We start from the raw sequence: 136,476 nt of genomic DNA, 5'->3' as shown, positions 1-136,476 counted from the left end.
CTTCAGGCTTGCTCACAGTTTCCCACCCCTCTTAGCGGAAGACCAAAACTTGCCACGGCCTGTGTGCAAGTCTCCCCCATACTCCTGGACAGAGCAGAGTTTGTTCTGGCCCATTGACACCGGGGCGTCTGTTATCAGGAGCACTTCCACTCCTCCCCACCGACCAAGTCTCTTGGTTACTTGATTTCTCAGGTGTTCTATGAGTGACAGTAAAAACTCTAGATCTGGACTTTTAGAGAATAGTTGTTCACTCCACAATGAATTTATGCTCTATCCAGACCTTTCCAGGCTTTATGAGCCTAAAGTTTATACAGTTTGAATTTTATGCAAATTTAAGACAAAAATCGTAAAATTGTGAATACAAAATTGAGTTTTTTTAGAACCCTTGATCACAGGTTTCACTTTTTTTTTTTTTAGAGAGAGAGAGAGAGAGAATCTTAAGCAGGCTCTATGTCCAACACACAGCCCCACACGGGGCTTGATCCCATGGCCCTGAGATCATGACTGAAATCAAAAGTTGGATGCTCGACCCACTGAGCCACCCCAGGTATCTCAAGTTTCACATTTCAAAGAGTTGACAAATACCACACATTAAAAATATACAAAAAAAAAATCACAGTATTAATATTAACTTTATTATTAACTGACATGCCCTAAAATTCTTTTTTTTTTAACATAATACTCTTTGATTATTTCTTAATATGACCGAGATTTTGGGGTCACCTGGGTGGCTCAGTCAGTTAAGCGTCTGACTTCAGCTCAGTTCGTGAGTTTGAGCCCCGTGTCGGGCTCTGTGCTAACATCTCAGGGCCTGGGGCCTGCTTCAGATTCTGTGTCTCCCCCTCTCTCTGCTCCTCCCATGCTCATGCCCTGTCTCTCAATAATAAATAAATGCTAAAAAATTTTTCTTTAAATACGACCGAGATTTTATAATATTATATTCTATTGAGACATTAGAAAGACAATTCAGTCTTGCCTCTAGTGTGGCTGTTCACAATTATTTTTAATTGTAAATAAAATACTAGAATAAACTAGAATTTGTTTTTCAGCTTACTGACTCCTGTTGGTGATGCCTACTCTATAACATTTGCCCCAATGTTTCAGTTTTCTGCTCCCAAGATGCTCCTTGCCAGAGGGTAAACCCTGGAGAACTTCAGCCTTGACCTTGCTAGGTCTGTTCACCCCTGCCTCCCTTCCCCTCTCCCTATCACCACAGCTGAAGTCACTGCAGCTGGCCCAATAAAACTAAGATCTATCAATTGCAGTGCTCTCCTCCCCAGCTTCAGTCCTGGAAAACCCAGATAGGGTCTCGGTGCTCAATGGACCAACAGGGATTGCTTGTTGCTAAGACCCAGCATTGGCGGAGGTAATGGTAGCAACGTGCCTTGCACCAATGCCAGGGCAGCCACCAGGAGGGAATGGAGGGTGGTGCCTAGGCTGCCTAGGTTGCCTCTGCTCACTTCCCCCATGGGGAACTCGTGCAGCCTTTGAAGAACCCAAGAAAGTGAGGAGCCCTCCACATTGGCTGCTTTAGCTTTGTGAGAAAACCCACCTCTTCTTATATTTCTTATTCTCAAGACATTAAAATCAAAACAAAATGCAACAGCCCAAAGCGCTTTTCTACCACATCAAGAAATTCTCAGTTCTCACAACACATCTTTGAGGCAGATACAAAAATAATATCCATGTTTTATACATAAGGAGACTAAGGGATAGAAAGGGCAATGATTTGTCGGAGGAAAAATCCACTTGGGGTCTGACTCCCCAAGGCAATGCATCTTCACCAGACTTTTTGATGTATTCTTCAAACTTTCTAAGATTCCTGTAGTATTCAAGATATCTGCATGTAATAATATTGACTTGACGTTGTGGAACATTTCCACAGAATGTAGATATGAATTTTTCATCGTCATCAAGACTTATATTTAAATTACTGAAAAGGGGTCGTCTGGGTGGCTCAGTCGGTTAAAGCGTCTGACTTCAGCTCAGGTCACGATCTCGAGGTCCGTGAGTTCGAGCCCCACGTCGGCTCTGGGCTGATGGCTCAGAGCCTGGAGCCTGCTTCCGATTCTGTGTCTCCCTCTCTCTCTGCCCCTGCCCTGTTCATGCTCTGTCTCTCTCTGTCTCAAAAATAAATAAAAACGTTAAAAAAAATGTAAATTACTGAAAAGTAATACTACTACACAATAGACAACGGAGTGGTAACTATGTGATTTTGGGTAAGTTGCTCAACTTCTGTACTTTATTTCCAACTTCTGTAAAGTGCAATGAAAATCTATCTCATAGGTTTCCAAATGTTAGAAATGTCATATATTTGGCCTAGAACATTATAGGTCTGTTATAGGTTGTTGTTATTATTATTATAGTTTTGCAGCTTAATCAATTAAATTTATTCATCCTTTGTTCTTTAAAATGTATTCTTAGCAGGTTTGTATTGAATCCCCTTAGATAGATGATAAGCTCCCAAAGTGTAAACATTATGTTTTCTATCTTTGTGTTCCCCAAAAGAGAGGCACAATGATGCTTTGCACATATCACGATTCACTAAATATTGTCTGGCATGGGGAAATTTTTTATGTCCTGAACGTAACGTAAACTCTGAACACATTTAGCAAATAGAAGCTCTGCTCTCTCATCTGTAGGCATGTTCTTGCCCTTAGTGGTCGAACAACTGGGGAAGGGGGGTGGTCAGCAGGGGTTGACCAGATGGTAGTGTTTTTAGCATTTGCATTTGGTAAGGAGAAAAACCTGTATGCACATGTAAATAGCTTACGGCCAGCCACCATATGTGAGCATACAGGTTTTGCATGGGGGGGGAAGAAGAGATGAGATTTAGTAATCTTCTCTGTGAACACAAGAGACCAGACATTGGAGAGTTACAAAGCTCTGACTCTACTCACCCTAGGATTTAGACATGTCTGAGCAGATCTGGGCAAGTCAGGAGGACCACAGATTTGTACACCAAGATTCCATTTGCATCAGTGGTTCTCAACATTGACTGTACTTTAGAATCACTCGAGGGGCTTTTAAAACTCCCTGGATCAATTAACTCAGAATCTCTGCGGGTAGGACTCAGGCATCCATATTCTTCAGATTTCTCCAGGGCTTGCAATGTACAGATCAGGCTGAGAATTACTGGCCCGTGAAAGACTGAGGAATAGCCTAAGTATTTGGGGGTGCCATATTCAGATCCCTTTCACCTTGATAGTCACTGTGAGTGCAGCAGTGATATTTCCTTTGGTGGGCACCAGCTGCCATCTTTCCTTGGGGGCAGAGCCACCATTTTATTTTATTTTTAATAAAAAAATTTTTTTTAATGTTTATTTTTAAGAGAGAGAGAGAGAGAGACAGAGCATGAGCAGGAGAGGGGCAGAGAAAGGCACACACACAGAATCTGAAGCAGGCTCTGAGCTGTCAGCCCAGAGCTTGTCGCAGGGCTCAAATTCATGGACCACGAGATCATGTCCTGAGCCAAAGTTGGGCACTTAACTGACTGAGCCACCCAGGAACCCCAAAGCCACCATTTTAGACTTAGCAAGATATGTTATACAGGACATTCGGCTGCATGTAACAGAAACACAGCCTTTACCTATCAACTTTAAACAGGTATCTTATTTCTAGATCAACATGGATCCATATGTTTTTCTTCCTATCATTAGCTTGTGAACATCACATTTATATTACATTATAATTCAATATTTTTGGTATTAAATTTCAACAATTAAAATATACTACCATTTTTATAAACCTCTTTTGAGTTTTTTCTTCTTATTACGCTACAAGCCTCTAAACGTGGAAGTGCTGTTCTATTCTGTGGCTGGCTTCATGAAAGATACACAACAACAGGGCAAGGACCATGACTTCGAGAAACAAACAGTGAAGAAGTAATAGGTAATATTGCCACCTTTATTTTTTTCCGAGCGAGGTTTTGGAAGCGTGGTAGGGATTGGGCTGACCCAGAGGTCGTCGTTCTCAACCAACCTAAGGAGATAAATCATTCTGAAATACTGCCTTTGCAATAGTATTTCTTTTTTTAATGTTTATTTATTTATTTTGAGAGAGTGTGTGTGCATGAGCTGGGTACAGGCAGAGAGAGGTGGGGGGAGAATCCCAAGCAGGCTCCATGTTGTCAGCGCAGAGCCCAACAGGGGGCTCAATCTCACCACACAAGATCAGGACCTGAGCAGATATGGAGAGTCTGACGCTCAACCGGCTGAATCACTCAGGCTCCCCTGTAGTAGTCTTTCTTGAAACAACAAACAACTTAGAAATTAATCTACTAATCCAATAAGAAGGGATAAAGATCATGCTTCAAGTTACCATTGTTCTCTTATCTAAGAATAGATATTTTATAGAACTTTTTTTTTTTTATTTGAGAGAGAGAGTATGTGTGTGCACGTGCAAGCCGGGGAGAGGGGCAGAGGGAGAGAGAGATCACGCACACGTGAAGAGGGGCAGAGGGAGAGTGGGGGAGAGAGAATCCCAAGCAGTTTCCACACCGTCAGCACAGAGCCTGATGCGGGGCTGGAACTCATGAACCGTGAGATCACGACCTGAGCTAAAATCAAGAGTCCAACACTTAGCTGACTGAGCCCCCCAGGCACCCTGGACTTGGTTTTTAAATGTAACCTGGGTGTACATTTAATCCAATGGGGCTGAGGTAGAGTTTGTAATAGGCTTCTAATTGTGATAAGAAGCAATGTTAATAGACTAGTTCTTTACCAGAGTTGAGGAAACCTCAGTTTCCCACAAACCCTCCCCGCAAAGCTCATAAATTTCCACGGGGGCCTCCTGGGTGTCTTGTATAGTTTTATTCTGCCACTTCTGCAGTTGGTCTCCTGCTTCCCTGGTCACTGCCAACGTTTTCACCTTCACCTCCTTCAGTCCATGTGGCTTGAGACTCAGGTCACTCTCAGCTTCTTAGGACTGAACTGTAATGTCAACCCCCTTTCCTGGGTCAGACTCATCCTGCAGTCACCTCGCTCAGGTATGGAGAAACCAGCCCACACATACCCAGGTTCATTCCTCCTCACGGCTTACAATGCATTACAGTCTGATACTCTGGGTGACTCAGATTCTGATTATTTTTACTTTGTTGGATGGTTGGTGTCTTAAATAGCTTTCTCTTTCTAAGCCTCTGTTATAAGTCTGTGTTTGAGAGCAACCCGAGAACTCCTGGGATTCTCCATGTATACACTCACAAATGACTGCTCTCCTTTTGCATGGTTCTGTAGAACACTTGAACTAAGCTTGAATCCCTGAACCAAGTATTTTCACTTGGTTCATGGTATGGATTCTTTCTGTGGTCTCTTCCATTCCTGAAGCAATTAGATCCCAGGATCCTGGGTGAATATTCTCAGGAAATCCTAGGTATGTGTGAATTTGCCACAGTTATGTGATTTAGATTTTTCTCTCTGAGATTCCTGTTTCATAAAAAAGGTCTTTGTAGGGAAGTAAACAGGATTCGGGGAGGATAGTCAAAATAGCCAATTTAATTATTTTTACATTTCTTTTAAAAAGCTATCGGTTAAAATGATTCAAGCAATGCTCAAACGCGCTCTTGCTAAAAACTCCAATGGCATGGAGATACATTAAGTCATGTGGTACAGCCTCCTTCCATCTCCCAGCAAACTTTTTTTCCTCTAGTTGTAAGCATTATGAACATTTAAGTATGTGTCACTTGAGTCATAACACAAAGCCTTTACATACATAGGTAAATGTAGAAACACTTGTGACGTGTCTCTTTTCGTGTAATGGGATTATAGTGATATTCTGTATCGTTTCCCCACCCCCTTAAAACCTCCTTAGAAAGCTCTCCTGATTGGGATATATAAATCTGCCTCATTTCTTTGAACTGCTGTGTACATCCCATAGTATTACATCGCAATATATTTAACAGTTCCTCTAGAAAGAGACCTTTGGGTTGTGTCTAGTTGTTTGCTGCACTAAGCAATCCTGCAGTGGCATCTTTATATAAATACATATTTAGCTTTGTGAATAAGCATGCCCTTAAGAACGATTTCTTGCAGTGGAATTGCCAACTCAAGGGATAGGTACATTTAAATATCGATAGACACTGTTAGAATTGCTGTCTCTATTTCCTCTTCCTCTGACAAGTGAGTGTAGAGTCTATCAACTAATTCTTCTGGTGCAATTGGGGGATCACCAGGATTTTGCATGAACAGCCAAGGAGCGATTTTGGCAAATATTTCAGAGTACGTTGGACTCTCGGGCAGTCTTTCAACTCCTCGGTTGCGGATTCGGATCCAGACATGACACAGGCTTTGTGCACCTCTGGTTTCTGCGGTAAGCATTTCCCTTCATGTCTGTGAGGTTTCTTTCATAATGCCGCGTTTTATTAATAATACTTGTAAGGCACACTTTCTAGCCTCAGCAGTAGTTTGTGTTCCGACCATAGTGTGGTTGGCAGGTCAGTTGTAAATATCTGACCTGGATTGTACTGAGAAAACCCTTTCCTTCCTTGTTAAAGACTCAGGCAGGGGCAACTGGAACAATTTTTTAATCTTAAAAATCATTCCCTTAGGCTTTCCCAGAGCTTACGAGGGAAGAGAGACCGGATCAACTCTCAGTTTACCTCCAGTGAATAGCGTCAATGCTGTTGAGTGTTGGCTTCCCGTGGCTGCTAAGTCCTTCTAAGTCTGCTGTCCTCTGGTCCCTGGAATAACCCCAGTCTCAACTCTGCAGGACTCCCCATGTTTCTTGAGCTGGGGAATTAAAATGCCATAGCCTGTATGACGCTTTGTGCCACTTTACGACAATACATTTTCTGTAGTGGGGGGGAAAGCTGCGGAAAATGAACGTGCACTCTCTATGTTACGTGGACTGGTGATGGGGGGGAGGGGATGGCAGTAAAAATGCATGGAGTTTAGAGATACTTTAGACTCAGAAGTAGAAGGGTGAGGCAGCAAACATAACAGTTTGAATTAACAGAGCACTTGTCGAATGCTTGCTGGTTGCAGTATATGCTTATTTCTATTTCTGGGAACAACCTTATGAAGTAATGCCATTTCTTCATTTTGAGATGTGACACTGAGGCTCAGAGAGGCTATATGACATGTCCAGAGCCTCATGACTAGTAAGTCATTTGCAACAGTCACACTATGTTTGTCTTATTTCAAAATCCTGGCAGATCTCACCACAATGCAGCGTGCACCAGTTTATTGTGATAAACAAGAAATTATTTTTTTTAGTATAAGTATATCCCAAATATTCCATCTGGGTATACGTTACTAAAAAAAATTATTCATCATTAAAAAATTATTCATCATTTATCTGAAATTCAAATTTAACTGGACATTCTCTATTTTATTTCTTTTTTTGTTATGTTTTATTTTTTAGATTTGAGAGAGAGAGAGAGAGAGAGAGAGCACTAACAGGGGAGGGGCAGAGAGACAGAGACAGAATCTGCAGCAGGCTCCAGGTTCCAAGTTGTCAGCATAGAGCTTGACTTGTGACTCAAACTCACAAGCAATGAGATCATGACCTGAGCCGAAGTCGGTCACTTAACTGATGGAGCCACCCAGGCACCCCAGGACATCCTGTATTTTCATGTGCTCCCCTAGATGCCCTAACCTATTAAGAGTCTAGCACAGGGGTGGTGGATGGGAAGGGATGGAAATCTCTCTTCCCTCTCTCCATTTTCTCTTTCTTTTTTTTCTTTCTTTCTGTGCCCTCTTTATATTTCTTCCCCTGCTTTCCTCAAGGTAGCATGACCCATACCTTGTGATATTCTTGCCTACACTCCGGGTTTTGATTATAGTTCCTGGAAAGAATGTGGCTGTTTTCACTGACTTTTACCTTAAATCAACTGGCCTACTGAGGGCGGTATGGAGCCTCTCTCATTTCCACTTCGGACAGCAAGTTTAAAGATTGCCAGTCTCCATTTTAGATAATGCAAGAGAGATAGATGTTCCTTAGGATTAAAGTTGTCAGATTTTAGCTCGATACAAAAGCTGTTCTGAAGAGAGGATATGCAAGAGACATGGGGTAATTATGCCCGACCATGATTAGATCCAGAATTCGTACTGACTGTAAATCAACCAATATCTGCAACCATGTGGCAAGCATTGTTTGTGGCTCTCTGCAGGATTCAGAGATAACGTCCTAACCTTGAAAGGAAAATAAAGGCACTAAAAGAGAAATAGGTAGAGGGGTGCCTGGGTAACTCAGTCAGTTAGGCGTCCCAGTCTTGATCTCAGCTCAGGTCACGATCTCACAGCTCATGGGTTCGAGCCCCGCGTCGGGCTCTGGGCTGACAGCTGGGAGCCCAGGAGTCCGCTTCAGATTCTGTCTCAGTCTCTCTGTGCCCCTCCCCTGCTCATGCTCTGTCTTTCTGTTTCTCAAAACTAAATAAACATGAAAAAAATTTTAAAAATAGAGAGAAATATGTGGAAATAAATGGCACTTTTCCAAAGCTTGAAGACATCTGTAGGCACCAAGCTGTGTGCCACTGGCACACCAGCAAGATCGGGACATTTTAAAATGGTGGCTCTGAAAGTTTAGAAGCGGTGATGTCACAGACTCATGTGGTCAGGCCAGGGATGTATCTGGGTCTCAGACAAACTTGTTAGTGACGCTTTTCTGTTTACCATCAACCTCAGCGTTAAAGAAACCTTTGTGACTGCCCGGCCCGGTTTGCTTCTGGCTGCTCTTAGCCCGGTGGCAGTGGCGGGTGAGGCCCAGGCGGGCCCAGGCACTGTGTCTACCCCCTGTGCCTCAGGGGCGAGTGGGAGTGTTGGCTGCAGTTCTGTCTGGCGCAGGGGAGTGGAGGACTGGTTGTCCAACCTCACTGCCGGTGCGCAGGGCCAAACTTAGGAAGCCTGGGAAACAGGAAGTCGGTCTTCAGCCCGCCTCCGTCCCGTGCCCCACCTCTGTCCTTTGGTCTAGTAGCTTGTAGCTGTTGCGTCTCTACTTCCTCCCTTCCAGGCAGCGAGCTGGGGAGCGCTGGTCAGGGAAGGCACTGGTGGTTCACCATTTATAGGGAACTCTTGGAAGCCTAAGCGTCCTAGCAATGCACAGGGAGGCTTCCTCGTGGTGGAATTTTAAACCCCTCGAAACCACGATTGACAACCTTCACGTCATCCTTCAGACGTGGAACTCAGAATCGCTTCTGCGGATCCTGAACATGACAGTCCAGGCCCTCGGGCCCCGAATGTCCCTGTGCTTCCCACAAACACATCTTTTATCCTCATCTCCATATTCCTGCTGCAGTTGGACATGAACTGTCCACCCACGTCAACAATATTAGCGTCTGCGATAACCTCCCTTTAGATGTGCTTCAAGAATTCCAAAGGACTTGGAAGAAACGTGGCATTCTGGTTTGGAAGGGTGCTATCAAACAGTTCTGAGTTTCCCTTTATTTGTTTTTTTTTTTTGGTGGGGGGGGGGGGGGTCTGTGCCTCCATGCTGCCTGAAAAACTATCTGTAGAAACAATCTTCCCTGAGTTATGATATGTGTGGACCGGTAAATGTACTTTGGCATAAGGGGCTATTATTGAAATAACATGAAAAAGGATTTGCCAGTCTTGAGCAATAATGCAAGATATTTGGAGTGTTCTGTTTTTACTCTCTTCTTTTCTTTTTTTTTTAATGCTTATTTTTTTGAGAGAACAAGAGACAGAGCATGAGTAAGGGGAGGGGCAGAGAGAGAGAGGGAGAAACACAATCCCAAGCAGGCTCCAGGCTCAGAGCCGTCAGCACAGACTCAGATGCGGGGCTTGAACCCGTGAACCGTGAGATCATGATCTGAACCGAAGTCGGACACTTATCCAACTGAGACACACAGTCACCCCTACTATCTTCTTTTCTAGTTATAGAATTAATGCACACTTATTGGAACATTGTAATAATTACAGAAAAGGTACATCAAAAAAAAAAATTCCTGTTCTTTAAAACCTTCTTTCTTCAGAAGGATAAGGACATTGTCCAGGTGTCTTCCATGCCTGTATGCTCAACCTACTTAATGTTACAGAATAAAGAACAAAAGAAAATATACAAGGGCTAGAAAAGTAAAGAGCTTTATTATTTTTTAATGGAACAGATTTTGACCCCCAAAATGCTTTTTTTTTTATCGTTCGAGTAGGGGAAAGTGTATTTGACACTTGACATCTCTGAAAAGATGACATTTAGACTTTTAGATTGGCAATGAGGTAACTTTGACCCCTAATCTCCAAAAAAGGTTGTTTTCTTCAAACTAAAAACCTAGGCACTGATTGATAACAAATAACCTTAACCCACATCAATCTATCTTTGGAGGTGTGAGTTTAGGAAACAAAGTTGGAAATAAAGTCTGAATAACTTCAAATTATTACTCTGGAAACGCTATGCAAGGCTCATCAACAGGCTCCAAAGGGAGTTCTATAAGAATTTGCTTACAGGGAGTGCCTGGGTGGCTCAGTCAGTTGAGCATCCTACTTTGGCTCAGGTCATGATTTTGAGGTCTGTGGGTTCGAGTCCCGCATCAGGCTGTGTGCTGACAGCTCAGAGCCTGGAGCCTGCTTCAGATTCTGTGTCTCTGTCTCTCTCTCCTCCTCCCTGCTCGTTGTCTCTCTCTCTCTCTCTCTCTCTCTCTCTCTCTCTTTCTCAGAAATAGCCATTTGCAGCAACATGGATGGAACTGGAGGGTATTATGCTGAGTGAAATAAGTCAGTCAGAGAAGGACAGATACCATATGTTTTCACTCATATGTAGAACTTGAGAAACTTAACAGAAGACCATGGGGGAAGAGAATGGGGGAAAAATAGTTTCAAACAGAAAGGGAGGGAGGCAAACCATAAGAAACTATTAAATACAGAGAACAAAACTGAGGGTTGATGTGGGGGAGTGGGGGATGGGGGAAAATGGGTGATGAGCTTTGAGGAGAGCCCTTGTTGGGATGAGCACTGGGTGTTGTATGTAAGTGATGAATCATGGGAATCTACCCCCAAAACCAAGAGCACACTGTATACACTGTATGTTAGCCAACTTGACAATATATTTTAAAAATAAATAAATTAACATTAAAAAAAAGAATTTGCCTACATATGTGTGATGATGGCACTCTGAGAATATTATGGCGCTGTTTCAGAGGGGTCTATTTAATTTTTTTAATGTTTATTTATTATTTTTGAGAGACAGAGCATGAGCAGGGTAGGGGCAGAGAGAGAGGGAGAGACAGAATCCGTCGCAGGCTCCAGGCTCTGAGCTGTCAGCACAGAGCCTGACGTGGGGCTGGAACTCACAAACTGAGATCATGACCTGAGCTGAGGTTGGACATTTGGCTGAGCCATCCAGGCACCCCATGTTTATTCATCTTTGAGAGAGAGAGAGAGAGAGAGCGCAAGCATGAGCAGGGAAGGAGAAGAGAGAGAGGGAGACACAGAATCTGAAGCAGGTTCCAGGCTCTGAGTTGTCAGCCCAGAGCCTGAGGAGAGTCACAAACCCACAAATAGTGAGATAATGACCTGAGCGGAAGTCAGACGCTTAACTGACTGAGCCACCCAGTTGCCCCAGATCCCGTTGAAATAATAGTGACAAAATGAATGAATGTTGATTGACTATTTAATAACTGTCTATGCTAGTATTCTTTATTCTTTTACCAAATTTTCTGGACTATTCTTGCATGTTTTTCTTCCCAACAGAGTTTAATTGCTTTTTCAAATTTTCTCCCCTATCTCTTTGGGCTTTTGATTGAAAAATGCATTCCACCTTTAAATTTGTGAATGCTGGACACTTTTATAGTATTGACCTACCATGTGCAAATACACTATATCTTTCCACTTATTACAAAATCTTCTCATGCCCTGTGTCTAAAAAAAGTGAGTTCTCATTTTTAACAGCAAAAGTATAGGCATTAAAATTACTGGGAGTAATTACTTCCAGTAATTTTAATCTATAAGAAATGAATTAGTTTAGGATTGGAAGTCTGGAGTCATAGGTACTAGTTCCAATTGTACCATAGATTGTGTGGCTTCAGGATGTGGTCAAAGGATAACCAGAGTTCAAACTAACCTAGTCCATTATCAGCGGCTGGGCTGGAAGGAAGCTGTGTCTGTAACGGTTGGATAAGCTTTAGGTAATCATTATTTTCTTCAAGAAGAGATGAAATACTACCTCCATGTCTACAATACCTCTTCAGCAATTTTAAAATCTGAGCAGTTCTGAAAGCTGAAAGGTTTTAATAATGTAATCTGAACTGATATGAGGCTATAGATTTTAATCTGTCCCATAATGAGAAGATTCATGTCTGGTTGTAAATGTTTTGTGTTTGAGTACAGGCAACAAGACCCTTTTGCAGGTGGTTTGTAATATGCAGAATATACCCCTTGTGACCTTTCTAACACCTAAAATCTTGGCTCATGTTTCAAATAAAGGATTCAGAATCTTTAGGGGCGTCTGGGTGGCTCAGTTGGTTAAGCGTTTGACTTTGGCTCAGGTCATGATCTCACGGTCCGTGAGTTCGAGCCCCGTGTCGGGCTCTGTGCTGTCAGTTCAGAGCCTGGATTCTGTGTCTCCCTCTCTTTCTGCCCCTCCCCCCCCCCCACTCACGCTCTGTCTCTCTCTATCAAAAAATGAATAAACTTTAAGAAAATAAAAAAAAAGAATCTTTAGTTTAATAGATTGCCACACTTTAAATCTTTATGATGATTGTTTTAAAACCACAATTTCTGGGAATGGCTGTTTCTTGTTTCTAAAGTAAAAAATTCCATTGAATAAATGTTCTTCGACATGGGCTTTGGTAAAGTTAATGAACTAAGTCTTTTTCTGGACACAAGCTCTAAGTGTTGAGTGCTGAAGAGTGCTTAAATCAGCCTTTCTGTATAAAAATAAATACCACCCAGTCTATTCAATGCCTCCACAATTTCTTCTAGACTTGATGCTAATTCTAAAGCCACATACTATTCTGGGCAATGCTCTGAAAGTGGAATTCTATAAAGAAGATCATTCAGAAAGATGACAGAGATGATAAATACTCTACTGTAACCCTCTCCACCACAGGGTTCAGACTGAACGAACTCACTATTATAACCACTATAACATAGCAGTATACAAATTAATCTGAGGAAATATTTAAGAATTTAGTGAGGACTTTTTTTCCCTCTAGCTTTCCTTTTCAGATTCCCATTTCCTAAGTTTCTAGTTACACCTTCTCTCATTTATTATTTGCTTGGTTAAATCCAACTTCTCTGTTACCATTTTTTAAAGTTTATTTATCTGAGACCGAGAGAGTGGGAGAGGGACAGGGAGAGAGGGAGAGAGAGAATCCCAAGCAGGTTCCACGCTGTTTGTGTGGAGCCTGATTCGGGGCTCTATCCCACGAACCATGAGCTGAAACCAAGACTCAGATGCTTAACCTACCAAGCCACCCAGGCACCCCTCTGTTACCACTTTTTGAACAGGGCTTAGTCTCATTTCTGAGTGGGTTCCAACTCAGAGTGAAAGTTTGGTAGGCTCTGTAGGTTGTTTTAAAGGATACTTTTTATTGGTCTTCAGAGTGAGAAATGGATGCAGCGAGTGATGAGCACAAGCCCTGGAATAACAGAGACTGGCATTTTCATCGTAGGTCCACCCGTTACCGCTGTCGGGTGGGGAGGCAGAGCTCAATTCAGCAGGGCCAGGCCTACTGTGATGCATATACAAGTTGTGCCTTGTTCTAGGTCCCACCTCACTGAGAGGGGTGTATTGGGTTGAGCTGTGGTCCCCCAAAAGATGTCAAGTCCTAACTTCTGGTATCCATAAATGTGACCTTGTTTGGAAAAAGGATCTTTGCAGATGGCACTAAATAAAGGACCTCGAGATGAGATCATTCTGATTAACTGGATGGGCCTTAAATTCAGTGACGAGTATCCTTATAAGAAGAAAGACATAGAGAAGAGAAACATGGCAAAGTATTTCTTCACCTAAAGACGTGGGTGAGGACTGGAGTGATGAGTCTACAAGCCATGGAAGGCCAAGGATTGCTGGAAGGCACCAGGAGCTAAGAGGGAGGTAGGGAATGATTCTCCCTCAGACCCTCCAGAGGGAACCAGTCCTGTGGACAATTGGATTTTAGACTTCTGGCTTCCCCAACTGTGAGAATAAATTCTCTTGTTTTAAGGCATGAAGTTTGTGGCGATTTGTTGCAGCAGCCCCAGAAAATGAATACAGGTGCTTTTTCTAAGGCATTTCAGGGGGCAGGGAAGCCTTTTTATAAAATTCTACAGAAGTTTCTGTAGAGCTAGCAGTGCCTGAGTCCCATTATGTGACCCCTGCCCACCTCTATGGTCACTGCCTGGCATTCTCTCTCTTCGCCCCCATTCTCTTGGCTAGGTCCTGTTTGCCAGGGACTTAACCTTCAAAATTCAGCTCAGGAAACTCCTCCTTTGGGAAGCGTTCTCTGAGTGCCATTTTCCTACCTCTAGTTACACTTCCCCCTGAGTACCTCCAGGTCGCGTCTGTTCCGTCATCTACTTGCAATATCACGTTGGGTTCTCTGTTTACCTGGCTTGCTCCTCCTGCCGTCTATGAGCTCCTTATGGACAGTGTGGATGCTCTTGGAGCTCTAGCACCTGGCAAAGCTCTTGCCTCATGGTAGGCACTTCCATGTTGATGGAACCAATGGAAGAAAGATTGGGTGGCAGGGCTACCAGGATTGTGAGTTGAGCATTGGCGAGAGCAACTCCAGCATGTGTTCTTGTCTTTCCACACCACCAAGCGATTCTCCACGTCTCAGCAGACACTGACCAGGTGTCCCACGAATTTAACTCAAGTCCGATACTATCTACCTGGAAATGGTATTGGGTCTCATAGGTTAAAGGCTTAGTCTCACAAGACTGCTGTCACTTCAGATGCCTGTCACCAGTCCAGTTGTTTGTGACCTGTGCTTCTGACCGACTGGCTGTAAATCCACGACCCCCTCCCTGAATTCATTAATTTGCCAGTGTAGCTCACAGAACTCAGGAAAACAGTGTATTTACTACATTACCAGCTTACTAGGATATAGGTCAGGAACCACCAGATGCAAAAGCTGCAGAGGGCAGGGTATGTGGGGAGAGGCACGGAGCTCCCATGACTTCTCTGAGAGCACCCCTCTCCCCAAATCTCCATGTGTTCACCAGTTGAGAAGCTCCCCAAACCAGGTACTTTGGGGATTTTTATGGAGGCTTCATCATGGAGGCATGATGGCTCATTAGCTTGATTCGCAGCCCCTCTGTAGAGAATGGGGGCGTGCAGCTGAAAGTTCCAAGCTTTTGATCATGGCTTGGTCTTTCTGGGTAACCGGCTCTACATACAGGAGCCCGACCGAAGTCGCCTCACTAGAACAAAAGATAGTCCTATCATCCTGGAAATTCCAGGGAATTTAAGAGTTCCTCATTAGGGATCAGGATCAAAGACCAGAATTAGAACAAAAGATGTTCCTGGTATTCTTTTCACTTATGAAATTACAAGGGTTTTAGAAGCTCTGTGCCAGGAGCTGGGGGCAGAGACCAATACATATGTTTTCTATTATTTCACAGCAACAGAGGCTAAGCCATGAGATGCATCTGTCCAGTGGAAGGAGTGTCTTTTTCTAGTTCACTATGGAAGGTGCCTGTGGGCTAGAGATGGGCACATGGTGAATGGAGGATTGATTTATTTGGGGTAGTAGCAATGCTGTGGCTCCAGAATTTTTTTTTCCTGTTAGTAAACTATCCTGGATAATTCACCAAGCAAAGATAGGACCCTTTAGGAAATTTATAGACTAAAAGTGTGGTTCCAACTTCAGTAAGTATGGAGATTTTCCTCAGTAGTAAACATTCGTGGAGTATTTCTAACAAACAGGAAGTTAGGAGGTCAGAAGTTCTGTAGAAGGAGAAAGGAATGATAAGACTTGTTTTACTTCCAGGCTGCTTAACTAAATGTTTCCTACCAGCACTTTTCCCCAGTGAGCAGGTAGGGTTCTGATGTTGCCAATCCTTTCCTATTCATCTCCAAATTCTTTAAATTAAATTAATGTTGTGTATTTAAACAGTACTTATAACCTTATTCTTCAGTTAACTTTGTAATGATTTCATCCCCATCATTGTGGCAAGAAACACAGGTCGTCACCCTAAAAATATGGGCTCTAAGTCAAACTACCTGGGTTTGAATTCTACCTTTGCCACTTACCATCTGTGGTGGCTTATATTTTCCCAGATGGCCACAACAGTTCTTCTGTCCCTTATGCTCATCTTAGAAGGAGATATCAACACGTCTTAGAAGGAGATCTCAACACGACTCTCATCAAGGTTGGGCGGGGTGGGGGAGGGGGCAGGCAGGGGGCGAGGGGGGAGATTTCTCCCCTTGAATCGGGACAGGACTGTAATTATTATAGAAGTGAAATTGTATGGCTTCCAAGATGAGGCCTTAAAAGGCACACATGGACTATTACTCAGCAGTAAAAGGAACCATCAGCCCTAACTATTGATGTGTGCACAGTTGGCTGGATCTAAAGGGCAGTATATGTACTGAAAGAAGTCAGTCTCAAGAGGTTACATACTATCTAATTTCATTGAGGTAACATTCTTAAAGTGATAAAACTATAGAGATCGAGAATGGGTGGTTGCCAGGGGACAACTATGGGGCTGGAGAGAGGTAGGAGAAACTATAAAGGGATACATGGGGGAGTACTTTGGTGGAACAGTTTTTTAGGTTGACTGTGGTGATTATATACATTGTAACATGAAATCAAATTGCACAGAACACAGATATACACACATGTACACATGAGTACACGTAAAAACTGGTAAAACAGAGTAAGATCATAATCTAATTAATAGCATTGGGCAAATGTCAATTTCTGGGTTATGATACTGGTCCACAGTTAAAGAAAATCTCACTACTGGGGGAAACTGAGTGAAGGATTCATAGGACTCTATATTTGCAGCTTCCTGTTAATCTATAATAACTGAAAAAAATTTAAAGGCAGTACAGCTTAAAAATTTTTTTTCTTAACATTTATTCAGTTTTGAGAGGTGGGGGGCACAGAATGCTAGCAGGGGCGGGGCAGAGAGAGGGGAGACACAGAAACCGAAGCAGGCTCCAGGGTCCGAGCTGTCAACACAGAGCCCAATGTGGGGCTCGAACTCCCAAACTATGAGATCATGACCTGAGCTGAAGTCAGCGCTTAACCCCCTGAATCACCCAGGCACCCCAAGGCAGTACGGCTTTTACCTGTCCTCTAGAGACCCTTGCTTTTAAAGCCCAGCTGGGATGCAATAGGGGAAGTCCAGGCAAAGTGGAAAGGTCATGTGTGGGGTTCTTGATGATGACCTCATCTTAGGTCCTAGCCACCAGACACACGAGTGCGGGAACACGACAAGAAACAACTTCAGCCACAGCCACTGTCTGACTGCAACTGCACAGCAGACCCCAAGCAAGAATCCCTAAGTGAGAGCTGCCTAGCTGAGTCCAGTCGAGCTTTAGAACCAGGAGAGGTAACAATGAAGTAACTAATGTGGTCTTTACAAAAATGTTTCTTTATTCTGAGAGAGAGAGAATGCGGCGCGCGCACATGTGAGTAGGGAAGGCGCAGAGAGAAAGGGAGAGAATCCCAAGCTAACAGCACGAAGCCCTACTCGGCCTACAGGGGACTCAAAAACTGCAAGATCATGACCTGAGCTAAAGTCAAGAGTCAGACGCTTAACTGACTGAGCCACCCAGGCGCCTCTAATCAATGTGGTTTTAGACCACTGTGTTTTGAGATAATTCACCATGCAACAAAAAGATGAGCAGAATACCATCAGTGTGATCCAGGCACGTCTGTGCCTCAGTTTCTTTATTTCTGAAATGAAGAAAATAGTAGTACCTGCACCACAGGGCTATTGCAAACATGAAACAAGTAAGACTTGAAGGCAGTGTTTAGTGAGATTGATAAATATTAGCTATGGTTATTATTACTGTGGATCCAAATTATAACAAAAGGGCAAGCAAGATATGAAATAGCCCATTTCACTCTGGGTCAGCTCCAGAATGACACTAAATGACTCGTCCTCTCTTATCCCCAGAGATTGAGAGTGAACAGCAAGAACTTGGCAATAGAGTGGCTTCTATCTTGAGCACATCCTTAGATGACCTCTATCCTCTGGTTTGCCTGGGGGATAAATATAAATATAAATGATGGTTTTATTAAGTTATCCCTTCCCCCTCAGCCTCAGAGGAAGTAACTTTTTTTCTTCTATATGGATAGAAACCTTTAGAGCTAAAAGTGTTTGTGGGTGCTAATCTGCTCCTTGCGGTCAAGGGATGTTCTTTTATGGAAAATATCTGCTGCTTGAACAACACTTGAACTATTTGGTAATACACAGCATTATGAAAGGCCTTACTAGCCGTTTGCCCGATATGTCATTTTGGTTAGAGAAGGAGGGAGCCAAAACATAAGAGACTCCTAAAAACTGAGAACAAACTGAGGGTTTATGGGGGGTGGGGGGTGGGCGTTGAGGAGGGCACCTGTTGGGATGAGCACTGGGTATTGCAGGGAAATCAATTTGACAATAAATTTCATATTAAAAAAAAAAAAAGAAAGGCCTTACTTCTCTTGTTTTCCAAGTTGAGCACAGGGTGTGCTAAATAAGATTATCTTTAAGGCACCCTCTTCACTATACCATTTATTTTAAAAGAATTACAATTCCCACCCTACCCTTATCTCCTGGTTACATAGTTCCTGCCAGTTTCCCTATGGGTCAGGCCAGCAGACAGACAACTTTGGAGAGAAGAATCCGCAAAAAAGGGAGGCAGGATTGATTACAAGGAGCCCGGAGCCCGGGGTCCTGAGACCACCCTACCTAGGGAATCTGAATTTCCTTTCCAGGGCTAATGTCTGGTCAGAAAGTAAGGAGGGGCGGTTTCACCCAAGGGTGCTGCCTTGGTGCAGACCAAGAGTGAGATACTCAACCAACCGAGCCACCCAGGTGCTCCCCAAAGTGGCTTTAAATGCAAATGTGCATTTTATCCAGGAGATTTGGGGGCGGGGGGGGGGGCGGGATATCATAGAGTTGCCTGCAAATGAGGACAAATATCCCAACAGCTAGAGAATCAAGAACTCCTGACTTACAAATGACCCTGCTTTACAAAGGACCACAGCTGGCCCTGCCAGGAATGACAGTGACACCAAATCCACTTTATTATTTGAGAGAGTTTCTGGGTCCAGAAGTGGAAGAAAAGAAAGAAGTTGAAAACAGTTTGGAAAGTGGACCTTAGAGAATCTCCCACAAACAAAAGCTGCCGATGCCAGCAAGGGGGGGGGGGCGGTAAATAATACACCTTAAATCGGATCCATCAGGAATTACTAATCATCATCATCATCCTCTTTTTAGAAAGAATGCTATTAGCCAACCAAAACCTTGTGTAAATTTACTCTAGCTGGTGGCCTTTTCCTAAACCCTTTCCATAGTTCTCAAATTTTCCCATTCATAACAATCACCTAAGATGTTTGTTAACCTGGAGATTCCTGGAGTGCTGCCTTCAGCTGGTTCACTAGGTGGAGCCCAGGAATCTGCATTTGTATATCCCATTGGGAGTCTCCAATTAAATTCTCCAATTGAGTGTTCTGCCCATCCTGGTGAGTCCTCTACGGGCCTTTGGTTCATAATTTGGGAAACATTTTATCTAGATGCACAGAGAAAATGGTAGTTTGGCTTGTATTCTGCTACTTACTAGCTAACCCTGGGCACCTAAATTACGTTTATTCTCTGGGCTTCAGTTTCCTCCTGAGTAAAATGCAGTGAAAGATTGTGGCGGGAATGAATTAAAAATGCATGTAACAGACCACACACACAAATGTGAATTCCCTCAACCTTTACCCCAGCTACAGACTGAAGATTTACTCCACTGCTTCTGCAAGAAATGGTGTTCTAGTGCCAAACAACTGATTTATCCAAACTTTTGAAACGTGGTCTGATTGCAAGCTTGCTTCTTGAACCTGGGACAAGGTTAACCTTATTTATGGAATCCCATGTGTCCAGAAACAACTTACTTTCTCTTTTTTTTTTTTTTAAATGTTTATGTATGTATGTATGTATAAATGTATTTATTTATTTATAGAGAGAGTGAGCAAGTGAGCAAGCAGGGGGTGGGGCAGAGAAAGAGAAGAGAGAGAATTCCAAGCGGGCTCTTTGCCTGTCAGTGCAGAGCCCGACACGGGGTTTGATCTCATCAACTGTGAGATCAGGACCTGAGCCGAAACCAAGAATCACCCAAAACACTGAGCCACCTAGGCACCCTGAAACAACTTATTTTCTAATGCTACAGATTGTCAGCATAAATGCTGAGGACAATTATTTTGCAAAGAACTGTCTCTCTACTGCTTTTCCATAACTCGTTTCCATGGGGTATTTCCAATTATGCCTCCCCACCACTCCCACATGCCTGGAGTTTGTCACCCTCTCCCCCTCTCAGAACTCTGTAGGGATTCACTCTTTTCTTTGTATTTCTTTCCTAGTCCACCCTATCTCCCAAAATATTAACTGATTTATTTTCCATAAGGTTAACACATATACTTAAGACATAATCATGCCAATTGAGACTAAAAGTTCAAAAGTGCCTTGTCACTTTGTAGCCCACTGCCTAGGCCGGTGCCTGGCACACAGTGGGCCCTCAGATAGTTTTGTCTAATGAATGCATAAGTTTAGAGTTTCAGTAGGAGCCGAGGTTCTCTTAAGAGCTTTATTCACTTGCTCAGGTGATGCCCTTTACTTTGTTCCCACGCCGATAATGATTTATTTCACTGCCTTTGTTCAAGGTCATTCCTAATCAGAGATGGCAGAGAACGTCAGTTCTGAAGATGAGAATGTTGTAAGCTTCATACACATGAGTGAAACATTTATTTAAAAACCTTGGGATGAGGGATACAGGAGTACTGATGCATAGGGGCACTTGCACCCCAATGTTTATAGCAGCACTCTCAACAATAGCCAAATTATGGAAAGAGCCTAAATGTCCATCAACTGATGAATGGATAAAGAAATTGTGGTTTATATACACAATGCAATACTACTTGGCAGTGAGAAAGAACGAAATATGGCCCTTTGTAGCAACGTGGATGGAACTGGAGAGTGTGATGCTAAGTGAAATAAGCCATACAGAGAAACACAGATACCATATGGTTTCACTCTTATGTGGATCCTGAGAAACTTAACGGAAACCCATGGGGGAGGGGAAGGAAAAAAAAAAAAGACGTTAGAGTGGGAGAGAGCCAAAGCATAAGAGACTGTTAAAAACTGAGAACAAACTGAGGGTTGATGGGGGGTGGGAGGGAGGGGAGGGTGGGGGATGGGTATTGAGGAGGGCACCTTTTGGGATGAGCACTGGGTGTTGTATGGAAACCAATTTGACACTAAATTTCATATATTGAAAAAATAAAATAAAATAAAATGTTATTCAATTGCAAAAAAATAAAATAAAATAAAATAAAAACCTTGGGATGATCAAGAGTTGCCAGTGATTTTTTTTTTTTAGTTTATGTTCACCTTGATCTCTAACATCTGAGTGCCTACCCCTTTCTGTGTGAATTAGCTGTTCCCTTGACTTTGACACTGACCTACCCTGTCTTTCAGATTGTTCCTTCTTTGTCCTTCACAGATTTTTCTTCTGGCTTCCTAAACGTGGCCAGCCAGTGACCATCTATTGTTGTCCTTTTGCCCCTTTTTTCCTACAGTGGATCTGTTTGCAAGACTTCAACTATTGTCTGCGCCTCTGGCCCTGACTTCAATCCTTCCTCAGATGCTGCTTGAAACTCCCCCGCTGGGTGTCCTGTCTCCAATTCACTGTCCATGACTGAGCTCGTCTTTGGTTTGGAAGCAGCCATCTTCTTGAGACTTCTCTTTTTTGACGGTGGTCCCTTAAGTGACTCACTCATCCAGCCTCAGAAAAACAGATCTTTAAAATGCATTTTCTTCTTTTTATTTTGAAGACTATCAGTGAAATCTCTGACTGCTGATTAGATAATGTAGAATCTAATATACTGCCACTCCAAAGACATGTAAAGCAGCTTCTACCAAGATAGAAGATGTACTGAATGTTGTATATTAACTCTAAAAACACAGTTGAGGGACGCCTGGGGAGTTCAGTCGGTTAAACACCCAACTTCAGCTCAGCTATGATCTCATGGTTTGTGGGTTCGAGCCCCACATCGGGCTCTGTGCTGACAGCTCAGGGCCTGGAGCCTGCTTAGGATTCTGTGTCTTCCCCTCTCTCTCTGCTGCTCCCCTGCTTGCACTCTGTCTCTTTCTCTCTCTCAAAAATAAATAAACATTAAAAGAAAAAAGATTAAAAACAAAGTTGATAAAGAGATTAAACAAAATGGTTCAGAGCTCTAGACTATATAATACTTCTTCCTAATATGTTTACAATAGACATAAACTAAATAAGATAGATGCTGGATGTTTCATTGGGATATATCCATTGGCAGGTTTTTAGGCTGAACAGATTCTGGTAGCAAAGAAGGGAGTTCAACAGTAATCCAACTACCCTCAGAAATCATTCCAATTGGAACTCATTCCTACATATAGATTCAACTATTCTCAAGTGTATCAGGGCTATTTGAATATATCCATCCACTGCCTTCCAGGCTCCATGACTTCCGATGAGAAATCAGCTGTTCATCTTGTTGAGGATCCCTTCCTTATGCATGACAAGTAGCTTCTCTCTTGCTTTCAAGATTTTCTCCTTGTCACTGACTTTTGATAGGTTCTTCTTAACGGGCTGTGGTTATAGCTATTGCAGGACCAGATGACCTCACAGTTATTGCAGTGGCCTTTTATCTTTAATCCGTGGCTTTGAACCATATGAGGTTTACATCAGAAAAAGCACACGGTATTAGCTGCATAAAAGATAACCCACTGCCCGGATCCTCCTATGCTATTTACAAGCAAAATAGTTAGTGGCCTGCTATACCTCAAAGGTGACTGACACTTCATGTAATTAAAATAACCACCTGCAAACTATTTCAAGTGGAAAGGCTTACGTCTTCCGACTCTGAGAAGGTATCCCATGCGGGTCTTTGTTTCTTATGCAAGCACTAAAAGCATTCCAAATGTACTGAGAATCCAAATGGGTTACTGTCTCATGTACAATGCAAGCAGTAAGATTCAAATGCCACATCTGTATATAAAATCACTAGTGAGTCCACTGCTGGAGACTTTGAGAAAGCTGTGGCCTGCAACCATTTCCCAAAATTGGAGAATTGGACTAGGAGTAAATGTGTGGGCAGGGAAATTCCATCCTTTGTCTCAAATCTCCTCCCATGTTCAGCTTCGAGTTTATGAAGCAATTGCATCAGGCCTGACACTTTTCCAGCAACTGACTGAAGAAGTGAAGCATCACCAAACCAGGTGAGTTAGTCACAGCTGTGCTAAAGGGCAAGGATTACAGCACTCATAGTCCAGATAAAGATATTGCTTGTCCTGCCATAGCTTTAGGAAATCTGGAGAATATATTCATGGAAAATGAGACCCAAGTTAACTCCAAATAAATTCTAAAAGTCATCCCCATTTTAGTAGTAGAGAATCTTACTAAGACACTGTAACAAAGTCAGTGACTCAAAACCCAAACTGCTTGGCTCCTAGAACTAGGACAATGTGAGTACCTCGTATAGCCTGACCTGGAGGGAAGTACCCCCATCTAGAGGTTGTGGGTCTTTGGAGACACTGGTACACGAGAGATTGTCAGGATTAGAAGACATACTCCAGTCTGTTTGTTGGGTGAATTGTGTTCAAAGATATAAGAAAAAAAAAGGCATATAAAGAATTTGATCCAGATGCCAGAACCAGATGAACAACTTTGGCTGAGATCTAAGTTGTAAGTATGTACGGAATAGTATAAGTAACTAATTTGCAGCAATGTGTAGGCTGCCTCAAACAATAAAAAGAGCCACATGATTGAAAAAAATAAAGTCACTGAGTAATTCTAGCAAATGGGGTGACTGCAACCAGAAGATACGGCACATTTTAAATGGGTGAAAGCTCTACGGTATTAGAATCAGAGTTCAGAGTGAAGGTTAAATGTTTAGTTTCTATTGTACGATGTAAACATTTCAAGGTTTACTTGGGAAGATCACAGTATTAAAACCCTGTGGGACATGCCTGAGAGGCTCTTGAAGTAGGAAGGAAAGTAGGAGAAAAAAATTTCTAGGGATTTGAAAATAGGAAAGTGGGATTCAGTTAGAAAACGTCTCTAAGCTTAGTCTCTGAACATGTAAATAGTGCACAAGCACCTTGCAAAAACAGAGCAAGGCCCACCGGCAAGAGAATTCTTAAAAAAAAAACAAAAACATTTATTTATTGTTGAGAGACAGAGCATGAGCAGGGGAGGGGCAGAGAGAGAGAGAGAGAGAGAGAGAGAGAGAGAGAGAGAGAGAATCTGAAGCAGGCTCCAGGATCTGAGCTGTCAGCACAGAGCCCAAAGCAGGGCTTGAACCCACCAACCACAAGACCATGACCTGAGCCAAAGTCAGATGCTTAACAGAATGAGCCACCCAGGTGCCTCTAGGGTGAGGTGAATTCTTATGCAGAGATCAAATGAGCGCTTTACACCCAAATACTCCTAATAAGAAAGTGTCATGGATTCATCAAGGTGAAGGAGGGTCCAAAGAAGGAGGGTCCAAAAAGCCAACTAAGGATCCTCACACATATCTGCTCTTCTTAGTGTGTGATCCAGGTGAAATTACAGGGAAAGAGCACCTTCTTAGAGAGACACCTCATAGCTTATGTTTGAAAAGGTTAGAGACAGTGTGACCAGCATATGTCACTCAGAGGCAAACCAGAGGCTTTGACAGGAGGGTAAGTGGACACTGGAGAAAAAGTTCTTGATTTGCCCCAGGAGAATGTGGCCCTGTGCAATTTGTCCAAGAGATTCAGAACAGGTTTCCTAATATATTTGTTAACCTTTTTATTGTGAAATAAAGTTGATAGAGTTAACCACATAAAGCAAATAGGCACAAGGCACTCTTGTAATTATCACCCATGTCAAGAAACAGACACTGGAAGAACCCTTCAAGCTCTCCAAGTGCCTGTCACAATCATACTCTGCCCTTGCCCCCATTAATTATTACCCAAGTGTGCATCCCACACACTATAGCCTTGATAACAGAATTTAAAAACATACCCATCTCCCCAAAGGATCCAGGAATTAGTGACCCTAGCACTCTACTGCCTTCATTTGCTTCTAACCCGCACCTGTCCGTTAATGCTAGCCTTAAATTGTGAAATAGGTCTCTAGCATCCAGAGAGCCATTTTGAAAATGACAGTATTCCAACACATTCTACAGAGCCAGTGGGGGTGGGGGTGCTGTGGGGTCGGGGGTAATGGAAAGGAAGGAAAGGACCAATACATTCTATTGGTAGAAAAGGAAGATCACATCTAAAGGCCCATCTCAGAGACAGTCTCACGAGAAGTCTTCATACTGCATAGCGAGCCATATCAAACAGTGTCTTTCTCTACTCAAGTGAATTGCTTGCAAAATGCTGTTACAATGCCAACAGGACCTGGTTTGATGAGATTGCCAATGGCCAAATCTGAGGCAATTTAAATATCAAAATATATTATGATAGTGTTAGATTATAACCCATTGAATAACATTTTATTTATTTATGGGCTCATTAGCCCATATTGATATGACTGAATGAAAAAATAAGTGGGGATGTCTGTGTGTGCCTGGGTGGCTCAGTTGGTTAAACATCTGACTCTAGATCTTGGCTCAGGTCATAACCTCATAGTTTTGAGATCAAGCCCTGCATCAGGCTCTGTGCTGACAACATGGAGCCTGCTTGGGATTCTCTCTTCCTCTCTGCCCTCCCCCTGCTTGCATGCACGCTCGCTCTCTCAAAATAAATAAACCTAAAAAAATAAGTGGGAAGAAGGGACAATTGCTCTTTATAGTCAAATGTAATATTTATAATATATATGACAATTACAGAACATACGATGGAGTTATAAAATCATCAATGGACGTTAAACTATGGGCACACTGTGAGAATGAACAGTATAGTTACATAGCATCTCCCTACATGTAACTTCTGCTCAAGAAGGGGAAAATAGTAAATTCACAGTGGAGAAGGCCAATGACTACCTTATCCTAATGAGCAAAGCCAGCTTCACCAATATTGGGACAAACCAATATATGTCCTTCTCCCTTTTTCCCACTGTAGTCCACTGTGGATACTATTATCACTTCAATGGTATTTCTGCCAGAAATGCAGAACTTGAATCTAATTACAAGGCAACATCAGATAAACCCAAATTGAGGGACATTCTACAAAATAACTAGGCTGTACTCTTCAAAAATGTCAAGGTCTAGAAAGACATAGGACGGCTTAGGAACTGTCATAGGCAAAAGGAGGCTTAAGAGATGACAACTAAATGATATGATCCTGGATTGGGCCTTCAAAGGAAACCTGTAAAGATTATTGGAGCAGTTGCTGAGATTTGAATAGGGACTGTATCGTGTTATATTAATGTTACATTTCCGGACTTTGATAATCATATTGTGGTCACATTAAGAGAATGTCCTTGTTCTTAGGAAATACACACTGGGTTATCTAAGGGTAAAGGGGCACAATGTCTTCAAATCCCTCTGAAATGAACAGAATAACAAATGGTGCAAAAGTAAAAAATAGGCAAGAGATTATGGGACTTCCTCATACTATGTTTCTGTAAGTGTGAAATAATATCAAAATGAAAAGTTACAAACAATGCTATGCTGTCTGCATACATTGAGTCTGAGATACCATCCAGAGTTATTCAAGTTTCTTGTTCCAGAGGAATTAGCAGTTTGGATGCTGTCTCCCTAATATTAAGAACAGGGACTATGAAATAAAATTTGATAGTAGACAGGTAATAAAAGTACAAAATTTTTATCAGTATTTGTATAAACACTCAAAGTCATTCTTAATATTTTTTATATTAGTTTCCTATCTTACCCCCTGAACGGGAACAGACAAGACATTTAATTTGGAAGAACTTTTCATGATAGAAATATTCAAGTGCAGGATGGGAAACCACTCGTCAGGAGTGACTTAGGAGGACTGTATGTATCCGGGAAAAGTACAGGGGAGCTGTGATTCTAACTGTGAAGATTAATTTTTAAGTATTTTCAGTTAAAATTCTACTTAAGAAACAGTGCTTGCAATTTAGGGAGTTTCAAAGTCTGGAACCCCTCTGCCTTCTGTCCCTGGATCCCGCCGCCTTCAGTGTTCTGCAAAGCCAACAGTCATTTTCCAGGTCAACAGTTCTGATCCTGATGTTGTTACAAAATAAACCATCAGCCTCTGGATGTATTGGTCAGCAGCTGTTCATTTGCTAATTATTTTAGGACATTAACTGGTTCATGGCCAAATACAGATCCTGATAGACATGGGGGCGGGGCTTTGCAGCCATGATCACTCATCTGATCAACTTCAGGATGTTTGTGAGTGCTGGAGGGACTCATCCAATCATCACTCTGTTCCATGTGATGCTTTCTTCCTCCATCTAAACCTGCAAAAGGGCAGATCTAGGAGAAAGAGCCCGAGCTTTGCTACAAGGATTCCTGGCTTCCAGGCCAAAATGGCCATTGATGTATCGTGTAAGCCTGATCAAAGCGCCTCTGGAGGCCTGTTTCCTTCCCCATAGTACATGGGTAATGCTGGGATGCTGACCAGCCTTTCTCCAGGTGGGAAACCACCTTCCCCTCGTCCCCTGGGACCCACCAATCCCCATCCATTCTTTCCTCTTCTTGGAGACCCTGCTCCCTCCATCCCCAGTGCCATTGCCCCAGTTCAGAACCTCATCACTTCCCACCTGAAGTATTACAATACCCTTACAACTGGCCTGCCTTCCTTGATTGTGGCCACCACTCCCTCCTCCACTACTATCCGTTCTTCATAAAAGCTGTGCTATTTTTTTAAATTAAAATATGATCATGTCCCTCTCTGTCTTCCTATTAACTTACATGATCATACCTATACTCCTTACCATGTGCCCAGACTTGATTCCCTAATATTCCAGTTACCCCTTTGTTCTGTCTTTGGTCTTCTTTCCCCTTCACTGTAGGATCTACCTCTTACTGTTCACATACCCATTTTCCCCACAGTAAACTCCTTCAGGGCAGAGACTTTTTAAGATCGAATTCCTGTGCCTAGGACTTAGCACGGTGCCTGGTACCTAAAATATACTCGATATATAAAAACCCAAGACTAGTCGTTAGCACTTGATTTTAATTAACATTAACAGTTCAGATGAAGAACAGACTAGAATAGTGTTTAATAATCAACTTCTGAAAAATCACATTTTATAGAAGGGAAATAAAACAGGCCAACAGAAGTCCAAAAAAGGTACAGCTTGCATTATTGCACTTGGAAGAAATACGCTGCTCAGGGTGGCAGAATACTCAGGCCACACAAGGCTGGGAGGATGAGACAAACACAGGGGACAACCCCCAGGTAGTATTTATTTTGGATTACAAATGCTCCGGTGGCCTCAAAAATATTTAGCTTTTTCCAAACATTCAAGAAGAGCTCATTACAAAAGTGACTGTGGCATCTCCAACACGTTTTAGTCACACCTATGCTCTTCGTCCCAAATTACAGGCAAGTTTAACATAACAGCTCTACCTCCCGTAATGGGACATCTGATACACCAAAACCACCCAGCGCCCGGGCCACGGAGAGTGGGGAAGGGAGTGAATTTTTACTTCACATATGTTTTAGGGAACGATACTGTGACTAGAGGTTACCCTTTCAAGCACTCTTCATTTTGGTCATTTGTATGGGAACATGAGAAAAAGTGACAATGAGTACAAATGAGTATTAAAGTAATTCCTAGGCTACTAGTAGAAAATAAAATAAAATTTAAAAAAGTCCCCTGCCACGTTCACGAGGGTGGCCTAACCATATGTGTAAGAAAAAGGCTGTAAACTTATAGAAAAGATACACTCTGGCTTCTAAACAAATTACAAAATTGATTTTACCTTTACCCTTGAGTGTTATACAGGAAAATGTAAACCAGTGGACCTAGTTACCAAAAAAACACATATCCTCCTTAGGTGAGGGACGGCCTTAAAGTTTGGCCTGAGCTAGTTTTATATTCAAGTTTTCTCCGAGTTTGTCCATGAACTCAAACGTATTCAAGTAGTCAGAACGTTGCACGCTAATAAAGGAGGAAAAAGAAAAGAAGGTTAATTAGTTGGTCTGTGATCTGGGAGCAAGCAGAGGAAAAGTCCTAGAAATGCTACGTAGGTGACATTTTATTTATGTCTAGAAGAAAACTATTTAATGTTAACAAGCTATAAATGTATGGCTGATGACTGTGCCCAAGGCAGATGGGGCTGACCCAGGCTATAGACAGCAGGCCCGCACGCACCTTCATAGGATGTCTCTTGCCCTGAGTCTTTGGGGGTGAAACTATCAGAGAGGTTCAGTTCAGACTAATGCTTGGGAGACCGAAATCATCCCACTTGTTATTCCTCTTCTTAAAAATAACAAAACCACTGGCCGCAGTCACTTACTGGATAAGGCATGAGCCTCCTTAAAAAGAATAAAATCTATTCAGCGTACAGCCATGCTTTTATCTACATTCCCACAAATTGTTACATGTCCTGAAAAAAGGTTTAACGCTCTTATTTTTATCATTGTCTTACTTAAAAACAATGTATATATAAGGGACTGGCTAACAAAACCATGCTGATAGGTGCCTATTTGAATAGGCTACAAAGATGGGGCGCCCGCGTGGCTCAGTCAGTTAAGCATCTGACTTCGGCTCAGGTCATGAACTCGCGGTTCGTGAGTTCGAGGCCTGTCTCGAGCCCTGTGCTGACAGCTCAGAGCCGGAGTCTGCTTTGGATTCTGTGCCTCCCTCTCTCTCTGTTCCTCCCCCGGCTCGCACTTTCTCTATCCCTCTCTCAAAAATAAAGATTAAAAAAAATTTTTTTTCAAGTAGGCTACAAAGGTAACAAACTGATAAGAACATTTGGAACACTGTCTTCCTGCTAGAAATTTAGGAAAGAAGTAGTGACTGAGTGAATCTCCATCACTGAGGTATACTGACCTGAACTGAGATCTCTGAGCATGCATGCTGGGGACATGAAATGGGTGCTAAATTTTAGTAGGGTTTCTTGAAGTGAGTCATAGTGAGCAACTCTGAGGGAGAGGTTTCTCTGATTAGCAGCCAATCCAGCAGGGATATGGGTTACCATGTTCTCAGAAAAATCCTGGGCAATACATAGACCTTGAATATCTGACTGTTGGTTATAGATAATTATGAAAGGGACTATGACCAGTGGGCATCTAATTCTTGTGCTGTTACTTTTCTTGTCTGTAAATTGAAGAAAACAATAGCCTTGGAGGTCCCTTTCTTTCAACCGCCTATACTTTCTTGTTAAATAAAAACGGAACCTTGTCATCCAATAACTGTCAACTAGATCAGAGGTCAGCAAACTGCAGTTTGGCTCATGGACTCAATCCAGGATACAGCCTGGTTTTGTACATAGTTTAATTGGAACACTGCCACATCCATTAGCTTCTGTGTCATTGGTGACTGTTTTCCTTCCACAGTGGCAAAGTTCAATAGCTGTATAGTTTTGAAAAGGCTCTATGTTCCACAAAGTCTGAAATGCTTATGGTAGACACTTTACATATAGTTTCTGTTGACCTCTGAACTAGGTAGTAAATAACAATTTGTATATTTCTGAAAAGCACTGATGTTTTTGAACCCAATAAAGATAAGTGGTAATTTGGCCACGGGGCTCAGGGAATCTCATACTTACTTGGGCAAACCTTTAATACAAGCAGCCAAGTCCTTGGTCATGAAGCCAGCCTCAATGGTCTCAATACAGACTTCTTCCAAAGCCTTTGCAAAGAAGCTGAGCTCTTTATTGTTATCAAGCTTAGCTCTGTGGGCTAATCCTCTGGTCCAGGCAAAAATGGAAGCTAAAAAAGCAAAACAAAACAGCACTCAGACCAGACCAAGAGGGATTCCCAAATGTTTCACAGTTCTCAAAAACAGAACAATTATTTTTTCTTTTTGTTTAGGTGACTGATTCCATTAGATGTTATCCACATAGGCTATAAGTTTTATAAGAATTGGAAATATTTTGGGGTGCCTGGGTGGCTCAGTCGGTTAAGCACCCAACCTCAGCTTAGGTAATGATCTTGTGGTTCATGATTTTGAGGCCTGCGTTGGGCTGAGAGACTTGGAGCCTGCTTCGGATTCTGTGTCTCCCTCTCTCTCTGCCCTTCCCGGCTCGTGCTCAGTCTCCCCATCTCTCTCAAAAATAAGCATTAAAAAAAAAAAGAATTGGAAATATTTTACTGAATAGAAACTTTAAAAAATGCCTGTCTTTTTGTAGAGGAGATGTCTTGGGTTTTGTTAGAGCCTTAAAGCACATTTTCACAGTGTGCTTGTAGCACTTGAAGCTTAAGGGATTTACTAATTTGGAATAGGTCACAATCTCTTCTCTCTCTTGTCTATGTTGGCCTCCCTTCCTCTTTCCAAGCTGTAATCTCTTTTGAAAGTGCTGCCCTTGAAACCCAGTTAGAAGGATCTATCTGTGTGGCTTTTAGATTCTTAGCCATCTGGGACGTTTCGCTGTACCAAAGGAAAAGGAAAATGCTTGCTGACAACATTCTTCTCTGTAATGTACATTCTACCACAAAACAGAAAAGCATATACTACATTGTGTATATTTCAAGAAGCACATTCATGGGAGCCTGGGTGACTCAGTCGGTTAAGTGCCCAGCTCTTGATTTTGGCTCAGGTCAGGTTTGTGAGATTGAGCCCCGTACCGGGCTCTGTCCTGACAGTGTGGATCCTGCTTAGGGTTCTCTTCCCCACCCCACCTCCTTGCCTCTCTCTCAAAATAAATAAATAAATTAAAAAAAAAAATAGTACATTCAAACAGCTCTTATTAGAACAGACCCGATGCTTGGTGAGGACTTTATATACAAAGCATTGGGTAGCCAAAGGAACATGTCTGATTTCCTTTAGAGATCTCCACTCGCTGGCTGGAAATCAACGTAGCAGAAAACACTATCTTACCAATGGGATTGGTGGACGTCTCTTGTCCTTTCTGATACATGCGGTAGTGACGTGTTACAGTCCCATGGGCAGCCTCTGCTTCCACTGTCTTGCCGTCTGGACAAACCAGCACGCTGGTCATCATGCCAAGGGAGCCATAACCTGTATGCGGCAGAGCATGAAGTACTGGGTACAAGTGCGAGAAGAACACTGGGTCTCTCGGACAGGAGAGGTCTCAGCAAACCAAATAAACATAAGCATGTGTAGTCATCACCGATCCTTCTGCCTTTCAGAAAGACGGTCTCTGCTCCACACCCCAGGATCAGGGAGTCTGGAGGGGCTGCATTTCTTCCTCACTTATCTATCTCAGAAGCACCTGCCCCATGATGGAGAGCTCAGGGTCCACCTGCTTATACTGCACCCTAGTGCTGGGACTTCCTCGCTACTGGGGCTTGATTTTCTTATCTGTAAAATGGGAATAAAAGCACCTCCTTCATCGGGTTGTTGTGAGAATTAGATGAATATACATAGATTTGTGAATATATGTGAAAAGACTATATATTAACATTCCTTAGAATAGTACCTGCCACAGAGTAAGAGCTCTCAGTATATTGCTGCTATTCGTATGTGCAGATGCTCTGCCGTTCTGGGAAAATAAAGATTAATGGGATGTGTGTCCTGCCATCTTTCTGCTCAGATTCACTGAGACTGGAAAGAACAGCAGGTTGAAAACAGGATGAGATGATCCAAGCACATCCCTCTTGCCCTTGCTGTCTGTAACAGTCCCACGAACAGTCCTATTCTGTCAGAGAAGGACATTGACACTTTTAAGTCCAGAAAATTGATTTTCCATCTTTTATTCATTTTTTTTTACCTTTGAATTCAAAGAATATTTTTCTCCATTTTTGCTACCTCCCAATAGCCTCTGTAGAGTTAATAATGCAAATGTATCATAGGCTGTTACTTTTGTTTTCTGGCTTGACAGTACATAAATAAACAGTGGTTTTGTTTGCTTGTTTGTTTTCTTTTAAACTCATCTTTGAGTATCGTTAAAACTTCTGCAAGGGATTAGTAGCTCCTTTCATATCATTGTGTTGGTCTGAGGCTTTAGTAGACTCTCAAATGTTTATTGGTTGGAGAAGGTCAGGAACCATATCCATAGTGAGTGTGTCGATCTTTAATACTAGGAGACACTCAGTACCACTGTCAAAACTGGGGACAAGAAATGGTGTGAGTCCAAAGTAGTTCATACTCTAGAAAAGAATGCACGTGAGGACGGCCTTGCTGCCTTTTGACTGTTCAGCTGCACTGAGGTCTCATTTATCTATAGGCTCTGCTCCAGGTATCTCATCAGTGCATTAATGGACAATACACTTCAGAAGTCCTATTCCAAAGTCCTTTGAAATATCTTGACAACATCCCTCCAGAGACACTCTTCGCTGTTACAAGGACATTTAGAAACAGTGGAGAGATTTGGGTCCCTTTCCAAGAAATCCAAAAAAACAAGGAACAGTTTCCTTTATCCACCGTGGAAGCCTCGTAAAGCACCACTCCTTCCTCTATGTACTCAGCACAAAGGATTAGGAGGATGTGGAGAAACAGAAGGAGAGTAAAGAGAGTCGTCTAAGTCATTTATCGGACATCAAACTTCTCTTTAACTGGGTTCATCTACTGATTTTCAAACTGGTAGGAGATACTTAACTTTTCATAAGAGAAAAGAAAAAGTAGCACTTCCTGGGGAAAAGCAAACATAATTAAGGTTAACACACCATTTATCAGGGAAGATTCGAGTTTGCCATGGGTAACTGAAATTGAAGGGCAACTTGGTACTGAAGCAATCGGGGCAGAGAGAGTTTCCGCCAGAGAGAGTTTCTGCCGATCTGGCCCTTCCCTCTGGCATGGAGCCCCCGGTTCTTGGAATTTCTGTGAACAGCCCGGGGGCTTCTCTGCTCAATTCCTTGTGTCAGCTGAGAAGATGGAACAGAATGGCCTGCACTGCTGACACTTTGTGATTTTACAAACAATGGGCTGCGAACTAGAGAGCTATCCCGCATGACCAACGTGATGCAGGCTGAGTTCCACCTCTACTTGGTCCCTCAGCTCCTTACCTTGGGCCACGGAGTCCGACTGCACATCGCCGTCATAGTTCTTACAGGCCCAGATGAAGCCCCCCTCGGATTTCATAGCTTGGGCCACCATGTCATCAATGAGCCTATGCTCATACCAAATATTTTGGGCTTCGAATTGGGATTTGTACTGCCTAAGAAGCAAGAGAGAAAAGGGAATTAAAAAGGAACTGGTTTTGGTAGGGACAGCACCTGCTTCTCCGAAGGGGGTGGGGATGGGGCTAGAAGCAGCATTTTTTAGTGGCAGCAGCACAGACTTGAGAAGCTGATAGACCTAAGCTCAAATCCTGCCCATTTTCTAGCTGTCATCCCCCAAGTCCCCTGCCTGTCAGAGCAATTTCACCTCCTTTGCAGAGATGTGAGAATGTCCCCAGCATTATTTTTAGTTTTCACTACACTGCTGATCAGATTCTAGAGACATAGCTTACTTTAAGAATGTAATAATGTATCTCTTGGGAAACTAGGACAGCTCCTGGAGTTGGTATGGATGGGTAGCAGAAGAGGAATCAAGATGTCTTAAGAAAGATACCTAAAATCCAAGCCCTGGCCTTAACACGTGCACCTGAAAGGGAGTTGTGCCATCTTAAAAGTTAACACATGCTCCCGTGTTGTTGAACCTGAAGCTGTTATAAAAATAGACTTGAGTTCAAATAGCCCCCGCAGAGTTCTAAATCACAACAGGCTTCAGAAAGAGTGAAAATGTGCCCAACTTAGAAACTCATATATTTGAAAAATCAGAATTTTCTTTCTTTCTTTTTTTTAAAGATTTTATTTTTGAGTAATCTCTACACCCAACATGGAGATTGAACTCAATCCCGAGTTCAAGAGTTGCAGGCTCCACCAACTGAGCCAGCCAGGTGCCCCGAAAAATTAGAACTTTCTATCAGTCACAGGGCACCTGCATTCAAATATTAAACAATTCTGGCTCTGAAAAAAATAAATGTGGGACCCTTATTTGAAAACATTTACCTTGTAAAAGCAACTCAGAAGTGCTTTTGTTTCATGTCTGTTAAATCTTAGTTTTGCCCTTAACTTTATGAGACAGAGATGGTTTTCATTCCATTTGTCCCAGAATCAAAGGGATAAGGATGCAAATTCTGTACTACAAATGCCAGCTTATTGTAGAAAAAGGAAAAAAGGAAAGAACTGTAGTTACTTGTCATATATTTCCTGAAAGATGTCTTTAAAACGTCCATCATATTTCTTCAGAATAGTGTTTTTGGTGCTCAGATACAAAGGCCAACTCTTAGACAGAGCCATCTGGAAAGAACTGTGTGCAAAATCTTCAATCGACTTATCTTGATTGTACATCCCCATGGCAACACCACCACCTTCTGTTGGGGGGACACCAATGAGAGGAGAAAGGAGAAGGGTAAATGGGGTAGAGTTGTAACAAGTCCAAATCCACCTACCACCACCCAAGCACCCAATCCCCAGCTCCCGTGTCTGGGCCCAGGCTTCCAAAAGTCCCAGCCAGGCTTCAAACGTGAATATTCCATGAGTTCCTGGGGCAAGTGATTGGAACAAAGTCACCTCTCAGTAAGGACATTCTAACTTGTTTTGAAAGGGCAATAGAAGAGAGAAAAACATGGTCTATAGGATCCTGAAGATATCAAGATACGAAAAACTACTGATATGAACCAGAAATACACTCAAGAGGGGGTGAATATCTAGGCTGTCTTTCACACTTTTATTATTTTTTTAAGTTTATTTATTTTGAGAGAGAGAGAGAGAGAGAGGGAGCACGAGCAGGGGAGGGGCAGAGAGAGAGAGAGAGAGAGAGAGAGAGAGAATCCCAAGCACTGACAGTGCAGAGCCTGATGCAGGGCTGAAACTCACGAACCGTGAGATCATGACCTGGGCCGAAATCAAGGGTCAGATGCTTAACTGACTGAGCCATCCAGGTGCCCCTGCGTTTCACACTTTTAAAATTTCATGTGTTTTAAACTCTAAGTGTGTGCTCCATCCTCAGCCATTGAAAAAAATTTGCATTTCAAATACTGAATGAGAATTCTCCTAATTTCCTGGAGGACACTGAAGATTCATACCCCACTGGCAGAAATAATTATGTTACATGTAACCACTAGTGTTTCACAACTCTTTATTAGTTGAACTCTGTAATTACCGGAAATTTAGAACTTGAATCTGTGCCACTGCCCAGGGCCAATTTAGCCTCAAAATGTGCAAGGCCAAATCCTGCAGGACTAGATTCTATTAAAATGATATTATTTAGAGGAGGCAACAAGAACACAGGCTAAGTAGGCTTTGAGCTTTTGTTTGTGTGAGTGCTTTCAACAACTTCAATAGTGGATAAAGAGGGTTCTCTGTTCTTTCAGCAAACTTTGGGTGGCATTTGCCATAACGAACCTTTGAGACAGCAGGTGGGCAAGAAAAGGCAAAAGACAAATGTTCACTTAAACCGGATAAATACTCGGACCAAGAAGAAAATTCAGCACATCTATAACGCAACCATTTTCAATACAAACCCTACCAGAGCAAACGGGCAGATTACATGATAGGTGACATGGGATTATTAATGTCTGATTCATACAATTTATGCACAACAGATTCCTGCCAACCTTCCCTCCATGTTTTAAGAGAAGTGCAAGTATCTACCTGTCTTTGCCCACATGCGTTTCCAATTAAGTGGCTAGTCTCTCTTGTGTCTTTATTCCACACCGTGGGAAGGCACGGAAGTCAATTACTTCTCCATGCTAGATTTTGGGTCCTATAGAAATGTTGTAGATTCCAGGTTGTATTTTTGGCAGCCACATAACTAAGTTTTAAGGAACAGCAATGACATTGTCTAAATGATCTGTAAAAAATTAAAAGAGGGAGCTCGCTACGGACCTACCTTCAAAGTTATGTACCAGGTATGTCATTTTTTTGGATCCATCACTTGACGTGTAGGTTATCTCTACTTTTCCAGGCCCAGGAACGACAAAATCAGTGGCTCTATACTGTGAAGGGGGTGGAAAAGGTATAAAGAAAATAAAATAGCATTTCAAGAATTGTAAGAAAAACAAAAATCACAGAATACAGAGCTGGAAGATACCTGGGCAAAAAGGGCAGTGTGGCTCAACCTTCATATATTTGAGAGATGGGGAAAAAAAGGTCCAGAGCTTTCCCAAAGCAAGTTAATCCTAGCGTACGTTGAAAACCAGTATTTACTGGCTGCCTACCATGTACAGGGCAGTTTTCTGAGCATTGATAAAAAGAGAATAACATCAAGCAGTTTCTCTTAGGAAGCTTATAACCCAACAAAGACATACGAAAGTGAGAAGCAACATAAGAGCTTTCAAATGGCAGAAAAGGGACTTAGATAAGAAATGCAACATGATGACAGAGAGAGAGAAATGACCATGACCTGGAGGTCAGGGAAGTCTTCCCACAGGGGGGGTGACAGCACACTAGCTACAACATTGATGGTGGTGAGACACAGCTAATGCTTTGTCCTCACTATACGACAGGCGCTTTAAGTGACTGACTACAATCATCTCATTTCATCTGAGTATTACATTGGTCCTACAAGGAAGGAACTGTGATATGGTAGAGAGAACACATCTAACACATCTAGGGTCTAAAGACTTGGGATCCGATTCTTAGACCCACAGGACTCAGTCTACTATAATTCATGGTTGTTATTACTACCAACACCAGTCCAGGATTTATCCAAAAGCAGCAGTGATTGCGGAAGTAGCTGTGACACTTTGGTGGCCCTTAGGAAAGGACCTTACGAGGACAGTCATCTTGCTCACCAGAGTGAGCTACTCTAGGGAAACACGTGCCCAGCCCATACTGGGCATCTGTCAACTTTTGCTGCACTGTACCCTCTTTGATGATTTAAATTAGAATAGTTTCACAGTCAGGTACCAGTCAACCCTACTTACTTATGTTTGTATAGAGTAACACTGACAACAGCTGGTAGAAGAGCTGTAAATATCTTTTCTACCGAGAGTGTGTTTCTGCCACGTAAAGTCCTTCCCTATGGGTGGTCATTTATTCCCATTTCTCAAAAGGAAGACATGGAGGCACCAAAGCACCACGGATACTTTGTAGAGGTTTATGTACAGTTAAATGATTAGGGTTGAATCAACCTGAGGCTTAGAATTTTCAATCTGGACTTTAATAGAGAATGACCATTCTTTCAAGTGACTGATACCAAAACAATTCAGACAGGCGGGAGGAGGGGGATGGGGGAGATGAAAAAGACACCACTGCGCTCAGAAGAACTTAAGAGCAGTATTCCCAGGATTGGTGAGTTTGTAGTGCTGCGGTCTACATTTTCTCTCCGGGGTCTCCAGAGGGACCTGTGAAAGGTGTGGCCAGGACGAAGGGGTAGTTTGAACCACAGGGTGGAGCAGAGTGAACTGACCCTCAAGGACTGACCCAGTGACTCTGTCCCCAGGAACAGAGTGGTCAGCCCTGGCCACACTGCTTTTGAGAATGGCTATGTCGAAGCCTCTGGATCTCAGTGTTAGAGGTTCTTGTTTGAAAGGCTCTTTCAAGACATAAGCTGTGCCTGTTTCGGCAGTACGTATACTAAAATTGGAACGATACGGAGAAGATTAGCCTGGCCCCTGCGCGAGGATGACGCACAAATTCGTGAAGCTTCCATATTTTTACAGAGGGTTTCTGGAGGGGAATGGGCTAAATGGGTAAGGGGCACTAAGGAATCGACTCCTGAAATCATTGTTGCACGATATGCTAACTAATTGGATGTAAATTTAAAACAACAACAACAACAACATAAATAAATAAAGCTAAAAAAAAAAAGACATTAAGCTGCTTTTTATGAAAGACTGAAACCTCTCTTTCAGCACCGTGTTTGTTCAGTTGGCAATTTTTCTGTTTAACTTGGCAATGAGCCGACTTGTGTGAAAGTACAGAAACTATACTTTTTTTTGTCCCCCCTGTAGGAAAAGGAATATTTTAAAGAGAATGCTTTCAACTACTGCATCAGTTTTCTTTTTATGTATAAAGTCATGTTCAGTACAATCTTTGGTGGTTCTCAACCCTGCCTGCCTTCTGGAATCGCCTGGGAGCTTTAAAATGCCTGAAGCGCATGGAATTCTGATTCAGTTGGTGTAGGGTAAAACTCATGCACTGGAATTAAAACAAAAAAGCCACATTTGTTTAAAAAGCAAAACAAAACGAAAACTGAAAAACCCAGAAAGGGATCTTATTGCATAGCAGGGCGAAGGACGACTAAACTGGTTGAACCATGGGAAAGGACACAAAAATGGCAATATAATACAGTTTAAGTGCAAAAACAGATACAGGAAGAAAAAAACCCATCTGAAAAAAAATCACTTGTGTTGACACAGGTACCTATCTGTAAGTTTATCTATATTTAGGTATACCTAAATATGCCTAAATATACAGATATACACATACACATTTCTCAATTTGGCATCTCGCTTAAAGGGAGTAGACACCAAAAGAATAAAACAGAAAACCAGAACTTCTAGGCAGCCACAGGTCAGGAAAAAAAAAAGCATGGAAAACCAAATCATGCCAACATGACTTACTTGATCCCCATAAGCATGACGACCTATGATGATAGGTTTTACCCAACCGCTCACAAGACGGGGGATATTTTTGCAGATGATAGCTTCCCTGAAGACAGTGCCGCCCAGAATATTTCGGATGGTGCCATTTGGTGACTTCCACATTTGCTTCAACTTGAACTCCTCAACCCTCTTCTCATCGGGGGTGATGGTAGCACATTTGACCCCAACGTTGTACTTCTTTATAGCTTCTGCAGCATCCTTGGTGACCTGGTCACCGGTGGCATCGCGATTCTCTATGCCTAAATCATAGCTGGGAGGGAAAAACCGTGAAGTATAACTCTCCAGGCAAACTGATGAGTGATGGAGGTACTATGGTCTACGGTAACTCATTAGTTACCATTCTACCAGCACGCACCATTCTATGCATGGTGATGGCACGCGGAGCCTGCCCCGCAGAACGTGATGGCTCAAAACACACCCAAATCTGCCGACTTTTGGGTCAGTGCACCCTGGACACAGAAGATGGTTGTCAACCAAACAAAGCACAAAGAGAGGCTAAGACTCTGGGCCTCACCTGCCTGTGGTGTGGGAAGACGTCTAGAAGGCACCTGAATAGAAACCATTGTGCTCTGGCCTTTTGTGTGCTCTTTACCATAAAGAGGCAATAATAGCACTGGAGCAGACTTCCTTCCATAAAATTAGCATAAAAACAGAAGCCTAAGCACCTTATTTTTTCCTTGGTAAATATTGTGTGTCAAATAAAGGGGTCAGAGGGTTTAAAGGATTTTTTGTATTCAAGTGCTGGGAGCTATACTGTGACAGCTCACTCAGAGAGTTATAGCTTAATATACACCAACTCCCAGGCCGCAGGTTATTCAGAACTGGAAAGAGTGCTGATTGTTCATCAGGCACAGAGAACAATCAAAGGCTTATCTAAAGTATGAAACAGTTTGTCAAAAACAGGAGAGACAAAACGGTGACATAACAATTCGTGTTGTTTTCTGAGGCTTTAAAAACGTTTTTCAGCTTTCAGAACTTGTGAAACCATTAACACTTTGTTTTCCAGTTCCTTTTAGTTTTTGTTTTCCTTTCCTTAGCTATCCCAACTTACAGTGTAAACGCCAAGGTAGCAATCTTAAGGTATTTCCAAATAAAAATTATTCCAAACTGCTTTGACCTTGGGTAATTCACGGAAGTCTAACAAATCCATGGACTCTCTTATCTTCTGGCATAGGAAATGCTGAATGTTTACAAATGTCTAATCCTAACTCAACTAGGGACTGCAGTCAGCACTTTTCATGTTCGTAGGAACCATTTTTCATCAGCAGCATCTACCAGCAAAGTAGTGGAATTTTTGCTTCTCTTTTAATATTTCTAACAGAAAAGAATGAGTAAGTGGTCTGGACCCCTGTATAGGCTGCAGAAAACAAAACAAACAAATCACTCCACTCCCCTCAAAAAGAACCCATGATGTAATAATAATAGCAATTTTGAAACAACTTAAAACTTGTTTGAGCCTCCCAAAATTCTTTACTCTGCAGCTAGTCACTGTTTTCCTTCTAGGCATAATGACTGTCCTCAAAAAAACTTTTTTATAACGTTTATTCATTTTTGAGAGATGGAGAGAGACAGAGTATGAGTGGGGGAGGAGCAGAGAGAGAGAGAGGGAGACACAGAATTCGAAGCAGGTTCCAGGCTCTGAGCTGTCAGCAGAGAGCCTGATGCAGGGCTCGAACCCACGAATCGCTAGATCTGAGCCGAAGTCGGATGCTTAACCAACTGAGCCACCCAGGCGCCCCCATAATGACTGTCCTTTAAAAGTCCTTATGCCCCTAAGGCTAATGAGGCTTAAAGCTTCTTTGCAGCTATTATACAATTTGCAAGAACTCTGCAAATTCACTTATTGCCATGTCAAGTCCTGAAACAGGAGAGTGCTCATAAAATGCTTCTTTAACCCACTTGGATGATGTTTTTTATGCTTCATTTCCTGTATGCTTGGTGGACCTCTGCAGGTTATTTGCTTCTTCTCATGGTTGCAATATAGACCTTATCAACGCCTGAGGCTTAGAATAATTAAAAAGGGTGTCTAGTGACACCACGTGTATGAAGTATCTACACCTAAGCAAACAACAGGTCCTCAGGATACAGTCTTATGAATAATTCCGGGTCAACGCAAACACACTTAGAGGTGCCAGTAGTCCGGCTGAACTGTGTCGGTCAACATTTTGCCATGCCAGGCTTCAGCCACGGCCCCGTTGGAAAAATTCTGTCTCTACCTTGTTCAAATGCACACAGAGCATGAGCAAGGTTATGAAAATCACAGGGAACAAAGCAGAAAGAATTCCACAGAGACTTTCATGCCTATTTCCAAACATGGTAAAGACAGGGCAAAGGCTCAAATCTTTAGAACACGAAATGTTTAAGGGATTGTCTACTGAAAGGTGGGGGTTGTGTTAGATAATTTCAAGGGTTCTTTCTGTGCTACAGTTGTGTGAAAAGGGCAAGAGCCAAGGAATGAACAGGCGGAGAGGTCCACTGACTAGTTAAGCAGAGTGATAGAAAAAGGCGATAGAAAGGACAAAACTGTGTGAACTACATTTACTTTACTGTTCGGTAGAGAATGTACCTCTATTATTTTCCCTTCCACTGATACCTTGTGCTACTCTTAACCACTGATTTATATAAATAGAAGAGGCTTAGAAAGAGCTGAGAATCTTTGTTCCCGCCACAATTCTCCTCTGTGGAACAATGACAAGTCCAGTTTTTCTAGCAATATGTTAAAATTAAAACAGAAGATTCATGCATAGGCATCCCTCCCTCAAAAGTTTTATTCCTAAGATACAGCGCTAGCTCTGTGAAACAGCTAGTTATATCCTGAAATCACTTAGATTATGCTTTCTGAGCTTGCTGCTTGGAAGACTGATTCATTTACCTGTGTAGGTCCAGTTCCACGTAGGGAAAAATGAGTTTTTCTTTAATCAACTCCCAAATGATTCGTGTCATTTCATCTCCTTGCATCTCTACCACAGAACCGCCACGGATTTTTTGAGACATTTTGACTTCAAGAAACCTCTCAGAAGAACAAAAGAGAGGACACAGGTCTTCTCGTTTATTTCACTATAGTATAAAAACAAATTCAAACATTTTGGTGACTCCTAAACACGAAACTGCATAAGAAACTATAACAATATATTTCCCATTAGAATTCAGCACGTTCTCTGTAAAAAGCACTGTTATGTGCTTCATGTGTGGTTTTTGAGCCAGCCCTCACAACCCTGTAAGCTGGAAATTATTTTCCCAATTTACTTTGACAGAAGGAAAAGAACTTTCTCAAGGCTGTCCCATTAGAGCGTGGGGGAACCAGATTCTAACATGTCCTTAATGATGTAATCACCACTCCTGATGGGTCATCTTATAAAATGAGATTATTTCTGCAATACTATGTCTAGTTGAATCCTTCTATCCAACTTCTCATCTTACTGTACCCTCAAAATGAGCAAAATGATAGGTGCTAGTATTTCCCCTCCTTTAAGAGGCTGTTTTATTTAAAAACAAAACAAAACAAAACAGGGGCACTTGGGTGGCTCAGTTGGTTGAGCGTCTGACTCTTGATTTTGGCTCAGGTCATGATCTCATAGTTTGTGGGATCAAGCCCCATGTCGGGCTCTGTGTTGACAGTGCAGAACCTGCTTGGGATTCTCTCTCTCGCTCTCTCTGCCCCTCCCCTGCTCATGCTCTCTCTTGCTCTCAAACAAATAAATACACATTAAAACAAACCAACCAAAATAAAACAACTATGATTGAAGGGATTCAATGAGTTCTTATAAACCACGTTTAAGACTAAAAGTAAAATATGAAAAATTTCTGGTGGAATTATGTTTTCCTAGAGACAAAATGGATATTGGGGATGTCACACTAAATATAGAAGTGATTTCTCAATTTAGAAAAATCTGTATATAGAAGGGCTGCTGCCCAGGACCTAAGCATGTCCTGTCCTGTTCCTCAGTATCCTAACTCCTGGACTGTTCCTGGGCAAATTAAGCTGCCAGAAGGTGGGACAGAGAAATGGAAATTTTCCAGGAAGAGAGGTCTTCCTGGGATGTGAGGGTAGCAAATGCAAATTAATCTGATTCCCAGAAGGAACAGAGTACACCCTCTGGAAAAAGTCAAACTATGAGGCTTAACGGAAAACCGTGTCCTGGGTGTGTTTCCAGAGAGGAGGAGGGGCCCTGAGTCCACTGCAGGTAGGTATCTGTTCCCTTTCATGATGCTCTAATGGAAACTCTTTCCCCAGGACAATATAACTGAAAATTGCTTTTATCCTCTGAAGTTATCAATAAGACTGAGGCCTGAGAACTGATTTAAGCAACTATTAGGTAAGGGGCTTATAAGCAGTATCACTTGACAAAGTTGAACTGAAGTAATTTGACCTTTTTTTTTTTTTTTTTAAGTTTCTTTATTTTTGAGAGAGAGAAAGCACAAGTGGGGGAGGGGCAGAGAGAGAGAGAGAGAGAGAATATCCCAAGCAGGCTCCACATTGCCAGCATGTAATTTACAAGTGTAATTTACAGTGGAGCTTTATATGATTCAGTCATGCTGAGCCCACTGTCACATCTGTCCTTGTATTTAAAACAAAACAAAACAAAACAAGAGGCAGCAAACTTATCTTAGTCTTGATACAGTTCCATGGCCACATTCCTACATAATATTATGTAAGAGTTATGACTTGGCTATTTTTCCTTAATGGCAAATACAATTGATAGGTCATATAGCATCCTTGAAATTTTGATACTGAGTAATTGCATTTTTAAAACTACTTCCTTCTCAGTCAAAACAAACATTTACTGCAGTAATTTTTCTGTATCTTATAATGCATAACTGAAACATTTCAGGAGTTCCTCACATTATCCATTAAAATTTTACCACGTCCTAACTAAAAAAGTAAAGTCTTTTTGGGGTGCCTGCGTGGCTCAGTAGGTTAAGTGTCCAACTCTTGATTTCAGCCCAGGTCATGATCTCATGGTTTGTGAGTTCCAGTCCCACATCAGGCTCTGCACTGACTGTGTGGAGCCTGCTTGGGGTTTTCTCTTTCTCTCTCTCAAAATAAATACATAAACTTAAAAAAAAAAAAAAAGGTAAAGTTTTTTTTGTAGACCATTGTTTCTTTCAAGGTCGGATTATTTCTTTTAGACTTAAATTCCATGGGGGTAGGCTTCAGGCCCCACTGGATTCATTTCTCTAACCCTTGCTCCCCAGATTCTCCCTCTCCACCCAAACCCTGACTTCAGAAGGAAGGACTTTTCCAACAGGCCAGTTTAGTGACTCTGAAAGCAGGTGAATTCCCATCTCCTGACACACTTGTGTAATTGCACAAGATACACCTGGACTAATACAGAGTAGTTTAAGGAGAAAGTTGCTTGAGCTTAATTTTCTTTTCATCAACCCCAAATTTTTAGCCACATGTTTTTTAAAAAGCAGAGTTCATGAACTACAATAATTTCTCGGCCAAAAATGGTCTCTTGCAGAGAAGAGCTGCGCTGAAAGAAACAAGGAAGCAGTTGCAGTTTGTTGTTGGAAATATCCCTGACTCATTCCCTTGCAGTGCCTCCACCTACTCAAGACCTCCAGGACCAATTAAATGCAGCATTGCCACATCAAGAAGTACAGAAGGGGAGAAAGTACTAATTCTCACCTTTACAACTTCTAATCACCCCAACTTCCTTCAATCTTGCAGACTCAGATGAGTGCAGTTAATTTCCTAAAACAAAACAAAAGAGGAATAGAAAAACTTAACGATCAAAATACGCCTGTCAGGAGGACTTAGCTGTTTTTAATACCGGCCAGACAGCCCAGTTTATCTGGTTTAAAGTACAGAGCTGAGTGTACCCAGTGGACCAAAGGCCAGTTTTAGGTGCGCGGGCACCTACCAAATAAAGGTTAAGAGCGCACAAATATCTCTGCCTGCCCACACACTGGAGGGCACGTCAGTGGGCGCGTCCCGGGTTCGTCGTCCGTTAGCTGGTCTTGGGGTTTGCACGTCCTTAGGTGACGCTGTGACCAGCGGGCTCTAGGCCTGCATGCGTCCTTGTGGCCGTTGTGCAAGAGGGCTGCAACCACGCTTGCTCCGCTCCTCTCTCCAGGTCTGCAAGCCCACCCCTTCCTTCTGCTGCGCAGGAACCTTTAAACCTCTGGCGCCAGTAGCATGCCGGGGGAACTGGAGATCCGCTTGGGGGCGGAGGGGTCTCCTCCACCTCCTCTCCTCCACCTCCACTCCACCCCCTCCACGCCCCCGAGAGGACGCTTCCACTCTACCGCACTGCTAGTTCCAGCCACCTGAGTTCGCTGCACACGCCCAAGTCCATGGCTTCCACCTTTCTTTGCATGCAGCTCCCCACTGCCGCACGTTTTCTTCTCCCTAAACCCAAAACTTAGTCTTCCACTCATACTGGCATTCTCCCACCGCTCGATTTTCCTTTCTGCATGCAAACCCGGCCTTCTTTGTGTCACTGCAAGCAACTCTGTGCCGCTCAATTTCACCTTTCCGAGACCAAGAGCGGGCCTTCTCCACATTCTGGCATCTAGGACCTTCTTCCCCACGTCTCTTTCCCATACACAGGGATCCAGCACCTTCCTCCTCCCCACGTCTCTTTCCCACTCCCAGCCTGGATTTTCCCCGCTTCCTTTCGACCAGGGCTCGCCGCTAAATTTCTCCCTCCAGACCCAAGATCTGAGCTTTCTTCCTTTTTTCCCCACTCCAGCCATTGGCGGGCTCTCAGAGCCTCCCCGCAAAAGCCAGGGGCCCGAGCTGCCCCTCGAAGTCTGCGGTTACCTGCAGGAGAAGGTACGCGGGAGATTAGCCGGGGGCGCCACAGCCACTCACACGTTGAAGCTCACAAGGGTCTACACTGGTAATGCCAGCTGGGCCCCAGCTGTTTCGGCTTCTGACACCGCCTCCGCACCAACCCAGGAGGCGGCCGACAGGGCGGAGCCTTGGCACCAACACGCTTTTGTCCCCTCCCAGGCCCGCCCCCTCAGCCCACCCTCCCGGAGCCCCGCCCCCTCCACACCGCCAATCATCGCGCGCCGATCGCTCTGGGTGGGCAGGGCCGGGTCCCGGAACTTCTGGGCGAGATCTGCTGCTGCCTTCTCTAGGATCGCGGTGTGGGAAGGGGTCGCAGCGCCCCCTAGACTCGGCCCCGGAACCCGGCCGCGGAAGGACGTGAATGACATTTGCAGTCCTGCGACCAGGGAGCGCCAGGGCTGTAGTCTAAGACCCACGCCGCCTAGGGCCTTGCGGAGTGAGTTTCCAGGTTCTCAGTGACTGCAAAGGAAAGACTTCCGGCGCTACTTCGGTGTGCGGTAGACCGGAACGAGCCTTTGGCAGAAGGAGGAGTGTGGGCGGGGGTAGGCAGTATGGGGTCGCTTTGGGGGCTTCTCGGAGCAACTAGAATGCAAAGAATTAAATACACAGGTAGGCATGCCACGGTAAATTTCCGCTACTACGTCTTCAGAACTTCTGTACCTATATTTCTAATTACTGCTAAGTACATACTATCAATAAGCCCAGGTGTCATTTGCATTAGAAGATAAATATAGGAGATTATTGTCTGGATTCCAGTGAAGTTGGAATAAAGATGTGAAGCCTTAGGAAACACTGGAATAAAAAGATTCTGTCAGCTACAGGAATTATTTTTGTGTATTCCTTACTCTTGAAAACATGGGGGAGGGGCATTTTAGACAGTGATTTGTAGTGGTTGTAATGCTTGTATATTACTGCCCAGGATTCAGTGTCCCAAAACTTATTTTAAAAAATTTTCTCGGGGCGCCTGGGTGGCTCAGTCGATTTAAACAGCCCACTTTGGCTCAGGCTCAGATCATGATCTTGGGGTCGTGGTCCTTGGGTTCCAGCCCTGCGCTGGGTTCTGTGCAGACAGCTCTCTGCCCCTGCGTCGTTCTCTCTCTCTCTCAAAAATGAATAAGCATTAAAAAATAAATAAATAATAAAACATTTTTTTCTCTAATATCGGATTACAATTACTCTGAAGATAAACCGGTATGAAGGTCATTGCACAAGGTACATTTTGAACACTAGAGGGCACTGGTATTTTTCCCAAGAGAAAAGTAAAGGGCGGGGGGGGGGGGGGGGGGGGGGGGAAGGGAGGGGGATACATAGCATTGCATGTGCTGATTTTTTAAAAAATATTTTATTTTCAAGTAATCTCCACACCCAAGGTGGGACTCAAACTCACAACCCCTAGATCAGGAGTCACATGCTATGCCACTGAGCCAGCCAGGTGCCCTGCACTTGATTTTTGAAGTGGATTAATGGAAAGTAGCAGTTACCTCCATTTATTCTTGTAGAAATGATTATAGAGGTATATAAGCTTGTATTTTCATCTAGAATCTGAGATCCAAAGTCACCTGAGATTGTAAACTTACTCTCATTTTATATCAGGTTCACCCTTTGCCTACTACTGAAAGTATATTCTTTCTTGTTTCAGAAAGGATTTAGGGAAGCCTTCAAAATAACACAATATAGCACGATAAAACACATTGAATATATGTGAGGAAAATGAGGAAAAGGTAGAATACATATAGTAAATTATACAGAACCAAGATGAATTGAATCACAAAATGTATTCCATCAGATCCTAAACACTTCTAGAGATGGGCTGCAAATTTGGCTCTGAGCCACTGTGGGACACTTATGGATGGGAATCTCAGCATCCTAAAACAGTGTTTCCTAAGCCAATAACACAGCCTTTTTCATTGAAAATATTTTCTTGTAGGTCCCTAGAATTGGTTTTTTTACTGCATATATGTATATGCAAAACTAGGTATATATATATATGCTCCTTATGCTGATAGCTCTTATACAACTAAAAAATAAATTTATAGACAAAATGACTAGAAACAAAACTATAAGATAATACATTACCCATTGACAACATTAACTAAATGTAACACATGATGTTTGCTTACATTCTTGCTGTTTTGAATCTAGCTTGCCTATTCTGGGTGTCATGTGAGAATTCATTTAGCACACCATTTTTCTGTTTTGTTAATATTGCATGCCTTGACATCTTTTGTTTTTCATTTGGCCAATGAAAAAATCTGGATATTTTAATAGGAGCTGGTCCTATTTACTGTTGTACACACAAATAGAAACATGGGCTATGAAATTTCTGTCAGTATTTGGTTATGAGACACTCATCCAGATAACAGGATTGTCAGAAATAGTCTAAGGCATTTGTGTTTTCATTTTGATGATCTAAAAAAAATGCAGTGCAACATTCTACCTTGTGGAAATTCACTTTATTGACATTTATTGGCCATGAAGATTATGGGAGAAAGGAGAGTAAAGGTGATTTCTGGGCATGGGGTTTGAGTGACAGGGTGCCCTTCAACAAATACAGAGTCACAGATTTTCATGAGTTGAGTTTAAGATGTGTTAAATCTGAGATGCCTGTGGGACAGCCAGATAGAGATGTTATGGAGGCATTTAGTTGCATCTGCAGTTCAGGAGGGGTGTCTGGGCTAGAGAGAGAAATCTGAGACTCTTTAGCATTGTTATGGGCTAAAGTGTGTGTCCTTCTTTCCCTCAAATTCGTATGTTGTAGCACTGATCCCTAGTACCTCAGAACGTGACTGTGTTGGGAAAGAGGACCTTTAAAGAGGTAGTTAAGGTTAAGTGAAGTGATATTGGTGGACCCTAATCCAATCTGACTAGTGTTTTTTTTAAAGTTTATTTATTTTGAGGGGGGAGGGGCAGAGAGAGAGAGAGAGAGAGAGAGAGAGAGTGTATTAGAGCACTATCATAGAGCACTATCAGTGCAGAGCCTGGCATGGAGCTTGAACCCACAAACCATGAGATCATGACCTGAGCCAAAATCAAAAGTCAGACGTCAGATGCTTCACCAACTGAGCCACCCAGGTGCCCCTGGACTAGTGTCTTTATAAGAAGAGGAAGTTGGGACACATGTGCATGCACGGAGGGATGATCATGTCAAGAGGCTGCAAGAGGGTGGCCATTTATTGGCAACCAATGACAGAGGCCTCAGGAGAAAGTAACCCTTGCAGGCACCTTGATCTCGGACTTCCAACCTCCAGAACTGTGAGAAGTAAATTTCTGTTAAGTCACCCGATCTGTGGCATTTTGGTATGGCAGCCCTAGCAAACGAACAGGCATGTGTTGATAGTCGAAGCCATAGAATTTAAGAAGTCATAAACTAGAAGTATACAGTAAGAAGGAAAGTCTACCTCAGTGAGAATTCTGTGGAATACTCAATACCTTTAACAGCTAAGTGGAGGAAAAGTGGCCCCCAAAAGACAATGGCAAGGATTATCTAGGAGGTGTAGAAAAATCAGCACAGACTGATGGGAAACAAAGAGAAAGTTTCTAAAAAGGAGGGGGTACTACAGAGAGGGCAAGGAAGACAAAGCCTGAAATTAATTTTAGCAAGTAGGAAGACCTCACGAATGCACCTTAAGAAGCATAAATCTATCAGAATGATTCTGATAGAAGCGTTACTATAGAGGATTGAAGTTTGAAAGGGAGGTGAGGGAAAGGAGACAAAACTTTTTCAAGAAGATTGATCATGAAATGAAGAATGCTCTAGAAAGTCTTGACATAATTTTTAATGATTGCCTAATTGCCCATCATTTGACTATATTACTTTCATGTTATTTGTGTTCATTGGAAATTTGTTTCCTTTTTATTACTGTTTTGAATAATTGTGAAAAACATATTTAGCTATACTTTGTACTCGACTCAGTTCCTTAGGCACTACTGATAGAATTGTAATTGTTGGATCAAGGAGTATGAACATTTTAAAAGCACTTGTTAGATCTGTCAAATCATTTTCTAGGAGGGATATACCTATTTATGTTTTCATGTGCAGTGAATGTGAGTGCCACTTTCATTACTTCCTAGCCAGAACTGAATTTCATGATTTTTTTTAAATGTTTATTTATTTTTGAGAGAGAGAAGGAGAGGGAGCATGAGCAGGGGAGGGGCAGAGAGAGAGGGGGACACAGAATCTGAAGCAGGCTCCAGGTTCTGAACTGTCATCACAGAGCCTGACGCGGGGCTCGAACTCATGAAATGCAAGATCATGACCTGAGCTGAAGTCAGAAGCTCAACCCACTGAGCTACCCAGATGCCCCTGAATCTCATGATTTTTAAAAATATCTTTGTGTTCCTACTAAAGAGAATCAGGGATCCTTACAGAACTAATTTTAGATCAAGGATAGTTCAAGATGAGTCTGGCATATTTTATTGGGTAAAAAAGTAAGGAAGTGCTCAAAAAGTGATGAAGGCATGTCAAATGTACACAGGAGCTGCTTGAAGGGCCTCTCACTGGGCAAATTAGGGACAACTTGACTATCAAAAAGAGTGGTGGCAGTAATGAATCATAACAGTGTAAAAAAAACACAAGTCTGTACTGATACCGTTAAAAGATAAACTGAGGCATATTAAAATTTCTAAGAGTTTATTTGAGCAGGAATTGGACACTGCCAAATGTGAAATGATCAGAAGCACTCCACCGACGGGAGCTAGGGGAAAGACTTGTAGAGGCAGAAGCAAAGCAAGAACATTATTTGACTGACCACATCTTAGGCGGTTGCATATTTAGGAAAGCCTAGGTGGCTGTTGGTGATTGGTTGTCCTTAGGTTTCAAATTCATAACTTTTGAGGCATTCTAGGCTTTGGTTTTGGTTTACTTACAGAGGCTACTCAATCATTAGAACCATCTCATTCTGGGGCCTTCTAGGTTGGTTGGGCATCCCACTCTTGATTTCGACTCAGGTCATGATCCCAGGGTCCTGGAATTGAGCCCCGAGTTCGGTTCTGCACTGGGGGCTGCTTCGGATTCTCTCTCTCACTTCATCAGCCCCTCCCCAACACATGGGCATTCTCTTTCTCTTTCTAAAAAAAAAAAGAAAAAAAGTCTCAGACTAATGGCCTGATGGCCTCCTTGTTTAATCAATTGAACAATACGAATCAATATAAAAAAGAAGAAAAGGAAAAGCTATTTTCAGTACAAATACAACTAATACATAATACAGGAAGGAATATAAGCATAGTACCATCATAATAATAGACTCAGAATCATAAATATGTGGGAGGTTTGTTAGAGGTCACACCCAATAGCCTGTGCCTTTTGACTCAGGTAGGTGAGATTCTCTGCTGAGATCAATAGTCCAGGTAATGGGGCACGAGGAACGGTGTGATGTGGAACAGTAGTGACGGAGGGGAGAGGGGGCAGACTACCCACTCTGAGGATGATTGCCGAGGGACCCAGCTGAGGATGGTGATCGGGATTTCCCTGTAGTGGTATCAGCCTTCAGGTTTTGACGCCATTCTCCATCCGCTGAGGAGGGTAACTCGAGGAAAACTGGGTAGGGATTTGTCAAAACTCTCGAGGAAAGGGCCTGGAGAATTGAATTAAAATAGCACCTCACTTTGGGTTTCATTAACTTTCTGACCTCCCTGCCAAGTCCCACCGTTGGGGTCAGCAGGTTTTGGCGTGTTGTCTTCAGCTAAGGGCACAACGCTCACAGCAGGACAAAAAGATGGATTAATGCTAGCCAGGCTGAGCAAGACCAGGCTCGGTAATTTTCTTGGCACCCAGTCTTGGCAACACACAACTTGAATGAAAACACTAGCTGTAGAGCTCCCATGACTTACTCTGGGTAAGGCGCTGTGCCAAAGGCTTTACGTGCCATGTTTTCCTTAATCTTCAAAAAAACTGTCCGTGAAGTGGGTATTGTTATCAGCCCCATTTTACAGTTAAGAGGGCAGGGGGCCTAAGGAAGTTAGTAATTTGCTTAAGGTCACCTGGCCAGTTATTGACGGAGTCACTTAAGTGTGACAACAGTCGTCGCTCTCCTGAGTGTCAGTCCCTAGGAACGCTGAGCGCGGTAACATATTACGAGAGCCCATGTCATCGAACACATACGGTAACCGCGGTGGCCCAGCCAGCACCCGTCCGGTGACCCGACACGCGTGACGCTCACGCATGCAGTCGCCCTGCCTTCCTCTGGGAAGGAGGAGGTGGCCTAACCAGCCAAGCTGTCGAGGACGACTCTATCTGAACTCGACTCTTTTTGCCTGGGCGTCTGATCCAAACGTGGCGCGGACGGGAAGAAGAGGGCGGAGCCGGCGGCCGGGAGAATTGCGGATTGGAGAGAAGGAGGGACAGGGGGCGGAGCCTTCGGGGGAAGGGAGAAGCCGCATCAACCATGTAAGTGGCTTTGCTTCCTGCAGCAACCGCCGGCGGCCCGAGTACCCCCGTCGCTGCGCTCCGGAGCTGGCTTTCCGCGCCTGAACGGGGTGAAGCGGCGACCGGGGTGGAGGGTGGCCGGCGGGGCCCAGGCGGGAGGCGCAGGTAAGGGAGGGGGCCTGGCGCGCGGCCGGCTGGCGCTGAGAGTAAGGAAGAAGGCCGGTTTGGGGAGCTCCGGGGCCAGAGCCGAGGGGAAGGCTGAAGTGAAGGCGAGAGCTGAAGCTTCACCACCGTGGCTGGAGGCCGGACTGTGGCCGAGGGTGGGCAACGAAGGGCAGAGAACCGGTACCCGCAGCAAGCCGGCTCCCCGATTCCCCGGTTGCCCCTGGTCTGGGAGCCGGGTGCGGCTGTTCTTGAAGAGGTTTCCTTGGAAACATTTGAAGTTCTCTTGCCCCTCTCTTGTCCCACGTCTCTCAGCTTATTTCGGAGGTGCACAGTCCCGTTCCTCCTCCCTCTCTGATGGATCAGCTCCTAGTCTGTGTGTCAGAGGTGCATCCATAGACTGAAAAAGAAAGTTCTTGAGCTGCAGAAAACGACACCAGTAGTGGGTTTTCAAATATGAACAGACCTCTTTAAAAATATTTGTTTCTTCTACTTGAGTCCATCCCATTACTACCTATGTTTCAAAGTCTCTTGAGGAGGAGACTTGATTTCCCATTTAGTATTTTACCTTTGCTTATAATGTTCCCAGCAAAAGCGTGAGGATGAAATGCGATGGATGTTTTTAGAGAATTAAGATATGCCCAGTGTAGAGATTATTTTTAAGATATTCAAGAAATGTGAGAAGTGCTAGAATTCTGTAGAAAGCAAGTTATTTATGTTTATCTGAGATGTGTAGGTATGTGTTAAATTATCATTTATTGATTCAGTGCATACTCTTTTAAAACCAGAGGTAGTGGTTTGGTTTTGCACTCTCTTATTTCAAACTTATTTGAATCTCCTTTTCTGCCACTCCAAAACTTTCATTCTATCAGGATTCAAAAATAGCCTTAGTTGTTTGTTTGTTTGTTTGTTTTGGTTGGGTTTGAGCTTTTGACAAAGATTGGGCAGGTCGTCTGTTCTGTGGAGCAAAACAACTTTCCCTTCTTCTTTTCCTGTGGGCTCCCATTTTCTGCTTTCTGGGAAGAGTAATGTGGATCACGTTGTGGTCTTCCTTTAGTGTTTCTGTTGGCATGTTGGTCAAAAATTGAACAACAAAATCTTTGTTGATGGAAACTGACAATTCTAGTATTCAGCTGGCCTGCATTATTAGATATGTCTTGAGTATTTTTAAAAACTGTATTTAGAAATTATTCAGCTGATACTTGGATTTTTTCATCCACTATATTTTGAAATTGGCTAGTGGATCTGGCCTGTGTTCTACGTGTAATACCTGATTAGCCTTCACATTGGCTTCATCACCGAGATAGTGTGTGGTGGGGTAGCCTTGAAATAAGAGGCAAAGTACTGGCATTTGGAAGGCCAGGTTAATATTTCTAATTGCCTGTCAGCAAGGAGGCCTAGTTTATATCCCAGACAGTAATTAAGCTGCCAGAGAATAAGAGTTGTAAGGCAGTTTTTTCAAGATGCTGGTGTCATTATGAAATTGTTAAGATTAGCTATGTGATTGTGTTTATGTTTCAGAGACTGCACTTGCTGAGCGTTTTCATGGTAATTTTTATGCTCACATCTCCAAAGCTTATTAATAGTTTTGTATATGGGTGACCCTCAGTAGTAACGCTGAGATTCTTCATGCAGATTGCTAACTCTGCTTCAGATGCTACTTATGTCACAGTAGAATGTGGACTGTTTTTCCAAGCCTGAGGGTGGTTGTTGCAATCACACAATCCTTTGTCTTTAGTACTCTTTTTTCTTCCCCTTTTTCTCTACCCCCCCCCCCCCCCCCCATTTTGAGTTGACACAAATTCGTTTAGCAGCTTGCTTCAGAATCTTTTATGCTGGAATATGGATTGTCATGATAATTTAGAATTGTTGACTATTCTCCCCAATAGAAGGTGGTATTAGAGACCCTTTCTGTCTCCCTCCATCTCCCTCACTCCCTCCCACCCTCTCCTCCTTTCTCCCTCCTTCCTCTCTCTTCTCCATCTCTCTCCTTCCTCCTTTTCCTCAACACTCCTTCCTCTTTTTCTTCCTCCTCTACTCCCCCCCATACCAATAAACATTTATTGCCAAATCATGTTCAAGTCCATGGTTTCATTTCTGCTTTAATCAATTAAATTATTAATCAGGAATTTAGATAGGCTGGAATTGAAGTCTGTGAAGAGCTACAATAATAATTTCGATCTAAAGAGGAATTCTGGGATAAAACTTGGGGTGTAATTACAGTTCTACCACTGACTGACTAGTTGTGTGACCCTCAAGAAAGTCACTTTAGGTTCAGTGTGCATTGGTTGCCTCAAAGGCAAAGTGTAGTAAGGCCAGCTCTGTGCGCTTTCCAGGATTTTTGTAAAATTAAAACAAGGTGGTAGATACGATTTTGAAACTGAAAAGCGTTTTGTGGGAGTGTGATGTCCTCTTTGTAAGATATAAAGTAGATGACAAAAATCAAAAGTCATCTGTAGTACTTTAATGACTACAGTTATGCGTAGTTCATGGTTGTCATTAATTTGAAGTGTTAATACGGCAGAAAAGATACATCAGTGTTTTTCTCTACCCTCCATCTGGTGATGTGCTTACCTTTACTACTTTGGTTGAACTATCATTTTTGGTTATTTAAAAAAAAAAGCTCTTGAAGATCTTCATTTTAATGTCTATATGAGGTTATGCTTAAAAGGAGAAAAACCAGATTCACGTGCCTAGGAGGAGAGATGACAGGAACAGCTTGTTGATTTGAATAGTTCTTGAGGAGATGAGGCACAGTTTGAAGAAATCTTTGAGGTTGTACAGAAATGTCATTAAGGGATGACTGTTTCATTTTCTTTTCTTGGAAATATTTATGTTTTATATTTTTAAAAGAAAAATTGAAATAAATTAAAAATTTTTTGAGGAATTAATATGGTTGTGTAAAACCAGTTTTCCTTATAACTTTAAACAGCTGTTGAGTTATCTCTTTTTCCAAAAAAAAAGTTAAAATGGAAAAGATATAAATTATGTGAAAATGCTTTTTATTTCTTTTTTCCTGCTCACATTTGTACCTTACCTCCAAATTACTAATAATTTTTATATTTTCTGTAGATTAAATAGCAATGTTGAAAATTAGATTGGCTGTGTAATCGTAGTTTCAGTTGTCTGACACCCTTCCTTATGATCTAGACTGCAGTGTTTTTAAGCCTTTATTTGCAGTATATACTAAACTAGATTTATTTACTCTTTGGTTTCAGAGATCAGAGTTTTCAGAGTCAGATTTCCAGATATTTAGGTATGCTGTTTGGAATCAAATTTTGGGCTTCCTTAGCAACTCCTATCTTTTGTTTTTTAGACTCATGAAATGGCCACAGATGATAAGACTTCCCCAACATTGGACTCGGCTAATGATTTGCCTCGATCTCCTACTAGTCCTTCTCATCTCACACACTTTAAACCTTTGACTCCTGATCAGGACGAACCTCCTTTTAAATCAGCGTATAGTTCTTTTGTAAATCTCTTTCGATTTAACAAAGGTAAGACTTGTTCTTACAGATCAGAGAACCTGTAATTTTGATTTTCTAAAATTCTCTTGTTCAGCTCAGCTTTCATGCTGTGTCTTTGCAAGAATGTGAAATGTCAACAAGGAGATAGCTTTAATCATCGGTCACTGGGGTTTGCTGCTCAAGAGAAGAAAGCTAGAATTTTCCCTGTAATCTTATTAGTTATTGGTAACTGAAGGTCTGAATTGAAAAATAATGTTAAAAGGAGATCCCTCTTTGAAGGTAGCATTTTTTTTTCGTTTCTTAATATGTTTCAACTTTCTTAAGTTCACAGAATGGACTTTGTTTTTATGGGGGTAAATAGCCAAAAGATTTTAATTAAAGCCATAAAACTAGAAGACTCAGCACCTGGGAGGAAAGATTCCTATTTTTCCAAAATTGAAACTGTCAGCACGCTTCTTGACTTAAACCTGTTAGATTAAGATGTAAGTGTAATAATATCAAGTGAAGAGATACTTTTTACCTATTTATATAAGGAAATTTAACATCATGCAGGACTTTTATTTAATCAACAGTCTGTATTCCAAACAAATGCATTGCCCTCAAAACTTCCATTCCAGGATCAGGTCCAGGATTACATACTGCATATAGTTTTCATCTATCTTTTGTCTCCTATTCTCTGTCTTGTGAGATGGACATTTTTGTAGAGAACATGCCAAATATTTTACAAAATGTTCCTTAATTGGGATCTTGCTTATTTTTATTTCTTTAATTGAAGTATAGCTGACGCCTAATGTTACATTAGTCTCAGGTGTACAGCATAGTGATTTTGACAAGTTATACCCCGCTCCCCCAAGTGTAGCTGTCATCTGTCACCATACAGCGTTACTGCAGTACCATTGACTATATTCCCTATGCTGTATCTTTTATATCCATGACTTGTTCATTCCATAACTAGAAGGGAAAAGGTACTTTTTAAGTGAGCTCTTTTGAAGTAAGGTATTTTTTACCTGGAAGAAAAATTTTAAAAAATAGGGGCGCCTTGGGTGGCTCATTCAGTTAAACATCTGACTCTTGACTTCAGCCTAAGTCATGATCTCACGGTTCCTGAGTTGGAGCCCTGCGTTGGGCTCCGCACTGACAGCATGGAGTCTGCTTGGGATTCTCGCTTTCTCTGCTGGTGTTTTCTTTCTCTCTCTGTCACTCAAAATAAGTAAATAAACATTTAAAAAAAAATTTAAAAAAATATGGCCTATTATCTCTGCTTTATATTTGGCTGTATTATTTGAAATGCATTAGAAAGTAATCCCTCTTGTAAGGAACTTGAGGGTTAATAGTTTAATTAGTTCAGAAGAAATTTTAATAGTATTAACAGACTTTTTTAAAGTTTGTTTATTTATTTATTTATTCATTCATTCAGAGAGCAGGGGAGGGGCAGAGGAGAGAAGGAGAATGAGAATCCCAGCAGGCTCAGCACTGTCAGCACAGAGCCTGACAGGGGGCTTGATCCCATGAACTGTGAGATCATGACCTGAGCCAAAACCAAGAGCTGGAACTGACTGAGCCAACCCAGGTGCTCCAGTATTAACTGACTTTAATTAGTAGTCAATTTAAAGTTCTATGAAATCTCCTGTTAGTCCATTTTTAAGGTAATGACTTTTTAGAAAAATTTTATTGTTTGCTTTTAGATTTACAGAAAAATTGGGAAGATGGTACAGGATTCTCATATACCCCCACACCCAGTTTTCCCTGTTATTAACATCTCACGTTAGTATAGTGCACTTATTACAATTAATGAACCATTATTGACACAGTATTATAAACTAAAGTATGTGTTTTATTCATTCTTCAGTTTCTACCTAAAGTCCTTTTTCTGTTCCAGGATCTCATGTGGGATTACACATTATATTTAGTCATCATAAGACAATAATCTTTTTCTTTATTCAGCAAATTTTTATTGAGTACCTATTATCCACTATTGCACTGTTTTAATAGTGCATGGGATCTATCCCATAAACAAAGCAGATAAAAAAAATTTTCGCCTTTGTGTGAAGCTTACATTCTGTTTCCTTTAATATGCTCAAGGTATTTCTAATGAAAAGTAAAACAAACTGGAGATCACATGCCAAGGAAGAAATATTGGCCCATAATTTTGCCACTTTCTTGAATATCTTTTTTTAAGCTAGTTTTTAGTTATGCATATATTACGTATATACATTATCTTCAGAACAGTTTTATCTGTTCCTTCTCTTTGCTGAACTCTGAGTCTTAGTTTTGCAAATAATGCCAAGCTTTCCTTTGCTACAGAGCGAGTGGAAGGGGGCCAGGGAGAGCAGCCCTCTCTAAGTGGAAGTTGGACCAGCCCTCAGCTCCCTTCAAGAACACAGTCTGTGAGGTCACCTACACCTTATAAAAAACAGCTTAATGAGGAACTCCAGCGGCGATCTTCAGCAGTATTAGGTGAGACAGTGTTCTTATTTCATTCTTCTCTGTGTGTTAGATTTTTCCAGACATTGTGTTTCCCAGGTTATTTAGTGACTTAACTTTTCTGCTGTTTGGAATAGTCAGGTGCTCTTCAGAATTCATGAAACTGTTACCTAGATAGTGAAAGAATTTGTTGATACCTAAAAAAAAAAATTCTTAAGCATTTTGTTAAATTTTAACTTAGGCCAAGCACAGATATCTTGACTGTTTTTTTGATTAATTACTTGCTTGGGTTTCAGAAGAGAACAGTTTGCAACATCCCCAGGAGAATACAGGTTAGTTTCAACTTTGTGAATTAATTCTGCATCTGTTCTTGGGATGGCTAGTGTAATGTGGTGTGCATGCCTCTGGCTGCAGAACTCTCAACTCCGTTAGTGGGCTGCCCCTTGCTCTTGTCCTTCTGTCCTTGTTGGGATGCGGACTGTCATTGTGGCTGGATAAGCTGAGCTCTTGCCTGTTTGTTCTCTGTCCTGGTCTACTGTAGTCATCTCCTTCATTTTCATGCTTTTCTGATGAGTATAGGCTGGGGATCAGTGTCTGAATGAGAGACTAGACAAAGTCAGTTCTATGTTAGATTCTATGTTAGAGTTCTATGTTAGTCAGTTTCTCTGTTAGATTATTAAACTCAGCACAGTGGCTTGCCCAGCTCAAGGGGGCAAAAGAAAGGCAGTGAGAGGTGACATAATAGAGGAAGAGGGGGCAGCATTAGAAGTCAAGTGTCCCTGAACACCAGATCTTGTCTTGTCTGGCCAGTCTTCCCCGTGAGATCCTCGAGTGAAAAGTGGGCAGGCATAGGTAATGGTGGTTGGTGAGAGAGCTCTTCTAGCTAGTTCAGACTCAGTTTACGACCTCCTAAGGACTGGAGTGGGGCGGGCTGCATCACCACTGCAGGTTTCCCAGAGCAGTGAGCCTCTGCCTGGGTTACATCAGCCATTTGGAAGGAAGAGTCAGAAAGTGGGAAGTGGGGGAGAGAGAAAGGAGGCCATCCTTACTTTAACCTCTAAGCTCAGTAAGCTCCTTTGCTTTTGAACCTGACCTCTGGCAACACTACTGTTTTTGTGGAGGGGTCTGACTAAATCCTATGCTGAATTAAGCATAGAATTTCTTTATTTGTCAAATTGAGGAGTTGGACTAGAATCTAATCTCTTAGGGGTTACAAACTGACAGCCTACCACACCTTGTCGTGGTGTTTTGATGAACTTGAATTTAAATATCACAAGGTGGAGCTTGTAATGTCTAGTTTGCTGCAATCTCCACTACTCCTTACTTTCTTTTATCAACTCCGTTTGATTCTTTGATTCTACCTTAGCTGCTAGAAGCATTTAAGCTTCAGAAGCCTGAGACTGACCAATCAAGTTCATTTTTCTTTCTTTCTCTCTTTTTTTTAAATGTTTGCTTATTTTTGAGAGAGAGAGGGAGAAAACGAACATGAGCGGGGAGGGGCAGAGAGAGTGGGGGCCAGACGATCTGAAGCGGGCTCTGCACTGACAGCAGAGAGCCCCATGTGGGGCTTGGACTCACGAATTGTGAGATCATGCCCTGAGCTGAAGTCGGACACTTCACCAACTGAGCCACCCAGGTGCCCTCAAGTTCCTTTTTCTAACAAAAGGCTGCAATTCCACAATTTACTTGCTATGTGACTTTAGGGAAGTCATTTAATTATGCAATATCCATTTTACAGGAGAAACAACTAAGGTTATTTAGGGCAGAGTGCTAGACCAGATTTCCTCTCAGATCTCTGTCACCTCCATCGGATACCTGTGATTCTGTTGGTTCCAGGAACAGTGTCGCTCTTCCTTCTCCAGTGAATGATGCTATTAGTACTCTCTTATACCTCTAAGCAGCTAGAAGGGGCTTCACGATTATTTGTTGTCCCTGCATGGGAGCACAGCTATTGGAATTCTAACAGCTTCGTCTGCCTCTTTTTTCAACTCAAATTACGGAGAGTTGCTTTTTATTATATTGTGATATTCAAAATTTTGGTCATTCTAATACTTGTACCTTTTATTCTAGTAACAACACATCTGAGTTATCTGCTGAAATTAGGGTAATACTATTTATAGAAAGGTAAAGTTTTTAAGTTTTCTAACAGGTACAGTTTCAATAATCACTTCTGTGATTCAGTTGTCTTTAGAGTTCTTTGTCAGTTTAGAGGCCAACCTCTCATTTCTTGGTAATCCTTTCTGTCCCATCCAGCCCAGACAAAGAACAGCTAAGGCAACTAGCAAATAAGTGAGTTTGAGAAGATTTAAGGTGGTGTATTTTCCATCCTGATCTGCCATAGGTTATTAGGTTAATGAGTTTAAGCTAACAGAGATGTCAGCCTTTTTGTCAAGCCACCTTCGCTTGACTTAGGTTTTGTAACTGCCAGAGCCAGGAATAGGTGGTAGCTTCAGTGGTAATCTGGCTGCAAAATGAAATAACATGACAGCTTTGGTGGGCACACCCATTTTGGCTACAAAACTGAATTTGGGTTTGTTTTACTGTTGATAGGACTGGCATAAGTATTGCTATTTAAAGTGTAAGTGATCCCTTCCAGTTGGAGATGCAGGGTTAAGGAGGTGGCAGGAAAGGGTAGGATTGGAGTTCTAGCAATTCTTTGGCATTTTTATCTGTTTAGACTTGATGGAGGGACTTTTGTGGGTAAATTACCACCCTGGATGTTCTGAACTCTGTCAGAGTCTTTGGGGGCTGGGTTATTAAACTTTCTGATCATCTGCTCAATGAGGCTTAGGTGGTTTGTATGTAGACTGAACTGGACTGTTGCTTACTGTTTGACTATATAGGCTAAGCTAGGTTAACTCATAGAGGTTGCCTTTTCTTCTGCTAAATTTCTAGCCGGTATTGATTATGGCTTGGGACCAAAGAGCCCAATAAATCATTAATGAATTTTGGGGCCATTTAAGCAGTACATCTGGCAGAGGCCTCAAAACTCTCAGTGGTCTTATTAGACAGTGCTTGTGTTAGGTAGCCCTTACTTGCCTGTGAAGCAATGTTTTACATGGTAGTAAGAAATACTTCCAACAGCCTCTTACCTTTATAAAGACTAGTTTTTGGGTTTTTGTTTAATGTTTGTTTATTTTTGAGAGAGAGGGAGACCGAGCACGAGCGGGGAAGGGGCAGAGGGAGAGGGAGACACAGAATCAAAACCTGGCTCCAGGCTCTGAGCTGTCAGCACAGAGCCCGACACAGGGCTTGAACTCATGAACCGTGAGATCATGACCTGAGCCGAAGTTGGATGCTTAACCGACTGAGCCACCGAGGCACCCCCTATAAAGACTAGTTTTAACTCTCAATCCATATCACTGACTGGGAGAACATAAATTTATGTAAATAGTAAAAGGCACTATACATCGCATATATATCTTCATACATGCCTTATTTTTGCATAGACAGGACTAATAACAAGGTTGCTTTTTTTTTTTTTTTTTTTTTTTTTTTGGTAAATCTGACTCAGACACAAGAAGGAAAGCAGAGCCTGCCTTTGGAGGTCATGACCCTCGTACAGCTGTTCAGCTTCGAAGCCTCAGCACAGTATTAAAACGCCTCAAGGAAATCATGGAGGGGAAAAGCCAGGTACTTGAGAAGATCATTTATCAAATATTTCTATGGGCCTCATGCCATACCCACTAAAATTGGCATAATGCCACCTGAAAGAATGTCCAGTTAGTACTTCCTTCAGCTATGAATGTGTATTTTTACGTGTAAATTCTTAATTTTATAAATTTTTTTCTCCTTTATGGTTAGTGCTTTTTGTTTTAAGTCAGTGCTTTTCTGTTTAAGAGGTATTTATTTAGCCCACCATCAGCGAATAGTCTTCCATAGTTTCTTCAAGAAACTTCATTATTCATGTGAAGTTTTGGGGTCAAGCTTTATTTTTTTCTCATGGATGTCTAGATGGACCCAGCACCAATTTTGGTTTTGAAAGACCATTCTTCACTGATTGCATTATAAATCTTGTCACGAGTCCACATATCATGTGTGCGGGTGTACCAGGGCTCTCTTTTCTGTTATATAGCTCCCGTTTTTTTCTATCCTTGAACTGATTTTCTGTCTAAAATTACCATAGTTTCAGAATAAATTTTGATGGCTGGTAATGTAAGTCCTTCAACTTTGTTTTTGTTTCAGATTGTCTTGGTCATTTTGGCCAATTCCCACATGAATTCTCGAAATGGTTTGTCAGTTTTTGCAAAAGAAACCTCGTAGGGTATTGATTAGCACCATATTTGTCATTGCATCTTTTCATATTTTCGATTTCGCATATTTTTATTGTTATAGGATAGCGACCTGAAGCAATACTGGATGCCAGACAGCCAATGTAAAGAGTGCTACGACTGTAGTGAGAAATTTACAACCTTTAGGCGCAGACACCATTGCCGCTTGTGTGGGCAGATTTTTTGCAGTCGTTGCTGTAATCAAGAAATCCCTGGAAAATTTATGGGCTATACGGGTAAATGCATTTCATTGAAAGTTTTACAGTTTTTAAAGATCGTAACTATAAGTCGTTGTAATACAGGACCAATGTGAAGCCAGTTTTTATTTTGGAGCTTCATGTGTGAGACATGGGGGACACAAGTGAGGGAGATACAACTTTGTTTTAAAGGACTTTACAGTCAAATAATAAAGCAGGTGGACATGCTCATAAATAACTAGGGTAAAAGATAGTGTGCCATAGGTGCTAGCAAAGACCATAGGAGTGTTAATATTTGTTAGACAAGATGGTTAGGGGACATTACTAATGTATATTACCACGAGAGTTTTCATTTTACAAAGTGCAGATCTTCCTTGAGTTGTATGATACTGTGCTTTAGAAAATTGCATCTTACTCATGTTCTTTCATGAGTTGTAGCAATATGGAGATTTAAAATTATATGTTGAAGCAGAAAAAAATAATGATGTGTGGATTTATACAGTGACTTGGGAGTGCAAGGTGGACAGAAGTTTCCAAAAAGAGAAACCCTCTCGGCATCTCTCAAATTATTTTTGTTACTATGCAGATCTTCCTCTTAGCTTTACTCACTTTTTTTCCCATCACTAAACTGCTACAGATTTCAGAGTTCAGTTGTCTCTCATCAGGATTATGGCTATAGCCTTTAAAAGATTTTTTTTTTTACCTTTCGTTTTTTGCTTTGTCTAATCCCTTTTCCACGTTCTGGTCATTATTCTTTGTTAAATGCTAATTTGATCATGTCAGGATATTCCCGTGCCTGAAACCCTTTCAGAGCGACCATTACCCTTAGGATAAAATCCGGTCTTGTTAATATGGTTGGTGTGTCAGTTTCCCAGGGCTGCCATAACAAAATACCACAAACTGAGTAGCTTACAACAACAGAAATTTACTTTCTTACAGTTCTGGGGGCCAGAACTACCATAATGGCTCTCACTCCACAGGTCAGGGAACTAATGTAGAGATTCTGCCATTTGCTGAGTATGTTTATTCCAATTATACATTTGAGAACTGAGGAATAATGACAGAATAACCACTGAACCCACTAGAAGATGGATCTCAGCTAAAATGCTGTTGATCAGCTGACCTCTGTAAGCCCCTACTCTGACTGGCAGACTACAGTAAAATGTTGGGTCCCTTGGAATTAGTGTCACTTAAGAGCCAAAGTCCAGTAACTTCCCCAAAGTTTGACTGTTAACCTTTTTCTCAATGCACAGTCACCCTGATAAAAGGCTGTAGGTCCCTTTGGGGAGGGCTGTATACATTTTTGGCAGTGTAGTGGAGTTCTTCCTCAAGGGGACCCAGCCTTCCTGCTTCATTCATGGAATTCTAGGTCTATAAATGGCTCAAGTCTGAGAATTGGGGAGCCATGACTGTTTTTGATTTAAGTTAGACTACTGTCCACTTGATCTAGAGTTCTACAAATCAAGTAAGAATTTAGTGGACTGCCCATTGAATTCGCTTCTAGGAACACCATGATCACTGCCACAGGTCCTATAAGTCAGACTATTCTGATTGCTGCTTTGACTCTACTGTCTATTGTGGTATGCATGCCCACCTTGTCATTGGCGATGAAGTGCCATCACTTGGCCCCCGCCACCCTGGGATCTAATGGTCTCCGTTGCATTTAGGTTTTCCAATTCAGTGGCAGCAGTTTTCCCACTGTAATTTCTGACCTACAGAGAACAGTGACCACAAAGCTCTACAGGGATGCTGGGGCTCCCCTCACAAATTTATTTCTCATGGTCATGAAAGGCATAGGCTCCAGATCCTCCTGGGTGAGTGAGCAGGTCTTGCTTGGTAAATCCTCTCTTGACATTATAATCTTCCTATTTCTTTGCATCCCTTCCTTCATTGTATACCAGGGCAGTTCTGGCCTTTCAACTTCTTTTAGTATAGGCTGCTTTTGGTCCATGTTTCAGCCAGCCAACCAACCAACCAACCAACCAACCAGACTCTTAGAGCCCTTTTTTTACCCCTCAAGCTATGATATTCCATCCAGAACCTTTGCTTAGTGGGCTCATATCAAAAATCAGCTTGGTCCTACTTTATGTTCTTTCCACTATTCTATATCTTTGATGTCTGCTTCCACACCTATTCCCTGAGTTTCTGTCCCTGTAAGTTAGAAAAATCATGTAGTTCTTTTGGAGTGTAGTGCACCTTCTCATGGGTTACACTATACCTTACCTTTCAGGGCTTGTGGGGACTTGAGTCATGTTATAACACTAGAAGCAAAGAGGGTGGTGGGAGTGGGTCCTGAGGAGAATAAGCAGTGTTTGGTAAGGTAGCAAACTCAGGCCATTTTGGATTTCTCAGGCAAAGCAGGGTTAATCTCTGACAGGGTGTGAAGGCTAAGAAAGGCAAAGAAGACTCAGCAGAATTTTGGGGTTTAGTGTCCCCCGCTTCATCAGGATCTTTTCATATATCCCCATTCTACTTTTCAGGATTCCATTCCTTCCTAATCAGTGCCCTTATTTTAGTAGCAGTCATACTACAAGATTAATAATTCAGTGTGCGTTGTAATTTAGCCACTTGCAGGATGAAACTCTTAGTTTGATTTTCAGCTCTTTTGCTATAGGAGATAGTGGTTTCTTTCAGGGAAGACATAGGAACTTCTAGGTAATTTGTACAGTTCTTGACCTGGGAATTTGACTTCCTGAGGTCATCCTTTTCTTTCCCCCACTTTGTCTAGTGCAGTTAGGAGCAACCAGTCTATCTCATTATACCTGCTAAATTGACAAAAATCTTTTAAGATAGGAGGCCCACCCACTTTATGGAGGGTAATCTTAATGTCAACAGATTGTGTACGTTAGTCATATCTATAAAAACCCTTCGCAGCAACAACTAGACTACTATTTGACCAAACATAAAGTTGACACATAAAATTAACCAACCCATTGCGAATGGGATAAGACATGCTGGATGCAATTGTATGTTGTAGTTGTGAGTAAACGTAAAAGTACCCGGAATAATGTGTGGCACATGGGAAGGGATGAATGAATATCGAACAGTTATTGGTGGTAGTAGCAGTAATATCTCTGTATCTGTCATGTAACTTCTTCATTAGATGTGTCTTTCACCGCAGCCGACTGAGTTCTTCGGTGGGAGAGCTGTCTCATCGATCTTTGTATCCCATCACATAACATAGGCATGTGTTCAGCAGGCACTTGCTGATAAAGATTCTTCATGAAATGAAAACTTTCAAGTTCAGGCTTGGCTGAACTGTGTTGGTGTGGTCATTTTTATTCTGATCGCTGACTGGTTAAGGGAGCTCTCCTTAGAGTAAGAAACAAACCAAGCCTTTGTTGTGGGAACTTAAAGACCTTTCTGCAGGATGTGATTTCACTTCCTTACTGCAGTTCTACTTTGGTCAGCTGATGGTGGTATGTCCTAACACTGTCATTTATCCCAGACTGGAGGTCACTTTTTGTAGTCCTGTTTGCAGTGGATATATTTTTCTTTAGTTTTAATGCAACAAGTGGTATTTAATTTTGCTTAAAATATATGCATAACTTAACAAAAACTGAGCACTACATAGTTGTAGTCTTAAAATGAAAAAAACCTAAAACACCATTTATTAATGTTTATTTATTTTTGAGGCAGGGAGAGAGCATGAGTGGGGGAGGGACAGAGAGAGAGGGTGGTACAGAATCTGAAGCAGGCTCCAGGCCCTGAGCTGACAGCACAGAGCCCGATGCGTGTCTTGAACTCACAAACCATGAGATCATGACCTGAGCTGAAGTCGGCCGCTTGACTGACTGAACCATCCAGGTGCCTCATAAAACACCATTTACTATACTTGGTAGTAATTATGGTAAAAACAGAGTACAGGTGCTTTTAAGAAATCTTCTGTTCCATGTCACTTCAGTTTTCTAATGCTAATGGTAAAAAAAATTAAGGTAGAATTGTTAAATAACATGTTATTTGTGAAGTTTAGTTATCTGACTTTTTTTTTTTTAGTACACTAAACTGTTACAAAATCAATCACATGAATAGTGGTTACAGAAAATCAGGGTAGAAATGAAAACTTATATTTGGGTGGGGCTGTGTTCTAAAAAAATTTACAACGTATGAGAGTATTAAATTACCTTGTTTGTTCTCTGAAGAATATTTCATTTCCATGCTAATGTTCATTATAAGAATTTCTGCAATAGTTTCACCTATGTGCTTCCTACTGTGTGTAAGCCCATTTTCTGTTTGTTTTTACAATGGTGCCCCCTTGTGGAGGCCACTCTTAGGACTTCACAATGGAGACCTCCATAATGCTTTCCTCTTTTCCTCTTTTCTTGCCGAGGAAAAATATGTTGTTTTCATTTGTATTGGTTATTTACTCTATTTGAATTTTTTTTTTCCTTGAGCCTACTGCCCCTTGTTTCACTTTTAGAATCTTGAAAAATACATTTTTTTTTTTTGAAAAATACTCTTTTTTTTTTTTTTTTTTTTAAGTTTATTTGTTTTTGACAGAGACAGAGTGTGAGCATGAGCTGGGGAGGGGCAGAGAGAGAGGGAGACATAGAATCTGAAGCAGGCTCCAGGCTTCGAGCTGTCAGCACAGAGCCTGACGCGGAGCTCAATCTCACGAACTGCGAGATCATGACCTGGGCCGAAGTCGGATGCTTAACCGACTGAGCCACCCAGGCGCCCCGAAAAATACTCTTTTAAAAACAGAGTTTTCTAGTATCAGAGTGCTATTTTCTTAACTCATTAATAAATATTTGAGGTAATTTGGATGCGTGGGTGAATTTATCATAATGATGGTTTTTAAAATATATAAATGAGCCAACAAAATTATTTTGCATTTTTAAAACCTTTTTTGGTGGTCTTTACTTGAAGACGTTTTCCTGTTACTCGAGTAACTGTTAACCCAAGAATTTAACGTGTTGTGTTAAATTGTTATTGTTATCTTTTGAGTTAATTTTCTTTTTTTGTTTTCCCTCCTAGGGGACCTCCGAGCTTGCACATACTGTAGAAAAATAGCCTTAAGTTATGCTCATTCCACAGACAGTAATTCCATTGGGGAAGACTTGAATGCTCTTTCAGATTCTGCTTCCTCTGTGTCTGTACTTGATCCAAATGAACCTCGAACACCTGTTGGAAGTAGAAAAGCCAGCCGCAACATATTTTTGGAGGATGATTTTGCTTGGCAAAGGTACTATCACTTAACTACAATTTTATTTATATTTGAGAGCTACAGATAGTCTTGTGACCCATGAGAGCCTTCAGTTAATATTTATCTTCTTTTATTATTTCCTACAAATTCCCTACCTTTTTCTTTGGCTTTCTTCAAAAGGATCACAGCATGTTTATCGTGATTATATTGACTAATTAGGATGTAAGCTCTGCAAGAGGAGAGACTTTGTATCATTCTTGCTCACTGTTCTACCCACTGGCACCGAGAACTGTGTAAGGTGTATATATGATCTTGATAATATTTCTTGAATAGGCAACAGAAGTTATTGGGATTAATGATTTCTTTTTGTTTTTAAGTTTATTTATTTTGAAAGAGGGAGAGGGGGAGAGAGCACGAGCCGGGGAGAGGGAGAGAGAGAGAATCCCAAGCAGGCTCTGCGTTGTCATAAATCTTGAGATCATGACCTGAGCTCAGATCAGAAGTCAGGTGCTTAACCAACTGAACCACCCAGACGCGCCCTGAGATTAATTTCTAATGTAGCTTTCTTAGAGAAAGAGAATGCTCTTAAGGTTTGTTTTTATAATATGTGTAAATGGAATTATATTGCCTTCCTAAGGAACATTTCATGTTTTTCCATAGGTCTAAATATGCTACATCGCCTGCTAGTGAAGGATGTTATTAACTCTTAGAAGTTACCTGGAATTGTTTGAATTAGAATCATAAATTCATCAGTTTCTGATTGTTTTTTGTTAGCTAAGTTATATTCTTATGCGTAACACTAAATCTGGCCATGTCAAATAGCTTAGAGTTTTAATTAACTTCTTTCTTACAAGTTATTTTATCAATCACCCCTTAAAGGTATGAGGAATTAATATATAACTAATGAAGTTAAACAGTAGTCAAGAATTACTATGTTATAGCTACATTCTATGTGTATGAATCTTAGGGACATAATGTGGAGCACAAAAGAAAGGCCCATATATAACAGTGATTATTTATGAGGTTCAAGAATATACAAAACCACACTATCTAGGTATACAAACGTGGTAAACTTAAAGAAAAGGAACAAAATGCTACTTACAACCATAGTTTCATTCAGAGCCCAGAGGGGAACAGGATTGGGTAGGGGAATATAAGCATCTCGGAGTCAGTGCTAATGGTGCGTTATTATTTGTGGCATCATGATTCTTTATACATTACATGTATTTTATAAATTTTAAAGATTGATTCTACATTTAATAGAACAATAAAAAAATGTAGGAATTCTCAGTTCTTGCTTACGTTAGCTAGTAATGCCTTTTTGTTGTACCTGGCCCTATTGTGTGAGCCCAGAATTGGCAAGTATCATCTAATAAACCAGATTTTGAAAGCTTCTTGAGAGATGTAGGATTAATGTCAAAGGTAGAATAATTTTAGTTCTGTGCTGATTGATGTTCATTCTTTTTTTGGTTTTCCCATCTCTGAGATAGGCACTGCTTTCTCCTTTTGACAGATGTAGAAACTGAGGTTCAGAGAGATTGAGTGATGGACCCAAGTTCATACAGCTAGTCAGATGGAGAGCCTGCACTTGGACCTAGGTTTGTCCGATTCTGCAGTGCTATTCCAGCGGGTTATGGGGACTGAGAATAAAATACTTGAATTCAGGATTTCCCCCCAAGGTCACTTCAGTTTTGTGTATATGATTGATGAAGGAGTGCTGGGAGTACCCATCCAAGCAATGTATTATTTTAAGGGCATACTATATACTTAAACTACCAGTCTTTTGGCATTTGATGCACTTAATGTAAAAAAACATAGTTTCTACCTTAATTAAAATAAAATAAAACTGATGCATAATTTCATCATTGCAGGGGAAAACAATCAGCTTTTATTAAAAAAAATTTTTTTTTAATGTTTATTTTTGAGAGAAAGGGAGACAGAGCGCAAGTAGCGGAGGGGCAGAGAGAGAGGAAGACAGAATCCAAAGCAGGCTCCAGGCTCTGAGCTGTCAGCACAAAGCCTGATGAGGGGCTCCAACGCACGAACCATGAGATCATGACCTGAGCGGAGCCGAAGTTGGGCGCCCAACCTACTGAGCCACCCAGGCGCCCCACAATCAGCCTTTAAATGTTAAAGCACTTCATTGAAATTGGATTTGCTTGTTACTGTCCCAAAGCATCTCCATATTTTTCTACTTTCTTTATAGTTTGATTCATCCAGACTCCTCAAATACTCCTCTTTCAACAAGGCTTGTATCTGTTCAAGAAGATGCTGGGAAGTCTCCTGCTCGAAATAGGTAAGCTGCCAAATGAAAGCTTTATATTCTGTGTTTGAATTTTTCTTTTTTTCATAGTAATGAGAAGAACAAACAGATGAAAATGGGTGAGATTGATTGTTATACTTTCTTAGCTCTAAAAGCTGAATTAAACTGTTGTTTTCCCTTTTGCTAGTTAGCTCTGGCTTGCATTCTCTTCAGTGTCTCTTTTCTAGTATTTTCCACTGGCTTCAGATCTTTGAACCCACAGCCTCCTCTTTCTTCTAGCTTAGCAGATGGCCTTATTTTCTATTTCATAGGGAAGAGAGGAGGTAACAGATGGGCACTTCCTTAACTCTTACCATCACTTACCAACTTGATTACATTTATCGCTCATTTTTTTTTTTCTTTTCTACCTCTTGACCAAGCTAATTCTCCATTTGTATTCTGGATCCCATCCCTGCTCATTTTTTATTGATTATCCTATTGATGTTTGTACATTAATAGTCATTTTGCTGACTTCTTACTGTTAGCATTTAAACAAACTCAGGTCACCTGTTAAAAACAAACAAAAATTTCTCCTTTATGGTTCATCTCTAGGACCTATATTCTCAATAATTTCCTTTCTTCTTAGCCAGCGTCCTTGAAATAGTTGCCTGTAGTCATTCTATACCTGCAAACTTCCTCCTCAGTTTTCACCTTACTAGATCTTACTAATGTTCACACCTCTTCACTGAAAATGCTTTCCTTTTTATAAGCTTAAGTGTTGACTAAGTAGTTATAAACCTGGAGAACTAGACATCTGAATGACTATGGTTTAACATACTTTCAATTTGTTCTTTCAACAAGTATCATTAAGTACCCATAAACTAGATAGTGGAATACAGCGGAGAGTCAAACACAAAAATTGAAAGCACAAATAAGCAATAAAACATAGGGGTAGAGGTTGAGATGTTAAATAGTGAGGTCAGGGAAGACCTCACTGAGAAGGTGACATTTGAGCAAAAACCCAAGGATGTGAGGGAATGAACCATGTGGAATGTTGACCATGTAGAAGAATGTACCGCAAGAACAGGAAACAACAAATTCCTAGAAGGAGCACACCTGGCAAAGGGTAACAAGAGGTCCCGTGTACCTGGACTACAGTGTTCTTACAGTTAAGTGTAAGGACTTTGTCATTTACTCTGGGTGAAATAGGAAGCTACTGGAGAGTCTGTTTTAAAAAACTTAAAAAAGAATTTTTTTTTTTTAATGTTTATTTTTGAGAGAGAGAGAGAGAGAGAGAGAGCATGAGCGGGGAAAGGGCAATGAGAGAAGGAATTAGAGGATCTGAAGCGGGCTCTATGCTGACAGCAGAGAGCCCAATGCAGGGCTCAAACCCATGAATCCTGAGATCGTGAACTGAGCAGAAGTTGGAGCTTAACCAACTGAGCCACCCAGGCGGTCCACCCCTTAAGTTATTTTACAAGGATCTTTATCTTTGACCTGGGGAGAGCAGTTTTTCAGTTAACACCTGGTTTTGAATGGCAGCCTTGTTATTAGCTGAGTTCTCTTAAATTACTTAATCTCTGATTCTTGATTTCTTTCTATGTAGAATGGATTTACTAGTACCTACTCCATAGTGTGCCTGTGCAGATTAAATGAGTCATATAGTATCTAACGTACTGTAGATGCTCCTGCCTTTTTATCCTTTACATAGAAGCTAAAATTTGGGTTCAGTTTTTCTAAGTAGATGCTAACTAAATTTCTAGCTATAATTTTTTAATAAATAGAAGCTTGCTTGATGCTGTTGATATTCCACTTACAAATCATTTATCTGGTAACTTTGCCAAGAGACAAAATTAAGGATATTATGTCAGAATATAATAAGAGAGGAAACAAATTTTCACTCATTTTTTAATTGATCAAATTCAAAATATAATTGAAGATAACAACGCAGGTCTAATAAGAAGAAAGGAATTATTTTGGAGGGGGGTAACATTTGCTTAGTGGGGTCCAAAGTTAGTATTTTATCAGAACATTATAGACGTTCATCTAAAGACACTCTTAGTTTATCAGTTATAACAAAAACTATTTAGTCTGTAGGCCATAGTTTGCTGTCGCTGATCTGCAAGATTATTTTTGCATTTAGTCTGTGATTCTTTATATTTGTCAGCTAAAAAAACAAAAACAAACAAAAAAACCACACACGAATTTTCAGCATTTTAACAAGAATTTGTATGTTTTCTTTGAAATATTACTGATATATGAACTACATTTGTCATTACTCTCCTGTAATCTTTCCATAGTGCCTTTCCTTTACACTTATTCTGAAGTAGTTTTAAACTAACATAGAAGTTGGAAATACAGTATAGAGAATTTTTAGATAACTTCTGTCAGCTTCTCCCAATGATAATATCATACATAGCTGTCATAACTGTATTTAAAAGTACCTTTAGTGTTGGCAAGTAAGCATTTATTTAAAAATGAATTTTCGCTGTAATTTATCGATGAAGAATTTACAATTGTGTTTTCACTCTTTGTTTTTATTTCCAGATCAGCCAGCATTACTAACCTGTCACTGGATCGATCTGGCTCTCCCATGGTGTCTTCATATGAGACATCTGTCAGTCCCCAGTCTAACCGGACATACGTTAGGACAGAGACCACTGAGGATGAACGCAAAATTCTTCTGGTACTGGTCCAGTATCTTTGACCCATTGCTAGTTTGAGCATGAAGGTTGTTTATTTTATTGATTTTTCTTTTTAAGAAACCTACAAAAAGCCACTTAGCATATAAGTTAATAGAGGAAATAAAGTTTTTATTATAATCACCTAAGAAAGTGGTTAAGCATTGCATGCTCATATATTTGTATTAATATTTGCTTGACCCCTTTCATCTGGTAAGATCAGAATTCAGGTATCTATATAATAAGAGTTCCACTTTTAGTTAGGTCCCAGATTGCTTTTAAACTTTGAAAGATGTTTTGCATACACATGAAATGCTTTGCGTACATTTACTATCGTATGTTTATGTGAGATAATAATCAGTTGTTTATTGAATTTATCTGTGTATCAGATAACCTTGTTTAATCCTGTGAGTGACTTAAAGAAATGAAAATGGCTTCTGTTCTCAAGCTTACAATTCAGAAGGTAGAATTGAGGCTGATGGACAGGTCCTAAATAGTAAAACAAGTAATATTTTAATAATAAGAACTACAAAGATCCTTAGTAGTGAGGGAGTCAGGAAAGGCTTTCAACTGAAGGGCTTGACCCGGACCTTGAAGGATGGAATGGATTTAGGTTAGGCAATGAGGAAAATAAATCTTATTTAAAGGTGTGACAGAGTATAGAGGTGAAAAGGAACATGACATTTTCCATGGACCAAAGTAGGGTTTATAAGTTAGGTGAGGTTGGGGGAGAGATTAAGTTAGAGTCTGTGGGCAGTGAGAGTGGAAGTTACTTGGGGTCACCTGGTAGAACATGGTGAATTCAGCCTTTACAAGTTTAGATTTGAATCTGTAGGTGCTGGGAGTGTTTTTGAGCAGGGAGTAATGCACTGAAGGCCTTTCTTCAGGAAAATTCACCAGACAGCTAGGTATAGATGAGAATGGTGAGAAGCTGGTGGAGTGAAGGGCACAAGAAACAGATTAGTGTGACTGATGATTGTGTCCTCTCCCTTGCCCTGTCTCCAGCAAGGAGTATGCAGTGTTGTACTTAGATAACTAGGAGACTGATCATACACGCCATTGACTGAAAAAATTGATTAGGAATGGTGGTTTTTAAGAGAAAATGTTATGTTTGAAATTAGATGAGCTGAGTTCAAGCTGTTCCCCATGCACATGTCATTTCTATTAAATCAAGGGAGTTAGCTCTGACAAATTCAAGTTGAATTTCCTTTTATGAGTCTAAAAATCACAGGAGAGAATTTGAAAAGGTATGTCATATCCTTCTCAGGAGTAATTATTTGCTTATAATGTGATTTTAGGACAGTGTTCAGTTAAAGGACCTGTGGAAGAAAATCTGCCATCATAGTAGTGGAATGGAGTTTCAGGATCACCGTTACTGGCTGAGAACGCATCCCAACTGCATTGTGGGAAAAGAATTAGTCAACTGGTTGATCCGAAATGGGCACATTGCTACAAGGTAATGTAATCTTAAGAAAGACTTTTTGACATTTATTTATTTATTTATAATGAGGCTATAACATTGAGATATAAGTAAGAGGAGCAAATGTTATGTTTTGTGAATAGGGTGCTATTTGTTTCTGCATTTGGTGCTTAGGGTGCTAATTAGTCACCCCTTCTCCCTCCTGGCTTTTAGATAGTAGCAGATAGATGCAAGGAGCCAAATGGGGTCGCAATTTACCTTATTTATTAAAAGCAGAAGTTTAGTAATTACCACAACACAAAGCTCTCTGATTAAGCAGGATTGGGGAATGTAGCTAGATATTAAAAAGCACAGTGGATTCTCCTGCTACTGTTCCCTAATCTGGACATTACAACCTATCTTGGGAATTGAGTCCATAAGTTATGCCTGGAGTGTCCTAGCTCGCCTCATGATTCATTTGTGAAGAAGAGACAGGTCCTGTTACCTTTCAAGATATCACATCCCTAAGCTGTTCTACTTGATTAGATTAGCTGCTGCTCCTTTCCTGGGAAGAAACAAGTACGTAGGAAGAGAGAATAAAAGGGTTAGCAGTGAAGCCCTGGGTTCCAGTTTTGCCTGTATTTCTCTTAGTTTTGTGCCTTTACTCAGTTTATTTAATCTCTCTGAGACTTAGAGCTCTCAATTCCAATGTGAGGAAAATATATGGTCCTGTGAAGAAGCCCTGAGGATATTATTTCATAATATGGGCTAAAGAGCTTTATAAATTGCGAAATGCCGTATAAATAAAATGTGTTGTGTCTATTTCATGTATTTATGTATATATATTTCATACCTATGTCTGTAATACGTGGTATTGTCATCTCATCAAGACTGTAAGCTCCTTGAGGGCAGGAACCATGTTATCCTTTTTTTTTTTATTCTAGTAAGTACAGAGGTATGCTCGCACTGAGCACTTGAGCACTTCATACGTGTTTGTTGTAAATAAAATTAGTTTTTGGTAGGACTGCCTTATCAGCAGGTTCTCCTTTATTTTGGTATCTGGAAAAATCTTTTAATATAGCTCCAGGTCTTGCTTCTTTTACCCCTCACCTCTCCATGGACCATCTGAAATTTCAACTGATTAGAACGGAAAAATAAAATTCATCTTGTGTCTCATCTTGTACCTGTGAAATTATCCTAACTTTTAAAAGTTTTAATTTTTTGGTCTTAATTCAGGGCACAAGCTATAGCAATCGGACAAGCCATGGTCGATGGACGTTGGCTGGACTGTGTCAGTCATCACGACCAGCTTTTCAGGGATGAGTATGCGCTGTACAGGCCATTGCAGGTAGTTTTCCGTGTCCGCCAGTGAGCACATAGCTCGCTTGGGAAGTCTTTCTTGATCAGTGGGAATAAAAAGTAGTTGAATTACTCACAGACACATTTTCCTAACATGTTTTCTCTGTTGTTTGAAAGTTAAACACAGGTTTACTTGGTAGCAGTGGTATGAAAAACCAATTGGAATGAGACACTTTTCAATTGGTATGGCTTTTCTTAAGCTTGACCCCGTATTATCGTTGCCTGTTGTTTACCTTTAATGGTTTTCAGTTTTACTGTGCCTGTGGTTTTAGGACTAAGAGAGAGTATACGTCATTAAACGATTGAAAAAATTTAGTATCACCCATGCAGTAGATTTTGACGCATTAGCAGTATTGTATAGCAATGGTAAAATGATGGCTGTGTATATGTCTTTTAATTAGGGAAGTGGAAATTATTTAAAATAGAACTTTTTAAGCAGATAAGCTTTCACTTTCGGTTTATGTTAATTTGTTGTGTATAATGTTTAGTCGTACCTTTGTGAGCCAAAAGTGGAAACTCGGAGGTCAGAAAAGACAAAGGTATGGTATTATTTGTTAAAATTTAACAGTTGCTTTCCAGAAAGTGTCCTAGCATTGACATAGGATTAGAATAAATTCTAAGCCATGTTCACTCTCAGGACTAAAAAAGATGAAATGAAACTGTAAAATCTGTATATTATGTTCTCATAATGTGCTGCCTAAATCTACTGATTAATGAGAATTATAATTTTAAGAGTGGAATTGTCAGCATAATGTTGGTTTGCAACTTAGTTTGTATTAATTAGCTTATTTTTATGTAAATCTCTTTAGTGGTGAGCTTTGTAGAAGTATTGGGCTAGCGTTTATTTGTAGTGTGACAGCCTCACAGCATTACCATTGAAAGTGAATGACTTGGCTCTTGTCTTGATCTTTCCAGAGTACAGAATTTTCCGAGACCCCTTCTCCAGACAGTGACTCCGTGAACTCTGTGGAAGGACACTCTGAGCCATCGTGGTTTAAAGACATAAAGTTTGATGACAGTGACACGGAACAGATAGCTGAAGAAGGTGACGATAATTTGACTAGTGAGTTTAAACTTTCTAACATTTTAATTTTTATGACTCATTACTGTGTATGTCTGATAAAATGAATGTTTTGTTTGTTTAGTTGAAAGAATCCTACTTTAAGTTTTGGCTCCAACTAAACGTAAACATCTGATAGCAATCCTTGTTCTAGATACAGTATTTTCTTGAGAAACCAACTTGTTAGGCTACTGGCGTTTTCAGATTTTGCCATAGTCTGTAGTTTGCAGCAGCTTAAAAATAACTCTGAGCTAATAATATCGCAGCAGACAACTTTCTCACCTCTTCACTGTGATATCAGACTTTCTCTCTGCAGAACCTCCAATATATTTCTCCATTTAAAAAATTTATTTTATATTTAATATGTTCAAATTTTATTAAGGCTACACAGAAGTACGTGAAAATACTGTATCCATTTTGGTATTGCACATTGGGCTTGTATATTAAAAAAACATTTTTCTCCTTTCCTCCAATACCCTGATGAAACCCGTTTTTACTCCCCTCCTCTCCCTATATTTCTTTCCCCTCCCCAACACTAAAAGATTCTGCCAGTCCTAGCAAGCGCACATCAGTCAGCAGTTTCCAGTCCACAGTGGACAGTGACTCAGCCGCGTCCATCAGCCTGAACGTGGAGCTGGACAACGTGAACTTCCATATCAAGAAGCCCTCCAAGTACCCACATGTGCCCCCTCACCCTGCTGACCAAAAAGGTAGGAGGTAGTCACCGTCTGGAATCCAAGCACAGGCTGGAGAGCTGGGCCGTAGGATCTCACGCCAGCCTGTCCTTCTGGCTTCGTCGGTCCCACACGGCGGAGGGGACGTGGTGTGGGTTTTGTTCCACCCTTTCTCATTTTCCCCACACCCCCTCCCCACACTTTTTTTGGTCGGTTCCTTTTATTTCTCGTTTTCTCCCTCAGTACCACCACACCCAATTTAAATAAAGCTTGTAGTCTTTCAAAGGAACTACATCGGACTGCTCTTCCCTGTAGCATAATGTGCAACTTCCAAGGTGGCATTTCTTGGCATTTATAACATGGACGTTCTGCTCTATTCATTTCTCTTTCCTTATTTAACGTTTTAAAGCCTATTTGCTTGTGCTATTAACCAGTAATGTAGTATTTCACTAAACCCTTTCAGGTGCTTCAACTATATTCGGGGGCGGGGCGGATATTCACACATTACAAAACATCTTTCTACTAGAATTTAAAATGCTTATTATGGAAAGAACAGACCGAGGATGCAAATTTATTTCCTGATATCATTGTATTTTTTCCATGGTTTCTAACTGTGAAGAAGCTTCTCACAGATATTTGTTTGCAGGGAAGGATTGTGTTGATCATACTTGCACGTGTACTTCCAGGCCATGTACTAGTTATTATTTCCCTTTGTTAATAAATATCATTCTTGTGTCCACCTCAGAAAAAATGCTTGTTATGTTTATGCCATATTTGTGAAAAAGTTTTCTTCTCTGAGTGATACAAAATGAATGCATTATTTTTAGCTGTCTTATTTGAAGCTGTATTCTACTGACTCACAAACAATAATAGCCATATTCAAAAGACATTTGGTATAAAAGGAAAAATAAGGTAAAGCATTGCTAAAATCCATTAGTGGCAGTACCTAAGAAATGAAATGCTTTTTTAAAATGGATGTTGAGGTTTACTCTTTTGGATATAATTAAAAGCCAAATTTGAGGTGCCTAGGTGGCTCAGTCGGTTAAGCATCTGACTTCAGCTCAGGTCATGATCTCATGGTTTTTGGGTTCGAGCCCTGCATCGGGCTCTGTGCTGACAGCTCAGGGCCTGGAGCCTACTTCAGATTCTGTGTCTCCCTCTCTCGCTGCCCTTCCCCCACTCGTGCTCTGCCTCTCTCTCTCTCTCTCAAAAATAAATAAACATTAAAAAAATTTTTTTAAAGCCAAATTAAATTTTAGCCCTAAAGAGGCATTATGTAAAAGTAAATAAATTATGTAAAAGTAAAAAATACATAAGTAAATAAATAATTGTGAGGTTTCATTATGTTGTAGTAACTAAAAAATCATTATTATAAAGATGAAACAATTTGTTCTATGATTTCACCTGAGGTTTGGATTTTACCATTTAGCTCTCTGAAGTTGAATTGTTTCCTCAGATTGGAAATGCTTGTGTAATTCCTTGCTACTTCTTATTTTGAGTGTAAAAATATGGTCAGAAAAGAGAAATTTTTGAACCTAAACATCTATGCTAAAATAATTGGAAACAAACCCCCATTTCTACAACAAATTTCTCATGGTTGTCAATATTTTTTTTTTCAAGTTTATTTATTTAGTTAGAGAGAGAGAGAGAGAGAGCATAAGCAGCTCCGTGCGGTCAGTGCAGAGTCTGACATGGGCTTGAACTCACTAACTGTGAGATCATGACCTAAGCCGATATTAAGAGTTGAGCGCTTAACTGACTGAGCCACCTACGTGCCCCTCATCGTTGTCAATATTAACCATTATCCTCAAGGAGTGGTAAAATAGCGTTTAAGAGTTACAGTAATGGGGGGGGGGAAAGGGTAGCAAACCATAAGAGATTCTTAACGATAGAGAACAAACTGAGGGTTGGTGGGGGGAGATGGGTGGGGGATGGGCTACATGGTGATGGGCATTAAGGAGGACACTTGTTGTGATGAGCGTTCTGTGTTGTATGTGAGTGATGGATCACTAAATTCTGAAACTCATATACGCTATATGTTAACTACCTAGAATTTAAATAAAAACTTGAAACAACAACAAAAAAAAGTTACATTAATAAAAATGTTTGTCTTATTCAAAAATAGAAGTTTAGAGAGGATGCGGTAAAAGAGGAGACCTGACTGGCATTGAACATGAGTAAGATACAGGTCTTTATGGGAATCATCAAAAATTATAAAAACGGTGGAGAGCATTTGGGCGAGTGTGAGAGGACAGTCCACTAGACACGGACGTTCGGGTGACATGAACTATAGTCTGGTCCCCTGGAGCACACTGGGTGATGCTTTTGTATTGGAAATGACAGGCGTGGGTCAGAGGTGGCATCTGTTGTGATGGAGGATATCTCTTCTCTGGACAAGTGTGTTGGCGATGCAGTCTTGTTTTGCTGAAAGTAGAATGTGAAATACATGTTTGACTTGATGTTGATTCCACATCTTGGAAAGTTAAGGAAATTATGAAAACCATGAAGGAAGTGACCAGTCATTATAGATTTTGTTATAGCAAAAGGTGGACTGCTGGGCAGTTAGACAATTTGCTTTAGGACGCCTGACCTCGTAATGTTGGGAGAGGAATGAAATAGGAAACTTCGATAATGAAATTTGTACAGTATTTTTACAACCTCAAATTGTATCCCTAAGGAAATTTAAAGGGGAAGCATCTGCAGTTGAAAAAAATCACCATGAATCTTTTGCAACCTCTCCGCTCTCAACCCTTTAAAAAGATGGTCTGCAAAAGTTGTGAGAGATAACCTTTATATGGGGTTGAATCTGAAAGTGGGGGCTAGCACTTAAAAGAAAAAAGGGATAGTAGAAGTCTAAATTGCGCTGATGGATGGACTAAATGCCAAGGACATCTCAGAAAAGATTTGGTTTTTAATGTTTATTTTTTATTTTTGAGGGGGGGGAGGGGCGGGGGGCAGGGCAGAGGATCCAAAGTGGGCTCCACGCTGACAGCAGAGAGCTGGATGTGGGGCTCAAACTCACAAACCGTGAGATCATGACCGAAGCTGAAGTTGGATGCTCAACTGACTGAGCCACCCAGGTGCCCCTCAGAAAAGATTTTTAAAATTGTGGTGTAAAGAAAGAAAAAAATAATGCCAGTGATAACGAGGAAGTTTATATAATATTAATTTAAGCTTCCCCCCTTGCCTCCATTGAGATAATCTTATCAGGAAAGAACTTACATGGTTAAAAGGAAAGTGAAGTCCAAGATAATGAGAAGATAGGGAATGCCAGGTTTTTAAAAAAATTTTTTAAAGTTTATTTATTTTGAGAGAGCGAGAGAGAGCAAGCACAAGCAAGGGAGAGGCAGAGAGTGAGGTAGTCGTGGAGTCCAACATGGGACTCCGTCCCACAGACTGCAAGATCATGGCCTGAGCTGAAATAAAGAGTTGGATGATTAACGGACTGAACCACCTAGGTGCCCCAAGAATGCCTGGTTATTTTAGTCTTTTGTCAGGTTTGGTCAAAATATATACTAGATTATTTAAAGAATTTAGAGCTGTGATCATGGGGGCCAGAGTTCGTTATCTTAAAATTGTGGAGAAAAGGAGAGGGTGGAGAAAAGGAGAAAAGGGTGACTGTAGTGACAGAGGCAATAAACTTTTGAAAAAGTAGGTTCTTGATTTGACATTAGAAGTTGGCAAAATTGGGGGCGCCTGGGTGGCTCAGTCGGTTGAGCGTCCGACTTCGGCTCAGGTCATGATCTCGCGGTCTGTGAGTTCGAGCCCCGTGTCGGGCTCTGTGCTGACAGCTCAGAGCCTGGAGCCTGTTTCAGATTCTGTGTGTCCCTCTCTCTCTGACCCTCCCCCGCTCATGCTCTGTCTCTCTCTGTCTCAAAAATAAATAAACGTTAAAAAAAATTTTTTAAAGAAGTTGGCAAAATTGTAGAAAAATTTAATGAAAAGAATGTACTGTTGTATTTAGAAAGGGGAGTGGTAGTGAGTGGGCACCAGTGTTGGTTTACTATAATAAGTCTTTTCAAAACAACCCTATTTCCTTCTTTTATGGTAGTAGGAGATTGGTAGCTCAGGAGACTGTGGTGGATCCTGTTGTCTTTGATGTTAATAAGACATTTAATGGTCTCAATAACTTTGTGGACAAAGAGGATAGTTTTGCACTTATATACTAAGGAGGTAGTTATAGACAGTAGTCATGTTTACCTGTTAATAGCACAGACTCGAGTCTCTATGAGTCTCTGTACAAGAAACATACATAAAGAGATTAGTGTGTTTGGCAAATGTAGGAACTTAAGGGTGTCACTCTTAATATGACACATGGATTTGTACTTTAATGGTTGTGCCAGATATTGAAAGAGTAACCTGATATCAACAGAAAAGGGATGCTATGCTCATAGGTTATGCTATAGGGCTGTCTATCTGTATTCAGTTCTTGCTCAACAAGCTTGTTTTTTTTTTGGTCAGCACTTTTAATGTTTTCCAGATTCACAAATTTTTAAAATATGGAAAGAATAACTAGCACATTGGATAGCAGAATTGAAATCTAAATATCTTTATTTTCTTAAGCAATCGACTGAGGCTAATAAGATGAAATTTAACACCTTTAAACATAAAATAATGTAATTAGGCTTAAAACATCTATTAATACTCTGGAGAAAGTTGTCCTTTTTTAAAAAAAAATTTTTTTTAATGTTTATTATTTTTGAGAGACCAGAGAGAGCGTGAGCAGGGGAGGGGCACAGAGAGAGGGAGACACAGAATCTGAAGTAGGCTCCAGGCTCTGAGCTGTCAGCACAGAGCCCAACGCAGGGCTCAAACTCACGAACCGTGAGATCATAACCTGAGCCGAAGTCGGATGCTCAACCGACTGAGCCACCCAGGTGCCCCGAAAGTTGTTCTTAATAGTTCGTGTGATGTTGTCTGAGAGAAATTATATTTATTTTGTATATGGCTGAAGGAGAAGCTAGGTTCAGGAGTTAGGAGTAGTGAGCTCTTGCTGCCGGGCGCTGGGGGTGCCCAGGTGGTGTTGAATGTCCACCTTTCAGAGTTATTGAGGATTGATGCCTACATTGGATGAAACGTTAGGTACCTTGGTGACTTCTAAGTTTCCTTTTAATTCTGAATCTGAAAGGAGAAATCTAGATTTGACATTTTAAAAGAATGGTTAAGGAATGTAAGGAATCCTTCAGCCTATTCAGTAAGAACAGAATAGAAGAGATTCAGCATCAGAAAGAAGGTAATTATTAAGGTCATTTGCAACCTAGAGAGTCTAAAATTTAAGGACTTTCTAGGTGTTTATGGACTTAATAAATGTTTCTCGCTTTCACAGTTCTCTGCTGTTAGTTTTTAGCATACTAACAAGAATTATCCTTTGTCTGCTTTTCTTGTGAAGTTGAAATACAGTATTGTGTTTCTTCTGCATTGTGGTTAAGATTAACACTGGTTACCAGAAAGTAAATATCGTCAGAGTGAACTGGTAGTAAAGTGAAAGAATAAAACACTCCTCTGCCTCCGGTTTTCATTCCTCTAAAAATACAAATGAGAATGGGTGGTTTTTTAGCTTTCCATTGAAGTTAAAGGTAATATTTATTAACTGTTTTCTTAGGAATCATCCTCTATCTTCCGAGGCTAAGGAAATTTGGATTTCTAAAATTGATTGACATATCTGCACTTAAAAAACAATCTGCTGTTTTTTTATCTTATGTAAGCAAACCCCTCATTTTCATAAGCTCATAAAACTGAAACAGTGGGATCTTGTTTAATTATTCACTGGTGGTAAAATTTGGAGAGTAGTACAATTAAAATACATTTTATTTTGTGTTGAAGCAGGATTCTGAACGAGTCTTGACAAGTTTGTGAGTAGAACCTAGAGAAGTGAAAATCATAGCTTCCATAAGCCTCTAGGTCTAACTTCCCATTTACAGGAGAACATAGGAGCAAGTAAAACTGCCCCATGAGGAAGCATTCCGATCAGATCCGGAATATGGGACATTCCACAGGACCTTTGGCCTGGGTTCTTTCAAAATTTAATATCATGACTAAATAAAAAGGTAGGGAGTTTGCTCTGTTCTAAAAGAGAATGAAGGGAATGCAATGTGTGAATCTTAGTGGATCCAGGTTTGAGGCAAAAAATTTATTAAAGCATTTTAGGAACAGATAAATTCAAATGTGCACTAACTTGACAATATTAACACATTGTCAATTTTTTTGAGTGTATAAATGGTATTGTGGCTATGAGAAGAATGCCCTTATGTTAAACATTTTTTTAGTGTTTATTTTTGAAAGAGAGAGGGAGAGCGAGCAGGGGAGGGGCAGAGAGAGAGGGAGACAGAATCTGAAGCAGGCTTTGCACTGTCAGTGCAAAGCCCGATGTGAACCCCTGAATTGTGAGATCATGAGCTGAGCTAAAGTCGGATGCTCAACCAACTGAGGCACCCAGGTGCCCCCAAGAATGCTCTTATTTTTTTTTTTTTTAATTTTTTTTTTTTAACGTTTATTTATTTTTGGGACAGAGGGAGACAGAGCATGAACGGGGGAGGGGCAGAGAGAGAGGGAGACACAGAATCAGAAACAGGCTCCAGGCTCTGAGCCATCAGCCCAGAGCCCGACACGGGGCTCGAACTCAGGGACCACGAGATTGTGACCTGAGCTGAAGTTGGACGCTTAACCGACTGAGCCACCCAGGCGCGCCAAGAATGCTCTTATTTTTAAGAGATGCACGCTGAAGTATTAGTGGTCAAGTGTCATGATGTGTGTAATTTCAAATGGTTGGGGAAAACCTACATATATGTAGAAAGAAATCAGATGTGGTAAGTTAACAGTTGTTGAATCTGGGTGAAGGGTATACAGGATATTCTGTATGTTTGAAAATGATCACTCCTGGGGGGGAGGTTAGGAAATATATATTACATATATACATATATATAAAAGTAAATGTATATGAAAAGTAAAGCTTGCAAAGCCAATATATTAGTTGAACAAACAGGTTGGCATTATTCATTCTGTGTGGGAGGTGTAGAAATGAAGTATAACATCTATTTTTATTTGTCCACATACTTGATTTATTGTATTTGAGTTGGCACACATGAATTTTCTATGTAAAACTTTTTCTCTGCTTTCTTGTTCAAAGGATGATCATATTGGCTTATAAACATAATGACTTCTGAAGCTTGTTTGTTATAAGTGAAATCTATTTAAAATGCTTAAAATATGTTGTGGTTTAGTTTGCATAGTAGAAAGAACCTAGAAAAGTTACAGGGGAAGTGAAGAATAAGTTTCACTTGTAAGAGAAGTATTTAATATTCTGAAAGTTCTAAAAGCACACAGCATGTGTTCAGTTACCTTCTGGCAACTCTTTGGCAGTGTTTGATTAGAATTTTGAAAAACTGAAACTCTAATTCAGAAACTCCTAGAAATCCTGATGAGTTATCTCTATTCCCTGCCAGTGTCACTTGTGTATTAATTTGCTTTATAGCTTGTAGTCTGAAATTAAAAAAAAAACAAAACACCTTATATATTTTTTCAGGTGGCTTCTCTACCCAAGAACTACTTTGTGTATAGACAGAGTCATTATCTGTGAAATCATACAGCTGTTCATGAGAAAAATAGTGTAACTTTTTTGGCTTTTCATGCCTAAATTAGTGAAGATCTCAATTTTCGTAAACTGTTTCAGCTTTGATAAGGGAAAAGCAATCTGTTAAAAGATTATCCGACTTTACTGCTTCAAGGTTCTTTTGAGTTATTATTCAAGTCTTTCAAGTCTGTTAAGTTTAGTATGAAGTGTGTGGAATAAGTCTAAAGATGCTTTTTAGCCTAACGCTCTCTTGCATTGGCTGGGCAGTGTTGGGTTTAGTATGAGTAATACTTCGTGTGTAGGTGTGTTCTCTGTATAATTACGCTGGCAAGTTACAGTCATAAGTCTCTGCTTTTCTTCCCACTCTCTCTGCTCTCTCCCTGGTATGCAGAGTATTTGATATCTGACAATGGAGGACAACAACTCTCAATAAGTGACGCCTTCATCAAAGGTAATTTTCTCAAAAGCTGTACACGGGATATTGTGTCTTGTTTGTGAGGATGTGCTTAGGGCCTAGCACACTGATTGGCACAGAGTAGGTACCGCAAATAAATTTGATTGTTTTAATATAATGGGAACACAGTTTTTGATACATATGGTGACTCTGAGAATGTTGGGAGTGAAGAATATAAACTTGGACTTGGTTTGAGACAGGCTATCTGATCTGAAGGGTAATTGTTTAAAAGCTTTTAAATAGAATTTGCATTTTGTTCTTTTAAAGGCATACATAGCTTATGCTTTCCAAATCATGAATATAATATTAAGTATTGATATACATATCATCAAGGATTCTCAAACCGTCAGAAAGCCTCCAAGGAGATCTCATCCAATTGAGGACACTGCTTGCCCTGTGGAACTGGGAAGAGAAGTGGGCAGAGGAGATAAAGAACTGATTCTGCTGGTCCATATCTTGAGGATGGAAGGCAGTATGGAAGAGTACAGTCTTCTCTTACACCTTCCCTACTTAGCTTACTGTGGAGTACTGACATGCTTAATTAGTTCATAACCCTCCACAGCCTAGACCTTAGACAGTGGGAGGGCTTCAAATAAAAGAGAAAAGGTGGGGCAGGCTGGTGCACGGGGGGCCATTCGCAGCTGATCTCAAAATTTAGCAGGGTTTCTATATTCACCTCTGAACACCTGGTTCAACCAGAAGTTGATAGGCCCGCTGTTTACATAATTAAAATATACAGTTTTTGTTCCTTGCATGTGGACATGTTCTTTACTTTATAGTGCTGGACCATTATGTTGGAAGCTGTTTTGTTTGGTTGGTTGGCTTAAGAGGGGGGAAGGATGAGAGAATTTTTGTAAACGTTTCCCACCTCTTTCCATTTATTCAGTCACATTTTTCAGTAGTTATATAGTGAACATTTTTTTTTTGCAAAACTTTTAATGTTACCTATTTATTGTTTAGATCCACTTTCATTCTTTTTAAAAATTTAAAGATTTTACAAAATTTTACATAGATTGTTACCATGTTTTAATGTTTCTTTGTAGTTCATTTTTGGGTCTGACTTATAAAAATTTGGCTTAAAAAAAGGCCTTTGTTTTTTATATTGAGAAAGAAACACTATTAAGAATTGTCTGGATAAACTTTCTACACTGTCACATGCTGGTTCAGACGTATCAGAGCCGAGCTTTTCTCTTTCAAGTTCAGCACCCACACTATCACATGTTGTTCCGCCAGCATTCAGAGTTGTGCTGAATGTAGTTTTTAGTTTGCGTTATTATAAGGAAAGCTGGCCTCCTTTTTTAATGTCCCCAGCTGAATAAAAGGACTATAAAAAAATCTCATTTGTTTCTCAGAAGCCATATTTAAAATTGTTGGCTTAAGAGTCCTAGTCACTTACGTAAATTTGCTTTCTGGTGTTCTGTCTCTGATTTTGGCTGTTATGAGTTGATGATCTAAGTCAGACTTAATTTTTTTATTTGTGTATTGACACATGTCCTTGCCTTTTTATACCAATAGTTTGAACTGACAGACTTTAAAAAATTTGAAAGGATAACTTGGCACTTTCTAAACCTGTAAGTATATGGTATAAAATGCAACAGCGAAATACAATTTCTTATTTTATACTTAGAATCCTTATTTAATCGTCGAGTTGAGGAAAAATCCAAAGAGCTGCCTTTCACACCTTTGGGTTGGCATCATAACAACCTGGAGCTGCTGAGGGAGGAGAATGGAGAGAAACAAGCCATGGAGAGGTTGCTGTAAGGCAGTGAGCTTTTTGATTTTAATTTTCCATTTTTATAATGTTCGGTGACTTGGTGGGCATATGCAGAGTAGTTTTTCTTCCTCATGAAATCAAAAATACTAAGATTACTTAGGAAATAAAGCCTGTTGTGATGAACTTTCTTGTAAGAGTCCTCAACTGTGATTGTCTGTGCCCACTGTAATTTATGGGGTAAAATTTCATTGAATTAAAGGGGTTATCTTAATTGAATATACTCACAGATTTCTTAATTGAATATACTCACAGATTTCATTCATGCGCAAGATCATTAAGGCGCAGATAAAATAAGATTGACTCAAACAGATCTTCAAGCCCTAATTCACATGCTTATTTCTTTGTAGAGTGCCTGTTGATTTTCAGAATTCTTGTCTCTGGCGGTATTAACTCTGCAAACTTCTTTCTTGTGACATTTTTGTAGCTCAGCTAATCATAACCACATGATGGCACTACTCCAGCAGTTGCTCCATAATGAGTCATTGTCACCATCTTGGAGGGACATCATTGTATCACTGGTCTGCCAGGTTGTTCAGACAGTCCGACCTGATGTCAAGAACCGGGATGATGACATGGACATCCGTCAGTTTGTCCATATTAAAAAAGTGAGTTCCGCTAATGCTTTTCTAATGCTAGGTGCTGATCGGTGGGCCTGGCAGTCATTTGGCTCTTAATGGTCATCTAAAGGGGGTTCTCGGTGAGGAGGGGAAGGTTTTTCTGCCTGATATGTTTGTTAACAATGAACTCAGTGGTCATGGAAGCCACTCATGGGAAGTGAGAGGTGAATAGAAGGGGTGAATTGGGCATGGAGTGAATTGGGAAACCAAGCAAATACGGTTTCTTCCCTTCTTGCTTCCTTTTGCTTGATGTGTCGTCTATGAGAAGACCTCTTCCCACAGATTACTGTCACTGTTCTGAGGAAAAGCAGTGGGTAATTGCTTTATTTAGCTGGTAATGAAGTCCTGTATGTATTTTTTGCCTATGACGTTTGACTTAGTAATGGTTTTAATTGCCAATTTGTTCGGTCAGATTGGTATTTTAGAGCACCAGCTAATACTGTAGAGAGTGGGAAATGGGTAAATAGACAGTCGTGCTAGATGCCATTAATTATTGGTTGAAAGGAAGAGCTATATTCTGGAACTTCTTTTCTGATTTGATTACATAATAGTTAAAACTAAAAATGGAACTAAATAATAACATCCAAACGACTGGATTCTAAGGATATATTATTGAGTTTTGTTTTCTTATTTCATTAGATTCCAGGTGGAAAGAAGTTTGATTCTGTGGTTGTCAATGGATTTGTTTGTACCAAAAATATTGCACATAAAAAGGTAATGTGATCTTTTCCGACAATGAAGGTCAGCAAACTATGATTGTGTACCAAGCCAACAAGTTGGGGTACTAACTTCTAATCATAGAAGAGAAGGAGAATGGATATCAAGGAGTAGTTTAGCAGTGTCTGCTTTAGGGGTGAAATCTTGGAGGTTCAGGAAAGGTCTCCCAGAGCTGATGATGATTAGGATTTGGGTAATAGGAACTCATCAGACAAAAGAAGATAGGGGGAGGGTGGGTCAGGCTTCCAGACCAACAGAATGATAGGATACTGGTATCATTTCTCCCTTGACCCTGCCACATCTTAGGGAGACAAGGTTTCTCTAATAGCCTGGAGTCCTTCCAGAGGCCTAGAATTTTAAAACTTTGCTGTTTTAGGGCTGAGCTGCAGAATTATCACTGATATTCTGTTATCTTTCTTACCTTCTATCTCTGCCTTCAGGCCTGAGGCCTCTTTCTAGCACTAACACAAAGAAATGGGGTGAAATAACCTGGTGTGTTAAAGAATCTCTGAGATCCTAAGGTGCAAGATGAGAAAGGAGATGAGGTTGGAGGAAGCAGGCAAGGGCTTTGTATCCCAGTAGGGGCCTTGAACTTTATTCTGAAGGCCACTGATTCTCAAAGTGCATAGTACATTAGGGTCACCTGTGGACATAGTTAAATATGTAGAGTCCTAAGCCCAACCCCTAGAAATTCTCATTCAGTATAAGGGAGTTGGTGGGGTGGGGAGGTGGGGTTGCTTTTAAAGTAGGCGTTCCAGATGTTTCCAGTGTCATTTGTTGCTCCTCACATTTTGAGAAGCCATCGGTCTAGCAGTGCTCTCAAATTTGCTGTGCTTCTGAATCACTATGGGAGCTTACTGCAAATAGAGATAACCTGACCCCCCACCTCTGGGAATACTGATTTGGTTACTATGAGAGCTTAGGCAGATTTCTAGCCTGAACGACTAGGTGGGTGAACTGCAGTCCTATCTTCACTCTTTTCTAAGCAGAGACTAATTCATTTTTGGTAAAGGCATTAGGCTCCTGAAAATTATTAGTGACCATAGATAAATAAAAGTACGCTTGGATTTGAACTATTGTCAGTATTTCTACATAGAATCTTATTAAACCAGGCACATTACCCATCAAAGTAGTAATTTAAGCCAAATGAAATGATCTGTGTTGAATTAAAAGGTAAGTATGTTGAGATTATCTCCAGAATTGAAAGTTATATGTGGGTGTGGTAGAAACATAGGCATGAATGACTGTCTTGCTCCACTGACCATATTTAGAGGTAGTCTTTAATTTGTAGTTGGTAAAAAATCCCTAAATGTAGTTCCCCAACTGATGAGTCACTGTTTCAAGATCATTTGCCAGTTTGGAGTCTACAGCACGGTCAGTCTGAAACCTCCATTGCGGGACCCAGGCTCTTCTGCCTGTGGTTTTAGTTACATGGATAGGGTGTATTGTTGGAATCTGTGCTTCTGGATATGCTTTAAGGTTTTCCTTTTTAAACTTTTTACCCACTTTGGCTTGCCAGTTTATAGTTTCTTGGAATCTATTCAGGGGGCATTTTCATTCTTTTCTCCCTCCTCTGTCCTTGAATTTTAGAAAGGTTAAGTTCGGCTTTCAAAGTTGCTGATTTCTATGAGTTTATAAAGTATCCTGTCCTTAAGCTCCTCTCCTCCATACCCAGGGCTTGATATCTTTTCTTGCAATATTAAAAAAACAAAAACCTTTTAAGAGAGTATAGAGCCAAGTTTTTAGAAGTCTGCATTGCTCTGAGCTCATTATTTGTTTTGAAAAAATATATAAGAGAATACCACAAAAGAACTAAATGAGAGTATTTCATTACAAATATAAGGAAATAATCTATTTAGGAGGAATTATAAACAGTGTGAGTTTAGTGATTAAAGGAGGTCTGTAACATAATAGACTTTAAAATCTTTTAACAAACTTCATCTTTTGTAGATGAATTCTTGTATTAAAAATCCCAAAATTCTTCTGTTGAAATGTTCCATCGAGTATCTCTACAGAGAAGAAACTAAATTTACCTGCATTGATCCTATTGTGCTTCAGGTAAGAACTTCTTACTGAAACAGTGATCTGGAGGAATGTTTGTGTACTGTAGTGCCTGCAAACACTTAGAACTCTTTCCAGCCGCTTAAATTGGAGGGGCAAAGAAACTCAATTGCATTTGTTTCATTAAAAACATTTTTTTATAGGGGCGCCTGGGTGGCTCAGTTGGTTAACCATCTGACTCTTGATTCCAACTCAGGTCATGATCTCATGGTAATGGGATCAAACCTCTTGTATGGCTCTGCACTGACAGCGTGGAGCCTGCTTGTGATTCTCTCTGTCTGCTCCTCCCCCGCCTATGCTCCCTCCTCTCCCGCCCAATAAATAAATAAACTTAAAAAAAATTTTTTTAATTTATTAAATCATTATAAAAGACATTTTTATGTATTACTTTGGAAGCTTACCAAAACCTCTGTCACTCCTCATTTTTATTTATATTTATTATTTTTTAAATGTTTATTTTGAGAGAGTGCATGCACTTGCAAGCGGGGGATGGGGCAGAGAGAGAGAGAATCTTAAGCAGGCTCTGTGCTGACAGCACAGAGCCCGACACTGGGCATGATCTCACATGCTCACATGTGAGCATGAGATCATGACCTGCGCCGAAATCAAGAGTCAGATGCTTAACCAACTGAGACACTGAGGCACCCCTGTCATTCCTTATTTTTAGAGTTTCAGAGTGTTAAGGGGAACCTAGAACTTTTTGGGAATATACGGAAGAAAAAGTGAAAATCTGAATTCTGGCCTCTGTGTGCATTTGGGTTGTTGATTTACTTCAAGTATTTTTCTAACTTACCAGATTCCCAGTGGCAATACCTGGCTTTTCATATAGTCTGTTCTACTAAACCACTTGTTTCTGGAACACCGGTTACCTTGTACACAGCTGGTAAAGGGGAGCAGCATCAGATGGAAGTTGTGTTGGTTTCTATGTGATTTTTCTTAGCTAAGGGGACCCAGCATGGCTGCAGTAGGATCATAACCCTCATAACCCTCAACTGGAAAGAAGAATCCGCCTCAGCTTGGCTGCTACCAAGGCAGGAACCCTTTTGGCTCTTTTTAAGAAATTCAAAGTGCTCTGCTGTTGGAAGGACTCTCTCCCTGGAGGGAAGCACCCCTAGCCCTGGGTGTTTCTTAATGGCTCCACTGCTCAGAGCTCCTTTTGTGGTTGTACTGTTGCAGTTGCTTTTGTATACTTAAAATTTCCCTTGAGGCATGAGGCAGCCTCCAGCTGTGCTGAGCTACCCATTGGGGCTGTCCACATTCTCTCTCAAGGTACTGATTATTTTTGTTAGTACACTGGATATGAAGTTATATTGGTTTAAAAAGTTTTTTGCCCCGACTTCTTTTCTACCATAAATACTATTAATTTTAATCAGCAGTTGTTCAAAATGGGAGGTTTTCAGGAATGTGTCTGTAATATTATAGTAGAAACACATTCAGTTCCAGAAACATTTAGAGACACTTGAAAAATCATGGGTGATAGGCACATTTTTCTGAGAGTGGTAGGAGCAGTCACTTTTGTACTGAATTCATAGACACCAACAGAAGAAACTTCGTTGTGGTTTATGGAACTCTGCTCTATTGCTTAATGAACTCTGTTACTTGGGGCTCTTTCTTCTTTAGAATTCAGTTATAAATAAGGGCAAATCAGGGGTTCTGCCTATATCATACCCTCCCTACTAGCTCTGATGTACTGTGCCTTCTCAGTGGTGACATGAAATAAGGAATTAGGGGAAACACAATTACTGTCTGTGGAATCTCAGATTCTTTAATGCTGGGAATTTTCTTGATCTCAATGAAGCGGTCCGTGGAAAACTTTTATAGGATCAGATCACAACTGCATTGATTGTAAGGCTTATCCTGGTTGCATTTGTTAAAATGTATAAAATTATAGGTCTTGTAATTGATGAATTGGGTAGCTGAAATCCACAGGTAATTATTTACAGAACATTTATACTTAAATTTATTCACTCCATTTTAACTCCATTCTTGCAAGTAGGTTAAGATACTAAAGTCTTTTTGTGTTAGAGAAGTTTGCTCTGGGCAAACATGTATCTAAGAGACATGATTTAATTCACATAACCTAAAGCATCTTGGTTGTGCTTTGAAACATAGTTTCTTATACCTCTAATACCTGCCCTATAGAAGCTTTTAGTTTGAATTAATATAAAGCATCAGCTTATTTTTTTCTCCTTTTTTGTTTGGTCCAATCAATGTGGAATAAGCAAAGAAGAAGCTGAAATTTTGGTTCATACAGGTGTACCTCAGAGATACTGCAAGTTCGGTTCCAGGCCACTGCAGTAAAGCCAGTATTGCGATAAAGCAACTTAGGTGACTTGTTTGGTCTCTCAGTGCATATAAAAGTTATGCTTACACCGTACTGTAGCCTTTTAAGTGTGCAAATAGCATTATATCTAAAAAAAAAAAAAGTATACATGAATTAAAAACACTTTACTGCTAAAAAATGCTGACCATCATCTGAGCTTTCAGTGAGTTGTTCAAAATCACTGATTACAGAGTACCATAACAGATATAGTAAGAATGAAAAAGTGTAAAATACTGCGAGAATTTCCAAAATGTGACACAGATATGAAATGAGCGAATGCTGTTGGAAAAATGGTGCCAATAGACTTGTTTGACACAGGGTCGCCACAGACCTTCAATTTGTAAAAAGTGCAGTACCTGCGAAGCACAGTGAAGCAAACTATAATAAACAAGGTATGCCTGTAATTAGAAAGAGGGTGAGTGACAGAGGCCAAGCAGGTAATTACCCTGGGGCTTTACAGTGTCTTCACAAAGCTGGCACTACAGGTGAAATTATGATATTTGGAAGTTTTGGGTTTGAGAACAAACGGCTAAGAAAGAATTCTTGAGACATTTTCGGTGTAAAGAGGTGATTTTCTTACAGCGTGGGGAGAAAGAGGGAAACAGAGGCAAAAGAAATGTAACTGAGCAGAAAGAGCTGCCCTGGGATTGTGAGGAGTGACTGATTATATACTTTTTAATTAGTGAGGGTTAGGGATAGCAGAAGTCTCTAAGGAATTTGGAAGCAAGACTTTCTGGACCTTGACGGGCTAGTTGCTGTTAAGATAAGGTTACATTTAGTCTTTAGTAAAACATAAACATTGAGGCACTAAGGCAGCCCTGAGTTCCTTGAAGAAGGTCACACTCTGCATGTTCAGGTATCAGTGTGCTGTAAGCTGTTAGGAAATTTCATTTAAGTTACAGTTCTTTTGCCTTTGTTTCCCTCATCACTACTAGGTCTGTTGGTGTGCTTCTGCTCCATTCCATGCTCATGGCCCACTTCCCGATATTCTGTCCTTGCTGGGCCTGGCCCAGGCCTCCTTTGAACATGGTGCTTCATGTGCAGTCACGATAGCTGATTATAGTTGGGACTGAGAGGAAGTGTATTTGCCATCCCTGTGCCAAAGGCCAGAAATTTAAAAAAAAAAAAAAAAAAAAATCAACTTATTATAGTTACACTTTTGAAGCTGTACAGATAAAATCATTGAAAATGCCATTAAATGACCATTTGGTAAGTAGAGTAGGAAATTAACACGTTTCAAGGGAAAAAATCCATTTCGTTAATAATTGGAGATGTTGAAAACGTACGATTTCTATCAGTAAACAGAAAACGGTAGAAATGTACTTCATAGTGGTGGGTTCATTGCAGGGAGTAGGCTCATCCATTGCTGGCGGCACTGACCATGAATACAGACTTGCTCAAAAGACACTTCGGGCGTGTGGAGCAGAAGTGACAGACATGCACACACATTCAAGTGTCTCCTTTCTGGAGCCCATAAATTTTATGAAACAGTCAGTGATTTGTATTGTTTTAACTCTGGTCATTGTTGGTAGTATTCATTTGCTTTGAAAATAAGCCTTCGTCAAGAAATTGTATTAAGTGGTATGTTTTAGGTCTTTATAGCTGTACTAAGTAGAAGATGATCTTCTGGGAGATTGAAATGAGGAAGAAGCTGAAATAGCATCTGTTAGAGAGTTATTTATTCCAATACCCAAAGAAGAGCTACTCTAGTTAATTTCAGAATGTAGTAGGGGGATTCTATATTTAAAGAATGAGAAATTGCTTTCATTGGGGAGTTAGGTTCACTGAGGTTAGGTTTGTTTGTTTTCTTTTAATCTCTAAGAGCAAACTAGTTGGATTCTTGGCTTTCACATTATTAGTTATTAAGAATTGAAAATCCTTCAAAGTACAATTAGTGAGTCAGAAAATGGAATTTCTCCTAAAACCCTTTTTTATTAGCATAACCAACAGTTCAGATTTATGAATAATATTCTTGGTTGTGTTTGAAGTGACTTGCTTATAGACTTATTTGGAGATGAAGAGACTTAGTCAAACCCTCCTGATGTTTTAATATTTGTAGATCTTGAATTGAAGCAGGTATAATATTTTTGATGTTTTTTTTTTTCCTTAGGAAAGGGAATTCTTGAAGAATTATGTTCAGCGAATAGTTGATGTTCGACCTACATTGGTTCTAGTTGAAAAAACAGTGTCTCGGATTGCCCAAGACATGTTACTAGAACATGGCATTACTTTGGTCATTAATGTAAAATCAGTGAGTGTTCCTATTTTTCTATCATTAAAAAAAAAATCTCTGTTTTTAAATTTATATGCATCATATTGATATGCAGGGATCTTTGATTATCTGTTTGGTCTTCCATATATATTGAAAGTACGACAGTAAGCACGACAGTCGTTTCTTTAAGACTAGAGAATCTCAGACTGGAGGAAAGGGTAATAAATTATATAGCACTCATTATAGTTGTAACACCAAAGATGTAATAGATAATTGGTAATGAGTAGTATTTGTTGAGCCTTTGTTTTGTTTGGGGAATTGTATGAGTAGAAGATGCTCTCTCTCCTATTCTCTTCAGAATAGAGGCCACTTCTAGGAAATTTCCCGTTTCCCCCAGTCCTGTGCACGATGCTCAAATGTCTTTTAATAATGTTATTAATATGAGTCTGGTTTGTTTTCGTGGGAACATATTGATCACTGAGCAACTACTTACAGTGTAATCTAGAATCAAAAATTATTATATAATTAAAATTAAGAAAATTAATTGTGAAGTTTATGTCTAAATTTTTCCTATTTTCCAGATAAAATTTACTAAGAATTTTATTCTCTAATTTTGTAATAAAACGTTTTTCTGTGTTCTAGCAAGTTTTAGAACGAATCAGTCGGATGACCCAAGGTGATTTAGTAATGTCGATGGACCAGCTGCTTACAAAACCCCACCTGGGCACCTGTCACAAATTTTATATGCAGATCTTTCAGTTGCCTAATGGTGAGTGATCATTAGATAGATTGACCTGAGATTGGAGAATTGAAGAAATGAGTAAACTCATCAGTACTACAGTGTTTACTTTTTCCTAATTTCTAATAATCCATTAATAATGTTTAGTTATAATACTAACATCTATTAGCAGTGTTTGTTAAATGAGGATTGGTAACTGTGGTCTTACTTGAAAGTTTTTCTTTTGTAGAGGTCAAGATAATGAAATAATTCTGTCTGGGCTTGTGGAATGCCAACTATGTCTTCTTAAACTTTTTATATGTTTATTTGTAGAGCAAACCAAAACACTGATGTTTTTTGAAGGCTGTCCACAGCACCTGGGCTGTACAATCAAGCTTAGAGGAGGCTCTGATTATGAGCTGGCTCGAGTTAAAGAGATCCTAATATTTATGATCTGTGTAGCTTATCATTCTCAACTAGAAATCTCCTTCCTCATGGATGAATTTGCTATGCCTCCTACGTTAACACAAAACCCTTCCTTCCATTCTCTGATTGAGGGGCGGGAGGATGAAGGGACCGCACAAGAGCCGTTCAGCGGAAGTCCCCTCCCCCGGGAGCCTGACTTTCCTCCAGAATTTCTGCCCTCCGATGATAGCAGTTTGCTAGAATCAAGGATTGTGTTTGAGAAGGGTGACCAGGAGAATAGAAGCATTCCACAGGATGTTGCCTGTTTGAAGCATCAAGAGTATGCCACAACGGCTTGCCCTGCAGGGATCCCCTGTGCTCTCTTTCCATCGGTCCCAGAATCGTTCTTGCCGCTCCACGTGGACGACCAGCAGGATGCTGTGGGCTTGGAGCAGCCGGAGGCTTTGCAGCACCCAGATGAGCTACAGGATCCCAAAAGCCAGATGAGAGCCTTTAGAGACCCTTTGCAGGATGACACTGGATTGTATGTTACTGAGGAGGTTACCTCTTCTGAAGATAAACGAAAGACTTATTCTTTGGCCTTTAAACAGGAATTGAAAGATGTGATCCTCTGTATCTCCCCAGTGATCACATTCCGGGAGCCCTTCCTTTTAACTGAAAAAGGGATGAGATGCTCTACTCGAGATTATTTCGCAGAGCAGGTTTACTGGTCTCCTCTCCTCAATAAAGAGTTCAAAGAAGTGGAAAGCAGGCGGAAGAAGCAGCTGCTTAGGGATCTCTCTGGTCTTCAAGGCATGAACGGAAGTGTTCAGGCCAAGGCTATTCAAGTCTTGCCCTCGCACGAGCTAGTGAGCACTAGAATTGCTGAGCATCTTGGGGATAGCCAGAGCTTGGGTAGAATGCTGGCTGATTATCGGGCCAGAGGAGGAAGAATTCAGCAAAAAAATGCAGACCCTTTTGCTCATTCAAAGGATGTACCTGGTACTTCAAGTGGCAGATCAGGAAGCAAAACTGATGGTGACGAGGAGAAAGGGTTGATTCCGAGTGATGCAGTGTGGTCGACAAAGGTGAGGCAGACCACTTTGGGAGCTTGTGCAAATTTAGAAAGTGTTGAAAAACTTGCTGTGGCAGGGTTAAAAAAAAACCCATGAATATGACAGATTGCCTGCAGATTTATTATGTATTTCTTCTTTTAGTTTCTTTTTTTTTTTTTTTGCCCGGAGTCTGTTGGCTCATGTATTGCTTTCAAATGTATAAGGTAGGACGGGGCACCTGGGTGGCTCAGTTGGTTGAGCATCCGACTCATGATTTTGGCTCAGGTCATGATCCCAGGGTCATCGGATAGAGCCCTGGGTCGGGCTCTGTCCTGGGTGTGGAGCCTGCTTGGGATTCTCTCTCTCCTTCTCTCTCTGTCCCTCCCCTGCTTGTTCTCTCTCCCTTTCTCTCTCTCTCGAAATAAACATAAAAAAAAAATAAGAGTATAAAGTAATGAAACTTGACTTTTGAATGTTTCATGCTGAGCTCACAGTAAAGTAGGAAGAGCTTTGCCATGGGGAGAAGGGTGGAGCCATGTAAAATTTGTGGCAGGGTAACTTGGGTGTGGTGTGATGCATCCTTGATCCTTTTAATGATTATGAGGGAGAGCAAGATGAAGCTTACTATAGAAAATTGATGTGTTTTTAGAAAATCAGATTTATTTCTTTAGCATAAAACACTTTGCATTACTTAACTATGATAGTGCCCTTCTTTTTTTTTTTTAATATTTATTCATTTTTGAGAGACAGAGATAGAGTGTGAATGGGGGAGGGGCAGAGAGGGAGGGAGGCAGAGAATCCAAAGCAGGCTCCAGGCTCTGAGCTGTCAGTACAGAGCCTGACGTGGGACTTGAACTGACGAGGGACTTGAACTCACGTAGCATGAGATCATGACCTGAGCTGAAGTTGGACACTTAACCCACTGGGCCACCCAGGCGCCCTATGCCCTTATTCTTTTTAAACAGCAATTGAGGGGAAATTAAGATTTGCTTATGGAAATACTGATGGTGGTTGTAATAAAACTAATGAAAACATCCATCTCTAAATGAGGATATGAAGTTGTTTAATAGAATAAATAAGATGTTTAATTTCACTGGTAGTTAGGGAAGTGCTAAATAATAATGGTATATACTATTTTCTGTTCGGTACATTATTGTTTGTGAGATTGGCAAAAAAAGAAAGTGGTAAGAGTCATGGTTAACATGGTGTGGAAAAATAGCTATAATAAATTTTATGTAAATTGTGTTTATATACATTTATGTAAATTTATAGAAAATGATAGGGAGATCTGTTTTAGTTTGTGTGTGTGTGTGTGTGTATGTATGTATGTATGTGTATATACATACACACATACACATACCTATGGTCCAGGATTCCAATTTTTTAAAATTTTAATTTATATTTATCAAATTTTTATTTAAATTCTAGTTGGTTAACATGTAGTGTAATATTGGCTTCAGAAGTGATTAAGCACTTACATAGAACACCCAGTGCTCATCACAGGTGCCCTCCTTAATACCCGTCACCCATCTAACCCATCCCCACCCACCACCCCTCCATCAAACCCTAGTTTGTTCTCTGTCGTTAAGAGTGTCTTATGGTTTGTTTCGCTCACTCTTCCCGCCCCCCTTCCCATGTTTTCATCTGTTTTTCTTTTTAAATTCCACACATGAGTGAAATCATATGGTCTTTGTCTTTCTCTGACTTATTTCGCTTAGCATAATTCACTGTAGCTTTTCCATGTTGTTGCAAATGGCAAGATTTCATTCATTTTGATGGCTGAGTAACATTCTCATTATATATATACACACACACACACACACACACACATACATGTATACACACATATACACATACATACACACATATATATGTACATATATATAAATATATGTATGTGTATATATATGTATATATACCACATCTTCTTTATCCGTTTATCATTCGATGGACATTTGGGCTCTCTCCATAGTTTGGCTGTTAATAGCATTGCTATAAACATTGGGGAGCATGTGCCCTTTCAGATTTATATTTTTGTATCCTTTGGGTAAACAGTGTAAGAGTGTAATTGCTGGGTCGTAGGGTAGTTCTATTTTTAACTTTTTGAGGAACCTCCATACTAGTCTCCAGAGTGACTGCACCAAGTTTGCATTCCCACGAACAGTGTGAGTGGGTTCCCCTTTTTCACATCCTTGTCAACACCTGTTGTTTCCTGTGTTGTTAATTGTAGCCATTCTCAGGATTCCCATCTTTTATAACCTATTCTGCAGATATAAGTAAGCATCTTATGTAAGGATGCTTACAGTTTGTAGGAATATATATGCGAGGATGTTTGCTGAAGCCTTGTTTCTAGTTTTTTGCAATAAAAAGGATGAGTTGGATCTCATTGAATAACCCAGGTAGAGCCTGTGATATATATTCAAGGGTTAAAAAGCAAGTAGTGTTATATGCGGAATCCTCTCATTTTTATAAAAACACTGTCCCCTGTGTATTCTTATGTGGGTGTTTTTGTGTGTACATGCGTGCGAGCTAGCAAAAAGAGGTCATGTTTTTAACCATATAATGAAAGCAATCACTTTGGGAGGTAGGGTGGCCTCAACGGAGGAGAGGCTTTATGTACTTCATGAATTTCTTCACTTACCTCTGTACTATTTGATTTTTGACAGAGAGCACCTGTTGCCTTTGTAATGCTCAAGAACAGGTATAAAGTATAAGTAAATAAATACTTGAGAGTTTTTCTCAGATTGATGTTATATCCAGCCATCAGTTCAGACTTTTTTTTTTTAAATGTTGGTCTATTTTGAGAGAGAGAGTGCATGCGCTTGGGTACAAGCGAGAGCAAAGGAGGGGCGGGGGCGGAGGGGGAGAGAATCCCAGGCGGCTCCATGCTTCAGTGCAGAGCCTGACCCGGGCCCAATCTCATGAGTCTGGGATCATGACCTGAGATGAAATCAAGAACCTGATGCTCAACCGACTGAGCCATCCAGGTGCCCCAGTTCAGACTGTATCATATGGACTATTTAGTCAACTATTTACTTCCCAAATAATTTAATGCACTTTTATAAGTAAAAAAGAGTATTGAAGAAAACAAGCTTTACATCTGTTTGTATTTTTAAGTTAGCTTAAGGTTTTTGCACTGGTTTGTCTCAAAAATGAGCTGCTCTTCTTCCTTATATTTAGTTTCTGGTAGTTTTCAGTCCTCTGTGGAACCCTTACAGTGATGACTGGAGGCTTCACAAGTCAAGAGGAATGTGTTGGATATTAGAAGCTTGCGTTGGGGTTGGAGTGTGGTGCCACTTGGGGTGCTCATCCGTTTCTTCCCTTTCAGGTGGACTGTCTGAACCCTGTTAACCACCAGAGACTGTGCGTGCTCTTCAGCAGCTCTTCTGCCCAGTCCAGCAACGCCCCCAGTGCCTGTGTCAGCCCTTGGTAGGGTTTTCCTCTTGCACTGTTGCATTGTATTTAAGAACAGAATTCCAGCAACTTAAAAAAAAAAAAAAATCAGCCATTACGATCTGTTTTTAGGTACATGGCATGCTGCTCGTTGTATATGAATTGATAGAACTTTTAAACTTGTGAATTAAATATGAAATTTGTGTTGGTTCATGAGAAGTAAATGAAAGGTACCTTGAGTAAGAGTGAAAAGGATGTGAGGGATGGAAGGACATTTGTACTTATAAAAGTGAGAAAGTTGATACATAAGAGCTATTTTTTTTTTTTTAAGATTTTTTATTTTTAAGTGATCTCTACACCCAACATGGGGCTCAAACTCACAACCCTGGAGATCAAGAGTCACACACTCTACCGACTGAGCCCACCAGGTGTGCCTGTCAAAGCTAGTTTTAAGCATTTTGATGATAATGTACAATTTAGCCAAGTTTTCCGTAAGGCATCATTTTCAAAGAAGTGGTCAGTCTTTTGCCTTATTAACGGATTTTGTCCTAAAACTTAATTCTAAGTAGATTGATAGAAAAAGGCTAGTTATTGCATAGTTTTATCTTTAGTTTTAAAAGTACTCTGGAATGTAGCTGCTTGTTTGTGGAGCACCGTTTCCTTGACAAAATGTGTTCTGTATTTAATCTTGGTCTCCAGAAACACTTATTGCTTCCAGTGAGATCAGGGATCCTTCTGGTTCCCGTATAGCTCTAGCGGACTGACTTGGGGCTGGGGAACCCACAGGAATTTTCTCTGGGGGTTTACGGACTCCTTAGGTCAAGGCTTGAATAAGGTTTAGGCTACAGCAGGGCTATAACCAAATTCTCTTATTTGTGGGCATTTATAAGTCAGGAATTGGCTCTCCCGGAAGAATATGAGCTGCTGCTGTTCTTGCTCAGTAAAGGTATGAGGACCAGAGAGCAAGAGACAGGAGTTCTGTTTTATGGTGATAGAGCAGAAGGGCTCTGTGAAAGAAGCTTTTATCTCTTCCTGGCTCATATCTATTTTACTCATTAATGTTATTGTTTATGCATCCTGATGTAGTTTGATAAGATGCTAATGGACTGGGAACGGATAAGGAGCTAGTCCAAACCTGTTTTATCAGCTGAGGTCAAACCTGTTCTAGAAGAACAGCAAAATATTACCTACTCTAATACTGCCTTCTAGTCACATCTAACAAGTAATCAGTTTGTAGTCTCATGAAGTATCTTTGCTGTGTGGCAATTCTTACGATACGTTCCTGAGAAATGTTGTCTTCTTTTAGGATTGTAACAATGGAATTTTATGGAAAGAATGATCTTACATTAGGCATATTTTTAGAGAGATACTGTTTCAGGTAAGAACAAATTTTCTCCTTATGTTTCATGTATGCTTTTCAGATGCCCAGGATTTCATCCTAAAACGTGAACATTAGTTGGAGTATTGTGTGGCCTTCACTCTGTATACCATACAGAGAAGGAATTTATTTCACATTCAACTCCAGGATATCTTATCCAGTTTGTTCCTCAGTCTTTGTCTAATTACACTGCCATCCCTAAGACTTTATTTTAGGATGTTTATCTTTAGAGTGATTGAAATGAGAGGCAGGAGAAGCATGAGAACAGCTAGACCTGGGTTTGAGTCTTAGTGCTGTCACCTGCCACTTAACATGATCAAGAGCAAGTGATTTTTACCAGCCCCCTTTACAGGGAATAACAAGCTCCAGATGTGATATGGACTTGACTAGGTAAAAAAATGAGTTGATACTTTAAAAATGCTAAGCAAATAGAAGGTGCTCAATAACTGGAAACTATCACTGAGCTGTAGCTGAAGACAGGATGCTCGGCTGCAGGCTCTGAGCAGTGTGGGTGGCACCCCGTGCGTATCGTCCACCGGTCAGCATGACTCCGGAGAGGATGCTGCTCTTTCTGGAGATGGGGTCCAGTTAGCCAGTATTCATTCTACATTGCTCCTCAGTTTCATGGTTAATGTGAGGACTTTGTTTTTGTCAAAGGCCTTCTTATCAGTGTCCTAGCATGTTCTGTGATACCCCCATGGTGCATCATATTCGGCGCTTTGTCCATGGCCAAGGCTGTGTGCAGATAATTCTGAAGGAGTTAGATTCTCCAGTACCTGGATATCAACATACAATTCTTACCTATTCCTGGTGCAGAATCTGCAAACAGGTAAACGTGCCCTGTTACTGTAAATTTCACACAACATTATTTCTTTTTTTATTTGCATAGTTCTTTTGGGAGGGGGTGGTCTGTATTATTTTGGATTTATTTGTCATTGGGCTCTTATTTATTTTATCTTCCAGTGCTGTGTATTCCATTTAGTGTTTGTTTATTGAAGGTTCCATTTTAGAATTTATCAGTCATTATACAAAATATAAATACCTTGTTTGGTAAAATTATGGAGGTTATATTTTGACAATTCTCAATTATGCTTATTTATTCAGCACTTATTTAAGCACCATCTGTGTGCCAGGGACTGTGTAAGGGCTTGGCATGCCGTCTGTCCTCTGGGGAGGAGAAAGACTTGTAACACAGTGATTACAGTACGCCAGGATGTTTGTGGCTATTTGAGCCTATACCAACATTTCTATCTTAAGAGATAGAGCTGAGACCATGTTTAAATTGATCTCTGCTGGTTTTCATGTGCCATGTGAAAAGGACCATTTTTGAGAAAAAGGATCATGTGTTTTATTTCTTCTTTTCTTGTTTAACTCTGGAGGATATACTTGGTGACAATGTTATGCTTTCAGTATTTACTTTTTATCCAAATTATTTGCAGCAAACTTATGCCAACTTTAACCTCATTGGCTTATTTTGGAGTGTGTTTTCAGAAGACACATATGAGAATTACAGATAAAATAATAGTGTGACCTATGTCAGCATCAGTGGTTGAGGAAGCCAAAATCAAAGTCTTCCTTCTGCAGTAGCACACATATAGCCGTGAAATCATTTCTTGCAATGATCTTACTTTTTATACTTGTTCTTACAGGAACAAGTATGGTTCCTGTTAGACAGCTGGTAATATTTTGTTGCGGAATATGTGAACTTCTATAGATTGAGCAGTGAATTAAATGAATAACTTAAATTTTATTTTTGTATCTTACATGCTTTGGTGTATATACTTCATTTTAAAACAAAAACTTCTGCCTTTGGGGCTATGTTAGAAAGGAAGAGGTAAACAGTTTTTGTTACACAAAGATGAAAGATTTCCATGTGTAAAAAAGTTATAATACGACCAAACAGTAATATACTTAATACTAAACTCCTGTAAGACATGATAAAAAAAGGGCACAAAGCAGTTTCACACAAATGGCCAGTAGACGTATGCAAATAAATGAGTTGTTAGTAGAGAAATATAAATAAAACCAGTGAAGTGCGGTTTTATTTTGTTTTGTTTTTAAGAAACCACATTTCAAAGATTTATAATTCCTGAGGTTGGTAAGCAAGTGGGGAAATTGGTATTCTCAGATACTGTTGGAGATTGTGTAAACCAGTGCACCAATTTTGGAAGACAGTGTGGCAAAAAGTCTCCAAGACCTCATAAATATTCATGCCATTTGACCTACCAATCCCCACTTTTCTTAATTTATTCCAAGGCAATAATTATGGATATTTGTAAGTGTGTGTGTGTGTGTGTGTATATATATATATATATATATGTGTGTGTGTATATATATATGTATATGTATATATATATGTATATGTATGTATATGTATATGCATGTGTATATATGTATGTATATGTATATGTATATATGTATATGTATATATATGTGTGTGTATATATATGTGTGTGTATATATATATATATATATATATACACACACACACACATATATTCATTCATCGGAGCATCATCAGAATAAAGAAAATCTTGTAACGTCTTAAATGTATATCAATAGGGATTGGTTTAATGTGTCCATATAATGGGATATTCAGTGGCCATTGAAATCAAGTTGTATAAGAGTATTTTATGTGGGAAAATATGTATGATACATTGTTAAGTAAAAATAACACAGGGTTATGAAACTAATTATAGGAAAGACTTTTTATTTACAAATATGCTGGCTGGGTACCTTCTATGAATTCATTTATGTGTATTCGTATGTGTGTACGTCATGAAAGTAAAAATACTAGCATATTGATGGTGGTGGGATCACCAATGATACTGCATGTCCAGCTATCCCTAACTCTACCCACTTTAAACCTTTCTTTCTTTTTCCAGTTTTCTGCAGTCAAAATATATTAGATTTGTACTAGAAAAGAAACATTATTTTTTAAAAAAGAGATTCTCAGTATGTGGTTGCGTAACAAGTGATTTATATGAATTTCAGGTAACACCAGTTGTTGCTCTTTCCAACGAGTCCTGGTCCATGTCATTTGCAAAATACCTTGAACTTAGGTTTTATGGGCACCAGTACACTCGCAGAGCCAATGCTGAGCCGTGTGGTCACTCCATCCACCATGATTATCACCAGTATTTCTCCTATAATCAGATGGTGGCATCCTTCAGGTAGGAAAGTGACCTTATACATAGTCACCTAGTCCCTAAAGGCTTTGTAACATTTCTTCTCTAACTAGATTGAATTAATTTGTGGTGTGTGTTGTTCCCCACTCCCACCCTTGCAAATGCAAAGGGTCATACTCTGTGCTAAGAGCTTTCAGTGTTGTCATTTTATTTAATCCTTATTTTAAGAAATAGGTATTATTATTAACCTCACTTTTGAGCTTACAGGTCACCTAGAGAGCTAGCAAGGGATGAAGTCATGATGTGAACTAGTAGATCTGCTGTACATGTTAATCTTAACACTGTTTTACATGGAAGCATTGTCAGAATTTTTGTTGAGACATTAACTAGCATAAGGTTAATTGGATATTCCAGATAGAGCTAAAATCACCAGTTCAAAGAATGGGTCCACTGTGGTGCTAAATGATCTGAGAAAGCCTTCGGGTTCTGCCTTCAAAATATATCCAGAATCTGAACGCTTGTTACCATCTCTGCCACTCCCACTCTGGACTGAGCCTCTGTTGCCTTTTGATAGATGATTGCAGTGGCCTCAACCAGTTTCCCTCTGGCCTTGCCCCCTGCAGTCTGATTTCAGCAGCAGTCAAGTGATTTCCCTCAGTGAAAATCCGCTCAGGCCACTCCTCTGCTGTAGAGCCTTCTTCTGGGTGTCTGTTTCAGTGAGGGTGGAAGCCAGAGCCTATTTATGGGCCTGTGAGCTCCCGCAAGCTCTGACTGCTCAGTACCTCCTCTGGGTTCTCACCTCCTCCTCCTGTCCCCTCACTGCAGCCTCATTCGTGCCAGGGAGGATCCTGCTTGGGAGCCTGGTGCTTGCCCTTCCTTCTCTGAACCGCCTACTCCCCAGATATCTGCCTGCTTTTCCTTACTTCCTGGGTCTTTGCTCATATTTTACCTGAGCTGACTCCTCACCCCTAGCACTCCCTGTCTCCCTTTCCTGCTTTATTTTTCTCTGTAGCACTTACCATCTGCAATAATGTATATTTTAAGTATTTGTTTATTCCTGAATCTCCTTATTTCTGAATCATGAGGGCAGGAATTCTGGCCCTTGTTGAATGCTGTATCCTCAGCATCTAAAATAACATCTGACACAAAATAGGCCTTCAGGAAATACTTAGAATTAGAGCTTATTTCCTTTGGGAGCAAGAGCTTTAACCGTGAACCTACTGTGTGGACAGGTTATAGCATTTATTAGACAACATAAACTCGTGGGTGGAAAGACTCTTAAGGGACTCATGAGAATAAAGACTGCTGAGGAATCCTCAGGAGCTGGGAAAGTGATGTGCTCATGAGCTAATTGTAGAAAGGGATTCCTCTCATTCATAAAGTTTATTTCCCAGCCATTGTTTTTTATTAGCCTCAGGGGATAAATGATGACATCACAGTACAATGAAGAAATAAACAAGACAAAAACCCTTCTAGAATTGGGGAGGGTATTATAATGGATGAAGTTGTCTTCAATATTTTTATAATTGTTGTAAAATGCTATTTTACAGAAACTTTTTCTTATGCCTCATAGGATTTATGATTACCTCTACTCAAGATATTAAAGTATTTTTTACTTTTCTACTATTACTTGTATTTTTTTCTCTCAGTTATTCTCCCATTCGGCTTCTTGAAGTATGTGTTCCTCTCCCTAAGATATTCATTAAACGTCAGGCCCCATTAAAAGTGTCCCTTCTTCAGGATCTAAAGGACTTCTTTCAAAAGTAAGTTTTAGTTTCTTCGATCATCTTTTTTTACAGATTTAAAAAAAATTGTAAATATTTTAAAATGTCAGGTTTATTCGTGTAGCTTTTTTTGAAATCATAAATATTTTTAAAGTTTTTATTTATTTATTACTTTTTAATATAATTTATTGACAAATTGGTTTCTATGCAACACCCAGTGCTCATCCCAACAAGTGCCCTCCTCAGTGCCCATCACCCACTCTCCCCTCTCCCCCACCCCCCCATCCACCCTCAGTTTGTTCTCAGTATCCAAGAGTCTCTTATGATCGGCCTCCCTCACTGTAACTTTGTTTTCCCCCCTTCCCCTCCCCCATGGTCTTCTGTTAAGTTTCTCAAGATCTACCTATGAGTGAAAACATATGGTATCTGTCTTTCTCTGACTTACTTCACTTAGCATAATACCAACATAAATATTTTTCTAAATATATGTTGCATATATGCCTGTTACAAAAAAGAAGTAAGACTGCATAAAAGTATGAAAAAAATCAAACCATCTTAGACATAAAAACTGTTAAGATTTTGATGTACATCCCTTTAGGTCTTTTTTGTTTTGCAGAATTGTGTATGATTCTTAATTAAGTTAAATACAGTTAAAGTTTTGTGTGTGTGATTTTTTTTTTGATAAGAGATTAGAAGATTTAATTCCAACTTTTCTGAAGTGTTTAACATCCGTGTTTTTATCAGAGTTTCACAGGTATATCTTGCTGTTGATGAAAGACTTGCATCTTTGAAAACCGATACGTTTAGCAAAACAAGAGAGGAAAAAATGGAAGATATCTTTGCACAAAAAGAGGTAATTCGTTTCTCTGACAGAAACTCAAAGGTTAACTGTTAACTGTTACTCAGAAGTTTCCTTTGGGGGTGTGTGTCCTCACCTGCCCGAATTGTTTCTGTTCTGTGTAGATGGAGGAAGGCGAGTTCAAGAACTGGGTGGAGAAGATGCAAGCCAGGCTCATGTCCTCCTCCGCGGACGCCCCACAGCAGCTGCAGTCTATCTTCGAGTCCCTCATTGCCAAGAAGCAGAGTCTGTGTGAAGTGCTTCAGGCTTGGAACAACAGGTATGCTTTGCGCGCCTGGGGCTTGTTTAATGTTTGTGCAAAATTTGCTCTGCCGTGATGCTTTTAATGTAAAGGCCTTTTGGATAATGGATGTTACATTTTGCTCTCAAGTTGTGGAAGTTTTTGTTTTTCTGTCACCACCCCCCCTTCACAATTTAAAATATATATGCTAGTCATGGGGCGCCTGGGTGGCTCAGTTGGTTAAGTGTCCGACTTTGGCTTAGGTCATGACCTCGCGGTTCATGAGCTCAGGCCCCGCATCAGGTCAGGCTCTGTGCTGACAACCCAGAGCCTGGAGCCTGCTTCAGATTCTGTGCCTCTCTCTCTGCCCTTCCCCCACCTCACGCTCTCCATCTCTCAAATATGAATAAATGTTAAAAAAAATTTAAGAAGTATATATGCTTATCTTTAGGTAGTTTGTAAAGATAAAGAAACAAAGATGAGAGCAGCTTTCAGTGCTGTTTCAGATACTGAGGAGTGTGTGTGCTTATTGCATGTGATGTCACTGAATTAGTATTCCATGGAGTGATTATTGGTTTTTAGGCCAGGACTTTCAAGTATGTTGTTGTTATTTTTTTTAATGTTTATTTATTTATTTTTGAGAGAGAGAGAGAGAGAGAGAGCACAAAGAGGGGAGGGGCAGAGAGAGAGGGAGAGAGAATCCGAAGCAGGCTCCAGGCTCTAGGCTGTCAGTACAGAGCCCGACGTGGGTCTCAAACCCATGGACTGTGAGATCATGACCTGAGGCGGTCGGACGCTTAACCGACTGAGCCACCCAGGTGCCCCTCAAGTATGTTATTATTTATACCTTTATTTAAATGTTTATTTGGGGAGATATTTCCCTTTAATGCTTATTTAAAAGTCGAGTTGGATTATAATAGCATTTATTTATTGAGCACTTGCATTATGCTAAGCAATAAGTAAGGCACTAGGTGGATGTTTAATCTTTTTTTGGTCTTATGAATCCTACAGTGTGTATATACTGTTTCCATTTTACAGAGGGGGAAACAGTATCTTTAAGAGACCAAGGCATTTACCCAGGTTGTGTAGTTACTAATTATCAGAGCTGGTTTGGAGCTCAGGTCTGTTGGTCACTCAAGCTAGTGTGTTTTGGTTACATTATGTTGTTTCTTATAATAACTTGCTGTTCTTTTATAACTATAGTCCTATGGCTAACAGCTCTTGATTAGTTGATTAGAAAAAAAACAAACTTATACATAATTTTCATATCTATTGCAGTCAAAGTAGGAAATCTAATTGTTTTGGTTTCACAAAATTTGTAAATGTTATTCAGGATATTAGAAACAAACTATTCTCTTCCCCCCGACCCCTTTAATTATAGATTGCAGGACCTTTTCCAGCAGGAAAAGGGTAGAAAGCGACCTTCAGTTCCTCCAAGTCCTGGAAGACTGAGACAGGGGGAAGAAAGCAAGGTAATGAAATGTAGTCTTTAGTCTTCCATTGATATAAATATTATAGTTAATTTCATTTAAGACGCTCACAAGTAGTAATTTAATACGTAGATTTAATAATACTAAATAGTTTTTCATTTTGCAGTTGTGAGGTTTCCAAGAGACATGACCTGGATGAATTTTTTATCTTGCTTGAAATAAAATTGTTATAATTTGTTCATTTCAAACATTTGTCAAAAGCTACTGTCTATGGGCTTCACTGGAGAGAGCATCATGGTTGCAGTAGGTCTCTAAAGGAGAGATTTTGGACGTCCTGAGTGTATAATAGAGTCCTAATTTATTTTAATATGTAGTTTTGTGTGTTCTTTATTTCTGTGCTTAAGTGGGAAGTTTTTCTTGAGGGTTAGTTTTGCACATTGATTTCATTGGCTTTTCCTAACTGTATTAGTTTTCTCTTGTTACATAACAAATGACCACAAACTTTGTGGCCTAAAACACAAATTTATCTTTATGGAGGTCTGGAGTCTGGCACGGTGTGGCTGGCATCTCTGCTCAGTCTCACTATGTGAGCTATGCTCCAGACAAGATTTGGTTCAGGGCCGTTACCTGAGGCTCAGGGTCATCTTTCAGGGTCATCCAGGCTGTTGGTAAAATTTAGTTCCTAGTTGTTTTAGGACTGAGGTCTCACTTTTGCTGCTGGCAGTTGACCAGAGCCCATTCTCAACTCCTAGAGGCTGCTTGCTTTCCTTGCCGCGAGCCCCCTTTCATATTCACACCTTCAACAATGCATGGAATCCTCATGCTTCAGATTCCTTAGTTCCTCTTCTCTGACCTTTAGACACAGATTTGAAAGGACTTGTGTGATCAGATCACTGCCTGGATAATCTCTCCCCATTTGAATTTAACCGATTTGGGACCTTGAATACATCTGCAAAATCCCTTCACAGCAGTATTTAGATTAGTGTGTGAATAACAGTGGATGGGGGATGTGTATGGGGGGGGGGCAGGATTCTCCGGGGCCATCTTAGCATTCTGCCTATCATACTAAGTAACCATATTTTCAGAGAAGTTACTAATGTTAGTATAGTATAAGGACTTAATAATACGATGAGGGACTTTGAAAGAATTTTTTTTTTTTTGTACAAGTGTGTAATAATATCTGTAGAGAAGTATTTTCATGGAATGATAAATTCAAGTGCCTTAGATCTTTGTGTTGTTTAGAAATACATAGATGAATTCTTCCTTTTTGTCTCATAGCTGTGTAGGAATTACTTTCCTTTAAAGTTAGGTGAGAGTAAGAGTGAGGGTTACTGAAGATGGTTTGTGTATTAGTATTTGCGAAGTAATCTGGGGCTATTAATGGCTAACACAGACTGTTAATGGCCTTCCCATTTGCCCACAGAAGAAACTGCAAAGCTAGTTGTGTAAGACCTTTGATTATAATACGTACATGCAGAATTAAAAATACAAAATCATTTAGTAGATGATCATCTTTTTGAAGACTTGAAAGTTGATTTGAAAGTCTGTAGCACTGCCTGTATTTTCACTTGATAACTAGTTTTTGAATACTTTAGGCACTATTCTAGGTTCAAGATGTATAGCTATGAACAAAGGCCGTAGTTACTATCCTTGTGGAACATTTGTCTGATTAGGAGGAGACTGATGATAAACCAGTGGACAATAAGCTTTTTTAAAAAATGGAAAAAAGGCTATGAAGAAAAAAATAAGGGAGATGAATACTTTAGGCACTATTCTAGGTTCAAGACGTATAGCTATGAACAAAGGCCGTAGTTACTATCCTTGTGGAACATTTGTCTGATTAGGAGGAGACTGATGATAAACCAGTGGACAATAAGCTTTTTTAAAAAATGGAAAAAAGGCTATGAAGAAAAAAATAAGGGAGATGGAGAGTATTGCTAAGGGAGTGGGTGGTGGTGGGTTATTTTATATAGGGTGGCCGGGGGTCTCTCTGGAATGGTGAGCAAATCTAAGAATGTTCTAAATAGCCATCTAAGAAATGACTTTGTAAACAAATTGTTCACAGGATTTATAGTGATTCTAAATATATTTCACCTATGTGTAATGGGACTTGAGTAAGTCCAGTGGAAAATAAAAGATTACTAAGTTTAATGGGTAATCCTAAGTAGTTCTTAGATGCTTTAATGCTAGGAAGTGAGCCACTGTTTAGAGCACTGTTCACAGAGTGTAGTTAAAGGACTCCTGAGGGTTTAAGTTCCTTCCAAGGTCTCTGCAAGATTTCCCTTTTTCAATTACATATCTGTGTGAGGCTAGATTTTCTTTATATTGTTCAGTCATGATAATATAGCTCAATAGATGAAGTGCAGAAGCCAGAGATAATATTTAGCTGTCTGCTAGACATTAAAGTATTTGTAAAAGTGTCAAACAATGCCACTTTTACCAATTTTTTGATAGGTATTTTTTAATTAAATGTTTACATTAACATGTAAGGGTTTATTATTTTTAAAATGAACTAATAAATGTATATTCTAAAACTTTCTCCGTTTTAATTTTTTAAAAAAAGTTTTATTTACTTATTTCGAGAGAGAGGGAGAGGGAGCAAGGGAGGGTCAGAGAGAGAGAGAGAGGGAGAGAGAGAATTCCAAGTAGATTCCACACTGTCAGCAAAGAGCCCGATTCAGGGCTCAAACTCACAAACCGTGAGATCATGACCTGAGCTGAAAGCAGGAGTCAGATCCTTAATCGAATGAGCCACCCAGGTGTCCCAGTTTTCATTTCTAATAAGGTAAAAATCAAAAGCTATAACTCACATAAACAAAAGCTGAGTATCTTACTTCTTAAGAGGTTTAAGATAAGGGGCGCTTGGTGGCTCAGTTGGTTAAGCATCTGACCCTTGTAAGTAAGTATCTGATTCTTGGTTTTGACTCAGGTCACAATCTCATGGTTCGTGGGTTTGAGCCCTGCATCAGGCTCTGTGCTGGTGGTATGGAGCATGGTTGGGATTCTCTGCCTCTTTCTCTGCCCCCTCCCCTTGTGCTCTTTCTCTTTCTCTCTCAAAATTAATTAATTAATTAAAAAAAAAAAGAAATTAGACAAAAAAGAGGCTTAAGGTTAGAAAATTTTAAAAATGTGATTTTAATGTTTCCTGAAGAGTAAGGTATTTACTTCTCTGCAGATAAGCTCAATGGATGCGGCTCCACGAAATATTTCTCCAGGACTTCAAAACGGAGAAAAAGGTGGGTCCTGGAGTCTGTAATCACTTGCCACTGGATTTAAAGAGATTCCTTAGTCTAGAAGTTGTTTCCATGGCTAATTTTGAGAAGATTTTCTGATGCAGTTGTTACAGACTTTTTTCTCCCTTCCTGTATTATAGCACTGTCAGTGTATCTTAGAGTATATTGCAAGAAGATCAATGAGGAGGTAGAAATAACACGATCTGTTGGGGGAAGAGCAAAGAAAAGAAGGAAATTGAATTTTTGTTTTGCTTGTTCCCAAGTCAGCAGGTTTCACTGCAAAAATATTAGAAAGTTTAATTTCTGTTTTCATGTCACTAAAATCTTTTTCTAGACCTAAGCTGTCTTTCACAGTATTTCATTGAATAACTTGGTGCCATCCTAGAAAATTTGTAGGGACATTTTCTTGGATCGTCTTTGTGGAATGTGAGCTCAACTCATAATTCTTGATATTTGTCTATTATGATTCAGTAAACTTTCCCCCTGAGAATGAGCACGTGATTTTTTTCTTCCAATGGTGTCTTGATTTTATTTCCTATTAAATTGAATGAACTGGGATTTAGGTAACCAGTTATGGTCTAGTCGTAAAGAATATTAGATAGGAATCAGACTTGGGTGGCCAGCCACAGTGCTGTCACTAAGAACTGACTGAGGTCAAGTCATGTAACCTGTTTGGATATTTGTATCTATGTCTATTAAAAACATTTTTTTTTAAGTTTATTTATTTATTTTGAGAGAGAGAGAGAGAGCATGAGCAGGGGAGGGGCAGAGAAAGGGAGAGAGAATTCCAAGCAGGTTCCGCACTGTCAGCGCAGAGCCTGATGCAGGGCTTGAACCCACAGACCTACGGGATCATGACCTGAGCCAAAACCAAGAGTTTGGAGGCTTAACCGACTGAGCCACCCAGGCGCCCCTGTATCTATTTCTAAAATGTGTGCTAAAATGGCCTAAGTAATTTTTAGGAAGCTAAAATTCTTTGGTTTAGGAGGCAGAAATATGAGCTGGCATTTAAAAAACATTCCTATTAGGTAGACATGGGCTCAGCGTTTTTGAATGACTCACTGAAGTCTGTTTTTCTTTAGAGGACCGCTTCCTGACCACCCTGTCCAGCCAGAGCCCCGCCAGCTCGGCGCATCTGCAGCTGCCTACCCCCCCGGAAGCCCTGCCCGAGCAGCTGGCGGGAGCGCCCCCTGAGCTCGATACAGCCAGCAGTTCCGAAGGTACAGTTGAAGTCATTTTTACTGTACTTCATCCGAAAGAGAACACTGTGAATGCTTTGATACGACGCTTTCTTATCTCTTAGAGTTTGTACGTTTTATCTTTCCTGGAAGTGCTATTTTAGTTCCAGCTTTTTACCGTATCACTTCTTCAGTTGGCGCTCCTTGACATAGGAATATCTAAGGAGTAGAATGTTATTCTGCTTCATCTGTTTTCTGGAATATTACTTTCTTGAGTCCCACAAAGCACATGGTTTTGGCCTTGTAAGAAAATAAGAGAAATTGCAGCCATTTCTCCCACAACAACTGTTTATTTCACTAATGGCAAATTTATGCCTCGTTTCTCTCTTTCCTTGCTTTCTGTTCAAAGCAGTAACTACTTAAGTAGTGTAAACTCTAAAAATAACTTTTAGTTTTTAATTTTTTTAAAAGTTCACTTATTTTCAGAGAGAGAGAGAACGAGTGTGCGACTGGGGGAGGAGCAGAGAGAGAGAGAGAGAAGAGAAGAGAAGCCCAAGCAGGCTCCATGCTGTGAGCACAGAGCCCAATTCAGGCCTTGTGGCCTGTGAACTTGAGATCATGACTTGAGCTGAAATCAAGAGTAGGACGCTTAACTGACCGAACCACCCAGGTGCCCCCAAAATAACTTTTAAACTGCAGTTAAACTCCGATGTCACAGCCACAGTGCATATAACTGAGTTGAAGTGATAATAAGAAGAGCTGTGGCTACGTTCACGAATGCTCAGGCAGTAATTTCATCATGGCTGCTGCCCGGCCCCTGCAATGATAAAGCATCGATTATGGGATGGTTCCAATTTCAGAGAGGGTGAAATGTAAAACAGTGTGATCTTTGGAGTCAGTGCTATGTATGCTTCACTATTGTTTTCTCTTTCATCCCCAAAGAGTCCTTATTCCTAGATCAGAAATTTTGTACCATAATTGGTAATTATGGTGTGAATACATGTCTGTATTCCAAAACTGGCAAGAAATAATGTTGATACTTTATACTGTTTTTTACTTGTTCTGAATATTAACTTATAAGTAGAATATTTTTTATCCTAGATGTGTTTGATGGACATTTGCTGGGATCCACAGACAGCCAGGTGAAGGAAAAATCAACCATGAAAGCCATCTTTGCAAATTTGCTTCCAGGAAATAGCTACAACCCTATTCCATTTCCATTGTAAGTACTGTAAAAGTCAGTGGCTGTTGTTGGGTTGTTTTGTTTTCACTTACTTTTGAACACCTCGTTCCAAATATTTATCCTTTATGTATTTAAATATATTTATTTAACATTATGCATACTTCTCAAATTATATTTCCATCATAGTAAAAGAAGTGTCTTTTGGTATAATGTAATTTATAGAATTATTATATAGCAACCATCATCATATAGTAGATGAATGGGTGAGAAAAACATTAATGTTGCTTAATGCTTAAGATTACTAGTTCTGAAAATAATTGTTTATACCTATATATAAATATTATATCTATCTATCTAATCTATCTATCTATCTATCTATCTATCTATATTAAAGACATACTGCTACATCTATTGATCCCATGGTCATAAAAACATACTGCTGGTTGTGTATGAAGATGACAGTACTGACTTATAACTTTCTGGGACATGGTACTTTTCGGTCAATGAATTACAATGACCTGTACAAATTTTCATGTGATCTTGTTTGTACTGGGCTCACTGAGTAGGAAAGAAAACAGGTTGGCTGTGAGTTTTTTCCCCACTGGTTGATCTGTGTAGCCATCGGATGCTGCTCCTGTATGCTGCTACAAGTGCATCCAAAAGGTGGACATTTGTTCATAAGACCTTTGTTCTTAACTTTGTATTAATTTATTAGTCAATATTTAAGTGTACTGAGTGCCAGTTCTAGTGCTCCAGGATGTAGAACAAGATTAATAAGGAAAATCACTGCTCTTGGGAGCTCACCATCTCAGGGAGGAGACAAGTAGAGATTTACACTACAGTCTGTGAAAGTCCCTGTTTTCTCTGCTTCAGACTTGACTTAGTTTCTTGACTAGGTTGTTGTTCCTCCTATTGTATGACCTTTGCCCATGCCCTCACTTTCTTCTTTTGTCATTACTCTGAATTCTTTTTCAGGGAAACTTTAGACTGTCCCCACTAGCTCCCTGCCTCAGCCAGATTAGGTCTCCTTGTTACATGCTCTCATGATTCCCTCGTGGTGCTTACCACAGATAGTGATTGTATTTATTTGCAGGATTATTTGATGCTTTCACATCTTGTTCATGTTAGGTGCTTAGTAATGGTTTTTCTTTTCTTTTTAAAAAAAATTTTTTTTTTAACATTTATTTATCTTTTTGAGAGACAGAGACAGAACGTGAGTGGGAGAGAGGCAGAGAGAGAGAGGGAGACACAGAATCTGAAACAGGCTCCAGGCTCCGAGCTGTCAGCACAGAGTCTGACACGGGGCTTGAACTCACGAACTGCGAGATCATGACCTGAGCTGAAGTCAGAGGCTTAACCGACTGAGCCACCCAGGCGCCCCAGTAATAGTTTTTCTTAATATTGTGTTTCTGGCACAGCAAATAGCTGTTAACACGAATGAATGAATGCCTCCCTAGGAGCTTTAGGGTGGAGGTCAGGGGATCAAGATTTGGGTTAAAATGGAGTCACACCATTGAGTTTCCATATGATAAATAGGAGAATGGCTGTGTTATATTATTTCTTGTTGGACTAATACTAGACTTGGAGCTGTGTTCATCTCAAAAAGTATTTATAATGGATAGCAGAAGTGTGAAAGATTTTGTTCTACTATAAGCCTGAACAAAAAGTCTTGTAGAAACTGTGTTATATTATTTCCTCTTGGAAACGTGCAAAGTGTTGTATAGAGTAACTATTCCGGAACCCTCCGATTTGAAAACTGAGCTGACATTTCCAATTACCTTTAAAAACTTTCTGTTGATAACATTTTCCTTGGCTGTTTGGTTAAATTCTACATACATTTTGGCTTACTTAGTTATATTCTTGTAATTATGCAGTATTTACCTAACTTAAAATTGTCATGAGATTTACTTATAATGTGTTAGTGGTTTGTGTATATGATTTTCTGCTAATTTTGTTCTTCTTTATTTATTTGAAAATTTTGAACAGTGATCCAGATAAACACTACTTAATGTATGAACACGAACGGGTACCCATTGCTGTTTGTGAGAAGGAGCCCAGCTCCATCATTGCTTTTGCTCTCAGGTATTATTCATGGGACTTTTCACCTGTGATTAGATCTTTATATTTTATGTATATTTACTAACCATCTTATTGTTGAGATCTTTTATAGAGAGTAGGGAAGAATGGTTAAATATAAACAAAAATACATATTCTTAGGGCACAATAGCTTGTTTTCTTTGTGTATGAAAGTGTATTCTGTACCCAGATAATAACAGGATGATTCTTAAGCAAGCTTCTACTTAGTAAATTGACTAGGCAAGTTATTTACTCACCTTTATATCCTCTAAACATTCTCTGTTCTACTGTGTATCCCTTCCTTACGTTTACTTACTGATATACTAGAACGTCTTATGTCGTCTGAGTTCCTTTTTGTGCTCTTCCTTTCCTTCCTGCTTCCCACACGTAGCAGGTAGTTTCCTTACTAGAGTAATGCCGTTCCTATGCCTTAACCCACTTACATGCCCACACTTATCATGTGTTTTAAACAAGCATTCCTCTATAAAAGTATTTATATCTTCTGTCTAAAAAGACAGCACTTTTAATTTAATTTATTTATTTATAATGTTTTTAATGTTTACTTATCTCTGAGAGAGAGAGAGAGGGAGAGATGGAGCACAAGGCACAAGGTGGGGAAGGGCAGAGAGAGAGAGAGAGAGAGAGAGAGAGAGAGAGAGAGAATCCAAAACAGGCTCCAGGCTCTGGGCTGTCAGCACAGAGCTGGGAGATCATGACCTGAGCCGAAGTCAGACACTTAACCCGCTGAGCCACCCAGGCACCCCTAAAAAGACAGCACAGACAATATCTTGGTAGTGACAGAACTTAGTTTAAGTATAATCTAAGATGTTTAATTAAAATTTTTTTTTCTGTTGGAAGACATTGAAATTTAAAATTTTCTTTTTATATATTATTTACAAGAAGGCTGCTTATTCAACAAATACTTAAATGTCTATAAGATGTGGTATACTAGGTATTGGATATGTAAAAGTAAACAAGGTAGATTTATATGCCTTAGCATTTATTAGAGTTCACACGTTTGGGTAATGAGCAATTTCTTTCCTTTAGGAGATTCCATATGACAATTTTTTTTTGTTTGTTTTTGCCTTTTGGCCTTTATGAAGTTAGTATTTGCTTCTTACTTTATTGCTTAGTCTTGCTACATTAATAGAAAGGTAAGAAAGCCAACTAAATAAAAAATTCCTATTGTACTGTTAGGAATGGAGTATACTAGTAGAAGTCACTTTCTTCTAATGTGTTGGAAAAATAATACATGCTTATCTTGTTCCCTGACATCTGTCTAAATCAGGGCTCCCAGACTGCTAGTCTAAGAGTTGAATTTTTTTTCTTAAAGTTTAGTACCTCTAAGTAGAAAACCATTCTCACGTCCCTTTTCACAGTTACACTAAAGTCTGAAGTTTTATACTTTAAATTACCTGTTGTATTCCTGAAGATATTTGGTCTAAATATTAATACGAAGGCTTTCGCAATCACCGTTTAGGATATTGATACTGGTTAGTGTGTTGGTTTGTATTTTGCAGTATTATCTGTGAAGATGACCTTCTTCATGAAGCTTCTACTTGATAACTTTTGTTAGTTGACTCAAACGTGTTTAGTTACGGGTACACAAAACGATTGTATTTCTGTAATGCAGAGCTTATTCTAAAGTATATGATTTATTTTGAAGAGAAGTTTAATGTTTAACATGTTGCAACCTATTTCTACCCTAAGTTGTAAAGAATACCGAAATGCCTTAGAGGAATTATCCAAAGCGACTCAGCGGAACAGTGCTGAAGAAGGGCTTCCAACAAATAGGTAATCTGTGATTGAGTAGAATTTATTTAATTTGGCTATATGTCATCATTTTTTTAGTTCTTTATTTTTATTAAGTTTATTTTGAGAGATAGAATGCGAGTGGGGAAGGGGCAGAGAGAGAGGAAGACACAGAATCAGAGGCAGGCTGCAGGCTCTGAGGTGTCAGCACGGAGCCCGACATGGGGCTTCAACTCACGAAGTGTGAGATCGTGACCTGAGCTGAAATCAGAGGCTTAACCGACCAAAGCGCTCAGGCGCCCCTATGTCATCATTTTTTAAATGCTCATACTTCGATTTTATTGTAATATATTATTATCAGCATGAAAGTTTCTAGGATACCGACAGTGGCATTCAAACTTTAGCCAACAATTAACAGAACAAAATTCAAGGATAGCAAAAGGCCTTCAGCGGTGCTTTTGGATAGTAGTTTTCTGATCATGGCCATAGATGTTCAGTGTATATTGCAGATTTAAACTTTCAGCATTTTAAATTCTCCTTATTGTTTTTATTTAAATAATAGTAACTTGTGAAATTAGTAACCCACTGCTTTACTTTGTAATTTAAACTACTTGTGAATTTTCAATAATAACTAAACGTTCTAATAGTTTAAAAACAACCCCCCCCCCAAACTGGTTCTTTTAGTATGTTCAGTATTTTACACATGTAGACAGAAATTGTCGTAGGCTCATTATTTTCTTATTGAAATAGGTTTTTGACTTTCACTAATGTGACACAATTTGATCTGATTTATTAATGTGGTAACTAGACTGAGAAATACGAAATTGGTATTTTCTGTAATTGTTTGACTTACAGGTGCTAATATAGCTCTAATGGACTTGGGGAAAGTATTATAAAAGGCTCTGCTGTCATATATTTTCCGTATACTTTCATAGTTACAACATTTTGCTTCAGACGAAGATCTTCTGTGTTATAACCTGTGTTTGTATGAGTTATGAATTGAATTTTGGATACTGTGGGTGGGGTTAGGTGGGGAGTCAATTAATGTAGGAACTATTTTCTGTGTGAGTAGTATGAATCTAACTTTTCCTTTTTTTTTTTTTTTTTTTTTTTTTTTCAGTACTTTGGACAGCCGACCAAAGAGCAGCAGCCCTATTAGATTACCTGAGGTCAGCGGAGGACAGACAAACCGTACAGCAGAAGCAGAACCACAGCCAAGTAAGATTATACATAGAGAGTAGTTATTATTAGTTTTATTTATAATTATGGTTTGAAGAAGAAAACATTAAATAAGAAATAGCATCTGGCAAGAATTTATTACTTCTGGTCTTTACAGTATTATACGTGTTAATAAATTTTTGTATGCCCTCTTTTATACATACTTTGATTTCGTTTGATCTTTACCTGATTATTGGATTTGAAACTTCTAGAAACTCATAGGTCCTGCAAAAAGAAGCAGAATCTGCCTTAGAGTTTTCAGTTTGAAGTATACAAGCTAAGAGTGGCTTTAAAAAACTTAAACTTTTGTGTTTTGAAACTTAAAAAAGTTTTTACAGTATTGTTAGCATTGTGAAAAGAACTTTTCATGTGTCATGTCCTTTAACCCCCATAATAACTACTAAGAATTATTGTATATATCCTCAGTTTTTAGAAAGTTAAACTTAAGTACCTTGCTCAAGATTACAGAAGTAGCTGGAAGGTGGGATTTGAACATGGATCTCTTTGGCTTTGTCAGGAATCTATTCACTACAAATAGCAGAAGACTCAAGTGACTACTGGGGCTTAACCAAATAACAGTTTATTTTTCTGAAAAAGCAACATCCGGAGACAGGCAGTTGCTGGCATTGGTTCAGTTAGTCAGCATTGTCATGACAGTAGAGGGGGTAGTTTCTTTATGATTCTCTTAAATTTTCCTCATGATCAGAATGTTCCAGTTCATGTCTCCATTTGAGGCAGAGAGAAGGGAAGTAGGTATAAGCTGCAGCTGTTTCCTGTGATGAGGAATGCAGAGGCTTCCCCTGCGGTCTCATTGGCTAGTGAGGAATCTCGTGACCACCCCTTCCTGGAAGGGACAACAGCGCTGTCCTGATTGCTTATACAAATCGTGATTCGTTTTCTGGGGTTCTCCACATTGCCACCCCAACCAGAATTGCAGTTCTTTCAGCAAGGAACAAGGTGGGCTTGGATATTAAGGAGGCCATAATGGGGTCTGCCACCCTAAACTAATAAGCACTTTATGAATGACATTTTATGTGGATTTTATAGATGGTAAATTGAGCAAGATTAGAATCATATATGCTAAGCTCAGAGATGATACATAGATGATATATATGTATATACCAAATTCAAAACTAGGAATAAAATTACAGAGTGAGCTAGGGCGCCTGGGTGGCTCAGTCGGTTGAACGTCCAACTCTTGATTTTGGCTCAGATCATGATCTCATGGTTGGTGGGATTGAGCCCCTGACCTCCCTCCCCCCCTCCCCCCCCACCTCGCCTCCGGGATCTGTACTGACAGTGCAGAGCCTGCGTGGGATTCTCTATTTCTCCCTCTCTGTCTCTTCCTCTCCCCCCACCCCAAGTAAATACATTAAAAAAAGGTATGTAAGCTTTGGCCATCTTATACTAATTTCTGAAAAATGCTGAAAAAATCTTACATTTTGCTGTGTTAAAATATAGGAACACAAATGGTACAGAGATATTACCTTTAACTCTGAATTCTGTTTTTCTGTAGAATTTCTCATTTTGATATATAGCTACCTGAACATAGCTCTTCTTTTACGTTTCTGATAATAAAAGTGCTTGACTAACCACCTCCCCCCCCAAACCCATAAAACATATGGAATAATGTTATTACCTTCGTGTAATGGGTTCTTGCTAAGAAAGGAATGAGTTGAAAATCTTTTTTCTCTTTTCACCTGTAGTGACCTGTACTGAATATGTTACCTTTTCTTTTTAGCCAAAAAGACTTCTGGAATGCTGTCCTTCTTCCGAGGAACAGCAGGGAAAAGCCCTGATCTCTCTTCCCAGAAAAGAGAGACCTTACGTGGAGCAGACAGTGCTTACTACCAGGTTGGGCAGACGGGCAAGGAGGGGACGGAGAATCAAGGTGCTGAGTCTCAAGGTGTGTTAAAGGAAACCAAATGAGCTTATTTTAGCTGCCTGTGTTCTTTCTAGCCTTAAGTAGATAATTCTTACTGCTGAAACTCAGACATTCGCTGTCTTCTCATGCCTCAGTATGGCAGAGTGGAAAAAGCATGGTGCTGATAGAGGCCAGATGTTATTGCTGTCACTTACTGTGTGGTAGAATCAGAAATCCTTAGTTTCCATACCTGTAAAGTGGCAAAAGCAATGTCTTCTGAGGCTTACTAGGACTGAGTGACATTACACACGTAGAACATGTAAGTCACAGTATATATTCAAATATTTTCACTCCACTACCCCCTTAGACATTTCCTTTCTTTTCCAGTCTCTATAGGGTTGAGGGCATTGATGTCTGCCTTCGTTTTGATATTTTATTTTATTTTATTTTATTTTATTTTATTTTATTTTATTTTATTTTATTTTAATTTTTATTTTTGAAAAAAAATTTTTTTTAAGTTTATTTATTCTTGAGAGATAGAGACAGAGTGCAAGCACGGGAGGGGGAGAGAGAGGGGGAGACACAGAATCAGAAGCAGGCTCCAGGCTCTGAGCTGTCAGCACAGAGTCCAACATGGGGCTCGAACTCATGAACCATGAGATCATGACTTGAGCTGATGTTGGACGTTTAACCAACTGAGCCACCCAGGCGCCCCCGTTTTGATATTTTAAAATATGTCTACTTGATTATGTTTGGATATGAGGTTAGACCAGGCACAGGCAAATCATGCTCACCTGTTTTTGTAAGTAAAGTTGTATTAGAACATAAGCACACCCATTCATTTACTTATTGTCTGGCTGCTTTCGTGTTATATTGAAAAATTGAATAGTTTTGACTGAATAAAATACTTACATCTAGCCCTTACAGAAATAGTTTGGTGACCCTGGGTTAGATCATGAATTAATAGTCTACAAGATAGCATAATATATTTTCATTAGTACTTAAGCTTTCTGTTTAGGATTCTGTAGGCTTCTGTTGGGCTGTAATCCTTGGAAGACATTGGTGCTTAGAAAACTAATTTTGAAATGTGAGACATAGAGGATTATTTCTTCTAACTATTAAAGTATGTTCCAAACTTGTAATAATTAGAGTAGATCTAGACACACAAATCAAATATAAAAAATTGCTCTGAGGTAGACACTAGTATATTTTATGTATTGTATATATATCTTAGCGTATAACAAAGAAAGCATCTGGGAATGCAAGCTGGTGCAGCCACCCTGGAAAACAGGATGGAGGTTCCTCAAAAAACTAAAAATAGAACTACCTATGACCCAGGAATTGCACTACTAGGCATTTTTCCAGGGGATACAGGAGTGCTGTTTCGAAGGGACACATGCACCCCCATGTTTATAGCAGCACTATCAACAATAGCCAAAGTATGGAAAGAGCCCAAATGCCCATCAATGGATGAATGGATGAAGAAGATGTGGGATATATATACAATGGAGTATTACTCGGCAATCAAAAAAAATGAAATCTTGCCATTTGTAGCTACGTGGATGGAACTGGAGGGTATTACGCTAAGTGAAATTAGTCAGTCAGAGAAAGACAAGAATCATATGACTTCCCTCATATGAGGACTTTAAGAGACAAACCAGATGAACATAAGGAAAGGGAAACAAAAATAATATCAAAACAGTGAAGGGGACTAAACAGAAGAGACTCATAAATATGGAGAACAAACAGAGGGTTACTGGAGGGGTTGTGGGAAGGGGGACGGGCTAAATGGGTAAGGGGCATTAAGGAATCTACTCCTGAAATCATTGCTTCACTGTATGCTAACTAATTTGGATGTAAATTTTAAAAAATAAAAAACAAAATAAAATAAATACAAAAACACTAACTCTAAAAGATATATTCTCCCCTATGTTTATTGCAGCATTATTTACAATAGCCAAATTATGGAAGTAGCTCAGTGTTCATCAACAGATGAATGGATAAAGAAGTAGCATCTATACCATCTATATATGTATATATTGCAACAACATGGATGAATGTAGAGGCTATCATCCTAAGTGAAATAAGTCAGAGAAAGTCAAGTACCATATGATTTCACTCACATGTGGAATTTAAGAAAACAAATGAAGAAAGAAAGAAAAAAGACAAACATTCTTAACTATAGAGAACAAACTGATGGTTACCAGAAGGGAGGTGGGTGTGAGGATGGGTGAAATAGGAGAGGGGGATTAAAGAGTGTATTTATCATGATGAGCACTGTGTAATGTAATTGTTGAATCACTGTATTGTACAACTGAAACTAATATAACACTATATATTAACTACACTGGAATTAAAATTAAAAAAAGATTATCCATCAAAAAAAAAAGCATCTCAGGCTGTTGGAGAAGCATGATTCCACACACAGGGAAGACAGTCATAAACTGAGAAAGAAGTAATGGAAACTTGATGTAAGAGCGGAGTTAGTATATTACTCTCAGAGGCATCAAATACAAGAAAAAGTATTCTTCAACCTGAATTTCTCCATTTTTCATATGAAAATTGATGTTTCAAAAGGTACCTATATTTTTTTTTCAATATATGAAATTTGTTGTCAAATTGGTTTCCATACAACAGGTACCTATATTTTTGTGATAGTCTACACAAGCTTAATTGTACATATAATACTTGCTTGAGAGTGATTTGACCAGGATAACAGGGGGTTGACTTGTTAGTTTTTGTTATTATGTCGGGGGTGTGGGGGGGGTGGGGAAACAAAATGAACTGGTAACCCATTTAAAACTTTGGCTTAACTAACGATATTAAACCTTGTAGATGAGGTAGATGGAGGAGATACACAAAAGAAACAACTCATAAATCCTCATGTGGAATTACGTAAGTAAGAGATAAAATACTGATGGTGCAGGGACGGGGACTGTAATTGAGGAAACTGTTATTTCAGGCTTCTAGTTAGTTGTATACTAGATAAATATCCTGTTTCTTACAATAAATATTAACTCTGTGTCCTGACATAAACTTTATTTAATCTAGATTTAGTTTATAAAATAAACATTATTTAGTTTATAAAGAAGCTTAGTTTAAATTATAATTTAATTTATAATGATTTGATTTCTAACGTTTAAGTAATTATTATGTAGTCTAGAGCTATAGCCGTGACCAGGTGTCTAGCATTTTGTGTGTGTGTGTGTGTGTGTGTGTGTGTGTGCCAAAAACGTGTCATCCAGAATATGTAGTAAAATTTAAGATGTAAAAGCACAATGAGGAAAATACAGTAACCTATAAAGTTAGAAATGGGTCTTATTTTATGTTTGATTTTTCTGTAAGGTCATAAGGTGTTTTTTAATTTTCCTTGAGGGTTACTTTAACAGAACTGTGATAAACAGGGATGTAGATGTGGCGTGAGAAATGCTGTCGTGAAGAAAACCAAATGGTCGCATTTGTTGGTGGTGGGAGTGAGCAAGAAGGAAGAGAGATTTTTGGCTCATAAAAGCCCCTCACCCCCCTTTTATCTTTAACACTTCTGTTTATAGAATTTTCTGACGCGAATGCCAAGTTTTACTGTCGGCTCTACTATGCGGGAGAGTTTCATAAGATGCGTGAGGTGATTCTGGGGAGCAGTGAAGAAGATTTCATTCGTTCTCTTTCCCACTCGTCGCCCTGGCAGGCCCGTGGGGGCAAATCAGGAGCTGCCTTCTATGCCACGGAAGGGAAGTCTTTTTATCTTCTACTGACTGAGTAGTAGCTATCTTTTGCCCTCAGATGATTTAGGACTCACTTAAATTGAGGTTGTATGATACTGCCAGTTGTCAAGCAAGGGTTTCTTTTTTTATGGTTGAAAGGATGTAATAATTTTTAAGAGTGTACATATGTGTGGTGCGTATTTAGAGACAGACATTGATCCGATCCTTGCTAAACTCTGATCTGGTTTTGACTTCTCCAAATGTAAATAGTAACAGAGAATTTCTAGAAGAGTCAAAAGGGGTACCTCAGAGCTGGTGAGAGAAAGATAAAAATACAAATACTTAACTTGAAAATCGGAAGCCCAGGTTCTTCACCTGCAGAGGTTTACAGAAGGTGATGACTGTTTGTACTTTATGTTCCGTTCTCCATACCCTGAGAGCAAAATTATTTGAGAAAATGCCGCAGGAGGAATGTTGCTTGATACAAGCCTTCATAACTGTGACTTACTGCACTGTTAACAAAGGAGTTTATAAAATTTTACATAGTAGTTAGCACTCAGTAAGTAGTTTTACTTAGTATCTAGTTATGAATTTAGGTGTGGTTCTTGACTACATAAATCCTCAGGAACCTCTTGAGCCCTCAATTACTTGAGAACTATATTCTTTTTATTTATTTATTTGTTTATTTATTTATTTTTGAGAGACTGAGAGAGGGAGACAGAGGATCCGAAGTGGGCTCTATGCTGACAGCCGAGAGCCTGCTGCGGGGCTCGAACTCACGAACTGTGAGATCATGACCTGAGCTCACGTCAGATGCTTAACCGACTGAGCCACCCCAGGTGCCCCATTGAGAACTATATTCTGATTAAAATTTTCCCTTGACATTAGAAAATATCCCTTAAAGCTATGAAGCAAACAAATCATTTGGCATCTTTGGAATGATTTATTATAGATTACCTCAGGAAATACTGTGACTGAATAAATGCATATGACACTTCTACCTTTTAGATGATAGATTCATTTTGAAGCAGATGCCTCGTCTGGAAGTCCAGTCTTTCCTCGACTTTGCACCACACTACTTCAATTATATTACAAATGCTGTTCAACAAAAGGTAGAAATCCCAAACCTTGGTCCGTAATTAGAGTTTTTTGGGCTTTTTCACATCCTGAGAATTCATCCCAATGGCAGTCTTTTCCATGCTAAAATAGGGACAGGACATGACTGGATCTCTGTTATGTTATTAAAGTGTGAGAGAATGTAGTCATTTCAAACCCTCTTTCCTACCTTTGCCAGCCCGGAACCAAGAGATCTTGAGCAGGTTGCATTTAGTGTGTGTGTGTGTGTGTGTGTGTGTGTGTGTGTGTGTGTGTGTGTGTGTGTAGAAACATTAAGATTGAATGCTAATGCCTGCACATTAGAATTTGTAATTTTGTGAAGACAGAAACTAGAAGTGTTTGTTAAGACAGGTGTATGGATCCTTAGGTAGAGAGAGAGGCAGCCAGTGGTTCAGGTTTGCCCACTTGACATTTAGCCATGATCTTCCCAGTGAGTGTATAAGGGAGTCACATAGATTGTTTTTCACTTATGGTTTATTGCATATTTTAGGGGAAATTATATGTCATAGTAAAATTTGTGATTTTGAGAAATTGTAAAGCCTTATCCTTTGGGCGAATATTAAGGATCATTAATGTTTTTATTGGCATTGCTGTTTTACTTCTCACTTGCTTCTGAGATTCAAGGGTTTAAGTTTCTTTCAAGGCCCTCTGGTCCTATTAATAGAACATTAGTTTGGATATTACATGGATAATCCAGATATGGGTATTAAATTACAAATAATTATTTTTGATAAGAGTTGACTTTCATTTTTTTTTTTTTTCTTGATCAGAGGCCCACTGCATTGGCCAAAATTCTTGGAGTTTACAGAATTGGTTATAAGAATTCTCAGAACAATACTGAGAAGAAGTTAGATCTCCTTGTCATGGAAAATCTTTTCTATGGGAGAAAGATGGCACAGGTAAGGATATTGAACTATGCAAGCCACTTAGCTACTGGAAACTTTGGCACTTCTGGTTCCTGATTATAAGGAGTTAGAGAATAACATCTTATTTAATAGAATTAAGCCTTTGTTGCTAGGCCAATTTTAACTTTGGAATTGTTGAACCCTGTAGGAAAGAATAAAGAGGAATATTGTAGATGGGTCCTCAAATTTAACCTTTCCAATATCCTAGAAACACAGAATTACAGAATTAGAAGGCAGATCTGTCTCCATCTCTGTTTTAAAGAGGAAGAAACTAAGACCCAGAAAAATTTAACTTTTTGACAGTCACACAGATACTACCAGAACTCAAGTTGTTTTAGATTCTAGAAAAGTACCTTTCAAGAGTGTTGGTCCTTGAACTGTTTGTCCCTAGTCTGGTGAGGTAAGGAGTTTATACTAGAATATAATTCAATGCACTGCTTTCTTCATTGAGAGTGTGGTGCTGTGCTGAACGAACAGTGTGCTTAATGATGCAACTGTTTCACATTCTAGCACTAGCTCCTTATGTTGTCATGAGCCAGTGACAACTGACTAGCATTAGTCTGCAGAACACACTTCATGTTGCACTGATCTAGGACCTAAGTCCCCTGACCTTTGAGTGTGTGGCTTTTACCACCCCAAAATTTCTAGAGACCTGCTGTTGCTTCTATATTGCCGTAAGTATTGCATAGGGTTTTGGTATCAAAGCTGTAAGTTTCCTAAGACTGTTTGCATCTGTATTTTAACTGCTTTACGATTCAGTGATATACTTTTGGAGTTATTTGTTAATGTTTCTTAAAGTTGATTAAGTGTGTTAGTGTATTTCTGAAATGTTTGAGTAGTTGACTACCTAGGTATTAATTTTCAATGATGAATCATATCACCATTTATTTTATGTATTGAACAGTTATAATGCATGCATTTAATGGCTTCTATAAGTTATGATTAAGTTTTAAAATTAAATTTAACAGTGTATATAATGGTATGGGCTGTAAAGAGTCTTTCTGCATTTCCAATTTAATTACATTAATTCATTGCACAACTCATGCATAAATAACAGAGAATTTCTTTTCTGCTAGGTTTTTGATTTGAAGGGTTCACTTAGGAATAGAAATGTAAAAACTGATACTGGGAAAGAGAGCTGTGATGTAGTCCTGCTGGATGAAAATCTCTTAAAGATGGTTCGAGACAACCCCCTGTATATCCGTTCTCATTCCAAAGCCGTGCTGAGAGCCTCGATCCGTAGTGATTCCCACTTCCTTTCTAGCCACCTCATTATAGATTATTCTTTGCTGGTTGGACGAGATGATACCAGCAATGAGCTGGTAGTCGGAATTATAGGTAAGTCGGCAAGCATACCTTCTAGTTCATGATTGAAGCCAGAGTATATTTGAAGATTATACTCAGCCTGGTCTCGTAATAGCTTGTTAAATATTTTCACCAACTTACACTTGAAAATTCACAATCAATAGCTTTTAAATTCTAGTTACCTTCTATTCAGTGTCCTCATTTTCATTTTCATTATCTTTACCAAAAACAACCTGTATTGAAAAAGTTACTTGTAAATGAAGCGCTGTGAAGTTGTAATGAGGATTGAATGAATTAATATGGAGACAAACCTTGGGGGCAGCACCTGGCAGTGTTGTTAGCACTCAGTAAACATGGTAGAAGTAATAGTAATTCCTGTCGTTATTTTCTTACACTTACTAACGTAGCTTTACTGCCAATATTGCCTCCTGTAACAGATTATATTCGAACATTTACATGGGACAAAAAGCTTGAGATGGTTGTGAAATCAACAGGAATTTTAGGGGGACAAGGTGAGCAGAATTTTTGTTTATTCTTTAAACTGTTCTTCTGCCTTCCTTATCAGTTAACATTTAAAAAATGGATACTTTTTTGGGGCACCTGGGTGGCCTCAGTTGGTTGAGCATCTGACTCTTTTTTTTAAAAAAAAACTTTTCTAACGTTTATTTATTTTTGAGAGACAGAGCACGAGCCGGGAGGGGCAGAGAGAGAGGGAAACACGGAATCGGAAGCAGGCTCCAGGCTCCAGGCTCTGAGCTGTCAGCACAGAGCTGACAGCTCGAATTCCCGAACCATGAGATCTTGACCTGAGCCGAAGTTGGATGCTCAACTGACTGAGCCACCCAAACACCCCAAGCATCTGACTCTTGATTTTGGCTCAGGTCATGATCCCAGGGTCGTAGGATCAAGTCCTGTGGCAGGCTCTGTGCTGAGCATGGATGGAGCCTCCTTAAGGTTCTCTCCCTCTCCCTCCCCCACCCCTCTCTCTCTCTCTCTCTCTCTCTCTTCCTCTTTCTTTCTCTCTCTCTCCCTCTCTCCCCACCCCCCGCTGCCTCCCTCCCTCCCTCCCTTTCTCTTCCCGCTCCTCTCCCTGCTCATGCTTGCTCTTTCTCTAAAAAAAAAAAAAAAAAAAAAAAAAAATTAAAAAAAAACCCCAGAAATAAAAAGTGGGTACTTTTTTAAATTCTAAAAAAGTAAGTGGTTATCTCTGATTTTATCATTTCCCAGATGATCAAATAATAAAGGGAATTGCGTAGGTGGGGGAATAATTGGTTTTAAATTTGTGTTAAGTTGCCAAGGGTTCTCAAGTTGAGAAGTTACCCAAAAAAGGCCATAGATTCTGAATAAGAGGTTGTCTCTAATTAACGCTTCAATCTTCAAAGTTCTCTGAGCACTGCCAGCTCCATTTGTGCTTTCATACATTTCGCATCTCTAGGCAAGAGCCAGTCTTCTAAAATGGAACCCCCTAGCAGGAAGGACCTGTCCCATGTCGTGGGGCACAGTGAACACCCCTCTGTCCTTTCTGAGACTGCTGTGGTGTGTGTGTCTTTATGGCAGTTTTCATGAAAGAACATAGCTGTTCAGATCAGTTGTTGATCAACTATGTAACAGCTTTTTCCCTTTGCTCTTTTCATAATCTCAGGTAAAATGCCCACCGTGGTCTCTCCAGAGTTGTACAGGACTAGATTTTGTGAAGCAATGGACAAGTACTTCCTGATGGTACCAGACCACTGGACAGGCTTAGGTCTGAACTGCTGAAATAGACCATGAGTGAAAAGGTGCCTGGAACAAAGGACCAAAAATAAGCTACATGTTTTATTTCTTCATCACATTCTCCACAGTATGCCAAGGCCTTTCCGTTCTGTGGTTGTGTGGGCTCCGTGTACCTGAAGTGTTAAAACTCCATGGATTTGCACTTTGGTTTTGATACCTACAAATTAGCTGTCCTTAGGCCGGGAGGTTGCATGAACATTTTTCCACTTAAGCGGGAATATAGACCCGTTTCAAAGGATTAAAGACAAATGTGTGGTCAGTGATGAGATAGGGTAAAAAACGGTTGTCAGACTTGTTAACAATCCTGTTAAGAAAATAACGTCTCCTAGATTGTGAGTTTCCTGGCATCATGTTGGACGTATTCTTTACTTAGAAAGCATTTGTAGAGCTGGTGACTTTGTGTTTCTTATGTGACAATATAATGTTATGTATTATCAGAATTTATGAAATCTTTAAAAAATTCCAAATTATACTATTAATGGCCAGTCAAACAGATTGACACAATCTGTTCTTGTTTTATTGAAGAATTTGACTTAAATTGGGAACCCTGTTGTGTGTTCTTATCTTGCTCTGGTTTTCAGTATGCTTGATGTTGTTTAGGTTCTCTCTTCTCTGTGGATGACAGGAGACTATAGCTATTAACCCGAAGCCTTCTTTTGGAGCTGTTTTTTAAGCTTGTTTGTAACTTTTTTGCAATTAATATGTTCAACTACACTTATCTGCACCTGCTCATCTTGTAGGTTTTCCTCCACTTTCAGGGAAACAGTAAATGAGTCTATAGTGACTAAATTCCCAAAGGGAGAATTACTAAGGATTTTTTTAATGTAAAAAAGGAATTAGACCTTATCCAAGAAATTGGGTGAGAGGTAGGCACTTGTTTTTTGTAAAGGTAAAGTGTCTTTTTCAATACAGATAGCAATTTAAGTGGCATCTATAAAACTAAGAGGTTTCTAGTGTGGACATCCCTGTTTCTTAACTTTCTGTGCCAGTTTCTAGGCCAGTTCTGATTATTGAGAACTGTTAAGAGATAAAATATTTGTAGTAAGGAACTTCTTGTTTAATAGAGTTTTGTTTGTTTTAAAATATGATCAGATAGAGTACTAAACTAACTATCTTTGGGGAAATAACAGAACGCCAAATATTTCCTCGTGGCTTCTTTCCCTAACAAGGATACTTGGGGGATTTATAAAGTTTTATATAAAGTTCTGTTCTTTTCAGGCTTTCCTGTAAGAGCACATTTCTATTGTAACTTTCACAAAACAAGAAAAAGGAATCTGGGTACATTCCGGTTACAGAGACTTATAAGTATGTGAAATAGGAACATTTTGGAAAGTTTGCTTTAGAGAATGAAAACATTAGTTTGGTATTTGGTGCTTATTGGAAACCGTGGTTTCTTTTGAACTAGAAACATGTTGGCCAAGGACTTAAAACTGATGATAAGCTTAAAAAAAAAACCCCAAAAACCTGGGTGTGCCTTTTGAAAACACACAGAACACTGGTGGTTTTAGAGGAGAAAAGGACCGCGTCCTGCAAGAGAAACATTGGAACATTGTTAACTTCTTGTGAGTCCAGGAACAATGGATCGTGCATCTCATTCTGAATGTAAACACGGTTTTGTCTCTGTTCTTTTTTTGTGTCAGGATACTTGGGAGTATTTATCTTGTCCGTTTCCTGCACCCCCAGTCACGCACACCTCCACAAGTTATCTTCCCTCAGCTGTAATCAGGTCGTTTCTCAGTTTTAGTCTCAACACTATGTGTATGTGTAGCTTGGATCCTTCACTGGAATAACTCCTGATAATAATATGTCACGTTGATTTTGTTTGGCTTGCTCATGACTTGAAAGATTATTTTTTAAAGCACTGCTGCCTCTTAGATAATTCCGTGGCTAAAAAAATTCCAGGATAATATAATCTTGAAGCAATACTTGCTGCCTTGCAAGGGTGACCTGTCCTTTTAAAACTGTCTTAATGCAAGGGAAGTTAATTTGTCATGAGTGGTAGAACTATATCCTCAGCCCTTGCTGCTTTTGTTGAGGCCACTACCATATATATATACATATATAAGGTGTTTCAAATAGCATGCTCTTCAGTGGTAAGCATTGAATGACTGCTCGCCTCTCTTGAATTCCCTTTCGAGGCTTGGAGGATGTCAGTGTTGGAAAGTTACGACTAAGGAAGATACCTGAGTACTTTCTTCCTTAGAATAAAATATGAATCCTAAGAATAACTGATAGTAGCACAAGAAAACTATGTGAATGTGTTGCATTGTATAAAAATACTATTTATAAATGTGAAGGTTGTTGATGCCATCAAAACTTTATGGAAAAATAAAAAGGATTTCCTTTTTTCTTACCCAAGCCTGAGAAAAATAAGGGGAACCAGCTATTGCAAGCCCTTTTGTAGTCTGTTGAATAATTTAAATTTCTAGACATTCAAAATTTCCTACAAAATATGCTGCTTATAATTTTTTTCTTGATCCAGTCGTGAGTGCTTTTCTAGCCTTGGCTTTTATTGGGTTTTGTAAATAGGGTCGTATTGGTTTTGGTGGCATCAGTGTCTCCTTGGCATTTTACCCACTAGCAGTGGGCTTGTATAAAACTGCCAAGGAAAAGTAACCTACCTGTAGAAAGTTTGCTTAGCTAGCAGAGTGAAACTGTTGTGAATGAGCCTGGTGGGGAAACAGGTCAGGCCATTCATTATTCCTCAAGTGTTAACATACTGACTTATGCAGTATTCAGACCATCTAGTGCAATGCCTTTTTCTTTGTTTGTTTTTGTAACACGGGTGCAGTGTATTATAGAAAAATAAAGATTACAATCATGAGCAGTTTTATTAATGCTGCTGTGCTGGTTTTGTAAAAAATGTACATTATGCCTTTTGACAGGTTTAATTTTAACTAGAGAAATGACATTGTAAATCACAATATCCTCTTTTAATTTAATATGAAAAATTCAATTAACAATATTGAAAATACTTACTGTATTATATTGTATATATTTCTCTACCTTGGTTCTAGCTGTTTTATATGATTGACATGTTATTTAAGAGATAAAACTGCCTTGACCTTTTGGAGACATACTATAAATAAAGAAGACTTACAATAAACTGAGAATCAACTTCAGTTTGTTTTGAATCGGCTTCAGGAAATTAACACGGGGAGATGGAGTTTGGGGCCCAAATCTCGCCCCTCGCCCCTCGCCCCTCGCCCCTCGCCCCTCGCCTCTGGCCTCTGGCCTCAAAGCGTTGCCTTCTGTTCATTCTCTTCCCCATCATTTTTCCCCCTGGAGAATTTAAGTCTTTCACTAGTAAACAGCCCTTCCTTCTTAAGTCTCAGAAAGGGGGTCTTAAACCTGTGTGTTTGCGTCTACCACTAATGGCCTCGCCTCTTCTGTCCTCCTCCTGGTCTTCATGTGTTTCCGTTTTCTTGGCGGGACGCTCAGGAAAGCCAGGGAAGGCCGAATTCACCTCTCTGGCAGGCTCTCAGCTGTTGGCTGCTCTCAGACGTGTTCAGACACGACCCGCCTGCCTGCGGTGGATCCGCTGTGCTGCAAGCTCGAAGCTGTGGACGCGCGCTCCCCTTCACCGCGCCTGGGCTCCCCCGGGGCACAGCGTCGCCGCCTGGCGGCCGCGTCGGCTCCTGCGGCCCCGCCTCTGCCCTGCGGGTAAAGAGACAGTGCAGGCACCTGCCAGCCAGTGCTCTGTTCCCACTTACCTGAAGGAAGTGTCTTGTGTTGGAAATTCATTTCTTGTACAATTCCTGGGTCAGTGCTTAACAAAGTTAAGATTGTTAACCCACGTTTAAAAACTGTGGTTAAGACAATCCCAAATGTATCATCTTCACCGCGTTTAAGTATATACTTTAGTGGTAACTATACTCACGTTGCACATTATACCCCCAGAACGTACTCATCTTGCAGGCCTGCAACTGTATCCATTTAACAACTCTTCCTGCTCACCCTGGTCTCTCGTGACCATCCTGCTTTCTGTTCCCGTTAATCTGACCACTTCGGGTACTTTACGAGAAATCAGACAAGATTTGTCTCTCTGGGGCCGGCTTATGTTGCTTAGTGTCCTATCCTCAAGATTCATTCATGTTGTAGCATTTCCTCCCTCTGTTAAGTTAAATGCTATTCCAGGTTGAATGATATTCCATTGTATGTAGGCACCACATTTCTTTTTTCATCATCAGTGCACCTTTGAATTGCTTCTGCCTCTTGGCTGCTGTGAATAATGCTATCACGAACATGGAAATTCAAATGTATGTGCAAGATTCTTTTAAAAACTTCTTTTAGATAAATATGGAGAAGTGGGATTGCTGGATCACAAGGCAGTTCTATTTTTTTAAAATGTTTTGAGGAACCTCCACACTGTTTCCCCTAGCAGCCGTACTGTTTTACGGTCCCACCCACTGTATACAAGGGTACCAATTTCTTCACATCCTTTTTTAACACTTAGATACTTATTTTGATGGTAGCCATCCTAATGAGTGTGACATAATATCTCATGTGCTTTTTCTAAGTTTTTTCTTTTTTAATTATTTTTTAAAAATTTCTTTATTTTTGAGAGTCAGAGCACGAGCAGGGGAGGTGCAGAGAGAGAGGGAGACACAGAATCCGAAGCAAGCTCCAGGCTCTGAGCTGTCAGCACAGAGCCCGATGTGGGGCTTGAACTTACAGACCACGAGATGATGTCCCGAGCCGAACTTGGATGCTTAACCAGCTGAGCTACCCAGGTGCCCCTCTAAGTTTTGTTTTGTTTTATTTTTTTTTAAATTTATTTTATTATTTATTTTTGAGGGAGAGAGAGAGGGGTGTGTGTGTGTGTGTGTGTGCGTATATGTGCACATTTGTGAGTTGGGGAGGGGCAGAGAGGGAGAGAGAGAATCTCAGGCAGGCTCTGCACTATCAAGGCAGAGCCCGATGCAGGGCTGGAACTCTTGAACCGTGAGATCATGACCTGAGGAAATCAGACACTTAACCCACTGAGCCACCCAGGAGCCCCTCATTGGGGTTTTGATTTGCATTCCTCTCATGATGAGTGATGTTGAACATGTTTTCATATGCTTGTGGATCATTTGTACATTATCTTTGGAGAAATGTCTATTCAAGTCCTTTTGCCATTTTTATTTGGACTCCTTGATTTTTTTTGTTGTTGGGTTGTAGGAGTTCTTACATGTTGTGGATGTTAACCCCTTACCAGACATAAG

At 40.1% G+C, this 136,476-nt stretch overlaps 2 protein-coding genes, 1 long non-coding RNA gene and 1 other non-coding gene across 7 annotated transcripts; 2 read left to right on the top strand and 2 right to left on the bottom strand.

Moving 5' to 3' along the window:
• Positions 1–28,164: 28,164 nt before the first annotated feature.
• On the bottom strand, positions 28,165–46,608 carry IDH1 (isocitrate dehydrogenase (NADP(+)) 1). Of its 3 annotated transcripts, none has more exons than XM_019446195.2 (10): positions 46,500–46,608; positions 45,312–45,377; positions 42,552–42,736; positions 39,638–39,929; positions 36,961–37,066; positions 35,263–35,440; positions 34,089–34,240; positions 32,002–32,142; positions 30,731–30,893; positions 28,165–29,115 (listed from the first exon to the last, which is right to left on the bottom strand). In XM_019446195.2, exons 3-10 carry the CDS (start codon positions 42,671–42,673, stop codon positions 29,025–29,027), a joined length of 1,245 nt encoding a protein of 414 aa, XP_019301740.1. In that variant the 5' UTR covers positions 42,674–42,736; positions 45,312–45,377; positions 46,500–46,608; the 3' UTR covers positions 28,165–29,024. The 3 variants fall into 3 exon arrangements, with proteins under 3 accessions (XP_019301740.1, XP_019301739.1, XP_019301741.1); XM_019446194.2 differs by having other exon boundaries at positions 46,449–46,606; XM_019446196.2 differs by lacking the exon at positions 46,500–46,608 and adding an exon at positions 45,547–45,649.
• On the top strand, positions 38,627–38,731 carry LOC128772661 (U6 spliceosomal RNA). Its single transcript, XR_008416814.1, has one exon. It is a non-coding gene; the product is annotated as a U6 spliceosomal RNA (small nuclear RNA).
• A 4,482-nt stretch (positions 46,609–51,090) lies between the features above and the next one.
• On the bottom strand, positions 51,091–52,770 carry LOC109265145 (uncharacterized). Its single transcript, XR_002079050.2, has 2 exons — positions 52,311–52,770; positions 51,091–51,548 (listed from the first exon to the last, which is right to left on the bottom strand). It is a non-coding gene; the product is annotated as an uncharacterized LOC109265145 (long non-coding RNA).
• A 10-nt stretch (positions 52,771–52,780) lies between these two features.
• PIKFYVE (phosphoinositide kinase, FYVE-type zinc finger containing) lies at positions 52,781–134,382 on the top strand. 2 transcript variants are annotated; one of them, XM_019446183.2, is made up of 43 exons: positions 52,781–52,866; positions 56,324–56,504; positions 58,779–58,931; positions 59,195–59,230; positions 62,413–62,531; positions 63,234–63,405; positions 68,344–68,551; positions 70,719–70,808; positions 73,302–73,440; positions 74,734–74,891; positions 76,071–76,182; positions 77,109–77,256; positions 77,796–77,963; positions 85,889–85,948; positions 87,579–87,708; positions 88,150–88,330; positions 88,982–89,056; positions 91,010–91,117; positions 95,554–95,694; positions 96,298–96,424; positions 96,707–97,866; positions 101,162–101,262; positions 102,533–102,604; positions 103,262–103,433; positions 105,599–105,777; positions 107,382–107,495; positions 108,201–108,309; positions 108,420–108,574; positions 109,917–110,007; positions 113,141–113,201; positions 114,281–114,418; positions 115,478–115,598; positions 117,546–117,641; positions 119,346–119,429; positions 120,508–120,605; positions 122,347–122,511; positions 125,305–125,364; positions 126,021–126,197; positions 127,179–127,282; positions 128,057–128,185; positions 129,268–129,529; positions 129,934–130,008; positions 131,139–134,382. In XM_019446183.2, the coding sequence occupies exons 2-43, from the start codon at positions 56,333–56,335 to the stop codon at positions 131,252–131,254; spliced, it is 6,336 nt and encodes a 2,111-aa protein (XP_019301728.2). In that variant the 5' UTR covers positions 52,781–52,866; positions 56,324–56,332; the 3' UTR covers positions 131,255–134,382. The 2 variants fall into 2 exon arrangements, with proteins under 2 accessions (XP_019301728.2, XP_053761389.1); XM_053905414.1 differs by lacking the exons at positions 52,781–52,866; positions 85,889–85,948; positions 87,579–87,708; ... (26 more) ...; positions 129,934–130,008; positions 131,139–134,382 and adding an exon at positions 52,873–53,010 and having other exon boundaries at positions 77,796–77,974.
• The last annotated feature ends 2,094 nt before the right edge of the window (positions 134,383–136,476 follow it).

This window comes from Panthera pardus, unplaced genomic scaffold, assembly GCF_024362965.1.
Source record: "Panthera pardus isolate Hobbes unplaced genomic scaffold, ASM2436296v1 HiC_scaffold_10, whole genome shotgun sequence".
Taxonomy (NCBI): Eukaryota; Metazoa; Chordata; class Mammalia; order Carnivora; family Felidae; genus Panthera; species Panthera pardus.
Note: the sequence above shows the minus strand (reverse complement) of the source record. Positions and strands in the feature narration are given on the sequence as shown.

What these genes read in the sequence shown, in the direction of transcription:
- IDH1 (XM_019446195.2), bottom strand. Translation starts at nt 42,673, where the DNA reads ATGTCTCAAAAAATCCGTGGCGGTTCTGTGGTAGAGATGCAAGGAGAT. An exon ending in GTCGGACTCCGTGGCCCAAG is followed by an intron (nt 32,143 to 34,088) that starts GTAAGGAGCTGA and finishes TGCCGCATACAG; the next exon opens with GTTATGGCTCCCTTGGCATG. An exon ending in TGTATTAAAGGTTTGCCCAA is followed by an intron (nt 29,116 to 30,730) that starts GTAAGTATGAGA and finishes CTCCTTTATTAG; the next exon opens with CGTGCAACGTTCTGACTACT.
- PIKFYVE (XM_019446183.2), top strand. Translation starts at nt 56,333, where the DNA reads ATGGCCACAGATGATAAGACTTCCCCAACATTGGACTCGGCTAATGAT. An exon ending in ACATCCCCAGGAGAATACAG is followed by an intron (nt 59,231 to 62,412) that starts GTTAGTTTCAAC and finishes AATCTGACTCAG; the next exon opens with ACACAAGAAGGAAAGCAGAG. An exon ending in TCACCCTGCTGACCAAAAAG is followed by an intron (nt 77,964 to 85,888) that starts GTAGGAGGTAGT and finishes CCTGGTATGCAG; the next exon opens with AGTATTTGATATCTGACAAT.